The sequence below is a fragment of the Eulemur rufifrons genome, chromosome 2 (assembly GCF_041146395.1).
Source record: "Eulemur rufifrons isolate Redbay chromosome 2, OSU_ERuf_1, whole genome shotgun sequence".
In the NCBI taxonomy this organism is placed as follows: domain Eukaryota; kingdom Metazoa; phylum Chordata; class Mammalia; order Primates; family Lemuridae; genus Eulemur; species Eulemur rufifrons.
Window position 1 is genome coordinate 35,583,413 of NC_090984.1, and position 127,175 is coordinate 35,710,587.

A 127,175-nucleotide genomic window follows, 5' to 3' on the forward strand; every position below is an offset into this window, starting at 1 on the left:
GAAATAAAACAAGAGACATGTAGATTCAGCTGACTTTATTTATCTTTAAACTAATAAAAATCCCTTAAAAGTGATCCTGGGACCTTTAGAAGTTCTATGAATGCATAGATACCTGCCAATGACTGAAATTCTAAATCTTGACTGAATGTGTTTACAAAATTAATATAAGCAGATATCCTAACTATTCGTGCTTGGCAGAAGACTGAACAAAATTCTACATGTCTTTTTCAATTTCCCTAAAATTTTGTTAAATCTGCAAGTATGTACAATCCAGCTAATTGAAATTAGTATTTAGTGTTCATCAGAGCTGTTTCACAGCAGCAAAAATTGAATCAGGGAAATAAAAGTTCTAAATGATGTAGGAAAAAGATAAATACAATCAGAACAGCAGTCTAAATGTATGATATCAATATTTGACTCTATCTGCACTGTGTTGAAAGGAAGAGGATACACCAAGAAAATTTATATTGATCACTCTGGTGATGTGAATACCACCTGCATCTGATTGAATATGGGTTGTATTCTGTTCCCAGTATTAAGGATGGTATTTAACTCAGAACTCCATATTGTAAATATACAGCAGCCATTTTGTCCTAATTAAGGAATGTCTTAATACACAATATTATCATTTTCTAGAGGATCTTTATACATTAAACTAAAGTACATGATTGATTAAATTAAAGGTTAGTAATGGATAAAAAAAACTCATAATTCTCAAGGCTTGGAACTATGTAAAAAAAAAAAAAAAAAAAAACAAGACCACAAAATTCTACTTACTAAAGCAGCTAATCTTGCCTGCAAGTTTAGGGTCACAAGCCCATAATATGTGCAAAGAAATGCAATACAAGGAACCATGCAAAAATACAGTAAAATGATACAGGAAAAATGTCAAATCTAGGAAAAAAAGCTTTTATAAATACATCAAAATCAACTGTATACATAAACTGTAAGTCTAGCATTAGTTGTACCATATAGCAGAGCCAGCACTCTAAGTTCAATGCTTCCAAATCTGCGCAGGTAAGTCATGCCATCTTTGGTTGACTGCAGTACCAGGAAGGATGGGAATGAGAGGGAGGGCAAGAGTTCTGAAACATGGTGTCAACTTTCACTTGGCAGCTGGGCCTCAATGTCCACTCTGCATATGGGGCACTTCTTATTGGTAATCAACCATTGGTCAACACACACTTGGTGGAAAAGGTGCATACACGGAAGGCGTCTATTATTGGCAAGGAAACAAAAAGTAAAAATTAATTTTATGACAACTGCATGTGGCATTTATTTTTAAACATATTATACATGTAATAATTTGGTAGTGTTTTGAAGTTACTAGGAATCTTTCCCTTTTACAAAAAACAAAAACCAACCTCTCTAAGGAGAGTTACATGTATATTAAATTAGCACTCTGGGCAATATATAGATGTCCAAGATAATTAATTATCACAGCTATGGAACCAAATTATATAAAATCTAAAGAATTGTAAGTGCAAGAATTACATTGGCAAGTATTCCAGGTTTGTTTTTGTCCATGAGCTGTCAATATACTGGAGCCGGCAGTATGCTCGGTTACATAATACTGCAAACATCTTTTATTTTTTATTTTTTGGAGAGTCTCATTCTGTCACCCTGGCTAGACAGCAGTGGCGTCATCATAGTTCGATGCAACCTTGAACTCCTGGACTCAAGCGATCCTCCTGCCTCAGCCTCATGAGTAGCTGGAATTACAAGCGTGCACCACCACGCCCAGCTAATTTTTTCTATTTTTAGTAGAGAGGGGGTCTTACTCTTGCTCAGGCTGGTCTTGAACTCCTGAGGTCAAGCAATCCTCCCGCCTCAGCCTCCCAGAGGGCCAGGATTACAGGCATGAGCCACCACACCCACCCAAACATAACTTTTAAATATCAAATCCTCACCGTATTTATAATGCCCTTTTAAAAAATATATTGTCTCAGATATACATTATTCTCATTTAATTCTCTCTCAAGAACATTAGAACTCATGTGGCAAATATGTAGTAGCCATGTTGCCCTAATTAAAGAACGACTTAATATGCAATCTTATAATTTCCTATCCAGACCTTTATACATTAACCTTAAGTACATGATTAAAGGTCAATAATACTGTTTTCATGGGATAACTGTATACAGACTTAATACTGTGCTACTGTTTTATAGGTAGGTTAGGAGATCTTTACTTTAGTATGTTTATATCATACCAAGTTATCAATTAGAAATTGAGAAATAAAGCTTTTAGGCAAGACAGGGCAACATTAAATCTAAGTGTAACAGGGATAAAAGTTACTGAGTCAAGTGTCCATTTCTGTTTCTATCAACTGTTAAAAGACTTTTTATACACTTTTAGACTTCTTAATATTTTGCAAAAGTAGTAGCTAAAAAAAGGTGTTCCAATCTTCCTTTAATATATTGTCAATAGTATAAAAGCAGTTAACTTTCATACATATAAACATTCAGTGGAAATATAATATGCAAATAACCTTAAAATTTTTTTTCTCTGCCAATTGAAGAGGTATCACAAAGTTATCCTCATAAATTAGGGCAACAATAAATATTACCACACAGTTCTGTTATGTATGCTTTAGAAACTGTATCTTAATGGCATTGTGTTACATTTAAAAAAAGACAATAGGAACAAAAAAAATTACTTAAAAGATTATACAAAGAAAATGCCTAAAATTAATATAGGGTTAGCATACTAACGTTTTCTAAATCACAAAGGTGTAAGAAGGGAATAATCCTACAAATTAAATTTAAGGGCAAGTCAATTTATAAAAGATGCTGTAAAACAAACTGCATAGAGCTAATCTGGACCCCTTTTAAGCTTTGAAGAACACATTACTGTAACAGTCTAGGTTCCTCAAAGCCTCTCAAGTTCTTATTTCTGTAAGATTTACAGAAGACAATTTTGACCACAAAATTTCCCTGGCCAACCCTTGGTGTGGCCCTAAAATAGGCAGTATTATTTCCTGTTCCCACCCTTTGTTGGTAATACAGTGACTTTTAACCTTTTTATTCTTTCATTCATTACTCAAAGCCAGTTCTACATGTTAGAGATTGGTAAAAGTATATGCAAAGAGTAATTTTTATTTGGTTTCTAGTTTACTTTCAAATAAAATTCCTTATACAGTTTTGACAATATATTTAAGATAATTAATATCTAGTTACCTCACATCTTCACCTTCCTCTAAAATAGACAAACAGATAGTACATTTTTCCTCTGTGTCTTCCTCGGTCCCTTCTTCCCCATCTTGTTTGCAGTGCAGTTTCCTCTGTGAGAACCAATCAGTTGTTACCTTATTAGTAGAGATGACATTATTGAACAACTGAGTAAAGTCTGCATTTATTTGAAAAACAAAACAAAACCAAACCACATATCCACCCACACTTATTTCCCAGGTCAGACTGTCATGAATTAATGGATGAATTAAGTGACTATCATCGAGTACTCTTTTAAGACCCTTTAATAATCAGCATCAAAAGCAAAATCAAATTTAACAGAAATTCATTAGTTTGAAATCTGTTATTTTTAATCCACAATGAGGATGATATACAATATAAACTCTATTTTTATCTTATGAGGATAAACGTTTTATTAATGAATGTTTCAAATAACATTCATATAAATTAAAGTTAATTATAATATTTACCTTGGACAATTGAAAAGACTTAAATTAAGTGGTAATATCTCATTATTACTCTTAGAAGGCAGACGACAAATACAAAGCACAGTAATTTTCACAATTTATTATTTTCTGTATAGCATAGACATCATTTGTTATTGTTGTAAGAAATTATTTAACTCCATAACTTCCAGATATTGTATAATACTATACAGAAGAAATTGAGGGTTGAGTATAAGAAATATACATCAACAAAATGTCCATCAAAATAAGAGCCTAGTTAAAAAAATTATGGTACTGCCATATGATAGAATTCTGTACAAGCTATTAAAAACAATATGGGTGATCTGTGGGTGCTGATATAGAATGAAATGGCAGTGTGCAAACCATGTACATCTCATCCCCTTTAAGTTACTTTTAAAAGTAGAAGAAAAAAATATTATACATATGCACATTAGAAAATGCACAAAAATATCTCGAAGAATACTTAAGAATGTAGTTGCTAGATTCCACAAATCCAAAGGTCCATAATAATTTTAATAAAAATGTTATGCATTTCAATAATATTCTAGACGTTTGATAAACTAAATTCTTACCTTTTTGTATTTATGTGGATATGTACATCTTTCAATTGTCCCCTGGGAGGCTCCACGATTGACATTTCCTAATCTTTCTTCCAAATGAATCAGTTCCTGAAAGTGAATAACAACTAGTATTAAAAGAAAGGTTGGTTAATCTTTCAACAGTATTGTCAATATTGTAAAAGCAATAAGCTTCCATACATATAAACCTGCAATATAAATATACTGTTCAAAAAACCTTATATATGACAAAATAAATGGTTGCTTATATAATTTTTCTTATATATAGTAAGGCAAATGGTTGTCTATAATTTTTTTTCTTAACCAATTGAAGTGCTATGGCCAAGTTATCTTTATAAGTTATGGCAAGAATATTACCACGTGGAAGCATAAAGTAAGTATAAAAAACAAATCAAGTTCTAATAAGTCACACCAACTCCAACTTCCAAATTGACATGAAGAAACACAACAGAACTTTAAATTATATTTAAATATTTGTTCTTCCTGAAAATTCAAACAGGATTTTTAACTACAGAGTGAATTACATGTTTCTCTTTCTCCAGCAATATTTCTCTGAAAATTAAGCTTAGTCAAAAGCATTAAGGTTCTCCCCACATTTGATGGTATAGTATCTAATATTTATTTTGATATAATAAATTTTATATTCTCCTATATTATTTTCATTTACTCTTCTTTAAATATGTGGGTAACTTTTGACCCTAAGATTAATATTGGTTATAAATCTTTCTATAATTCCCCAAAGCAACATCAGAAAACCAAACATTTTACTGCCTTCTGATTCCCAGCCACTGAGGCAGTCCTACACAACTGTGAATGCTAATGACATACATATACGCTCTCTGCATTAGAAATACTGTGGCAAATATCTTCATTTACTTTATTACATACCTCAAAATTGCCCCTGAAAGGACCTCTGAATGATGTTCCATCCAATCCTGATGAAATGTAACGGATGTGAGGATAGCCTGCCATATCAGGAACCTATTTCAATAGAAGAAAACAGGCTAAATCAATTAAGAATAGACTTGTGGTTTACTATGACCATTGAATAACTGAAGACCCTCAATGCTTTCCATTCAACTACTCAGAAACTTCAACTTCAATCAGTACATATAACTTCAACTAAGCATTCTGCAACAGGGTTAGGTTCCTCTTAAATTATAATCACTTGGGGGGAACGAGGGGATGGCTGAAATCATACCTAACGGGTACCATGTACACTATCTGGGTGATAGGCACACTTATAACTTTGACTCAAGCAGCACAAAAGCAATCCATGTAACCAAAACCAATAACCAATAACCTCATATTTTCTGAAAAATAAAAATCACTTATAAAATAACTTTTTGTTTTCCTCTATTACTTTTTTGAGATGGAGTTTTCTTCTGTTGCCCAGGCTAGAGTGCCATGGCATCAGCCTAGCTCACAGCAACCTCAAACTCCTGGGCTCAAGCAATCCTCCTGCCTCAGCTTCCTGAGTAGCTGAGACTACAGGTGTGCCCCACCATGCCCAGCTATTTATTTTTTTTCTATTTTTAGTTGCCCAGCTAATTTCTTTCTCTTTTTAGTAGAGACAGGGTCTCGCTCTTGCTGAGGCTGGTCTCAAACTCCTGAGCTCAAGCGATCCTCCCGCCTCGGCCTACCAGAATACTAGGATTACAGGCGTGAGCCACCACACCCAGCCTAAAATAACTCTTAAAATACCCAAACTTAAAGCCTGATGCTCTTAGTAGCACAACTTGAAAAGATAAATATTTTCATAAGATCTTGTCAATATCAGAGAGCTTTACTTAAAATAGTATTAACAAATACAAATGTGCATAATTTTCCAACAAAAATTAACTTCAGGATAAAAGTTTTTACTTCCCTTCCTCTGGTTTCCTAACAACCAAAGTACCCTACACCTTTTATTGCTTGGTTCTGTTAGTGAAAATTTTAACATTTTCTAACTTTTTATTAGGATAGTCAATCCTCATTATTTATGGATTCTGTATTTGTGAATTGGCCTACAGGCTAAAATTTGTTTGTAACCCCAAAATCAACACTTTTAATTTTTACACAGTCATGTGGGGACATGAGCACAGTGGCCAAAAATCTGAGTTGCCCAACATGCAACTCAGTATTCCAAACTGTGGTAGAACAAGGCTCTGCCTTCTTATTTGATATTTGAGTTCATACTGTAAACAAATTATCTTTTTTGTGGTCTACTTAGTGCCAGGTTTTTCATATTTTTGTGTTTTGTGTTGGTGATTCTGTTGTTTAAAATGGCCCCCAACCATAATGCTCAAGTACTGTCTAGTGTTCCTAAGCCAAGAAGAAGGATGTGATATGCCTTATGGAAGGAATAGGTGTTAGATTAAGTTTCATTCAGGCATGAGTTATAGTGTAGCTAAGAGTTCAATGTTAATGAATCAACAATATATATTAAATAAGTTGTTTTTTAACAGAAACACACATAAGACCAGATAATATATTGATTAGTTGTTGTGACCAGAGGCTTGCAGTAATCTAACCCTGTATTTTCCCTAGGAGTTCCACATTTGATAACTCAATGTTTGCAGCAACTGTATAGAACTTAACTACCATGAACACTGAGAGTCGAGTGTATTAGAAAAGGGAGATTCTGGGATATAATACCATTTTTCTATCTTTATAAATAAATCTCTACTATTACTACTACTACTTCTTCTTTTTTTTTTTTTTTTTTTGACAGAGTCTCACTCTGTTGCCCCAGCTAGAGTACAGTGGCATCATGATAGCTCACTGCAACCTCAAACTTCTGGGCTCAAGCAATATTTCTACCTCAGCCTCCCAAGTAGCTGGGACTATAGGCCTGTGCCACCATGCCCAGCTAATTTTTCTATTTTTTTGTAGAGAAGGGGTCACACTCTTGCTCAGGCTGGTCTCAAACTCCTGACCTCAAGTGATCCTCCTGCCTTGGTCTCCCAGAGTGTTAGGATTACAGGCGTGAGCCACTGTGCCTGGCCTCTAACATTACTTTTTAATCAGCCTCGACTGAATCACAACATACTTCAAAAGCAGGAGTTACAGCTTTAATAGACAATTCATAAGTGGAAAATAATTTAAAATAAGTAAGCAATAACTTTTAATCTTCAAGTAGCCTATTATTTAAATTATCTGCAACTTTTCTTACAACCAAGATCAACACTACTCACCAGATAACCCAACCTCCTACACATCTCCAAGGAAATCAGAAAGGAACTCCTATCTCTGAAATTATCTAAACCAGTAGACTTAGCAGTTAAATTTTGGGGGAGTCAAAAGTCACACTAGAATTTCTGACTGTGTGGTGGGTCAGTTCACCTAACCCTTGCATTGTTCAAGGGTCAGTTGTCCTTTTGACATTACTCTAAGTTTATTTCTCAACTCAGAATACTTTGTTTGAAGTATAGTATTATCATTCAAATGCATTATTATTAATATAATTGTCTAAAGTTTTTTTTACCCTCTTGTCATTCTATACATTTTCCCTGAAAATCTAATCCTCTTCCATGGATTCTAACACTATAAATCGACAGATCACCAACATATCTTTTTACTCTAATCCAAACCATAAGCTTAACTTCCTACTGGACATTCAATCTTGATATGATGTTAGATACAGTATGTCCAAAACCTAACCCACCTAACCCCTTCCCCAAACCTTCATCTCACATTCTCCAATATACTGAATGTCACCACTATACACCTTTTAAGCCAAGCTAGAAATCTGAGAGTCATCTCAAATATCACTCGAATGTGTCCCATCACTTTTATGCCAACTGCTGTTGCCTTTGTTCAGGTATTCATCAATGTTTACCTCTTCTACTATAATGCATTAACTGACTTCCTTCTTCCCACTCTTAAATCTATTTTCTACATAACTGAGGAGGTGGTTCTTTTAATTACAATCTTATCAAATCACTCTAAAAGCATGAACATGATCAGGACATTCCCCCTTCATGGGTTCCTGAGTTCCAGTTTCTTGGCAGGGCAGCTTTTTTTCTTATTACTGCCTCTCACCCCTAGGAACTAGAACACCAATTTACTAGGAGGAGTTCTCAGTGCTTATGCTATATGATAGCTCTTTACATTACATGCTGCAATCTCTGCAAGAGCACCATTCCAAAATCCAAAGCCTGCCTGGAAGTCACATGTACAACAAGGCTTCTCTGAAGCCTTCCCTACAGTACCTCTACCCATAACAAGATTAAAAACTACTCCCAGTTCTGAACTACTTCTATAACTAGTAAGTATTACAAATAGCAAACTCAATAAATGTTTGCTGAACTTGTTATTTGGCACTTAATTTGGTATCAACAAAATCTGAACCTGTTCAATTCAGATGTAGAGAATTAGGATAGTCCTTCAGCAGATTAGAAGGTCAAGTATGAATGCATCAGAACACATCTATTATTACTTATGGCAAAATAACTAAAGCACATGTCCTGGTGACAGTGGATCAAGATTATCTTGGTATACAGAAAACATTTACTTTTTTTTTTTTTTTTTGACATTTTGTACATGAAGAGTACATTTTACAATGCAAATTACAAATACAGATTTTAATACATCGAATCCCCTTTTATGGCACAATTGCCATCTAACAAGAATAACTATTCTCAAATTCTAGGAAAACACTTATTACAACTAATATATTAAAATATTTTCAATAAAATATTTAATTTAGAAAAGGAAGACTACTTTTAGAAGAACATGTCACAATTTTGAAAATTTTCCATTTTACCATTAAAGGAAGAGCTCCTAATTGTAGGTGATGAAGTCGAGGGGGTGCATGGTAATGGGCCAAGTGAGGATGCAATGCACCAGGTGTGTAAGTAGCTGCAGTCACTCCAGCTTCAATTCCCAGTTCCCTGACAAAGGATGAGAATAGTTTGACTTTAGTCCTCCTTGCAGTCTCTTTATTATCAACAGAAATGGGAGCATGTTTACACTTTAAAAAGTAATCTAAGATTTCTTAACTTATAAAGCTGAGAAAAAGATAATTTAGCACAAGAGATTTAGCTAATAATTTCAAATTTATTTCAGAACTGAAAGGTGAAAAAACTCAATTTTGGGAACATGAGGAACAAGCATTTATACTTGCTTTCACAACTTACAAAGGAAGGAAATATAATGAATGGCTCCCAAGGTCCCTTCCAATCTAAAAGCCTGGTTCTACATGAGGAGCACAGAAAACAGAGTTTACTTTTTTGGTTTATCTGAAAGTTATAGATGCTCCTTGGGCTTTTGTTGTTTGGAAATCATCTCCTGGTTGTTGACATCAAGGATAATTAGAATAGCAAACTCTTCTACACCTTACAATAAAGGGTAAATAAAATTTCAGAAAAGGTAAAATTGGTACATGCTAAATCTTCATTTATTCGTTCTCATTTTATGTTCTGCCTCAAAAGTCACTGTGGATCAAGATCATCAATGACTGCCTACACACAATAGATTCAGAAAGAAAATTTAATGAAAACCTGCTTCTGTTTCTCTAGGAAAGACCACAAGCCTAGGAGAATGCAGGCTGGATTTCTCCTGTAAATGGCAGGAGTTGGAGGTGTTGGAGCAAATTTGAGTACAAAGGTGGGGGTCAGATAAAGAAGTTGTGAACAGTAGTATCAGTTTAGGGAGTTAACTCTGGTAGCAGACACCCCTGAAAAACAGAAAAACAAAAGGTGTACTCCTCTCACTTTCATGTGGAATCTAAAATACTCAAACACATAGAAGTAGAGAGCAGAATTTTGGTTACCAGAGGTGGGGGTGTAGGCAGTGAATGCACAAAGAGATGTTGGTCAATGGATACAAAATTTCAGTTATACAAGAGCAGTAAGTTCTGGTGTTCTATGCAATAATGTATTATATATTTCAAAATTGCTAAAAGAGGATTTTAAATGTTCTCACCACAAAGAAAATGATAAATATTTGAGGTGATAAATATGCTAATTAGCCCAACTTGATCATTCCACAACATATACATATATCAAAACATCACTGTACCCCCAAAATATATATGTCAATTAAAAATAAAATAAAACTTAAAGAAAAAAAGCTCTACTCCTTGACATGTTCCCTGTCCCAGAACTCAAACTCCTACTCTTTCCTCTCCAGGCTTCTACTTGGCTAGAGGTAGTGACTCACAGCTAAATGGGAGATTAGGTTTCTCCACATTATCCTTCTGTACGGCATTCCACTACAAAGCATTTTACAAAAAGCTGCTGAGCACAGCTTTGAAATTAAAGAAAATACTAACCAGGCAGATCTTTCTGGAGCCTGTCGAGGATGTGAAGACATAGTCTGAGGCACATGAATATGATGCCCATGACCATAGTTTGGGTGCATCCTATGTGGATGGGGTGGGGGGCGTTCATGTGCCCGCCTGGAAACACAGAACACAAAAAGACCACTGGAAATAATTGAATAATTGGTTATTTCTTATGTAGAAAAAAATCTAGAACATTATAAACATCTACAGATTAGTCATAAAATTACTTTTATGTCAAAAAATTATAAAATGTACACTTATTTAATAAAATATCAAGAAATTATAACCTCCTCCACAAATTCTAACTGCTCATTTATTCCAATGGCTTCAATTCAAATATAATCAAAGGAAAAAGGCAATTTTAACATTGTCTTGTATACCTTCTTTACAAAAGTTTAAACATGAGAATAATAGGAATTGAATACAAATAAAATTTTAAAAAATTAACTGCCCCCCCTTCCCCAAAGCAAATGTTTCCGGTACAAACAAGTTATCTTATACAAACAAATAAAGCAGGAAAATGGAAACTTTTATTTTTCTTCATTCCCTTTTTTTTTTTCTTTTGAGACATGGTCTTATTCTATTGCCAAGGCTGGAGTGCAGTGGCAAGATCATAGTTCACTGCAGCCTCCAACTCCTGGACTAAAGGGATACTCCTGCATCAGCTTCCTGGGCAGCTGGGACTTCAGGCAAGGGCTACCATGCTTGGCTAATATTTTTTATTTTTTGTAGACATGGGGTCTTGCTATGTTGCCCAGGCTGGTCGTGGCCTCAAGCGATGCTGCCACCTTGGCCTCCCAATGTGCTGGGATTACAGGCATGAGCCATTGTGACTAGCCCATTCACTCTTGTATCATAAAGACAGTCAACTATTTTAATGAATAAAAGTTTAAGAGAAAAAAATGTTTAACCTTGTGAATTTTTTTCAGAATACATGTAGTACATGTTAACACACCTAGGAAAATGATATTTAGCTCCAATCACACTCTTTATTCTGCTTCCCAGTATATTGTATTGACTCTTCCAAAATTCACTTAAATTTACAGACGCAAATGGTCACAAAATTCTAAACAAAGAGCACTAAAGAAAGCTTAGTCCCAGAGATTTTTATACTCTAATTCTTTTCTACTGTCTAATTTGCAGAGTTTGCATGTTTACCCTTAATGATTTAGAACAAATAATTTCCGAGCCACTAGACGATATGACCGTTAATCTGACAACTTTCTATATAAAGGGGTACTATATTAGAAAGGCAGCAATAGTCAGAGATCCTGAATATAATTTTAAAGTATTAGACTAAAGGAAGAAGTTACTCATGTTAGATTAGTTAGATCAAGGGTTTTGCAAACATTTTATGTAAAGGGTCAAACAAGAAATATTTTTGGCTCTACAAGTTATATGGTCTCAATTGCAACTACTCAACTCAGCCTTTATTGTGAAAACAGGCACAGATAATATGTTAACAAATGTAGCTGTTTTCCAATAAAACTTTATTTATAAAAATAGGCAGGCAGAATTAGACCGACAGAGTCTGCTGCCCTGAATTAGAAAATCAGATCCTAAATTATCAAAAGAAAAAAAGTCATAAATTTGGGGGGACACTTTAATATTTAAATTTGCAAATAAATTAAGAAGACTATTTGTCAATGCCAGTTTTGTTTTATTATATTTTTGAGACAGAGTCTCGCTGTGTTGCCCAGGCTGGTCTTGAACTCCTGGCCTCAAGTGATCCTCCATCCTCAACCTCCCAAGATGCTGGGATTATAGGTGCAAGCTACTGCACCTGGCTCCAATGTCACTTTTTGAAAATGCTATTAATACTTTTCTTTCCTCTGGTTAGTGACATATAATAAATATAATAAGTTAAATCAAATCTTTGGTATCTTTAGATCTTATTCCTCAGGATCAACTTTAATATTAACCTTTACTATGGGATACTGTAGAAACAAACAAAAAATTGGTTTGCATAAAGAAATGATCCTGGGACGTATGCTGAAAGTGGTTTGATTTCATTAAATCTGATATAAGCTTGTTTTGTCAACACCTATAATTCAGGAAAAGGCAGAGGAAGATTCTGGTTAGCGAAGAATCAATTTCCTAGAGAACTGAGGATTTAGTACAGTTATATCATTTCTAAATGATATAACTTTGTTTTATTTTTTGAGACAGGGTCTCACTGTGTTGTGCAGGCTGGACTTGAACTCCTGGGCACAAGCGATCCTCCTGCCTAAGCCTCCCAAGTAGCTGGGACTACAGGCATGCATCACCTCACCCAACTAGGCTTTATAGTTTTAAAAGACCAATGGAAATAGAAGAAAAAGCAAGTGTGATTTTCATTTAAAACTGTAAAACATACGTTGGATGTTGCATCATCCTCCTCCTTTGAACTTCCATCCTCTGCATCACTTCATGAGGATGCAGTCTCTGGGCTGGAGGTGCTGTGGTTGGAATATGGTGTGAAATTGGCTGGTGTGTGGGAGGAAGATGCTGAGGGATTGGTGCAGCCGTACTGGCTAAGTGAGTTGGAGGTGGAGGTGCCACAGGGTGAGATGTTGCATGAGAAGATATTTGAGAATGGAAAGCATGTACAGGATGAGGAATAACATAATCCACTTGAGGTGGTGGCTGAGTCTGAGGAGGCGGGTTTCCATGAGCGTGGGGGCAGGCAGAAGCTTGATGGTGAAGCGGCCTCGTCAAAGAAGCATCTGCAAGAAAAACATTTCAAGTATGTTACATAGCCACCAGGCAGTTAAGTATATATTGTTATCATATATTCCTATTGTACTGTTTAACATATTAGCACATATTTAATTTCTAAATAGTTTATCAGTGCTTGAATCTGCTCAAGCAACTTGCTTTTTTCTTTGAATAATGTTAGATATCCTCTCACGTCAATATATACACTTTTACTCCATTCGTGGCTTCATAACATTCTATTACAGGAAATGTACCAAATTTATTGAAGAAATCCCCATTAATAAAAATTGCAAGTAACCCAAATACTGTGATAAATGTCTATGTATATGATCCTTCTTGTGTTCACTCTTTTCATATATGTCTATGTATACATACACACATACTCACAGATCATTTTTGTAGCATAAACTCCTATAAGTTGTTGTGAGTCTGAAAGAATATTTTAAATTCAGGCCCGATGACAAAACACCCGTCCCAAAAGGTTGCCATAATTAATATTTCCAACAACAGCACATGATTAACCCCCAGAGCCACTAAATTTTTAAAATAAATGGGATTCTGAGAAAAAAATCTTTTATTTATTGACCACGTATTTGTTCTTCTCAGAATTATCTATTTATATTCTTAGCCTATTATGTTATTAGCCTTTTTCTTAAAGACTAAAAAGTCTTCTTTGTGTATATGGAAGCTTTAGCATAATAGGATATAAATATTTTTCCAAATTGTCTATTTCTCCCTGCCCCATGTCATTTTTCCCATGCTACATTAAGATGAAGGGGGTATATTTGCCAAGAAACTGACATGGAAGAAAGCCCTTAACAAGATGGTTCTTTGTCATTCCAAATCTTTATGTTTCAAAGTAACTACTGAAAAATCCCTCTGAGGAATACGCATCTCTCTTGCTCTGAGAGACCTCCAACTACTTCGTATGTAAAAAATGTTTGTCTCCTCTTTAAATTTCAGTCCAAATTTCATTTTATTGGAATATATTCTTGGTAGTCTGTTACGGAGCAATGGCCATTCTCTAGTTTCATCACAGAAAGGTTTTCTTCAATTTTTAATGCTTTTGAGTCATTCAGCAGGGGTGAAAATTAGGTAACCATAACTTACTCTCTGTATCTTCAAAGGATGCCTTGTTAGCATGTATTTAAAAGAAACTCAATATAAGTTGTGAGACAAATTTTTAAACCAGCTTTGTAAAAGTTATGTTTTAAGTTCAATGTTTTACTCTTTAAGAAGGCACAAAGCTCAGTACCTCTTGGTCACAAAAAAAGAATTCACCATGTTTGATCTTTATTATTTATCCTTCCTCAAATTCACAGCACGTTTTCTAGTTACACTTCAAAGTTTTCTATTTCTATGGTCATTATGCAAGACAATATTCACAAATATTTCAAAATCTTAGTTTTGCTTCAGAATGAATTAATTTATTTAACTCTTCAGGCATCATTTTAATTCAATGTTTGTCTAACAAAACAAGCTGCTAACCATTAACGAAGAGTGACACATTTTGCATTCCCCTACATCATTTCCCTTCCTTTTTTATTTATTTTGCTCTTGCCAGTTTAAAAAAAAAAAAATGTTCTTGATACTGCTTCCTAAAAGTTCAACATATCACTTGCAGATGCAATATTATGATCTGTTCCAACATTTACTCACCCGATTCTTACAGCTTTTTTTATTAAGTGTATACCAATCCATTACTGATTAATCATAAGCAGTCTTACTTACATATTCCCAAGCTTGAATACAATGGCTATTCACAGGCATGATCATAGCACACCGCAGCCTCAAACTCCTGGGCTTAAGCAATTCTTCTGCGCCAGCCTTCCAAGTAGCTGGAATTACAGGCTTGTGCCACTGTGCTTGGCCTTATTTATATATCTTACCAATACATCTTATTAACAAGATAGCAAAACTTTTAAATAATAGCATTTCTAGTACAATGGTTTTATCACTTCATCAAGACCATAAATCTTTCAAAAGCAAGGACACATGTTCTTATTGTCCTACTGGTATGCATGTTAATGTTCTTGGGTCAAAGTATGACAATTTATAGCCATTAAGAATTATTTACACTTTAGAAGTGTGAAGAAAGTGAGGACAAAGAGATTAAGTCACTGAGCTTATTACTCAGACCTGGGAGGTAAACTCAGATCTCTCTATTCTAAAGTCAGTGCTCTACTACACTGCACTGTCTTCCCTAGTTCAATTTGAACAAAAAAATTCACATGTGAATTAAAGCATATTGAAAGTTGGGCATGGCGGCACATGCCTGTGGTCCCAGCTACTTGGGAGGCTGAGGCAGGAGGATTGCTTGAGCCCAGGAGTTTGACACCAGCCTGGGCAACACAGCAAGACCTTGTCTCTAAAAATAAATTTAATAAATACATAAATAATATTGGAAATGTATCAAAAAAGAAGTATAGGAGAGTGGAGGAGAGAGTACATTGTGTGTGTATTATATACACATACCACATAGGAAAAGGAGTCCAGAAAAGGGTTATCAAAATGTCTCTAACACAAGAGAATACAATTTAAATTCCCTACCTTCATTCTTATTCACACAACCTCAATGCTTGGAAAAAAATTTAACACTATTTATTTGAAAGTTTATCCCTTTGACACGGCAATCTCACTGTTAGGAAGTTATCCTAAAGATAAACTCATATATGTACAACTACAAACAAATTTAAATGTCCATCAAATTAAACCAGAGGACTGATTTAATATATAATAAAATATCATAAGGGTATCAAAAACCAATGAACTTGATTTTTATGTGCTAATGAGCAAACAATTAAGATACATAGTTAAATTTTAAAACAAAAAGAAAAAAACCAAAAAGCAAGAGGACGAATAATATTTGGTATGATCCCATTTTTTTTTTTTTTTTTTTTTTTCGAGAAAGAGTCTCACTCTGTTGCCTGGGCTAGAGTGCCATGGAGTCAGCCTAGCTCACAGCAACCTCAAACTCCTGGGTTTAAGCAATCCTTCTGCCTCAGCCTCCTGAGTAGCTGGGACTACAAGCATGTGCCACCATGCCCGGCTAATTTTTTCTATATATTTTTAATTGTCCATCTAATTTCTTTCTATTTTTAGTAGAGATGGGGTCTTGTTCTTGCTCAAGCTGGTCTCAAACTACTGACCTCAAGTGATCCTCCTGCCTTGGTCTCCCAGAGTGCTAGGATTACAGGCATGAACCACTGTGCTCAGCCCCCATTTTTTTTAAGGAGAAACATTTATATATGTGTGTGTACAAAGAAAATTTCTGAAAGATTTTATAATAAACTGTGAACAGCTGCTGAGGTATTAATATTAGTGAGATGTAAGAAAAAAAGAGGTTTTACCTTCTCGTTTTATATCATTCTGAAGTTTGAACTTTTTAGAATGTACATGAGATACTTTTAGGATAAAATTAAAACAAGTTTCAGTTTAAAACATTTATTTATTAGGACACTAAAAAAACAATGGACTTATAAATGGCCTCGGTATATTATTTTTAAAAGGGAGGGGTAGAAAAACCACACACTGAATTCTTAATAAAAGATGATCAATTAAAGATGAATACCAACAAGTTATTACAAAACAGCCTGTACATCATACCCGGTGTTCATACCCAGAATTTGGCCATTGGTCAGTGGTTTGCAAAAACCAACCCTGTTTCTAAATCTGTTTTCCAACTTCACATTTTAAGTTTCATTATTGAAAACGTAAACAATGTATTCACTGCACAAATTCTGGTTTGACTGTAGCTGTCTGCAGGAAATAGAGTTCTATAATTATTGGAGTGGAAGAAGAAATCTAAGAAGATGTATAACTGAAAATTAACCCTTGTGATGTAATCAAAACAAATTTCCTTGCTAACTTCCTGTTTATACCTGGAATGAATTTTTAGTGTTTATTATCAAATTATTTAAGCAGCTTCCAATTGATTATCAGCTTATGACTTAACAAAGTAATAAATATGTTACATAGCCTAAGGGTATTTATCATTTCTTATGGTATCTATTATGTCTTAGAAAAGTCACACCTGGTTCTATTTTAATTGCCTGCACAAAATGAGTATAAAATCCTTTTTCCAACTGCCAAAGCTTGCTGTCAAATTCTTTCTTATGCCTCAGTTAACTGCTTGAGAATTCTTAGACAAAATTTACTGTGCCTAGAAATACTACTTAACTTTTATAGTTCTTCAGTTACTCCTAAAGAATAAGTCTAAGTTCCTTAAACTTCCATTCAATGCACCTCAATTTCATAGATATTAAAATGGGAAAAATACACCCTAATCCTAAGTTAAGTAAATACTAAAACTTTATGAATTAGGATTAATGAAAGGTTATGTCATGGAAGAATGTACAATGCTTCATTTATATGCCTCTAGGTTTTTTGTCTGTTAAATTTATACTTACAAGGAGGTGGCATATAATGTCGACATGATGACAGAGAGGGCTGTGGAGGGGGCTGGGGCTGGGGCTGGGCCACCATGCTTGATCCATAACTATCTATTGACAATGGCTGACTCGGGGCAGCAGCAGCAGCCTGATGGCCAAAGATTGCAGCTCGGGAAGAAGAAACAGGGCAGCAGGGGTCAAATGCAGATGCTCCATGAAAACCACCACTTCCATGACTTCTGATACCACTGTTGCTCAGGTCTACTGGCAATGCCTGCTGTATAAAAAAAAACTATATTTTATCTGTCTAAAGTTTGGTCACAACATTTCATGTTATATTATAGAAGTATTCCTAATGCACCCAAGAAAAATGTAATCTTTGAATTAATTTGAAAATAGTAAGATTTCAGCATGAAGACCTACTGAGCTGACCAACAAAATACTTGGATATCTTGTATATATCAAGTATATTTTGGACTGTGAAAACTGTAGTGTTTTAAACTTAAAATCTAAAATCAATTTTTAAAAATCAAGCATAAGATCATACCACAACATAAAAAATTGTTTGTTTTTGTTTTTTTTGAGACAGGGTCTCACTCTGTCTCCTGGGTAGAGTACAGCGGCATCATCATAGCTCACTGCAACCTCAAATTCCTGGGCTCAAGCAATCCTCCTGCCTCAGCCTCCCAAGTAGCTTGGACTACAGGCGCGCATCACCATGCCTGGCTAATTTTTCTATTTTTGGTAGAGATGGTGTCTCACTCTTGCTAAGGATGGTCTAGAACTCCTGGCCTCAAGTGATGCTCCCACCTTGGCCTTCCAGAGTGCTAAGATTATAGGCGTGAGCCCCGCACCCAGCTGAAAAGTTTATAATTATTATTTTAAAGTCTATTCTTACATAGTATGTACATCTTAGAAAGACAGAAAGAAACTTTAAAATCATACTTATATATTCTCCTTTACCCCAAATCCTGACTAGTAATTTAGGACTCCTTTAGAAAACATAAAGTCACACAACTGAAAACATTAATGTTCTAAGTAAAAACTTATCTATCCCAAACTCTATAGAACAAGCATTCAAGTGAAACTCTAATAGTGTAAACAAATCTACATTTTTCAAAACAAAGGGCACAGGATTATTTAGGCTAAATCATGAATTAGCTTTACCTCTGAACCCTCTTCACTTGTCCAAAAAAAAAGAAAGGAAAAATTAACCCACCGATTCCTTTTACTGGCATACCTTGTTTCATTGTACTATACAGATACTGAGTTTTTTTTACAAATTGAAGGTTTGTGGCAACCTTGTATCAAGCAAGTCTATCAGCACCATTTTTCCAATAGCATGTGCTCATACTTTGGTAATTCTCACAATATTTCAAACTTTTCCATTATTATTATATCTCTTGTGGTACTCTCCGATGAGTGATCTTTGATGTGACTATCATAATTGTTTTGGGGCACCCTGAACCCTGCCCATAAAAGACAGTAAACTTAAATGATAAATGTGTGTTCTGATTCTCCACTAACCGGCTGTTCTCCTCTCTTTCCTTCTCTCCTCTTGCCTCCTTATTCCCTGACACACAACAATACTGAAATTATGCCAGTTAATAACCCTACAATGGCCCTCTAAATGTTCAAGTGAAAGAAAGAATCACACATCTCTCACTTCAAATCAAAAGCTAGAAATGATTAAGCTTAGTGAGGAAGGCACATCAAAAGCTGAGACAGACCAAACCAAAAGCTAGGCCTCTTGCACCAAACAATTAGCCAAGTTGTGAGTGCAAAGAAAAAGTTCTTGAAGGAAATTAAAAGTGCTCCATGCATACACAAATGATACATGAAAAGGCCTTATTGCTGACACGGAGAAAATTTTAGCGGTCTGGATGGATGAAACCAGCCATAACATTCCCTTAAGCCAATGCCTAATAATCCAGAACGAGGCTCTTCAATTCTATGAAGGCAGAGAGAGGTGAAGTAGCTTCAGAAGAAAAGCTGAAAGCAAGAAGAGGCTGGTTTATGAGGTTTAAGGAAAGAAGCTGTTTCCATACCAGAGAAGTACAAGGTGAAGCGGCAAGTGCTGATGTAGAAGATGCAGCAAGTTATCCAGAAGATCTAGCTAATTTATGGAAGATGGCTACAATGAACAACAGATTTTTCTTGCAGATGGCACAGCCCTTTATTGGAAGAAGATGCCATCTAGGACTTTTGTAGCTAGAGAAGTGAATGCCTGGCTTCAAACTTCAAAGGACAGGCTGATTCTCTTGTTAAGGACTAATGTAGCTGGTGACTTAAAAGTTGAAGCTCATTTATCATGCTGAAAATCTAGGGCCCTTAAAAATTACACTAAATTTATACTGCCTTTTCTCTATAAAGAAAATAATAAAGCCCAATGACAGCACATCTGTTTACAGAATGGTTTGCTGAATATTTTGAGCCAACTGTTGAGACCTACTGCTAAGAAAAGAAACCTCTTTTAAAATTATTACTGCTCATTGACAAGGCACCTAGTCACTCAAGAGCTCTGATGGAGATATACAAGGAGATTAACATTGTTTTCATGCCTGTTAACACAACGTCCATTCTGCAGCCTGTGGATTAAGGGGTAATTTTAACTTTTCAACTCTTATTATTTAAGAAATACATTTCATAGGGCTGTCATAGTAATTTCTGTCATTAACGTGGACAAAGTAAATTGAAAACCTTCTGGAAAGGAGTCACCATTCTAGTTTCTTTTTTTTTTAGATAGTTTCTTTGTAGTCCTGAGTAGAGTGCACTGGTATGATCGTAGCTCACTGCAGCCTCAAACTCCTGGGCTCAAGCAATCTTCCTGCCTAAGCCCCCTGAGTAGCTGGCACTACAGGCACATGCCACAACACCCAGCTAATTTTTCTATATTTAGTAGAGATGGGGTCTCACTCTTGCTCAGGCTGATCTTGAACTCCTGAGCTCAAGCAATCCTCCCACCTCAGCCTCCCAGAGTGCTAGGATTACGGGTGCGAGCCACTGTGCCCAGCTAGGAGTCACCATTCTAGGTGCCATTGAGAACATTTGTGATTCATGGGAAGAGGTCAAAATATCAACATTAAACAGGAGTCTGGAAGAAGTTGATTCCCAGCTTTATGGATGACTTTAAGGGGATCAAGACTTCAGTGAAGGAAGGAACTGCAGATTTAATGGAAATAAGAAAAGGACAAGAATTAGAAGTGGAGCCTGAAGATGTGAATGAATTACTACCATCTCATGATAAATCTTGAATAGATGAGTAGTTACTTCTTAGGGAAGATCAAAGAAAGTGGTTTCTTGAGATGGAATCTAATTCTGATGATGCTGTGAAGATTGCTGACATGACAACAAAGGATTTATATAGAATAGACCATCAACTTAGTTGATAAAACAGCAACAGGGTTTGAGAGGATTGACTCCAATTTTGAAAATTCTATTGTGGGTAAGATGCTATCAAAAGCATCACATGCTTCAGAAAATCTTTCAAGAAAGAAAGAATCAATGCAGCTAACTTCATTGTTTTACTTTTAAGAAATTGCCACAGCCACCCCCCAACCTTTAGCAACCACCATCCTGATCAGTCAGCAGCCATCAACATTGAGACTGCAAAAACCCTCCACCAGCAAAAAGATTACAACTCACTGAAAGCTCAGATGAATTGCTGGCATTTTTTAGCAATAAAGTATTTTTAAATTAAGGTATATTTGGTTTTTTAGACAATGCTATTGCACATTTACTAGGCTACAGTATAGAATAAACATTAACTTTCATACACACTGGGAAATGAAAAAATTCATGTAACTCACTTTATCATGATATTCACTTTATTACAATGGTCTGAAACTGAGCCTGCAATATCTCCAAGGTATGCCAGTATTAGGAATATGATTTTAGGAAAGTCCCATTTACTAAGTTGGGAAATAAACCAGAGTTTAGATTTAATCTCTACTCATCAGTAATTTATTCCCCTGAAAGTATTTTAAAAGTCCAAAGTAAAACACCTTTACCTTCGACTCTAGAGCACATTACAGAGTAAGAATTGCTCTTTGTACTCTTAAGTAATTTAAATACAAGGTAACTGCTTAGGTTCAGCGTAGCTGCACTCTTCAAAATGGGATTAAAGAAAATAAAGATTTGATGTTATATATGGAATTACATACAAGAACTATTTCATAAAGGAAGCTGAGAGACTATAGATGAAGAAAGCCAGAACAGTGCATTTGTCAGAAGCCCAGGTCACTCAGCTGTCCTCAGAGGACCCACAATGGTCTTTCTACTTTCAACAAACTCTAGGTTCAGGGGATAATAGAAACAAAAGGAACTTTGGATGCTAAAAGGGAAGGGAGATGACTATACAGCAGAAGCTGACAAGGAAAAAAGGAAGAGCTCCTTTCTTCTTCTATACTATATGTCTACAATTAGTTAAGCAAATGGCCTCTTTCTGTTGAGTTGGAAAATAGAATGTATGTCCTCAATTCTGGTAATTAAGGTTTAAGAATAATACTGTGAGACTGTGAATTTATGTTTATGGTTCAAATCCTTTCCCAACTTTTCTATTTAGACTAAAATTGTCAAATGGACTAGAATATCAACATCTTATAAAGGTGACAAATTTCATCTTAGCTTCATCTCTAGTCAGTGATTAAGAATATTCTCAGAGAGTAAAGTAGTTCCTGGAAGGAACTGAGGGTAAAGTTAAAGAATGAAAAAAAAAAAAAAAAGGAAAAAACAACGAGAATCCTCTTCTTCACAATTCCAACAGTTCACTCAATTCTTAGTCTAGAAAGAAAAGTGAGTGTAAGCAAGTTAGGTACAGAGATGGGAAATGACAATATTTTACATAGATTATAAATGATGCATCATGCTAATTATTAATAAACTATCAAAAGAGAAAGCCACCTGGCATGACAGTGCATGCCTATAGTCCTAGCCACTCTGGGTAGGCTGGGGAGGGAGAATTGCTTGAGCATAGGATTTCAAGGCCAGCCTGGGGAACATAGCGAAACCCTGTCTCTTAAAAAAAAAAAAAAAAAAAAGTGCGTGTGCATACACACGCGTGTCACAGCACATAAAAGCAAGCAATAAGGGCTATTGTGTAGAGAGTCAGGTGACTATTGCAACTTCTTTCTTTGCAAGCCTAATTTTTCTTTGCCTATGTACAATCTGGCACTCAACCATAAGACATCTACACAATCACAAATCCTCAGATCAGTTGTCTGTTTCTTCCATTCCTCGATTTCCTGCTGTACCCCAACAGGTCTCAAATGACGAGACTATATGAAGTTATCTCCTAAGTATGTGGCTAATTTTAGAGCCCTACAAACGTCTACATGAGTCTCAAACTGCTATCTTCAAAATCTCACTCTCTTCACTTTCATGCCCATTATCACCACGGAATGCCTGGGGATGCTACTGATTCTTCTCAAATTTTGTCTGCAATCCAAATACCTCTATCTACAGAAGGGTAATGGGTTACGTATATTTTACACTGAATAGAACTGTAAAAGAAATTCTACCTATAATTAACTGATTCAGGTTGAAAGAAAACATTGTACACATAATTGATCTCTTAAACCAGCTGTATTATTTCATTAATGACAACAGAATATTCTGTGAATGAGAGGCCCGACTTTTGGCAGCTCTTTAATGAACGTATGAGAAGCTGGTAGATGCACTTCTTCACCATTTTCCTATTATACTTATAAAGCCTCCTTTCAACCCAAATTTCCAGTAACAGGAAGTTACATTTTTAAGCAGGTCCTTTTGTTCAGACTGCTGGAAAGATCATTCTTTCTTTTCTTGACAGGATGTTGCTCTGTTGCCTGGGCTAGAGCGGAGTTGTGTGATCATACCTAACACTCCTGGGCTCAAATGATCCTCCTGCTTCAGCCTCCCAAGCAGCTGAGACTACATGCACGCACTACCGCGCCTGGCTAATTTTTAATTTTGGGTTTGTGTGTGGAGACAGTGTCTCCCTATGTTGCGCAGGCTGGTCCTAAACTCCTGGCCTCAAGCGATCCTCCCACCTCAGCCTCTCAAAGTGCTAGGATTACAGGCATTAGCCACCATGGCCGGCCTGGAAAGATCTTCTTCATGCTCCCTCATTGCCAAGAAATAGAAGAGGTCCAGACAATTAATTAATATCCAGAACTGTTACCAGAATGAAAATAACATCTAAAATCTAATTTTATTCCCTATTAAACTCTTCCAAATTTCCTCTTGATAATAGCAGCTATCTTTATTAATAGAAAAATCCCTTCTTCTTAATTATTTTTAATTTGTCAGACCCAAAAGAAATAACCACTAAAATTTTAAAAGATGAAGCATGTACTTTAGGAAAGGTCAGGTGATATAGAAAAGCAGTTGCTCTGGATTTTCTCTTTGACTTTTTCTAGCTTTTCTGGTATCCGATTACATGTCAAAATTATATTTTTTCCCTGAAACTACAGAGAAAATTGGTTTTAAAGTATGTGACACCCAGATTGATATCACAACTATACACAACATGTAAAGAGGTGACATAACAAAAGTTAAAGTAGCATATAATACCTGGCTTCATTTACTCCATGTGATCACCAAAACTAATTTAATATATCTGACATTTCAAGGATTCACTAATAATATCAACTAATTTACTTAATTAAAATTTTTTGCTGATATTTTAATTCTCCATAAACTAAAAACCTCATCTGCTCCAGAGAAACCATGCTACAGGTGTGCATCTGAGAAAACTGTTTATTTCTAGATGAGTGGAGGTTATAATGAGCTCTAGAGCAGGAGGTAGAAAAAAACTGGGAGAATTTTCCAATTTCTCATGAATTAGACTGACACTGTAAAATCCCAAAGATCAGATTCAACTGTATGTAACTAAAAATATCAAAAAACCATTTCAGAATAAAAAAGTGATTTTTAGGCAGGGCGTGGTGGCTCACGCCTGTAATCCTAGCACTCTGAGAGGCTGAGACGGGTGGATCATTTTGAGCTCAGGAGTTGGAGACCAGCCTGAGCAAGAGTGAGACCCCATTTTTACTAAAAATAGAAAGAAATTAGCCAAACAACTAAAATATATACAAAAAATTAGCTGGGCATGGTGGCGCATGCCTGTAGTCCCAGCTACTCAGGAGGCAGAGGCAGTAGGATCACTTGAGCCCAGGAGTTTGAGGTTGCTGTCAGCTAGGCTGACGCCACAGCACTCTAGCCCAGGGAACAGAATGATACTCTGTCTCAAAAAAAAAAAAAGTGATTTTTAGATTAAGTATCACTTCTGATTTCCCACATCCCTGGTCCACTCAATTAGTTGCAATAACTTAGACCATCTGAAATTCTTAGGTATTAAAAAAAAACACAGACCACTCAATCAGGCCATTTTTGCATTTAAGAATATGACTTATTTAGTATATAAAATTTATCATTAGGGTTTTTTTCCTCCTCCTGAAGGCACCACAATAAAAAAAGGAAGGTGGATTGGCTTTAGCTCAAGTGGTTACTTCCTCACACTGGGCTTTGCAGCCATCTGAAAAAGAAAGAAAGGAAGAAGAAGGGAAAGAGGAGAGGAAGGAAGGGAGGAGAAGAAGAAAGAGAAAAAGAGAGAGAAGGGGAGAGAGAGGGAAGAAGGAAAGAAAGACTGACTCATCAAATTCCACATACCTGGTCATGGTAGCTGGTACCAGAACTACTATTTGCTCCACAAGGTGCTTGTACTTGTGGAGGTCTTTCCACAGGGCAAGTAGGATCACTAAAGGAAGGAGAAACTGGGACAGCTGGGTGGGGAGTATGGTGGTGGTGGTGGTGATGTTGAAAATGGTGACCATGCTGCTGAAAGCAACTTGTATGAGGATGTCCTAATGCATGGAGATTCTGTGATGACCCTCCACATGGTGAGTGCTGAGGACAGCAGGAAGGTAACCTTGGCATTGCAGGAGGGCCAGTTTCCGTTACAGCACTAGATGTAGTTCTCCTCGAGTCATCTTGAAACAGAAAAAAATGCGTAGAATAATCAAATCACCAAATATCACTGTGTAAAAAATACGTACTATGTATAAACAAGTAATGACAGTATTAAGAAATGTTTAGTAAATTCAAATCTCTTTAAATAAGAATGTGATAGTTCCACATTCTTAACATACACACCATATAATTTTAGGCAGTAATCTTCACTGGGATTTTTCTAAAACTCTAAAATCTTTAGGAGGCTCATATTTGCCATGACATGTAAATAATGGTGATAGATCATTTTTTTCTAGGTCATAACAAATGATTATCAATAAAATTGCATTTTAAAAATACTTCGCAAGTCCTTCCACTACATGCTACAAAGCAAAAGATCTTCTGAGCTCCATGAACACTTAATACCATAAATCATTCCTACATAATGCAGACTGCTATGTACTTCTTGAAATCTCACCTTTTTAAGACATACTCACCCAACTCAGAGTGTATCTGGCTGAGTCTCTCACTAACCACTACCATATTTTCCCCTTCCTCTAGCCTCTAAAACCAGAACCAATGAATAGAAATGATGAGACTCTAATATTCATAAAATATTATAAAATGTGTCTTATCATAATCTACCAAATATCATATAGTAGGGAAAAAAGGATGGAGTCAGATGGACCTGGGTTCTAATCCTGAGCCTGTCCCTTCACAATGTGACCCTAGGAAAGTTATTTAACCTCCTTCTCAAGTGGTAATAACTGTCTTGCATGGTTCTTGTTTGAAAAGATGGTAATTTTCTAGGTATAAGACATCTGAGTCCTGATTACACTCTCTGCCACATGCTCAGAGTTATTCTGAAGATATGTTCCTCCATGCCAAAAGAACTGCAAAAGTGTCCCCAGAAAGTCTGTCCCAGTGTTTCAAACTCATCTAAAAACCAGAAACTTATCCTCAAACTAAATATTATATGGAAACTAATGAAACAGATAAAATGGGAAACTTCTGGTTAAATCAGAAGGTGAAGAGCCCAAGCCAGAGCCATGGCCTCCCGCAACCCATAATCTTCCACTCTCTCCAGTGGCTTGAGGCATCTCCTCAGAGTCCTTAGGATTCTGGAGCATCACAGTCCTGGCCTTATTTTTAGAGTAACGAATACTAGGTTTCCAGCCCCTATTGTGGCTCACAGCACCTAGCTAATCTCTTCTGGACCAGCTTATCCATTAGGAATCTTCTCGTTACCTACAAATAATATAAAAACCCAACTAAAATAGCTTAAACCATGAAGGGAATTTATGGGCTCACATAAATGAATCTGGGGGTCTGATTGACAGGATTCCAGCAAATTTCCCTGTAATTCTCCTGGCTCTGCCCTCCCATACATGTCCTATCCTGCCTTTGCTGATTCTCTTCTGTGCAGGCCTGTGCTCAAAACTCTTGTTATGTATTATCTCCATTCCAAATTCCCGTATATTTGTTTTTTCCAAGATCCTAGTCTGGACTATTTGGGCTAATCTCTGGAAACCTTTTACTAAGGTTCTTAACTAGGGAACTAGAATTCATGGGTCTGTGAACTTGGATGGGGAAAAAATACAAATTTTCACTAACCTCTAATTGCCTTCTGGAATTAGTACTACTTTGTCATTATCAGGTGACAGATTAAATACTGCAAGAAATTTGTAACAAATACAAAGCCAACAAACTATTTACTTTTTAAACATAAATTATAGCAGATTCAAAGTCAGTTCTATAACTGTGTCACATTCATTCATTTACATTCCAAATATGCTGAATAACCTAGAGTGACAATTAGCATATTAGGAACTGACCATGATTAACAGTCTCTTAGCAATGGTGAACCCAAAATTAAGTAATGATCTCCTCCTATACAATATATGTAGCAATTACTCATTATTACAGTAGCTTTACTTTCTGCAACATTTTCAAGGTTTTATTCAGTCCCATATCAAAGTGTTACACAAGTGAATGTAATTTTTTGTTCGTTTTTGAGATAGGGTCTTTACTCTGTTACCCAGGTTGGAGTGCAGTGGTGTGGTCATAGCTTACTGCAGCCTTGAACTACTGGGCTCAAGCAATCCTCCTGCCTCAGCTTCCCCAAGTAACTGAGACTACAGGTGTGAGTCACCACGCCCAGCTAATTTTTATTATTATTATTCTTATTTGTAGAGATGGGGTCTTGCTATGTTGCCCAGGCTGGTTTCAAACTCCTGGCCTCAAATGATCCTCCTGCCTTAGCCACCCAAAGTGCTGGGATTACAGGTGTTAGCCACTGCACCTAGCCTAAGTGAATGTCGTTTATTTTGTGTTACTTCAGGAGAAAAGGTTGAAAACCTTCGGAACACTAAATCCACTAACTGGGAAGGACTAAATGACCTTCATGGTTCCTTCCAACTCTTTGACACTTTAATTTGACAAATCAGGTTATTTGAGGTTATGTGTGACTTTAAAATTTAAGGTATGAATTTATAACCAGAGCAAGAGATCTACGAACTGCTAAGGCCATGACTAAAGTGATAGTATGACACTTACCTATTCAGAAATAATTTGTCTTCTTTTGTCGTCAAATTTTTTATTTTTTAATTTTTAAAAATTTTTTGTAGAGACAGGGTTTTGCCATTGCCCAGGCAGGTCTTGAACTCCTGGCTTCAAGCAATCCTCCTGCCTCAGTCTCCCAAAGTGCTAGGACTATAGGTGTGAGTCACCATGCCTGTCTGTCTTCAAATATTTTGAACACAACAATCAGAGAGAAGAGGAAATACGATGACTGTAATACATTTAAGGCTGAACACATATTTAAGGGACCAAATTATCAGCAGTCTGACCTTATAGCTCTACTTCCTAGGAAACACATTTGGCTTCCAATTAAATAGTCTATTTTCCTACAGTCCAGAACCTCTCTGTTTCTCAAATAGGCTTGCAACCCAAAGCAAAGACAACCGATTCTCCTTTCATTCAACTAAAACTATCATAAATTAGAGGTGAAATACAAAGATATCTGATTAAGTAAATAAAACACGTCCTTTTTATTGACCTACAGAGGGTCCACTAAAACTGAGATAATCACAAACCTGCATCAGGGAAATTAACTCTACAGTCCAGTGACATTAAATTGGTTAAAGTTCCTTCATTGTAATTCTAGGAGGATTAATGCATGCATTTATTCATTCATTTAACAAGTCTTACGCATAATAATGACATGGTAAAAGATCTATAAAAGGCACTGGAAAATACAAAGGTGACAATCAAAGTCCTCGCTTTTAAAATAATTTCTGATACCATCTGCCTTTTTGTTTTCTTTCTAGCAACTAGAAACACGCCTGTACAATGTAGATGGCTCAATAAGCACTTGCTAAACTTAAGTTAAACTCACAAGAGAAAAGAGGTATGCAAGCATGCAGTAAGTGCCAAGAAGAAAAAGACTCGATCTTTGGTCCTTAAGGAGTTTATCATCAAGCATGGAGACAATTTAGAAAAATCAAGCAATTATAACAGCAGCACTGGGTTCTAGTATAGTACAGAGCAATGCTGTACCATATCTACAGCAATGCTGTTCTAAAGGAACGTCTGGCAATGCCTAGAGACATTGTTGGTTGCCACAACTGGATGAGAGGTGGTGCTACTGGCATTTAGTGGACAGAAGCCAAGGACACTGCTAAATATCCTATAATATGCAGGATAGCCCCTTACAGTACGAATTTCCAGCCCAAAGTCAACACTAATGCCAACACTGAGAAATCCTGGCATAAAGGAAAAGTACAGGCTCCAAGCCAGACAGCCTAGGTTTAAATTCTTGCTTCACTATCACATAAACTTGGGCAAGTTACATCACCTGTAAAATGAGCACAGTAATAACATCTGCCTCATTGGTCACTGCAAAAATCAGAGTTAACATAGATAAACCACCGACCAATGTTATAAGTTCAAAAAATGTTAGCTATTCTTATCCACCAGAACATAAGCTCTATTAGGATGAAATTTATCTGTTTTGTTCCCATTGCCTAGAATAGTGCCTGATATATAATATGCAATTGATATTTACTAAATAAATGAACATATATCATGTATGCATAAAGCAAGGAGCCCATGAAGAGGTCAGTCAGATGACAAGCTGTTTAGGGTACGTTGAGTTTGATGTGGCTGCACAATGATCCAGTTGGCACAAAACTGTCCAAGAGGCAGTTAGATAAGAAAATTTAAAACAAGGACAGTGGTCGGGGACAGTGGCTCATGCCTGTAATCTCAGCACTCTGGGAGGTCGAAGTAGATGACTGCTTGAGTTCAGGAGTTCAAGATCAGCTTGAGCAAGAGTGAGACCCCCCCCAACTCTACTAAAAATGGAAAAATCAGCTGGGCGTCATGATGCGCACCTGCAGTCCCAGCTACTCGGGGGACTGAGACAAGAAGATTGCTTGAACCCAGGAGTTTGACGTTGTAGTGAGCTACAATGACGCCACTGCATTCTACCTGGGGCGATAGACTGAGACTGTCTCCAAACAAACAAACAAAAAAAAGAGGACAGTGGCCTAGAAACACAGACTGGAGAGTCATCAGCATACTGGTGATAGGTGAAAACACCTGCAGTTATGAAACACGCCAGTGAAAAAAGGGATGAGAGCATAGCTCTGGGAAAAAAATGAGTATGAAAAGGAGGTTACTACCAGATTTTTAAAGATCAATATTTTTCACTTTGAAAGGAAAAGCACATTAGAGGAAAGAATTTAGGGCAAACAAAGTCCACTTAAGTACACACAGACATAATACATGTGTATGCGTGCACATACTAAGGGAATGGAACCAGAGAAGATGCTGAAGACATAGGGAAGATAATTATTAAAGCAAGGTCAAGGACACAAGAAGAGATAAGAGGCAGAACACAGATGAAAGAATTAGAAGGGAAAGGAAGGAGCCAGGAGACCAGGAATCAGTAGAGAAGGACAGGCAGAGATGTACAAAAGTTTTCATGGAGGCATTGGAAGTTGTGGGAGTTCATGTGTAAGAACATTCATTTAGTTTTTATTTCCACCTGGGGGATGTAGGCTTGAGGGGAAGGAGAGTGTTTTGGAATAGCCACGGAGGGGAAGGAAGGGGAGCTGATAGAGATACATAAGATTATGGCGATTTTAATACCAAAAGTCCAGGATTAGATACCACAAATTTAAGGAGACACCAATCTGCATGGTTATATGATCTTTAACAGCACCGTTAGGAATTTGGATAAGAGTAAAGCTACATGGCTTGAGTGATTTGACGCTGGAAATTTGCAAAAAGGTACAAGGTAAGGACTGGTTGTGGGAAAAATAATTGAACTGATGGTCCATAGGGTCCTGGAAGGAAATGAAGACAGCAGAATTCAGTGCCCCTGATGTAGTCTGACTACATAAACCTGCTGCTATCAGGTTTATGTAGAGAACAATCTGGCCCAGAGTAAGGTTGTCCTGGGTTAGAGAAATACAACATGAACATGTCTATCTCAAAGACAATCATCAGTATAGTTATGGTAATAACAAGAGAGGGGGCCGGGTGCAGTGGCTCAGGCCTGTAATCCTAGCACTCTGGGAGGCCGAAGCAGGAGGATCGAAGCAGGAGGATCGCTTGAGCTCAGGAGTTTGAGACCACCCTGAGCAAGAGTAAGACCTCATCTCTACTAAAGATAGAAAAAATTAGCCAGGCATGGTGACACATGCCTGCAGTCCCAGCTACTCGAGAGGCCGAGGCAGTAGGATCGCTTGAGCCCAAGAGTTTGAGGTTTCTGTGAGCTAATCTGATGCCATGGCACTCTAGCCCGGGCAACAGAAAGAGACTCTGTCTCAAAAAAAAAAAAAAAAAAAAAGTGTACTGAAGTCCTTTACCCATTTTTAAATTGGGTTGTCTTTTTGTTGTTGAGTTTTAAGAGTTCTTTATATATTCTGGATACTAGAACCCTTGTCAGATATATGATTTGCAAATATTTTTCTTCTATTCTGCAGGCTGTCTTTCACTATGTTGATAATGTCCTTTAAATACACAAAAATTTTAAATTTTGACAATGTCCAATTTATCTACTTTTCCTTTTGTTCCTCATGCTTTTGCTGTCAGCTATTTACTTCTTCCCAGGCTCTCTTAATTGAGCTATGATACTTTGGTCACATATAACACAAAAACTCAGACACTAAATCAGACTTCGCTAACATATGATGTTTATGATAATGTAAGAATACACTTTTGCTAATATAGCTACAATCTTAAACTTAAAAACAGTAATACTTTTCCTAAAGAAAGTAATGACAAAAAGTCTCCCCTTCCCCACTTTTTTACATACCTCCTATAGAAGTACCAGTTGTACTATTGCTTGTATGAGTCGCTGAAGTCTCTGACACTGTGGAAGGTTGGCTACTGGTGACAGCTGAAGCAGTATCAGAGGCCTGCTCAGAGGTAGATGGATTTGAATTGTTAATGGAAGCGCTAGTAGTTTGTGATTCCATTCTCGCAGAAGTGGTTGGTACTACAGTAGGTTCTACAAAATACAAAATGACTATTTAGCATTTCAAAACAAATTAGATAAAGGGTTATATTTTAATCCAAGCTAATACGTTTATGATAATTAAATTAAACAAGCAAACTTTAAACCTATAAGCTCTCTAGTAAGTATAATATATAGTAAAGAAAGCATTCATAAAGTTAAACTTCAACATCAAACTGACATGCTACCAAAATATGATTACTGCATTTAAAAATCCAACACATATATGCATATCCCAGCAATTTTCGTGATTTAATATTTTTTTCAGGTAGCTACTACATAAGTTTTCTGATTTATTACAAAGAAGAAGAGAGTAAAAGTTTCTTTGCTATGCCCATATACATGGTCACAGGTTGTCAGAACAGTGTTACAAATCACACTTTCTCTGGCATAGTATGGATTCTTGGGTCAGACTGCTTGGATAGCAATTCTGATTATGCAACTGCCAGCATGACTATGGATAATTTAACCACTCTTCAAAAAATTTTTTTGCAAATATTTATATTTATTATTCAGCTTTCCAATAAAAATTATAATTTTTGTGCCAGAAAGTAAAAGAAATTTCAGGCATACCTCCTCAACTTATGAATGAATTAAGTTTCAAACATCTGATTGTAAAATGGTTGCTTAAAATTAAGAATAGGAATAAATCTGTCATGCTTTCATAGTCATGACAATTAAATATGAAAAGAAGGGACTCTCTTAATGTGGTATGGAATAAGAGGACTGACTATTCTATAAAAGGCACCATAGTAGGCTGATTCCTTAGGCACAAATAGTACCGTTAGTCTATACAGAGCACTGTACTTTGGATGCTAGTACAACCAAATGTATTAATATATCCTAATTGCTCATACATTAAGAAGGGGGAGGAAGAATCTGTTTATTTGCAAATGGTTTAAGTCAGGGCAATATTGACATTTTGGGCTAGATAATTGTTTTGTGAAGAGGAGCTGTCCTATGCAATGTAGGATGTTTGGCAGTATCCCTGGTCCCTACCCATTAGATGTCAATAGCACCCTCCCCTAATTGTGAGAACCAAAAATGTCTATAGATGTTGTCAAATGTCTTCTAGGGGACAAAAACGCCACTAGTTGAGAGCCACTAATCTAATTGATGTAGTTAAGTTTTGGATTTACCTTTAATAAGATAGAAGCATTTCACTGAGAAAAACTAGTGGAGAAAAGGGAAATCTACTGATCACTGGAATACTTTTAACCTAGTAAAGTGTAAATTCTGGTTGAACTTACTCGAACACGGAAAAGGCTATTCGCTCAGCTTCTTATACTTACTGACTAGCAAGCGTCACATGGGAAAACATACAAAAAGTTTCCAAAATAGTCACCCTATATTTAACTAACTCTGAGTAATCAATTGGTTAATCCTTATTACATTAACCACTGTCTTACAGGTAACTTATGGTGCTTCAAAACAAAACCCGAGACATTGTTAAAAAAAAATGCAGACAGTGGGAATAAATTATCTCTTCATAAACACCTCATTACTGGTATTCTGAAAGTTATGATCACCCAAATTGCAAACAGCCCACAGAAGAGAATGCACAGGCTTCTAACTCTGTCTACCTATCAACTCTTTCCACGTACCTGATATATCCTTTTCCCAATTTATAGCTAATTCCCAAAGCTAACAAACTCATATATGGCTTACCATCTTCCTGTAGAAAAATTATGATTGACCATTTCTTTCTAAAATGTTAACTAACTCAAGATAAGTCTTGATATGTGGGAAAATTCACATACGTATTCACTTATATATTCATAAATTCTACCATTTTTCCTAACCTCTGTTTTCCAACTTTAGCTTTATTTCCTCACCTACTTGGGTACAGCTGTAAGCCAAAACAAAACACAAAATCTGGGAGGCACAAAAAGGTACCAGTAATAGTAAGGGATAACTCTTAAAAGTAAAATTAGAATTTTCAAATAACCACCATTAGTAATTTAAAATTCAATTATACTGCTTTTCTGTTGTGTGTATTTAAAAAGTGCTGCTTCTGTTTTTCATAGCAAAGTTAAAGTATGACAATAAGATAACAAATGGGCCGGGCGGGGTGGCTCACGCCTGTAATCCTAGCACTCTGGGAGGCCGAGGTGGGCGGATCGTTTGAGCTCAGGAGTTTGAGACCAGCCTGAGCAAGAGCGAGACCCCACCTCTACTAAAAATAGAAAGAAATTATATGGACAGCTAAAAAAATATATATAGAAAAAATTAGCCGGGCATGGTGGCGCATGCCTGTAGTCCCAGCTACTCGGGAGGCTGAGACAGGAGGATCGCTTGAGCTCAGGAGTTTGAGGTTGCTGTGAGCTAGGCTGACGCCACGGCACTCACTCTAGCCTGGGCAACAGAGTGAGACTCTGTCTCAAAAAAAAAAAAAAAAAAAAAAAATAAGATAACAAATGAAACTGTAAGTTCAAGGTTAGCTCAAACTACCATCCGTAAATACATTTTTTTTTTCTGAAAAAATAACTGCCAAGTAATGAAAAAATAACCACAAGGAATTTGTGATGCAATTTACAAACTAAGATCTCATATTAATTGAAAAATAAGACCAGGAAATCTATTACTAGTAATCAGTAGGAGGAGTTTCTAGCATATCAAAATACTTTATTTTATCAAATTCTCTTCATAATTCTACACTGGTACTACTCCAATTTACCATCTTCATCAACAGTAAGGTCCACAACTTCCGCTGCATTCTGCCTCAAGGGCTGTATAACAGTAGAAATCCTACTGCGGTTACGTGGTTCCTGTGATCGACTTGTATGAGAACTTGAACCTTGGCTCCAATGAGATCTGGAGTGTCCAAGGGTTGAACGTGACCTTAAATGACATCAATATTAAATTAGGAAATATAAATAAAGAATGAAATTATTAGTTACCCCAGAAATCCATAAGCCTTTCTTATAAAATAAGTTCTTCATGCAGACTTTTCCGAATAAATAATGTTATTAGAATTAAAAATTATGACTAGCACAATGCCTAATACTCAATAAATTCTGCAGGATGAATGACCAACCAACAGACCTAAAAGCAACAAGTGGAAAAGCAAAGTCTAAGTGTATTTGTAACATGCTTCAGAAATACAAATATGTATTTTTTAAAAATCAAAAACGGCACACATTAAAATGTAATAATGAACAAATGAATTTCTAAACTCATTCCAACACAAAAGATTCATCCACAGATTTATGAGTTTGGTATACCAAATGTAACAGAGCAACTCTTTACTGCTACTGTTGCCAATATTTATAATCATCTAAAGCACATGAAGAATATACTGTTAGGATTTGATATGGAGGGCCGTGATTGTGCAATAGGGCAATGTCATTTTCAGGTATTTATCAAAACAAAAGAGGATTTTTCATTCGGGTGTTAGTTCAGGGCCTAGATGAAATTACTGAGTAAAGGATAAAAAGTCAAAAAGGCTGGGCATGGTGGCTCATGTCTGTAATTCCAGCAATTTGGGAGGCCAAGGAGGGAGGATCACTTGAGGCCAGGAACTCAAGATCAGCATGAGCAATATAGCCAGACCCTGTCTCCACAAAAAATAGAAAAATTAGCTGGGCACGGTGGTATGTCCCTATAGTCTTAGTTACTCAGGAGGCTGAAGCAGGAGGACTACTTGAGCCCAGGAGTTTGAGGCTGTAGTAAGCTATGATGATGAGGCCACTGCTCTCTAGCCTGGGCAGTACAGCAAGACACTGTCTCAAAAAAAAAAAAAGTCAAAAAATATGTTTTAAAATAGGTTGCCCTAACATAATGACACAAATTTCACTTGTATCAATGAATAAGATCTCAAAACAAGTAGATTATAACAAAAGGGCTGTTTTGACATCAGTACCCTTTACTATTTCTCTTCATTTTTAATTTCAGTACCATCCACAATATTTATGTATGAGTCACATTTAAATTTCACAGGGTTCATGAATTCTCTGTATCATAAAGCAAACCCAATTGAGAAAAACATTAAGTAAAATTATTGTTTATCTAGAACAATGACTCTTAACTCTCACTGTACACTTGGGGTGCTTTAAACGAGACTAACCCCTAAGATTCTACAGATTTTAGTTCAACTGGCCTGGGATAAAGTCTAGGCAACCTCCTCAGGTGAGTCTAATGCTGCCTGCTTTGAAAACCACAAATCTGACATATGCATACTCTAATTATGTTTTAAAAAAAAAAAAAAGTAAGAAGAATGCAAATATCTGCAGCACGAATGTTTAAATATTTAAAATTTCAGATATACAACTAGGAATTAAAATCTCACCGATAGCTTTCTCCAACTGTTACAATCTCCACTTCACTGTCAGTTGAGGTAACATTAATTTCTTCATTGGCAGTGACCTGAGGAGTGGAGGAAGCTTCTATCACCACTACATCTTCATCAATACTTCCTGGAAACAAACAAAAAAAACCTTTATAGGGCAACTGCCTGTTAGCTAATTGCTAGGCAGAAATTTTTATTTTGACTTTGAAGACTATGAAATTCAATACAAAAATAAAAATCATCTGTCAAAAAGAAAGGTTGTTTTTAAAAACAAGGAGCTAACCAGTAAAAATGGTACTCACTGTTTTAAGCTACACTTCTTCCCATGTTTACTTCTTTTTATGAATTTGTGTTTGTTCTTTATGAATGTTTAGTGGTTTCCATATGAATTTGTAGGAGCTTATAAGATCTTGTATAAGATAGTCACATTAGATAATAACCCTTTATTATCCAAGATAAAGATATTACATTAGCTGCATATATTTTTTCCAAGGTTGTTTTCATTTAGGTGATATATTCTTTTAAGAAACACATGGGCTGGGTGCTGTGGCTCAGGACTATAATCCTAGCACTTTGGGAGGTTGAGGCAGGAGAATAGCTTGAGGCCAGGAGTTGAGATCAGCCTAGGCAACATGAAAAAAGAAAAAAAAAAAAGAAGCCAAAGAAAAAGGTACCTAGGTTTAACTGAGCATCAGCATTCTCCACCCAGAAACGCACATTTTATCAGAACCAGTGGAAAGGAGCCTGAGCTGCTGAAATCTATTCCCTATGAATTCATGGCGTAATAGGTGTCAAATAAAAAAGACATAACCCAAAGACTTATGAATTATAAAAAACCTAAAAAACCCTACAGAAGTTATGCTAAGTGAAATAAGCCAGTCACAAAAAGACAAATACTTGTATGAGGTATCTACACTAGTCAAATTCACTTATATGAGGTAGCTACACTAGTCAAATTCATAGAAACAGATAGTAAAATGGTGGTAAACGGGTGGTAGGAGGGGGAAAGAGGAGTTGCATAATGAGCATATAAAGTTTCAGATTTGCAAGATGAAAAGTTCTACATATCTGTTTAACAACAATGTGAATATACTTAACACTACTGAAATGTATGCTTAAAAACAGCTAAGACAGTTTAAAAAAAAGTTAATGCTCCATTTCTTCTCTTGCTGGTTTCACAGTGCTGTTGGCTTCTTTTTTAAAACATCCCTCTCTTTGTAACTATTACCTGCCAATACAAACGTCAACCAACAGTTTACAAGTCATGTCTGTGTTAAGAATTTTCCCATGAGAATACTGTTTAAAAAAAAAATTTACCCATTTTAAGTATACATTTCACTGATTTTTAGTAAATTTGTGTACTGTAACCATCACCACAATCCAGTTTTAGAACATTTCCAATAACCTCAAAAGACCCTGTGAGCACTGTTTCAGTCAATTTTCATTTCCCTACACCTAACCCTGTATTTCTGCAACAACTGATCTGCTATCATTATGGATTGTTTGTATTTTGTAGAATTTTATGTAAGTGGAGTCATGCATTACATATACTTTTGTGTCAGTCTTCTTTTGAGATTTATTCATTTTGTTGCATCAATAGTTCATTCTTTTTTATTGCTGAGTAATAAACCATCATATGGATATACTACAATTTGTTTATCCATTCATCTGTTGACAGACATCTGGATTTTTCTCAGTTTTTGGGGATTACAAATAAAGCTGATATGAACATTTGTGTAGAAGTATTTGTACAGACATGTGCTTTCTCTTGGGTAAATACTTAGGAATATAATATCTGGGTTTGACAGTCAGTTTACGTTTGACTTTTTAAGGAACAATCAGATTGTTTTCCTAAAGGACTCTACAATTTTACATTCCTACCAGGAAAATGAAGTCTCCAGCTTCTCCACATCCTCACCAATACTTATTATTGTCTTTTTTAAAATCATAGGTGTTCTAGTAGCTAGTGGTATCTCATTGTGGTTTTAATAATGATTTTTATAGTAACTAATGATACTCAGCATTTTTCATGTGATTATTAGCCACTCTGATGAAATGCCTATTATTTTGTCCATGTTTAAGTTGGATTTTTAGTCTTATTGTTGAATTATAAGAGTTCTTTATATACTCTGTATACAAATCCTTTTTCAGATAAATGTGCAAATATTTTCTCCCAGTCTGTAACATGCCTTCTCATTTTCTTGATGGTGTCTTTTGAAGCACGAAAGTCTTCAATTTTGATAAAGTCCAACTTAGCAATTTCTTTTATGGATCACGATTTTGCTGACATATTTAAGAAACCTTTGCCTAACTCAAAATCATCAACATTTTCTCCTATACTTTCTTCTAGAAGTTTTATAGTTTAGCTTTTACATTTAGGTCTATGATCCATTTTGTTAATTTTTGTACATGACAAGAGGTAAAAGGTCTAAATTTATCTTTTTTGCATATGAATAAAAAAGTGCCCCAACACTACTTGTTGAAAAGTCTAGAATGATACTATTTTGATACCAAGTATGTTTCAGGTTTCACTAACTATTCTTCAGAATTATAAAATCAAGCAGAAAGGAAAATCTCTAAGATTTGAACTGCCTAGAGGTCTAATGAAAACCTGACATCTCTATAATACATATTTACTCATCCAAGATTTCTTGCCATCTACCAATATCATCTTATATAAAATCTCAAAAAATTGTAGGGTTTGGTTTGATTATAAATGTATTTTTCTATAAAGCTATATAATTTTCTTCATAGATGCTAACTATACTCATATTAAGATTATTCTTTTTTTTTTTTTTTTTTTTGAGACAGAGTCTCACTCGGTTGCCCGGGCTAGAGTGAGTGCCGTGGCGTCAGTCTAGCTCACAGCAACCTCAAACTCCTGGGCTTAAGCGATCCTACTGCCTCAGCCTCCCGAGTAGCTGGGACTACAGGCATGCGCCACCATGCCCGGCTAATTTTTTGTATATATATATTTTAGTTGTCCATATAATTTCTTTCTATTTTTAGTAGAGACGGGGTCTCACTCTTGCTCAGGCTGGTCTCGAACTCCTGACCTCGAGCGATCCACCCGCCTCGGCCTCCCAGAGTGCTAGGATTACAGGCGTGAGCCACCGCGCCCGGCCTAAGATTATTCTTAAATACTTTATTCTCTTTGTTGCTCTTGTAAATAAGCGCCCTTTCTTCATATTTTCTGCTACTATGAAGGTATACCACTCATATTTATGTCCATTTATATCCAGCTCTTTCAACTCTTGCTCACCACCATGACAACAAATGGTTCAACTTTTTTGCCACTATAGAATTTATGCAGTCTACATTCTTTCACCCAAAGCACCATTCTTTGGTAACTTAGAATTTAATCTCTAATATATCTCTGTATTAATCAAACATTTCCCCTACTTCAAAAGCTGGCTAATATCTGGAGGAGGTGCAAGCCCATGACAAAGATCTACAACAGACTCTCTGATATTCCAAAGAGCAGAACAAAGCAGGCACTGGTAAGTAAGGAAGACAATGAGAGATGATCTGATGTGGAGAAACAGATTTTTTTTCATATTTAATAATACTGTATTTATAATTTGGAATATTTGCAAATTGTATCAATTAAATAGAAAACATAAGATTAGAAATAATGAGATGTGCAAAATTGAAGTGGTTCTAAGTCCTAAAGATTACACTTATAGACAGGTTGACATACAATGCATTTTTAACAGCATAAATATATTTCATAGGAAGAAAAAACAAAATAGCAGCACTCAAGTGCCTATTAAAATAATATTCTAGATTCAATTTCCAAATTACTTTCCAACTCTAGCTTCATAATCATGTGTATGATGCAGTTTAAGGTAAAAGTACAAAGGGACCCTTAAGATATTAATCTAGCTAATGATTCACTTTGCAGACATATTTTGTGGTAATTAATTCAAATTATTAAATACAGAATTAGGTAATGGTGGTAAAAATACAAGTAAAACTAAAAGCATTATATGTATAAACAAAAAACTTAAGTGTTTTAAAACCTCCACTTCAACCCACTAACTTTACCATTCTGTATGGAGAAGAGCTACACCTACATATTAACTTTATTAATGATTTTTCTCCATGTATGTGCATATGAAATTTCTTTAAAAACCTGTAAAAAGGCTGGGCGTGGTGGCTCATGCCTGTAATCCTAGCACTCTGGGAGGCCAAGGCGGGAGAATCACTCAAGGTCAGGAGTTCGAGACCAGCCTGAACAAGAGCAAGACCCCGTCTCTACTAAAAATAGAAAGAAATTATCTGGACAACTAAAAATATATACAGGAAAAAAAATTAGCTGGACATGGTGGCGCCTGCCTGTAGTCCCAGCTACTCAGGAGGCTGAGGCAGAAGGACTGCTTGAGCCCAGGAGTTTGAGGTTGCTGTGAGCTAGGCTGACGCCACGGCACTCTAGCCAGGGAAACAGAGCGAGACTCTGTCTCAAAAAAAAAAAAGAATATTATACTCGTCACAAAGTATGTGCTCACAAATTGTATGCTATTCTTATTATTAGCATCATCCTAGACTTGAGGAACAGAGGGACCAAGGTAATCAATGATTATGGTGGATAACATTACTTATAGCTGCTGCCAAGAGAGTCTGTGATCTCTTCTTATCAGGGAATAGAAATGGACTTTGAGGAGTTCATATAGAACTCTGTCAGAGAAACCATTGTTTTTGCTACCATTGTTACACTACCTACATTTTTTTTAAGGCTGGTAGCCAGAGAAATATCTCTTACATTTTTTTAATGATATTTTTAAAGGTATAAACAACATAACCAACCTTAAAAAAAAAAAAAGGTTCAAAGAAAATGACCTGCAGTCCCACCATTCTGCCTTAGTTGTACTCAAGTTTCTTATTTTGTCTTGATAACAAAAACAAAAGCAAAAAACCTCTTTGGATATTGCTAGAGTACCAAATCATTCTAAAAAGTGATAAATGAAGGAAAAGAATTAAGCGTTCATCTTGCCTTTCCTGTATGGACAGAAACCAATTAGCTGATGAAGGAAGAGTTCTTCCTTACAGAAGAACCTGAGCTAATAAATGTAACCAAAATGATAGAATTAGAAAATCAATATTTTGCAGCCCCTAATAATGGATCTAAGGCAAGATCATTAATAGCTGTTTAAAAAAACATTAAATGAAACGTTGATAGGGAACTTTATAATGGAAAGATCAAGGTGACACCATCTGAACAGTCTGATCAATTTTTATATGTGACGCAACAGAAAGTAAACATCACCAATGAAGTGTTGTTGCCTTAACTGAACTCAAATCTAATCATGTTTTTAGATCTAACTAGCAGTTCGTAGGAAATATGCCATATAAAAAACAAATTAAGACATACGTATTGAAATTTCTGTGAGTGAAATGATACGATGTCTAGTCATTGTTCTAAAATTCTCAAGAAAAAAATGAGGGGTGAGAGATGAAGTAAGAATGACAGATTGTTGATAACTGAAGCGAGACGGTGAATATGTGGGAGTTCAATCCATATAAAATCATAAAATCAAGCAATATAATTCTGTCAATGCTATTTTTGCAAAAAGAAGGAAAGGAATATTCACAAAGTTAGGTAAAATTCCTGGTATTAGGACTTTACAATTCCAAGGGTTATCTTTTAAAGCAAACTTTCAAAAACACTTAAAAAGTCAATACAGTATGGAGTGTACACTAATAAAACATAAACATACAGCTATTGGATAAATTTTTTAAAATTCTAACATAAGGTAAATGGTATCTGTAGTTTGAGATAGTTTCCAGTGAAACCATCCACTCATGGAATCAGCAAGTGCTGTATGTCACACAAAATAATATGTTCTCGAAAATTCTGTTTGATGACTTAAAAAATGGTTCTAGCAATTAAAAAGACGTTGATGTTTAAGATGTCTCAGTAAATAAAAATTTCTTTAAATTTTATTTATTTATTATTTTTGGGATAGGGTGTCGCTCTGTTGCCTGGGCTAGAGTGCAGTGGTTTCATCATTGTTCACTGCAACCTCAAGCTCCTGGGCTCAAGCAATCCTTCTGCCTCAGCCTCTGGTACTACAGGCACATGTTACCATCCCCAACTAATTTTTCTATTTTTTGCAGAGATGGGGTCTCACTGTTTGCTCTTGAACTCCTGGCCTCAAACAATCCTCTCAGCTTGGCCTCCCCAATGTTCTAGGATTAAAGGCATGAGCCACTGTGCCCGGCCTGAGTGAATAAAAATATTTTCAGGAAATGTGGGTAATAGTCAATATTTCTAAATTAACATTTATTTAATATTTCACATGTAAATAATAATTTATTTATAAGACATCGGACTTTTAATAACTATCTAAACATTTATATTTCAAGGCAAGGTAGCCAAAACTTCTTTTTCTCCTCAGTGGAAAAATGGAACTGACATAGCTTCACTTATTTGGGAACATATATGCTATTTACATTTCCTTGAAGCCTAGAGGAGATACAATCTATAAATACCTATTAATTTAAAAGTTAACAAATTATAAGGATGTCCTCATACCCATATCTAATTGGAAATCCCAAGGCTTTAGTGCTATAAAAAGTTAATCAGCAGTTCAGATAAAGTTCTCTGAATAAATCATAGAAATATATCACTAAAATTAACATCTACTCTAGCTTCTATTAGGTTATTTTAAAATATCTGAAGTTCTTCACAAATATTATAGGAACAAACCAAAATGAATTCATACATTCATTCAGCCTCATTGGCAAATGAGAATAACTCAATGTCCAACAATCTTCTTGCTAACAACCAAGTGACATATCATTTTAGTTTTTTATACATGAATAGAAAGCCGTAATAAATTTAAAAGCCAATTAGTAACAGTGCAGCAAGAGGCAAGTATTTCCCAGAAATCTGATTATAACAAATGAACTGAAGTTTTTTATACAATGTAAAATACTGACTTAAAAAAACTCACTTAGGTGATTTAGTAAAACCAGTTAATTATACACAACTGCTGTGCCTTGGAATGTTTTAAGGTATTACAATATACTTAAAATGTATAACATTATTCCATCAGTTCACTACAACAATAGCCAACACTGATGCACACTGTATGAAAAAATTGTCTACTTATCAGTTACTACTACTTAGGTATTAGTTACTACAAAGTAACTAATATGCATCCATACAAATCATATTAATATTTAGTAGATAAATCTAATTAAAAATTGAGACATTCCAGCTCTACCCTAACATACACTAAAACATATTGGACTTGGGAGTCAGAAAGCCTGGGTTCAAGTTCTAGCTCTACCACTTAAATTAGCTAAGACTTTTTGGAAGTCACTTTATATGGCAATAGGACTCAAAATATAATTAGAAAAAAACTCATCTAAGAATCTAAGGAAGTCAATTCTTTTTGAAAGAGCTGAGATTTCTTGACAATAGCGCTAAGTCTCATCAGTATTTCAGTTTAATTATTCTGAATATAAATCATTCTAAAATGATTTTCCAAATGTTTGATCTCTAATGTGAGAGTGATGACAACAGAAACTATCTCATAAGATTGTTCGGAGGATTAAATGAGAATACACATAAAATACTTAGAATATTACTGGCACAGAGAAAGTGCTCAACAAATATTTAGTATTTTTATTATCATCATCATGACATCATCATCATCCACTGTTGGATAGCAGAGGAATTTGACGCAAACTCCTTGGAGGGTATTCTGGTAACAATAGACAACAAAATTTTAAATGCATATACCTTCTGACCTATCTTAAGCAATTATTTCTTAAGATATGCTTGCATAGGTGCACAAAACTTGTCCAGTGCAGCAAATTTTCATCAACAAAAACTGGTTAAATTATGAAACATCCATACAAAGGAAATACAATGCAACTGTAAAAAGAATGAGATAACCTGCTAGATGCTGTTTACGGGTGGGAAGAGTTAAAAAAAAAAAAAAAGAATGAGATAACCATGTATACTGATATAAAGAGACCGACTTTATTTATTTATTTATTTATTTATGCTTGCATAGGCTTTCACATTTTCTGAAGATAAACTGCTAACAGTGACTACCTCTGGGTAATAAGACTGAAACATTAAAAGAGGATATAAAATTTAATTTCTTATTTTGTGCTTTCTTGATACTGTTAAAATTCCACATCATGTGAATTTTATCATTAAATCTTCTTTTAAAAAAAACCTAGCTTAAAACAAAACCCTTGTCTATAAGCCAGAAAACTTCCAGGGTACTTGGTTTAAACTTTTTGGATTTTTGTTTTCAGAGATAAATATTTGAGGGTAATGCCTGAAAATAATATAGATAAAATAATGTAATTCTGCCAAGAAAGACAATTTTAAAAAACCCACATGCTACAAAAGTATTAAACAAGATTTAAAAAATGAATTAAGTTTGTACTTATCTTGAATACTTCAGTATCAACTCCTTCCTTACAAGAAACGGACATGGATGATGATCTTCATGCACTATATTCTCATTCCCCCACAAACATCAGTTCTTTAGAACTTCTGCTCCACATCACCAACCATCCTGCCTCACTAATTTCAAGCAGAAATTGAGCTCTGCTGCTCCCTCTCCCAAACTAGTACCTTTGTATTATGACCACCTGAGAAAAATGTGACAAAGCAAGACAACTACTCTCACCTTCTTTTTTCTTTTTACACATCCAAGAAGCTCAATGGTCACCTTCTTCCTTCTTAAGAGACCTAAGAGAATGTATACTGTACATTCCTCCCAGATGTAAGTGACCTCAATGAACTATTCTTAAAACAAGTATTTGGGTAGGTTAAAAAGAACTGAACATGGCTAAGCATAAGATTAAGAACAAGGTTACTGGTATTACAGTTCTGGTAAGAACGGAAAAATAAAAAGGAAAAGGTAAGGGAGTCTTGAAAAAGGAAGGAACCCATATAGAAGAAGAGGAAGAAAGGAAGAGAAATGGCACATCTGAACAGTAGAATAGCAGACTCGGACCTTGACAGGCAGGACATCAGGCAAAAAATGGGAAAGCTTGTGTCAATATTGGAAACCATGATCCTAGTCCTTTGAAAAGTTCTCACATTTTCCTACATGGATGAATTGTAAAGAAAGAATAAAATTTTTTAAGTTATTAAAAAGAAAAGAAAAGCTCTCTCCCTTTGTCCTACTCCCTTATTCCCCAAGAAATTACCTTTTCCTTCAGTTCAGACTTAACTCTTCAATGCTCACTTCAACAACTTGCTTTAAATTACAACTAAAAAAACGATGCATGTATCTTAGGATGGTTTGTACACACGGAACATACTTGTCTGCACATAAACTATTATACTTAAATTTAATTGATGAACTATATTTTACTGAGCACTGTCAGGTCTAAAAGTTTATGAGTCCTAGCATTTAGAATAAAAGGTACCATTCAAATACTGGAAATTATTTTTAAGCTGTAAAAAACATGACCAGGTAAAAGCCAACAACAAGAATAGAGTACTTAAAGAAAAAATAATATTAAGCAGTCTTTTTCGTGACTAGAATTGTTCTTACTATGATTAAATGTGAAAAAAATCCATCTGAATTTTTTTCACAAGTTATATTTTCCATAGGTATCTGAAAAAGTATTCATAAAAGTTAAATATATTAAAGCATTATAAGAAAAAAACTGTGTACCATAAATCAACTCATATAATATGTATAAAATAACATAAATGGTTATTCTAAAAAAAACCCAACTCAGACTTTACTTTTGTCACTAGAAAATTTTTAAATTTTTCTCTTAGACTTGGAGTTATGGTTTAATACTACAATTGGCAATTTATTCATATGGCTTAAAAATAAGTTAATAGAGCCTGATACTCCTTCTAAATAAAATGAAATCACTAAGACACAGATACAAGAAAATAAGAACAAATACAATGCAACAGATTCCATGTTTTACTCAACTTAAGAAACATTTTTACCTGAGGGAACAGCTGGATTGTTTTGGTGGTTTTCACTGGCAGAAACAAACAAATCTTCTTCTCCTTCAGTTGACGAGCTGGAAGAGGATTCACTGCTGAGGTCATTCTCACTAGAACTACTAGAACTGGGCAGCAATGCATATTTTCTTCGAGCTAACACTTCTCGTTTTTTCCTCTGCATTAATATCCTCTCTTTTTGTTTCTGTGTCCTCTGTGAGGAATTATTTTTCAAAAATCTCTTTCTGCATGGAAGTCTCCTTAATGAATTGTTATGAAAACAGGGTCTTTTCATTAACAATCCCGATACGGATTCTGTCTCTGTCCGAGGCCACTTTTGGGACCGTGCACTATGACTTCTACTTTTAGCACTCAAAATGGTCTGGGAATGTCTTACAGAGACTTCTTTATCTTCATCAGAAGTTACAGTGTCAGAATCCCCAAAATGCAGACTAGATGAAGGAGAAGAAAGACAATCACTAAAGGAGGAATCATTATCTTCATCACTTGGTGTTTCTAGATGCTGCCTCAATCCTAATATTCCCTGGTTCTCTTTAACACAATTCTGCACATAGGAAGGACCAGCCTGCTGGCTTTTGCGTTTTTTCCTCACAACAACACTTTTTTCTTGTTCTTGTTGGTTACCATTCATGTCCTTCTCTTGTTTTTGAGAATCATCACACAGGTGAGAGAATTCATTCCCCACTTTACTATTTATCATCTCAACTCCTGCAGGAAAACTTTTGGCTGCCCCAAGGGGCTCCGGATGCAAAAGGATCCCTTTCAGACTCTCCTGTGTCTTTGGTGCATCAGAAGGAATCTCACTCTTCATATCCACTTTTAAGGTATAGAGCTCGTTATATTCAGGAGTCCATTGAGACATGGGAAACTTTAAGGCAGGCCTAGAAGACACAATTAGATATTAAAAAGATTTTTAATGTGTTTTATTACAGTATTTAATTGAAGAGTTCTAAAATTCCACTGAGAACATTCCTTGTAATAGGGCACAATTGCCTTTTCCTCATCAGGATACAACATGGCTGTAATGAACCATTTTACTGTTCTTATAAAACATTTTTCTCTGATAGCTCTACTCATGTACCCAATTTTGGGAAATACAGTAAGTATCACATAGTATAAACCTACTTGAAAACTTCCATTAACCAAAAACTGATCTTACTGTGTATCTTGCTACCTTCAGCAACATAACATATTTGGTCAAATCAAACAATTTCTTCAAAATCTATTATAGTAAAAATAGGTGAAAGGATTAGAATTAAAGACTCATTAGTCAACCTGTTTTTCTCCTGGTCTGATAGTTTAAAGTGGTAATTATTAAATTAAACATTTTCTGTACTATTTATTTAATGGTTACTACATTGGATGGATTACCATTAATAATGAACTAACATGAATACAGCTTCTCTTTCCTAACGTTCTTTCCTTCATACTACTGTATTTATTCTCTAATGAGAATCTGAATTCTCCTGATAGACAACAGGCACAACTACTGCATTATAGTTTCTTGTGTTTTTTTTTTTTTTTTTTTTTTTGACAGAGTCTCACTCTGCTGCCCTGGCTAGAGTAGAGTGCCGTGGCGTCAGCCTAGCTCACAGCAACCTCAAACTCCTGGGCTCAAGCAATCCTGCCTCAGCCTCCCAAATAGCTGGGACTACAGGCATGCGCCACCATGTCCGGCTAATTTTTTATATATATATTTTTAGTTGTCCAAATAATTTCTTTCTATTTTTAGTAGAGACGGGGTCTTGCTCTTATTCAGGCTGGTCTCGAACTCCTGACCTTGAGCGATCCTCCCGCCTCGGCCTCCCAGAGTGCTAGGATTATAGGCGTGAGCCACGGCACCTGGCCGCATTATAGTTTTTTCACACACAGAAAAGACTAGAGCCAAGACTGTAAGTTGCTGAAGATCACTCAATTAAATAAGCAGCACAGAACATAAAATCAAACTTCCTACAGCTAATCTCAGTGTATCTAAATCATCAGACCTCTTAAAGTATGAATTGCTGAACATGGGAAGTTGAATTTAAAGCATCTACATCAATGTAATGTATATACAACACTAGAGATACTGTAAAAGTGTTAAGTACCATGACTCCAGAGGGAACGTACTCATCAGAAAGGCAGTTAATGTAACAAAGAGCTTTACTAGTGTAAAATATGAATGTCTAAACAATGTTAACATATTTTTTAAGTTTTTATTAACTATAACACACACACACACATTCTAAGTTTATAGATTGAAAAACACTCAACAAAATGAACACATCTATGTAATGAGCACACAGATGGAGAAAAATAACATAACCAGCACCCCACAAATCTTCTTCCCATCACTACCACGCACCCACCAAGAGTTGTTAACCATTATCCTAACTTCTAAAACCACAGATTTGTTTTGCCCTCAACATACATTTTTAAACCACTTCCTAAAAAGAGAGGAAAACGGATATTTAGTAGGAAGTTCTTTCCCTCTCCACAAATGACAGTTATAGAAATATACAATCTCATAAGTTTCCCACTTTAATATATAACTTTACTATCAAAACAAATGACAGCAATTAAGAAATGGAGGGGAGGGAGGGCAAGGGCAATATACATAACCTAAACTTTTCTATCCCCATAATATGCTGAAATAAAAAAAAAAAAAAAAAAGAAAAGAAAAGGAATGACCTATTCCTATAGAAAGTTATCAAAACCCCTATCTTCTTTTATTCTCATTTACCAAAACAGGTAGTACTGTATCCGAGATAAGCCATCAAGCCCTGTCTGGAGTTTAGTAGGATCAGTGATAAAGTAGGAACACAAAGATGAGTAAACGTATGAACATGGCAATGAGCAAATTATGGGAGACAGCCAATCAAACAAGGATCATCATAATTAAAGGCACGAAAACACAAGTCACAATGACAAGGCACAGGTATGTGTGACAGAGTTAAGGGGGACCCAATAGAATGGCTATATAAAAAAAAAAATACAAATAACAAGTGCTACAGAGGACATAAAGAAATTGGACTTTTCATATTAATACATGGTTGATGGAAATGTAAAATAGTGCAGCCACTATGGGAAGTGGTAAACAGAGAATTAACATGTGACCCAGCATTTCCACTGCTAGATATACACCCAAGAGAAATGAAAAGATACAGCTACACAAAAACTTATACATAGTACCATTAGTCATAACTGCCAAAAAGTGAAAACAACATGGATGTCTATCAACTGATGAATGAATTCATATAATAGATTATTACTCAGTAATCTAAAGAAATGAAGTATAGTAGTCCCCCCTTATCTGTAGAGTTTTGCTTATTGTGATTTCTGTTACCTGTAGTATATAGTACAATAAGATATTTTGAAAGAGAGAGAATATAGTCACATAACCTTTATTATAGTATATTATTATAACTGTTCTATTTTATTATTGTTGTTAATCTCTTACTCTAATTTATAAATTAAACTTTATCACAAGTGTGTAAGCATAGGAACAAACATAGTATAATATAGCATTCAGTACTATCTGAGGTTTCAGGCATCCACTGGGGGTCTTGGATTGTTTTCCCCCTACTGTACTGATTCAAGCTACAACATGGATGAACAATATGATATGAATGTACAGTATGATGAATATTATGTAAAGTAAAAGAAAACAGTCACAAGAGATGACATAATTTGAGATTCCTTTTATTTGAAATATCCAGAATGGGCAAATCTATACAAAATAGATTACTGGTTGCCTAGGGCTGGGGAAGATAGGGAGACTAGGGTGTGATGGCCAAAAACTAAAGGTTTCTTTTCAATGAACTGAAAATGTTCTAAAATTGATTTTGCTGATGGCTGTTCAACTCTGGGAATATACTAAAAAACACTAAAATTATATTTCAATAAAATTACCACCAAAAAGTCAAGAGAGAAAGTATCAAGATTTCTGGGTATAACTATAGATCCCACCAGCAAGAGAAAAGTCATAATGTCTTTTGGAAAGATCGAGGGTTCTTTCAGAAGTCCACGTATCCCCAAGACTTGTGTTGAGCTGGATCTCTGAGGAGATCATCGTTATTTGTTGAAGAACAAAATCTGTTTCAGACCCCTGATCCTTAGTTACTGAATCTTGGTCTTGGTAATGCAGATAGAGAGAAGCAATGAAAATTTGCCCAAAAAACCAGAGAAATTCTGAGAAAATGGATCTGTATATTGATTTACAAAGAAGTGATTTATAGCATAATTAACTAAACCTAATTTCTTTTTCATCATTTTGGGAAGCCAAAACAATAAACACTTTATGGTTAAATCTGCTCTGGTTTTTGCTCAATTTAGTCTGCCCACTGAGGTGGAGGAGGGTGAGGGGAAAAGGACGGTTTGGTGTATGGTATGGTCTGTGTCCATACACCAGTAACTATTCTGAGTTACTTATGTTATGCAGTCATTAAATGCAAAATTAACATCCCAAATTAACTAAGAGGTTCCCATTCAGGGAGTACAAATTCATGTTCTATTTTGAGCTGAGAAAAAGGAGGAGTAAATTCATAAAAAGAAATAAATTTAAGTACTGCGTTTTTTAACTAAAAAGGGGGCAAAAATAAATCAAAAAACAAAGAATGTTTTAAACTATTTGCTATTGATAAAATCATGATCTAGTCTTTTATGTCTGTAAAAATTATTGGCTGATCTAAATTATAAAGGAACCAAATATGTACAAGATATATCTATCTTCTTGGTCACATTATAACTGGTTTGTTATTACACATTGTTTCAATACTGAAACCATACTAGTCTCTCTTTGTGCAGCTTTGATCCAATCATTTTATTATGTCGTAACAGCACACTAATTACTCCTAACATTAGTGTAGCATATACCACTCTTAGTAAACCTTGTTCTAAGAAAACATAAGAGCTAAAAAATACTAACTTTCAAAACTAAAAGTCATGGTGAAGATTTGACAATTTACATTATAAATGAGTTTGTATGAGCATAAGGAAAATCCCATTAAGATTACACATATAACTTCAAGGAACTCTACTTCTAAACCATGATACATTTATTGGTTATGATCCTTCACTACCAATTATCAATATAAATACTTGTTTCAAGTTTGAATAAAAATTTGGTGATTAATTTTATACTAAAAGAACAAGATTTTATTTATTTATTTATTTATTTTTTTTTTTAAATAGTCTGCCTCTCTTGCCCGGGCTAGAGTGCCATCGCATCAGCCTAGCTCACAGCAACCTCAAACTCCTGGGCTCAAGCAATCCTTCTGCCTCAGCCTCCCAAGTAGCTGGGACTACAGGCATGTGTCACCATGCCCAGCTAATTTTTTCTATATATTTTTAGTTGTCTGGCTAATTTCTTTCTATTTTTTTAGTAGAGACAGAGTCTTGCTCTTGCTCAGGCTGGTCTCGAGTTCATGACCTAGAGTGATCCTCCTGCTTCGGCCTCCCGGAGTACTATGATTACAGGCATGAGCCACCGTGCCCGGCCAAAGATTTTAAGAGAAAAAAGCCACAGATGATTTGGTATTTTTTCTATAAAAGCTTTAGAGATCATCAGAAAATAAATTAGAAATATGCCTACCATTTAACTATCTTTTTTCATATAATTAAATGAAATAAATATTTGTACCACAGGAATATTACTTAGGGTATGTATTAAACTTTTATTTATTTATTGTTGAGACTGTGTCTCATTCTGTTGCTCAGGCTGGTCTCAAACACCGGGGGCTTAAGTGATACCCCCACCTCAGCCTCCCAAGTACAGTACCCCCTGGGATTACAGGCATGTGCCACCACGCCTGGCTTAGTATTAAATTTTTAATTCTCTTCTATGGATATTTATTTTACTATGTGCCAGTTTAAGAGTATTAAATCAATTGTCTGACAGAATATTCTCTCCTACTATTTAAATGCCTTATAACCACCACTACTCATAGCTAGATAGTACAGATATTATGCTTTGTTATATTCTAAATAGTCAAAATTTCATTAGCAAGAAAGGTTATTTCCCTCACGAAAAGGCATCACTCTGAATTTTTAACTGCATTAGCAAAATGCTCATTTAACCTAAATTTCTTAAAAGAGATTTCTGCTAGGAGTACACAATCTAGTAACAAATTCCATTCTGAAAAGAAGAACTATGATAAACTTATTAGCAAACAATTAACTTGCAGCCTGATACTTGGTAGAAAGGAAGAAGTTATACTCAGAATAATTGTTGTGAAACTACAAGATAAAGTAAATTTCTTTATAGGAGGCTAGATCTAAAACAAAAACACAAAAACAAACCAGTGATCAAGGCAACTTATCCTGAATAGACAATAAGGTTCAGAAAATATACTGTTAGCTATTATGAAAAGATTTGGATCCTAGCTGATCATGAAAATCAAGATAAAATAAATAATTACAGACAATTCACTAATAGTTCTAAAAGAGGTAAGTATATATATCATGTTATGAGAGCACAGAAAAAAATAAGATAGTATAAAGAGACTTTCAGGATAAAGTCACAGAATACAAAAAAAATTGCCATTTGTTGAATCAACAGTTACAAAGGGTCTACTATAGTAGTATTAGGGACTGCTATGAGACATTAATCAGCAATATTAACATTCTAAAAGCAAAAACACATAAGTACCACCCCTCAAAAAATTAACAGATTGAGGAAACAGACAAATACAGATTTCAAGGAATGACTGTAAAGATATTTAACCCACATAGCAGATGCGCTGACTGGGAAGGCTTTAAAAAGAAATTCATAGCTTGAAAGATAAATAAGATCGGGCGTGGTGGCTCATGCCTGTAACTTTAGCACTCTGGGAGGCCGAGGCGGGAGGATCGCTCGAGGTCAGGAGTTCAAGACCAGAGCAAGAGTGAGAACCCGTCTCTACTAAAAATAGAAAGAAATTAGCTGGACAACTAAAAATATATAGAAAAAAATTAGCCGGGCATGGTGGCACATGCCTTATAGTCCCAGCTACTCGGGAGGCTGAGGCAGAAGGATTGCCTGAGCCCAGGAATTTGAAGTTGCTGTGAGCTAGGCTGACGCCACGGACTCTAGCCCGGGCAACAGAGCCAGACTATGTCTCAAAAACAAACAAACCAAAAAAAAAGGACTGAAGGAGCCAAAACTGGAGGCAGAAAAAAACAATTAAGAGGTTGTTACTGGCCTCTCTCTAGTGGGTAAGGCTAGGGGGCAGGGTGGAGTGCTGAAAAGAAAAATAAAAAAAGAAGTTGTTACTATGTAAGGTGAGAAAATGCAAGGACAGACAATAAGGGACTAGCAATTGGGACAGAGTAAGCATAAAATCCAGAAATAATGAAAGACAGAATCACCAGGATTCTGTTAACTTTTGGATAGGAAATATCCATTGCTACCATCCTAGTCCAAATTATTACCATCTTTTTCTATAATACTGCAACAGACTCCCAACTTGGTTTTCTTATTTCCACCAACAGTCCATTTCTATACTTGGGTATATCCTAAGACTATAAATCAGATCATATCGCACTCCTGTTTTAAAATCCTCCCATGGTTTCCAAACGTTTCAAAAATAAAATTCCAACTCTTTAGCACAGTTTACAAGACCCTTTATAATCTCATGTCCCTGTCTCCAGCTCTTACCACCTCACTTCTTTATTTACTATATTGCAGCCAAACTGGCTTTCTTTCTGTTCCTTGAGCATGTATGACAAGCTTTCTCTACCTTAGGGCCTTTGCACTTTGAGTTCTCCATGCCTATTAATGCTTTTCCTACAGATTTTTTAAAGGCTATTCTAGCTTCTGTTCATCATTCAGATCTTGGCGTAAATGTCATCTCTTTGGAGAGGTCTTCACTGACTGCTCTGTGGTAGCCAGGAGAATGCGCCTTGCAGACTTCCAGATAAGGAAAGCTTAACTGATCAAGAGCCCAGCTGCTATGCTCTGAAATCCATCATTGCATGTGCCCAAGGTCACACTTCCTGTTGACTGTCCTGGCCAATGACTGAATTAGGCCTGTCCCTTGGAGACACAGAACTCCTTTGATGGCTTACCGGCTCTAGGACTCCCTGATGACCTTGCTGAAACTTCCTTAGACTGCACCTAACCTTCTTTGCCTCTTTCCTTCACTTAGGATCAGACTTACATCATGGTCTGACAGCATTCTCAGTCTTCCCTGGCTCCCTGCTCATTTTCTCTCACAGGCATTTCCCTTAATAAATTCTTACACCTTATACATGAGAGAATGCTATCAACAGAGTGAAAAGGCAACCCATGAAATGGGAGAAAATATCTGCAAATTATATCTGATAAGGGATTGATATCCAGAATATATAAAGAACTCCTAGAATTCAACAAAAAACCAGACAACCCGATTAAAAAATGGGCAAAGGATATGAATAGTAATTTCTCCAAAGAAGATACACAAATGGGTACAATAAGCTCATGAAGACTGGAAGACTCAGAGCAATAAAAAAAAAAAAAAAAAGTAAGCTCATGAAGAGATGCTTAATGACATCACTGATCATTAGGGAAATACAAATCAAAAATACAAGATATCACTTCAGACCCATTCAGGTAACTATTACCAAAGACAAAATAACAAGTGTTGGCTGGATATGGAGAAACTAGAACCCTTGTACACTACTGGTGGGACTGTAAAATGGTATAGCTGCTGGGGAAAATAGTATGGTGATTCCTGAAAAAATTAAACATAGAATTACCACACAATCCAGCAATTCCACTTCTGGATATATAGCTAAATGAAAGCACAGACTCGAGCATATATTTGTATACCCATGATCACAGCAGCATTATTTGCAACATCCAAAAGGTGGAGGCAACCCCAGTGTCCATCGATGGATGAATGGATAAACAAAATGCGATATACATACAGGGGAGTATTATTTAGCCTTATAAATGAAATCCTGACATGCTACAAGATGGATGAACCTTGAAGACATTATGCTAAGTGAAACAAGCAGACACAAAAAAACAAACATATGATTCCACTTATATGAAGTACCCATAGTAGTCAAATTCATAGGAAAAAAATGGTGGTTACAAGGGGCTAGGGAAGAGAATGGGAGTTAGTGTTCAATGGGTACAGAGTTTCAGTTGGGGAATATGAAAAAGTTGTGGAGATGGATGATAGTGATGTTGCACAACAATGTGAATGTACTTAATGCCAAACTGTACACTTAAAAATGGTAAATGTTATGTATATTTTACCACCCCCCCCCCAAAAAAATCCTTGCACATTTAATCCAATCTTGGTATCTGCTTCTCAGAGGACCCAGACTAACACACACTCCATTTAAAGAACCATCCCGGCCGGGTGCGGTGGCTTACGCCTGTAATCCTAGCACTTGGGAGGCCGAGGCGGGCGGATCCTTTGAGCTCAGGAGTTCCAGACCAGCCTGAGCAAGAGCGAGACATCGTCTCTACTAAAAATAGAAAGAAATTATATGGACAACTAAAAATATATAGAAAAAATTAGCTAGGCATGGTGGCGCATGTCTGTAGTCCCAGCTACTCGGGAGGCTGAGGCAGAAGGATTGCTTGAGCCCAGAAGTATGAGGTTGCTGTGAGCTAGGAGGACACCAAGGCACTCACTCTAGCCCGGGCAACAGAGCAAGACTCTGTTTCAAAAAAAAAAAAAAAGAACCAACCTCTCTTTCCCATCACTCAAATTCACATCCTGTTTTTTGTAAAGTACTTGCCACTAACTGAAATGATTCTGTTAGCCTATTTATTATACAAGTCTTCTCACTAGAATGCAAGTTACAAGAAATCAGAAATCTTATCTGCCTGATCTCTGATAACTAAAACAGTTGACTGGCACATAGTAGGCACTCAATGAATGTTTTATTGCATTAAACAATAAAAGAATGGGTAGATAGAGGAAATAAGTTCTAATGTTCGATAGCAGAGTAGGGTGACTACAGTTAACAATGTATTGTTACTTCAAATGTATATTTGCATTGTATATTTCAAAATAGCTAGAAGAGAGGACTTGACATGTTCCCAACACATAGAAATGATAAATACTCAAGGTGATGGACACCCCAAATACCATGACTTGATCATTACACAGTCTGTGCATTTAATAAAATATCACATGTACCTATAAATATGTATATTATGTATTGAGAGAAAGTTTTTATAAAAATGAATAAAAGGTAAGTATAAAAATGGCTGCTGTACTTCTAGCTTGGGCAACTAAGAATATGTTGATGCCAATCACTAAGATATGAGAATAGTAATAATAAAATTAGGAAAATGATATCTAATATTACTTAAACATTTTTTATCACCCAACTTCCAGTTTCAAGGGCTCTGGAATCACAACAGACATTTAAAGTATAGCTAGGGGTCTATCAGGCACTTAAAATAGAGAAACTGAGCACAAAAGAGAACAGTAGGGAACCAAGAGATTTGTTCCTACATAAAACTGGTAAATTGCTACCCACATGGCCTCACGGCCCCTGGGTGTGCCAGGGGGATGCAGGTGGCAGCAGCCTTTTTATTTAAATTAATCAATTAATTAATTTAAAAGGCTGGTAAATTGATCTATACACTACTTCTTGAGTCATAGTAAATATTAAATAGGAAAGTGTTTATATCTTCCAGGAATTCTATAAAGATCACTTTTTATGTCCCTTAGGGTCTCAGGCTCAAAAGCAAATATTCAAACTAGAAAACTGGCTTGATTCAGCTCACAGACATGCTTTGTTTGTCCTACACAATTCATGGGGAAATATGGTTATGGTGAAACACTAGAGGCATTCTCATTAAAATCACAAAGAAAAAAAGGTATTCACTGCTATAAAACGTTGTTCTGGAAAGGCTAGATAAGTCATTCAAACAAGAATGGGCATAAATATTAAAAAGGTAATTTTTTCATTATTTGCAGGTGACACGGACAAACGAAATCAACATTGGAAAACCAATGGAAATAGTAAGGCCAGTTATGTATATGTTTATCACAATACTCAAAAATCAATGACTATTCTTTATACAAACAGTAGCTAGCTAGAAAATACTACAGAATAACAAAAAATATACCACTCATAATAGGGGTGAAAGATTTAACACCTCATATCAAATTTAACAAGAGACCCACAGGACCTTTATGAAAACAATTATAACAATGTCAATTATACAAACATGAATTAAAAATCCAATGTGATCCCAAAATACTAGCAAATTTTTCCAATTATACGTGGTTTTTTTTTTTTTTTCTTTTTTTCCAGAGTCTTGCTCTGTTGCCGGGTCTAGAGTGCTGTGGCATCAGCAGAGCTCACAGCACCCTCAAACTCCTGGGCTCAAGCAATCCTCCTGCCTCACCTCCCAAATAGCTGGGACTATATGTGCTCACCACCACCTATAGCCTGGCTAATTATTCATTTCTTTTTTTTTTTAGTTGCTCAGCTACTTTTTTCTATTTTTAGTAGAGACAGGATCTCGCAGTTGCTCAGGCTGGTCTCGAGCTCCTGAGCTCAAATGATCTGCCCGCCTTGTCCTCCCAGAGTGCTAGGATTACAGGTGTGAGCCACTGCACCTAGTCCAAATTTCTTCCATTATAAAACAAGGTAAACTAGCATGCTACTTCTCCTCACCTTCAAAGGTTCTGTCCTCCATAGTCCACCAGAACACTGTGGATCTGTTCATAGTTATGTGTGAAAAAGCTCAGAATTTCTCTTTATTTTTCTCAGGTCCAAAGTAGAATCCAGATACCCTCTGGGTAGAGAGGAGAAAGGAAAGGGAATCTCCTTTTTGGATGGCTCTATGCTGATATAATAAGGAGTTTCCTATTATTTGCCAGAGTCACCATGGTCAGTCTTTTGGTTACATTTAAAAGTCACTGGATTAAGAATAGTTTGTCTTGGCTGGGAGCAGTGGCAGCACTCTGGGAGGCTGAGACGGGAGGATCACTTTAGGTCAGCAGTTCGAGATCAGCCTGAGGAAGAGCAAGACCCTATCTCTACTAAAAATAGAAAAAAATTAGCCAGGCATGGTGGTGCATACCTGTAGTCCCAGCTACTCAGGAGGCTGAGGCAGGAGGATTGCCTGAGCCCAGGAGTTTGAGGTTGCTGTGAGCTAGGCTGACGCCACGGCACTCACTCTAGCCTAGGCCACAGAAAGAGACTCTGTCTCAAAAAATAAATAAATAAATAAAAACTCTGCATGTTTTCAAATGGTATGAATACATAAACCTAAGGATTAATTCAAATCAATATTGTTTGCATTTAGTTTCTCATCTTGTTCACTGAAACTTTAAAATAATTAAAACAATTTAATAAAATAAATAGCTGTACAGAGTTATATGCACAACTGAGGACTAAGGAGGGCAGAAGCAAAAGGGAAAATTTAAACTGAATTTTTTTCTTTTCTATTAAAAAAAATGTTTTCCATAAAATAAACTGCTAAGCAACCTTTAAAAATGAGGTAGGATCTGTACAAACTCATGGAAAGTAAAGATCATTTTCTTTAAGCAGACTACAAATAAGTCTGTTATTATATGATTCTATTTTGTAAAACAACTTATGCTAACATATGCATGGGAAAAACACAGGAAAATATGCACTTAATAGTTTGGGATTGAACTGTAAAGTCTAGGCTTCCATTACATGGGCTATATAATAAAAAAATAAAGAAACTGTTAGGTGGAAATTTACAACACTGGGTTGTGGGCTTTCACCCTTTATGTTACAAATTTCTACATATTTTATATTTTCTAAAAAGCAACACTTACCAATTTTGAAATCAAATAACATGGATTTTTTTTAAAGAAATAAAAAGCTATGAGAACAGAATATATATATTTTTTCCACTAGATTAGGACACAATTTTGCTAATAGCAGGTTGCTATACAAATCAGATATATGCTAGCATGATTTTTATGGGAATCTTGACTAGACATAAAATTCCTCCTTAGTGACCAAAAATGACTACTAATCCTGGACAGCTTAATGATACAATAGGGCAGGTACTGAGAGATGGCATATGATCATTGGCAAAGTCTAACAGAGTTATTAAATTTGAGAACTGATTTTTAGTTATTAATATTAGTCTACAGTTCTGAGTACATTGTTTTTGAAATTATTTATATAAAGAAGTTTTCATGTGTGGGAAGTAATAATTTATCATCGAAGCATTTCACAAAATCTTTCATCATTAAAAGTATAACAGTTATTATTGTTTGGTTAACTGAAAAGAATAAGAGTTCAAAAGATAACGTGCAAGGAAAACAAACCTCCACAATTTTTTGTTCTTGATATTGCACGTAATCAATCTGCCAACTTTCAAAGCTTCAAACTTATAACCTACTCTTAGAGATTTCTATTATTCAAACTTCCAGTTTCCAAAACTGAACCTTAAGCGGCCTCCAGGTTTCCTTGGAGATTGGAACTCAGTGAACTGAAGAATTCTCTCTTTTTTAAAGTGATAGAAGCCAACTCAAAGATGATTAATATTTTTATAATATTTGGAAAGATACCTGCCTTTAAATGTTTTAAAATGTAACAATCTGTAAGAGATAGTATAAAATGAAACCATCTGGTTAGGTAAATTGCTAAATAAGGCCTTAAATCTTTACAGCAGCACATTTAACATTTTTAACTAATCTTTTGTAATATAAAATTACTTGGTCTTTTTCTTGTGAACAAGCATTGTTACATATGTTGAATGATGCTAAAGAAGGAAGAGATCAAAATAAAAAACACAAAAATAAAAATTATTGTGGATTACACAGGACTCTTTGAAGAGAACAATCTCACTGAAGCAATGAGCACATCCTTGTGAGAAGTAGGAAATATTGTTTCAAATAGGCAGGGTGGAACAAAATTAGGGTGGGTTAAAAAGTCAAGATTAAAAATTTTGCCTGATATAGTATATGCTCAATTATTCAAATAATTACAGAATAACTACTTCATATGTTGGATCTGTGGGCAGAGAGATAAGTAAGATAGGGTCCTATCCTTCAAGATGTTCACAATTTATTAATAGTATGACAGAAGTTAAAAATATAATTAACCAAAATACTAAAGGTTATAAACATGCTATAAATAAAAGCACTCTGTAGGAACACATAAAGGAAGAAATTAGGGCCTCTGATAATGGCTTCATAGGATGCACAGGGTGAGGGTAGGCAAGAGAAGAACATTCACTTCAAACAATGCTGAGATATCACAAGAAATGGCAACATCTAAATACGGTACTGTTTGAGGTATAGGGTTCTTTGTTTTTAATGGGGAGAATAAAGTGGGATCAAAATATCAAGAAGTGAGGTAATACATGTTTCTGCTTAACACAATTTTGGGGACATTTACCACAGGAGCTGAAGGGAGTAGGCCAAAGGGAAAAGTCAGAGAAATCAGGGAGAAAGCTCTTGCAGTGATCGGGGCCAAGAGCAGTTTCACCAGATTAACATGCCAATTGTGACTACCAATATAATCTCAATTTTTATCAAAAATGTACCAAAAAACTTCAATTATACAATGAAATTGTATATAAATTTATAAGAATGGTAAAAGAATAAACAAAATTCAGAAATATACAAATTCTTACAAAACATGACAGACAACATCTCTAATATGCTAACATACAAAGAGATCCTTCCAACTGGTAAGGAAAACATTAGGTGACTTCTATATTATCGTAATATTTTATTTATTCTTATTCCTTATTTCCCTTTTATTTTGAGAAAATTATAAATCAAAATAACCAAATAGAGAAAGAAAAGATTGAAGTTTGGTCCATAGTGGATACCAACACTAAAACTTAAAGCTAAACAGCCATCGCTGAACTACAGAATTTTAAAATAAGAAACTGGAAAGTTTAGAAAACCTTCTGAATAACACTGGCTCTTCCTTCAACTGTTGTGACACAGACAAACTCTGCTGTTCTGATCAAAACTTTTAGAAATGCAGCTGCTATTTCAAATTAGGTTTTGCAAAAGAGAATTCAGCAATAAATTCTTTCCTAGATCCAGGCCACTCATTTTTCTAAAATGTTTAATAAAGTTTCAAAGCAGAAACACAATTTAAAGTTCCAATTTCCACTAACTGGAACCAAACTCCAGCTAAAGCAACTAGAAAGAGGCTCCAAGCCCCCTCACCCTATACCTGTCCTGACAGTCTATACATCTTTTATCAGCAACTTCCATGACAAAAAAGCAAGCATTATTGGAGATATAAGGCTGGGAATAACAGCATTATTATTATGGAAAATAATACTAATATTAGTATTTTTTATGATGATAATTATGATAGTGATAATGATGATGATGATGATGAGAGAGGAGAGGATCACACTCTAGAAAGTCTGCAACAGAAGTTCTCAAATACACCTCTATCCATGGCAGTTTTCCTCTCGACATCACTTCTTTTTGCATCCAAATAGAGATCACTTTTTCTTAGGCTCAGAATAAAATAGAATAATCTAACAACTTGTCTCTACTTGCTTGCCCCTGAAACAAGTATACATTCTTTCTAACTTTTTTTAAACACTTAAAAATGCTTTTAAAAAGCTGCTTCCCACAGCAGAAAAGTCAAAACATAGATAATACCAAGTATTATAACACAGATGTGTGATGCTAAAATCTCTTCACTGTTCATCCAAACATCCAAATTCAAACTTTCCAGGCATTCCACATGGGAAATGAGGAGTCAAGCAAAAAGGGCAGTAGGCCCAGCACTTTGAGAGGCCAGGGTGGGAGGATCAATGGAGGCCAAAAGTTTGGGAATATCTTGGGGAATATAGTGAGACTCTGTTTCTACAAAAAAATTTTAAAAATTAACAAAGGCATGGTGGCAGACACTTGTAGTCCTAGCTACTTGGGAGGCAGAGAGGCAGGAGGATGGCTTAAGCCCAGTAATTTGAGGTTACAGTGCGTGATGATCAGGTCACTGTGTTTCAGCCTCGGTGACACAGCGAGATCCTATCTCTTTTTAAAAAAAAGGGGGTGGGGAGGAATAGGACCAAGTACCCAGATTCTGATTTTTAATACCATTCTCTAATAAAAGGAACCAAGGCTCCTTGGAGAAATTGCTGATTCTAGGACTGGGGTAGGGAAAATACAAGATGAGCCTGGAGCATCTTGTGGTACCAGAAAGTGTAATAAAGAAACATGAAAAAGGATAGGGCACATCAAAGGGACACTGGCGCCAACCTGAAAGAGCTCCCAATGGCCAAAGCTCAAACAATTTTAGCAACAAAACAAATAATGTAGTATTAGATTCTGGCCCAAAATAAAAAGTAAGTATCTTTGAATCCATACTGACATAAATAAATCTTAATATCACACACACACAAAAAAAACAGATAAAACACATACACATAAAAAGGAAAGAAAACTTATTTTTAAATAAGAACAGCTAAGCGGTACTTCAAAGCACTAAAGGCTAGTAGGTCTTAATCATTAAATATTAATACTACACTTACCTAAATAGTAATTAAGGCAAAACAGTAAAATTAAGGCACTTGTTCTTATGTAAGCTAGGAATATTTGTTTTCCACTCTGATAACCTTAATTTTGGTATAGGACCATAAGAAGTCATCTTCAGCTGGAACATATACCAAACCAAAGGTATCTGTGTGTTATGGACTGATTTGTGTCCCTCAAAATTCATACGCTGAAGTCCTAATCCCAAGTACCTCAAAATGTGACAGTAGAGATAAGACCTTTAAAATTGTAATTAATGTTAAATGAAGTCATATGGGTGAGTCCTAATCCAATCTGACTGGTGTCCTGATAAGAAGAGAAAATTCAGGCATGCAGAGACACCAGGGATGCACACAAAAAGAAAAAAGACCACGTGAGGACACAGCAAAGGCATCCATCTGCAAATCAAAGAGAAAGGCCTCAGGAGAAACCAAACCTGCCGGCACCTTGACCTTGGACTTTACAGCTCTAGAACCAAGAGAAAACAAAGTTTTATTGTTTAAGCCACTCAGTCTGTGGTATTTTGTTATGGGAGCCCAAGCAAACCAGTACACTGTGCAATAAACACCTCCTGAGTACCTTAAATGTGCTAGAATATTTCACGGATTGTAAATACAAAGATGAGTAAGACACAAGCCACTCCTTAAGGCGGGAGGATTGCTTGAGATCAGGAGTTTGAGACAAGAACAAGACCTCATCTCTACAAAAAATAGAAAAATTAGCCTGGTGTGGTGGAATGCGCCTGTAGTCCCAGCTATTCAGGAGGCGGAGGCAAGAGGATCAGTTGAGGCCAGGAGTTAGAGGTTGCAGTAAGCTGTGATGATGTCACTGCACTCTGGCCTAGATGACACAGCAAAACCCTGTCTCAAAAGAATAAAAAGAAAAAAAAGGGAGATGTATCACTAGGTAATTACAATGCAGTATACTAAGTGTCATGATAGAGGTATGCACTAAAACATGTAAGAGTAGAACCTAATCTGATTCTGAAGTTGGGGGGTACGCCAGGAAAACTTTTCCAAGAAGAATAAAAAGAAAGAGTGTGAAATGAGAAGGGAGACCTGATTACTCCCCATGCATGACAGAGGTTCCCAGAATGAATCACATAATTAATGGTGAAGTATACCTAAATATGTGTACAACACATCTGAAAAACAAAATATCGTCTTCTGATAGATAAGTTATACTTCAAGATGTCATTCAAATTCAAACTATTTTTCTAGAATGATTATTGTTAGGAAGAAAAGGGTAAATTAGATGACTTCTTGGAAACTTTTGAGCATATGAAAAACTAGACAAAGGTCCACAGAATTACAAAATTTCCATCAGAATTCATTCCAATAGAGGGAGGAATCTACTATACTAGACCTAAAGCCCTACATTATCCTTTAATCTTCAACATTAACACTAGGCTCCCTACTTCTCTCATCAGGCAGCACAGTCTGAACTTCCTCATTCCCCTCGAGCAGGCAGAGAAAACTGTAAGCTCTAATACACTTAAAACAGATGTGGAATCCAGCTGTAATTTCTCAAGGCAGACATTAGGGAAATTTGCAAAAACTTAAAATAATGCAGCTCTTCTCAATACAACATGTATAACAAGCAGTTATTTTCATAAAATTTTATATTTACAAGTAATGGGTTTATTATAATTTCAAAATTAACATTTCTGTTAAAAAATTAAACTTAGGATCAATCCCAAAACCTGTCTAGAAATGTACAGATTATCAGCAACATAAAATGAGGCTTACAATTAAATTGTCTGTAATTAAATTAGCCTTCAGTGTATATTCCAAAACTTGTATGTATGTACGTACATATGTATGTATTTATTTCATTATTTTTAGAGATAGGGTCTCACTCTGTCACCCAAGTTGAAGTGCAGTTGCTCAATCACAGCTCACTACAGCCTCAAACTCCTGGGCTCAAGTGATCTGCCTGCCTCAGCTTCCTGAGAAGCTGAGATTACAGCCATGCATCACCACACCCAGCTAATTTTTTTTTTTTTTTTTTTTTGAGACAGAGTCTCACTTTGTTGCCCAGGCTAGAGTGAGTGCCATGGCGTCAGCCTAGCTCACAGCAACCTCAAACTCCTGAGCTCAAGGGATCCTCCTGTCTCAGCCTCCCGAGTAGTTGGGACTACAGGCATGCACCACCATGCCCGGCTAATTTTTTCTATATATATTTTTAGCAGTCCATATAATTTCTTTCTATTTTTAGTAGAGATGGGGTCTCGCTCTTGCTCAGGCTGGTCTCGAACTCCTGAGCTCAAATGATCCTCCCACCTCGGCCTCCCAGAGTGCTAGGATTACAGGCGTGAGCCACCGCGCCCGGCCCACACCCAGCTAATTTTTCCTAGAGATGGAGTCTCGCTATGTTGACCAGGCTTATCTCAAACTCCTGGGCTCAAGTGATCCTCCTGCCTCAGCCTCCCAAAGTGCTGGGATTACAGGCATGAGCCAGCGCGTCCAGCCCACAATCTGTTTTTAGTCATGATTTCATGTGAGGGCATACATAAATGGAATGTTCACCATATTCTCAAATGACACAAAGCTGGTAAAGAATTGCCTTTGAGCTGAGGAGTTCGAGACCAGCCTGAGCAAGAGTGAGACCCCATCTCTACTGAAAGAAAAAAAAAAAAAATAGAAAGAAATTAGCTGGACAACTAAACATATATAGAAAAAATTAGCTGGGCATGGTGGTGCCTGCCTGTAGTCCCAGCTACTTGGGAGGCTGAGGCAGTAGGATTACTTGAGCCCAGGAGTTTAAGGTTGCTATGAGCGAGGCTGATGCCACAGCACTCTAACCCGGGCAACAACAGAGTGAGACTCTGTCTCAAAAAACAAAAAAAAAAAAAGTAAAGTATATAACAATAATAACACAAAAAACCGGAGGAGAGCAAATGGAAATATATTGTTTTAAGTTTCTTATATTATACATGAAATAATCTATTATTCCTTGAAGGCAGACTGTGATAAGGCTAAAGATGCACAGTGTAAACCCTACATAAAAGATAAAAAATAAAACAAGTATGTATAACTAATAAGCCAGTAGTGGTGATAAAATATAATATGATAAAAACAAATAAAAAACCTCAATCCAAAAGGAAGCAGGAGAAGGAAAAAAAGGAACAGAGAACAGATGGGATAAATAGAAAACAAATTCACAAGTTGATAGATTAACTGTATCAAGACTCAGTGCTACTGGTATAAGGATGGACAAAAGAGTCAAAAAATAGATTCATATATATCATGAAATGATCTTCAACAAAAGTACCCAGATAATGGGGAAGGAACAGTCTTTTCAACAGTGATGGAACAACTGGACGGCCATAGGGAAAAAAATTAATCTCAACCCCTACCTCACACCAGACACAAAAATTAACTTGAAATGGATCTCATTTCAAAATAACTAAAAGAATGGAACTGGAATGTTCCTAACACAAAGAAATAAATGTTTGAGGTGGTGGATACTCCAATTATCCTGATTTGACTAATTCACATTGCCATGTACCTCATAAATTATGTACTATTATGCATCTATAATTAAAAATAAAAAAATTTTAAAGTAAAACAAAAAATGGTCACAGATCTAAACCTAAAAGCTAAAACTATAAAACTTGTAGAAGAAACATAACAGAAAATTTATTTGTATCATTAACAAAGACCTCATGGGACACAAAAAACACTAATCAGTTTTTTAAGGAATTGATAAACTGGACTTATCAAAAACTTCCACTCTTCAGAGACTAATCCTAGCACTCTGGGAGGCCGAGGCGGGAGGATTGCTTGAGCTCAGCAGTTCGAGACCAGCCTGAGCAAGAGGGAGATCCCGTCTCTACTAAAACAGAAAGAAATTAGTGAAACAACTAAAAATATAAAAAAAATTAGCCGGGCATGGTGGTGCATGCCTGTAGTCCCAGCTACTCAGGAGGCTGAGGCAGGAGGATCGCTGGAGCCCAGGAGTTTGAGGTTGCTGTGAGCTAGGCTGATGCCACGGCACTCTGGCCCAGGCAAGAGAGTGAGACTCTGTCTCAAAAAAATAAAAAAATAAATAGGCTTGACTGATAGATGGTTGAAGGAACAGATGGCTGGAAATGTGATAATGGAAAAAATAGCAAATTGCTAATTGTAGAATCTAGGTGGCAAGGGAGATGGGTGTTCATTGTACAATTCTTTCAACTTTTCTATAATGTTTACAACTTTTAATAATAAAATGCTAAAGGGAAAACATTTGATGAGCAAAAGATCACATACAAAAAAGTAATACAATATAATTCTATTTATATGAGCAAAGAAACTAATCTATAGTACCAAAAATCAGATGAGTGGTTGCCTGGGGCAGGAGATGAGAGTGACTGATGGCAAAGGAGTGCAAAGTAACTTTCATAGGGTGATGAAATGTTTTATGTATTGATTGGGGTGCTGGTTACATTGATACATACATTTGCCAAAACTCATCAAACTGTACATAAAATGTGTGCCTCGCATTGTGTATAAATTATACATCAATTTAATTTTTAAAAATAAGTTCAGTATAGAAAATCTGGAATACACAGGAAAAGCACAGAGAAATTAAGCCCTTCAATCCCACTACCCAAATAAAATCACCAAAATTACTAATTCTTCCCTCTTTTTTGACAATGACTATGCCCACTGGAAATAAAAATATACCTTGTTTTCCTTAGAAGGCAATACAGAATAGTGAATTCCTGAATTTTGGAAGTCCTGCCTCAGGCGACTCAAAACCTAATAACTGAAATCCCTGTAACTCCATCACTGCTGTTACTCTTTAGCAAAGTAACTGATTATTCTATGCCAAATTCCCTTATCTGCAAAATGGAAATATTTACCTCAAAGGTTTGTTGTAAATATTAAACAAGATAACATATGCATATCATAGTTCTTATTGTTGTTGTTTTTAAAGTTGAAGAGTCAATTAGCTTTTAGAAATCATCCAGGTAAAAAAGCCAACAAGCTTCCTCCCCTTGAATTTTTCTCCCTCCCTCTTATTGCAGGCCTTCAGTCTTACAGGGTATACCCACCTCTAGGTGGGTAGTTTATCTAGTTTATCTAATTCAAGTGAACCTCAAATTCCTCTTGAAGATTAGACCAAAACCCTAAATCCTTAAAGCCCAAAGTAAAAGTCGGAGTAACAAATAAAAAGAAAACCAGAAAACTAAATTAGAAAAGACAGCATCTGTCCTGAGAATATAGCATCTAACAATGGGAACAAAACTGCCCAAGGAAACAATTTCTCCTTGAATGAATGAAGTCCAACAAGCTTATTGAGACAAAATTTGTTTTTACTCTACATATATAGTTTAGGTCAGTCAAAATATTTAATCTGGAGAATATCAATTAAAGAGTATGTTCTAAAGAAAAAGAACATGAGTTACAAGAGAAAAAATAGGAAAATTACTGACATTTTAATGACTAAAGGTAAAGGCATACTGAAAATTTGATTTGGGAGAACACCTATAGATAAGACATCATATCCCTAAAGTAAATTCAATTACATGAAGACAAGAAAAAAAATGATTCAAATCATGTAAGAGATTATGTTTGCCATTCTGCTCACTGATTATAGGCCCAGAATGAACACAAAATGAAAGATAAAATTTTGCTACTCTCTAGTTGGTCTTACTTCCCATGTTCCTCTTGTGATATGAGCACCTTGCTGTGCTGCCAGAATCTAATGTTTGGAGCCATTTATTTTTCCCACATAATGTACCATACACACAAGCCTACTACTTCATCTGGAGTTTAACAATGAAAACATGATTGTTCCAATACTGAAGGAAAAATAGGAAGTGTTAGACTCTATATGCCTACACTTTATATTTTATACGCAACTTTAGGGATTTCCAAGGCTATCTTTGACTAAATGCCATTTTTACCTTCCTTGGATCAGTGTATTCAGACAATAAAAGTGAAAATTCTGTGGCAAAAAAAAAAAAAAAAAAATAGCAAGATATTAAACAATTCTAGGGTACTGGTTTGTAGAAACCAAAGACTTATTATCCTGTATGCTGATGTCAGCTACCTTATTTAGTGAACTTTTTTTGGTATCTTTTTGTTACCAGATACTGCTCAAGGTGCTAAGAAGATAGCTAAGATGCTATCCTTTCCTAAAGAATTTCATATTCTATATAAAAATAGTAATCCCAATCCTAATGTAGATTCCTGTACACATAAGTCTAGTCTATACACACTTACTTATACACCTTTTTTTTTTTGCAGTCTTCAGAATTTTGGTTTCGGTATGTATTTCATATACTCATAAATTGTGAGTTCATCCTGTTGGTATAAGCAGAAAAAGAGGCAACTGTGGATCGGTAAAGATGACAGGAGAAGAGAAAAGGAGGAGCATTTTAAACTGTTAAAGATAAAGGAAAATGACTAAAAAGTAAGTCCAGACTTTAAAACTGCTAATCCAGAATTGAAAATATGCATTCACACTGGAAGAAAATGGGTAAAGCCAAGAGGCTGGGAAGATTTCAGAAAGATCAATTCAGCTTTAGCAAGGAGAAAAAATACAAGACAGGTTATCCAAAATTTTTCCATCCCAAGTATCTGGGATCAGAACCTAGAAATGTCACCCAGGTAACAGAAATTAATTTTAGAGTAGCTTATTAATATTTTAGAAGATACAATATCACTCATAATACAGTAGCTACCATTTATTCTTCTCATTCAATAAATACTTACTGAAAGCCTATAATGAGCTAGGCACTGTTCTAGGCAGTGGGATCAGCCATGGATAGGACATAGAAAGTCTTTGCTCTCATGGAAATTATATGTAAATGAGAGGCAAACAATCAGGATAACTTTAGAGAGAAGTATGTGCTATGAAGAAAATAAAACAGGCTGGGAACAGTGGCTCATGCCTGTAATCACAACACTTTGAGAGGCCAGAGCAGGAGGACTGCTTGAGGCCAGGAGTCCAAGATCAGCTGGGCAACATAGCAAGACCTCATTTCTACAAAAAATTAATAAAATTAGCCAGGTATGGTGGTGCATGCCTGTAGGCCCAGTTACTTGGGAGGCTAAACTGGGAGGATCACTTGAGCACAGGAGTTTGAGGTTATAGTGAGCTATGATCGTGCCACTGCACTCCAGGACAGAGTGAGACGCTGTCTCTAGAGAAAAATAAGATAACATAAAATAAATAAAAAACAGGTCAGAGGATCACTTGAGGCCAGGAGTTTGAGGCTGTAGGGAGCTATGATGGCACCTGTGAACAGCTACTGCACTCCAGCCTGGGCAACAGAACAAGACCCCATCTCAAAATAAATTAATTAATTAAACAAATGGTAAAGGTTCACCATCAACAGGCTCCTCCTTAAGACACTAAAGACCTGAATCATGAAAAGAAACTAGCCACCAGCCAGTCAAACAACACAGTTCTGGAGGAAGAGTATTCCTGGCAGAAGAAGTAGTAAAGACAGACCATGTGAGTGACAGGAACAAGCCTGACAGGAGCAAAGACCAGATGAAGGGAACTGGAAGGAAAGGGAAATGGCACACAATGGTTTCAGAGGTAGTCCAGGGCCAGATCAGGTAAGGCCTGTAGGGAACTATGTGCCTAAGGCCTGACACCAAACCCTGGATCTTAATACCTACATAAGTTGCTAGGATTGGTCACTCCTTCTTTTTTAAAAATTGAACTCATAGTTTCACTCACAACTTCAGTTCCCATGACTTTATTTTTATATAAGATTATTACATATGTTACTCAACCATGGAGATTTTCAGTAACTTAGCCCCCACAGAAGAATATTCTAATAAAATTAATATTAATAACTGCTACAAGATAAGAAAGTGCCAAATACGATGGGAAGACAGAAGGGACACCTATGGATTCTGAAGGAGAAACCTCACAGCAGTTTAAGAAGTGGTCTTTAAAAGTAAAATTTCCCCAAGTAGACAATTAGGATAAGGGCACATCAGATGAATGGCAGGAATACGGTCATGAAGATAAAATGGTGAGCTTTGACCAATACTATACATAAGTCCTCCTTTATTCTTGGTTTCGCTTTCCAAGGTTTCAGTGACCTAAGGTCAACCACAGTTCAAAAATATTAAATGGAAAATTCGAGAAGTAAACAATACATAAGTTTTAAATGCTACATCGCAATGTCCACGTTATTCACCTCACTTCATCTCATCATGTAGGTATTTTATTATCTCACATCATGATAACAGGTAAGTACAGTACAATAAGTCCTATGAGAGAGAGAGATCCCATATTCACTTAACTTTTATTATAGCATATGGTTATAATTGTTCTATTTTTTCATCAGTTATTGTTAATTTCTTACTGGGCCTAATTTATAAATTAAACTTTATCACAGGCCGGGCGCGGTAGCTCACGCCTGTAATCCTTGCATTCTGGGAGGCCGAGGCAGGAGGATCACTTGAGCTGAGGAGTTCCAGACCAGCCTGAGCAAGAGTGAGACCTCGCCTCTACTAAAAATAGTAAAAATTAGCCCAGCATGGTGGTGTGTGCCTATAGTCCCAGCTACTTGGGAGGCTGAGGCAGGAGGCTCGCTTGAGCCCAGGAGTTTGAGGTTGCTGTGAGCTAGGCTGACGCCACTGCACCACAGCCTGGGTGACGTAGTGAGACTGTCTCAAAATATTAAAAAATAAAAATAAAAAATAAACTTTATAGTAAGTATGTATGTATAGAAAAAAACATAGCATATATGCTGCAGTTTCAGGAATCACTGGGGGTCTTGGAATGTATTACCCATGGATAAAGGGGGACTACTGCATTTACTTCTTCTTTCAAGATTTCAAAATATTAAGGGGGTACAAATGTTTTTGTTACATGGACACCTTGTGTAAGTTGGGGCTTTCAGTGCGCCCATCACTAGAACAGTGTTCATGGTACCCAATAAGTAAGTTTTTAGTGTATTTGCTGCTTTACGGAAACATGATTGCACAGAAAATACAATCAAATCTCATGATAATAAATCATGTTTTATAGGTGTTGTGCAATAAAAATCTGATATCACATGATTCTCTTCACTTAACAAAAGTATTAAGTAATTTGTATTAAAGAACATAGCCATTAGACTTAGGCTTATGTAAAGTGAACCTATTCACCAAATCTGTGAAAACTGTATTTGTTCACATATTTAAATATGATTTTACCACTAAGAATAAAGATTTTTATCATTTAGCTAAGATTTTCCCACTGGAAGAGAGGCCATTTCCCTACCAGTAATATAACTTGTTTCTGGCAAAATTGTCATGCTTATCAAAAGTTCACATTTCATTTAAATATGTTAAGGTATACACATATCTTTATCTCAAATTTCTCTCCAATCCCCACCAAATTGATAGTAAAAGAAATTTTAAAAATCCACAACAAAAAAATAAGAGCTAACAGCAGGTAGAGACAGCAAATAAAATTCGATTCTGACAGAACTCCAGAAAAGAGTACAGAGGAAAAAAATGGCTAAGAAGTTATCAAAGATAATATAACAATATGGAGCAGGCCAAGTATGCCATTGTTATTCAAGCTGCCTGGAGCTCTTCCCCCAGATATCCACCAGGCTCACTCACTCACTTCCTTTAGTTCTGGGCTCAACTGTTTCCTTATCCTTGAGAATTTCCTTGATGACTTTATATTTAAAAAGCTAATACTAACATTAAAACTTTTGTGAAAAGGCAGAAAAATAAAAATAAAAAGTTAACACCACTCCCTATCTCCTTTTTCTCCAGCTCAATTATTTCCACAATCACCATCTATAAAATTTACATTGATTGGTTTCCCACTAGAGCAGACTTTGTTTTGATTACTATGTGCCCACAGCTCAGAATACACAGTTGGCATTCATTAAACATTTGCTAAACTGTTATTTAAAATAATCAAAAGTCGTAACCTAACTCTAGAGAGAAAGGATGAAGGGAGAAATGAGGACTCATACACCATAAGTAGTCAAAAGTAACATTTAAAATTGGTGAATTCTCTGGAGCAGCAGTTCTCTAATTTTTCGACTTTTGAAGCCCTTTACACTCTTGAAAATTGAGGACCCCAAATGCTTTTATTATGTGGCTTGTATGTATTGATACCATATTAGAAAGTAAAACTGATAAATCCTTTAAAATATGTTACTTTAAAACAGCAATAAACCCACTATATGCTAATGCAAGTAACATTTATTAATATACTTTCAAAAACTTAACAAGAAGAGTTGTGCTGCTATACATTTTTGCAAATCTCTTTAATGTCTGACTTAATAGAAGAAAGCTGGATTCTCGGCCGGGCGCGGTGGCTCACGCCTGTAATCCTAGCACTCTGGGAGGCCGAGGCGGGTGGATTGCTCGAGGTCAGGAGTTCGAGACCAGCCTGAGCAAGAGTGAGACCCCGTCTCTACTAAAAATAGAAAGAAATTATATGGACAACTAAAATATATATATATACAAAAAATTAGCCGGGCATGGTGGCGCATGCCTGTAGTCCCAGCTACTCGGGAGGCTGAGGCAGTAGGATCGCTTAAGCCCAGGAGTTTGAGGTTGCTGTGAGCTAGACTGACGCCACGGCACTCACTCTAGCCCGGGCAACAGAGTGAGACTCTGTCTCAAAAAAAAAAAAAAAAAAAAGAAAGCTGGATTCTCACATCTGCCTTTGTATTCATTCTCCAATGATACATTGTTTTGGTTAAATTATAAGAAAATCCAGCTTCACACAAACATGTAGTTGAAAAAGGTAGTGTATTTTTTATAACCTTTTCACGTAAGTGTGGATATTCCTCTTTGATACTACCCCAAAACTTGACAAAAGTAGTTTTATAGAGGTTAATTGCAATGTGAATCTAAAACCTTATCAATGAACCTTCATATCATTCAATGAAAATGTATTACTCTGTCTTTCACTTTACATAGATCTTTCACCCATGCATGATTTTGTAATGTCATGCACTGGTCATTGGAAAAATAATGGTTCACCAAGTAATACACATCTTCCAAACACTGACACATTATACAAAAGTAAAAAAAATCATATTTGTTAATAACACCACCAATCTCATCAAAAAAGTCCTGAGAAGCTGCCAAGCTCATAGTGGCAGATCCATGTTTTCCAAAATTCTAATTTTTGCCTGAAAGACTGGATTTTATCTTGGCAGTAAATTCCATCAGTTGTTTTCCTTGAAGTGATAGGCTCATTTCATTTATTTTTGAGAAAATATGTGCAAATACTCAAGTTCACATAACTACAGTTTGCCATTCTTTCAAGTAAAAATAGTGTTCCAAGAAAAAAGTGACTAGTTTGCTAGTTCAGCTCACAGCTAAATCAACTAAGTTCTTTTCTCAAGACAAATACCATACTTTGGTATGCAGCAGAAATGTCTTATAACATCCTTCCCATTTTGTCACATGGAATATTAAAAAGATGTGCTCAAGGGTCAAGATTAATAAAATTAACAATTTTTACTGCTTCATAAAGAGCATTCTTAAGTAAAACTGGCTTATTTTTTACTGTAAATGTATAGTGATGAAGAATATGATGTAGTTTACTATAGTTTTACTGTAGTTTTATAATTAAAATCAGTGGTTTCTGACTTATAATGAAAACAGTGGCTTATTGTAGTTTTACTGTAGTTTTGCCACTATCTTGATTCATGCTGCAGGCCAAGCAGTTTTACCCACAACTGTTTTTGCACCATCAGTGCAACTGATGTTGACATTAGGTACGCAGCAAATAACTTACTAATTATTATGAAAGAGTTTCAACCTGGCAGACCTCCTGAAACACTTGAAGACCCCCTCAAGAGTCCCAGGCCACACTTTGAGAACCACTCCTCCCGAAATACATATAAAATAGTAAAAGGTGATATATTTTCAAGGAAAAGAACTGGGTAGGAGGAAAACAAGACTGGCAAGGGGCCTTATTTTCCCCTATGCATCTTTTGCACCTTATAAATTTGGCATACTTTGTATTTATTACTTTACCTTAAAAAAAAAAAAAAATTTTTTTTTTTTTTTTTGAGACAGAGTCTCGCTTTGTTGCCCGGGCTAGAGTGAGTGCCGTGGCATCAGCCTAGCTCACAGCAACCTCAAACTCCTGGGCTTAAGCGATCCTACTGCCTCAGCCTTCCGAGTAGCTGGGACTACAGGCATGTGCCACCAGGCCCAGCTAATTTTTTCTATATATATTTTTAGCTGGCCAGATAATTTCTATTTTTAGTAGAGACGTGGTCTCGCTCTTGCTCAGGCTGGTCTCGAACTCCTGACCTCGAGTGATCCACCTGCCTCGGCCTCCCAGAGTGCTAGAATTGCAGGCGTGAGCCACCGCGCCTGGCCTGCTTTTCCTTAAAAAATTTTTTTAAAAATAAGATGTAAACTGACATAAAAAATAAGTAGAAATACAAGCACATAAGTAGAAATATAAGTATACTAGGTAGAAATATAAAAGTATACACTAGAAAAATAATTTTTAAGAAATAAAATGTTTCTGTTTAGGCAGTGAACTAGGGCATTAGGAGAGTGGCATAGTAAACCACTGATTTTGATTATAAGCCTTTTGAAACCATGTACACATATTAACTGGTTCAAAAATAAAAATCATTCAAGATATTGCTTGGAAAAACACATAATAAATTAGGTTTAAAAAAATAAATAAGTACCCATGCACAAGTGAGAGAATGGCTGTGAAATATCCCAAGATGTAACAGTAACTGACTAGGAAAGTGTGCTGGTGAGTTTCCACCACATATGAAAATTCTGTATTATAATTTTTAAAATGCATTTAGAAAGCAATAATTTCCTTCAGACCAGAAAGTCTAATGACTTAGTTAAAAAACAGTTAAGGCCGGGCGCGGTGGCTCACGCCTGTAATCCTAGCACTCTGGGAGGCCGAGGTGGGCGGATCGTTTGAGCTCAGGAGTTCGAGACCAGCCTGAGCAAGAGCGAGGCCCAACCTCTACTAAAAATAGAAAGAAATTATATGGACAGCTAAAAATATATATAGAAAAAATTAGCTGGGCATGGTGGCGCATGCCTGTAGTCCCAGCTACTCGGGAGGCTGAGACAGGAGGATCCCTTGAGCTCAGGAGTTTGAGGTTGCTGTGAGCTAGGCTGACGCCACGGCACTCACTCTAGCCTGGGCAACAGAGTGAGACTCTGTCTCAAAAAAAAAAAAAAAAAAAAAATTAGCCGGGCATGGTGGTGCATGCCTGTAGTCCCAGCTACTCGGGAGGCTGAGACAGGAGGATCACTTGAGCTCAGGAGTTTGAGGTTGCTGTGAGCTAGGCTGACGCCACGGCACTCACTCTAGCCTGGGCAACAGAGTGAGACTCTGTCTCAAAAAAAAAAAAAAAAAGAAAGAAAAAAAACAGTTAAAAGTATAAACCTTAGTTTTTCTTTTAACAGTTAAATGGTTAAACCCTATACACACACAAAGTAAAATAATCTTTTTTCTTCATTTCGTATGACCACAATGAAGACCATATCAGAAAATAACTCAGACCAGGCGCGTGGCTCACGCCTGTAATCTTAGCACTCTGGGAGACAGAGGCGGAAGGATTGCTTGAGTTCAGGAGTTCAAGACCAGCCTGAGCAGGAACAACACCCTGTCTCTACTAAAAACAGAAAAATTAGCTGGGTGTCGTGGTGTGCCTGGAGTCCCAGCTACTGGGGAAGCTGAGGCAGGAGGGTCACTTGAGCCCAAGAGTTTGAGGTTGCTGTGAGCTAGGCTGACACCACGGCACTCTGGCCTAGACAACAAAGTGAGACTCTGACTCAAATAAATAAATATATATATATATGTATATATATAATTCATTATTCATTTGAAAAGGAAGAAGAACTTTATGATAAATATAAAAAGTTGCTGAATCTTATATGATTATTTCATAAATAAAACTTTCAGAGAAATATAATAGACCTACTATCAAAAATCTAATTTAAATTTAGTTTCTTAGGGGATTTTCTGATCCAAGAAAAAAGAGATTATTTCTATATATAAATAGATAACTCAAAAGCAAATTAGATTCCCCACTAAAAGGAACCAAGGTTCCCTGGCTGATTCTACCACTGAGACAGAAAAGATACAAGATGAGCTTGGAACATCTTGCTGTGCCAAAAAGAAAGGAAATACACAAAAAAATAATAAAGTTATGTCAAAAAGAAACAAGCGCCAGCATGGAGAGGCTCCCAATGGACAAATCTGGGACAACTTGAGCATCAAAATAAACAAAGGGAGTAATGGGTTATGCCACACTGAATAAAACAGAGAGTATATGATAATAGATAAAAGGATGTCTCTTCCTTGTAATAGAATGACTACTGGTGAAAGGGATGAAGAAGTTAGAAAACAACCATTTTGTAACCACCAGGGTAAAGATCAGAATAGGCAACAACCATCAATGGATGCTACATGGGGCTTGGGGTAGTGGTGATGAGGAACAAAAAGATCTGATAAAGAGAAGAGTACCTGTATTATCTCAAAGTTATCCCCACAGATTGCTTATCAGATGCAAGAGGAAAAATAATAACTGTACAGTGGAGAAACCAGACAACATCATAAACAGGTAATGAAAATTCACATCACTAATGAGGGGCAGACCAACAATATACACCTCCATATCACATCCTGAGAAGCATACAAAACCCCTGCCTAGGGATGTGTAACCTTAATCCATTTATCAGGAAACATTAGACAAATCCAAATTGAGGAATATCCTATAAAATATATGGTTTGAATTCTTGAAAAACATTAACGCAAGAAAAGATAAAGATTAAGGTACTGTTTCAGATTAAAGGAGACTAAACAGACATGACAACTAAATGCAATTTGTGATCCTGGACTGGATCCTATGAGGAAAATGCTACAAAGGCAAAAATATTATTGGGACAAATTGACAAAACTGGAAAATGAACTGTAGATTAAAGTATACAGATCGTATTATCAATGTTAAATTTCCTGAATTTGGTAACTGTGCTGTGATAATGCAAGACAAAGCAATATACAGGAATATTTAGAGACAAATGGGCATAATGTATGTATGCAATTTACTCTCAAATGATTCAGAAAGAGAAAACGAAAAAGCAAATGTGACAAAATGTTAAAAACTGGTGAATCTTCCAGGCATGGTGGCTCATGTCTATAATCCCAGCAACTCAGAAGGCTGAGACAGGAGCATCGCTTGAGGCCAGAGGTTCAAGATCGGCCTGGAAAACAGAGTGAGACCCTGTCCTCCCCCAAAAAAACTTGAAAAATATTAGCTGGCATGATGGCATGCACTTGTAGTCCTAGTTACTCAGGAGGTTGAGGCAGGAGCATCACTTGAGCCCAGAAGTTCGAGTCTGCAATGAGCTCTGACGGCACCACTGTGCTCCAGCATGGGCAACAGAGAGAGATGACCTCTCTTAAAAAAAAAAAAAAAAATTGGCCGGGCGCGGTGGCTCACGCCTGTAATCCTAGCACTTTGGGAGGCCGAGGTGGGCGGATCATTTGAGCTCAGGAGTTCGAGACCAGCCTGAGCAAGAGCGAGACCCCATCTCTACTAAAAATAGAAAGAAATTATATGGACAGCTAAAAATATATATATAGAAAAAAATTAGCCGGGTATGGTGGTGCCTGCCTGTAGTCCCAACTACTCGGGAGGCTGAGACAGGAGGATCCCTTGAGCCCAGGAGTTTGAGGTTGCTGTGAGCTAGGCTGACGCCACGGCACTCACTCTAGCCTGGGCAACAAAGTGAGACTCTGTCTCAAAAAAAAAAAAAATTGGTGAATCTGAGTAACAGGTATTCAGAAGTTCTTAGTATTATTTTTTAAAACTTTCTGTAAGTATGAAATTATTTCAAAACAAAAAATTTAAAAGCAAATTGGGGTGTCAAAGCATAGTAAAATGAATGATTTATTCTGCTGCCCTATGCATTCCCATATAAGGGAAATGACTACAACAGTGATTATTCAGACTGACACACAGCCCTATATAGAATTCCTTAAATTTTCAATTCTCTAGAAAAGGAAAAATATTTTTTATGTATCCAATCACGTAAACACTAAACTAAGATGCTGATCCTGTATACCCTCAGAACAACATAGAAATCTATGATTTTCACGTTAACCTAGTACACACTGAGCAACTCTCCTTTCCTCTCGTAAACCATGAGGCCCTCCTGGCCAAGTCTTAAAATCTGTCCTTTATTGTAACACAAGCACAGACACAGTGCCTGAAATACAGCACTCATATTTGTTGAATAAATGCTGAATGTTTAGAAATGGAAAGAAAATACTGCATTTTATCAAATTTGAGAGGAAGAGGGGGAAAGGGAAGAGACACCTAAATATGGTACTTCTACAAATTATTTTAAAACATTTTAAAATATGAACATTTTCAAATCTCACAAAAGCACAATATTATTAATATCCACGTACCTATCACTCCAACCAATTATCAAGATTGCCATACCTGCTTCATCACTGTCATCTTCCCTATCACTTTTTTTTGTGCTCAAGTATTTTAAAAAAATACTACTATTTTTCTCCTTCATTCCTGAGTCTCCAACTTTAAAAAAAAATGGGCATTTTCTTACATAAACATAATGTCATTATCATCTCTTAACAAAATTACAATAATTCCTTGATATCGTCTAATACCCATCCACGTTTGGATTTCCCCCAGTGTTTCAAAAATGACTTTTCTACAATTGGTTTCAGTCAGGGTTTAAACAAGGCTGACATATTACATTTGGTTACTACACATAAAATAATTTTAATCTGTTTACATCATCTAATCGCAATTATGAAAAGCCTAACAGACAAACCAAATAATTAATTTACACTTGCAGATCCTTCAGAATCAAACCCAATCTAATCCATTTGCTGTTGCTGATGTCTGTAGCACTCTTTCTCCAGATTGTCACTATGGCTGGTTTTTTCCTAGCCATTGAAATAACAAATTATCATCTCTAAAAAGAGGCCTTCCCTAACCACTCAACCCACAGAAGAAGCCCATTTCCATTCATTCTCTACTACATGGTCCTATTTTCTTCATATCACCACTACCTGAAATTATTCTGTTTATCATGTTCCCCCCCAAACAGAGTATCTGCTCCATGAAGGCACAGTTACCTTCTTCATTGAAGACCACTAACAGTGCCCAGAATATGAGACATTCAATAATACTTATAAAGTGACTAAATAATAATACAGTCCCTCTAAAATGTAATCTCAGCTAAGTGTTTGTTTCTAAACAATTGTAATTCATTACTCATGTAATGGTATAAATTGAATACCTGTAGAAACCTGGGCCAGCTGTTACCAAGAATCTGTGGGATGTAGGAAAAGAAAGAACAGAGGTATAAGACATTCCAATGTAACTGTGGACTTTTACAGAACAATAATTACAGGTTTCTGAAATAAAAACAAATTATTCAGGATGATTAAAAAACGTTACCAGAAGAAATAGTTTCATTTTTAGTACCATCTGAGAGCTTGTAAACCTTTAGTAACATCTACAATGCCATAGTAGTATTACTTGGAACAACAAACATGGCTTCATCATAGGTTTTATGCATACATAGGTGTATATATGTGTATCATGAAGGCATGTATACTCTCAGAATAGCACTTCTTCCTGAGGATTCAACTATAACGAATATAGTAACGAATACCAAAAACCTAACTGAAAATATGATCCAAATTTAAATTTAGGACCTAGAGAAAACCAGAGTTATCTATCCCACACTTCTTATTTAAATAGAGAGATCTGAATGGGGGGGTATTAAAAATAAACTCACAGATCTAGATGTATAGCAAGCAAAGCTAGATCTAAAATCCAGATCTCCTTTCTCTAGCTCCACGCTCTTTCGTAAGATAATGTCACCCACAGAATGTTAATGTCAAGTTGTAACATATTTTAATTATCATCATTTTTAGGACTGTCACTTTTTTTCCCTACTGAAATCTTAGCCGGCAGGGGGAGAAAAAGTCTAAAGAAGGGCACATATAATCATACCTTACGTAAAGCATGATACAGAAACCCCTCTGTAACCAAAAAAGAGAAGAAAAAAAAAAAAACCATCTAAAAATCTAAACGGTTAGATTCAATGAATTTTGTATTCCACATTTTAAATTCTAAAGTAAAATAACTACTTAGGAGTATTTGCTAAATGACTATTCCTTAGCTTTACACAAGTTGCTGTTCTCTTATTTTAAAAATGAGTACAGTCTCAATTATTTGTGGAAATGGAGTACCAAAGTGAAATTCATCAAGGTGTAAACCTCTGCTGTAATGGATTTTTCACAAAAATAAAATTATTTTGGTTATACCTTTCTTCAAAAACCAAATCTATTTATAGTGAAATAACTAAAAAACAAGTGACCTAGAGACATCAAACAAAAGGAAGAAAGTGACAGAAGGACCCACACACATGATATAGCACCCATGATAAACAAGAAGAGACTTTACTCTTCCCATTTTTTCCTACAATATTGTTCAGACCAATTTATGATCACCTTCACCAATTCTTAGAATACTACTGTGAATCTTAGGTAGCAAACAAATGAGAGGAGAGAGATGATAAAGTAAATTTGCCCAAGGTTACACAGCAAGAGAGTGACAAAAGTAAAATAATTCAAGGCTTTAAAAAAATAAAATCAAAGATTCTTTTCAGAGCAAAAGGGCTTCCTTCTTATCCCATCAGTTTTACCTCACAAATGTAACTAAAGGCTACTGTTTAGTATGAAAAATACATTGTATAATGACATGAAAATTTTTACAAAAAACATTTAGTAACAAATTATCAAAATGTGGCACTTCACCCTAAGGAAGGTCAGTAAAACCAGCATTACAGAACTTCTAAGTACAGTAATTTCAAAATCACATTCTAGCATTTGTAAGGAATGTCACACTCACACACAAACAAAAATGGGAAAGGAGACAGAACCTTGGCTTATCTTTTTTCCCTGTCTATTCTTTTTGGTTGAAGAGGTCCCCAAAATAAGAAAATTACAGATAAAATGCCAAATGAAATAAGTCAGGTTTTGAAGCTGAATTAAGTCAGATCCAAAAGCTATAAGAACTCCTATAAAACGAAGTCTGTCAGCTGGCATCTTACCATTCAAGAGAGTTCTAAAATCATACCACATAAATCAAAAAACAGGAAAGCTTACGACAAAACAATGAAGTCAATCCATACTACAAACATGAACAAATTAAATGAATACTCTATACTTCCTGGTATTTTTTGAATGTTAAAACTTACACTTGCGTTAGGAAATATCTGTAAATATCTACTGTCACTTATTTGAGAACTACTGTAACAGATCTCTATTTCGACAGTACAGAACAGATATTTCCACTACATCACTGACTGGCAAATTATCAAAGGACAACACTAAAATATCAAGCTTCTTTTTTAATGGCCAAAAAGCCAACTCCATACAAAATCTGACGCGCATTTCTGCTGTTCCGCGGACTACGTTTCCTTGATCACAGAAGGCGACTCCCTGGCCGTCAGGGCTGACTTAGCGCCCTCCAACTCCCCGTGTCCGGGTTACCTTCATCACTCCATTGTCAAATCGCACTCCCACGCCTCAGTCCTCAGACCCCATCCTAAGACTCCAGGGAGATAAGAAAAAGGGAAAGAAATCCTCTCGCCCACACTCCCTTACTGTAGGCTGTGGGTGTGTCGGTAAACGAATGCTCTGCCCAAATACAATCAAATCTTCTGTGGAGACACAGACCCTAAGTCACTACGGAGCCAGCAATAACCGGCCGGTGACCGACCCCAGCCTTCCGCGGCCGCAGCCCTTCCTCTTTCTCCCCTCAGGCCGGCCCCTCCCCCGTTGCGCGCACGCGCAGCCTCCAATGGATCCCCTCCCCCCTGTTCCCCTCACCTTAATCATTAGCCACCCTCTTCCCAGGGTCCGGGAATCACTGACCCAGGAAGGAAGACAGGAAATGTAAGGGGTGAAAAGTATACGTCGAGAGCCAGCGAACTGCGCCTCAGATCTCGGCCTAATAGGCCCCTAGAGTCAAGAGCAGCGTCTGTCACCGCCACCAAAACTGTACGTGCGGCAGCGTCTGGACTCGGCCCAGCTAACACGGCTTGGGTTCAGAATGCCTGATTTGGCCCCACAGGAACTCGTTCTCTAAGGCTCCAGGCGTTTCTGTGGTGCGCACACCAAACACTTCACCACCGTCGCCGCGACTGCCGCTGCTCTCCTGCCGCCGCCGCCTAACCAATCCCTCCCCACTGCGTGAGCACGACACTTAGGGGCCTTTACGACAGTTCGGAAAGTGAGAGCGCAGTAGCCTTCACGCCTCTATTACCATCTGTTTGTTTCTGCGCTTGCGCAGACTCCCGTCTCATTGTCCCGCCCCCTCGTCCCCGGCCCTCCCCCTTTGTACTGTTTTATCCGTCTGTTGGCGAAACCGCACAGTGTCACAAAGCTCCTTATTTCATTTTCTTTGGTGATTATACGTTCAATATTTAAGCAAAATCTTGACTACATCTTGGTTAATTTTTTCGTAACTAAAAATCACAGCTAGCCACAGAATTATTGACTATACTTACGGCACACTTGAACAAAAACATCATGGTTTAGTGTCTTTCACAACAAATGATACCGAAATCATGCGCGCTAATGACATAAAGATCACACCTCATCGTTAAGGTGAATTTGCTTCCGGAATCAGATCAAAAGTGGTAATAGATATCCTGGGAACTCTGGCTGTATAATCGCATAAGCCTTCTTAGTCAATGATTTTATAAAAATCAGTAGATAGCAAATGCTTCATTGCATGCATTAAGAGGGTGTAGAGGAGAGAGAATGGGCTTGGAGTCCCTTTCAAAACCCCGGTGATGCCACTTTACAGCTGTCTGATTTATTAGACCCTTATAAATTTCAGTTGCCTCCTTTATAAATTGGGATGATATTCTTTGCCTCAAAAGGTACTTGTGAGATTGAGACAGTTTATATAATGTCCTGAACATTACTTAGCAAATAACTGTTCAATAAACATTAATCCTTCCCTTTGCCATTAACTCATCTTTCTCAATATAATTTTTGTTCACTCTTGTTCTCCATATTGTTCAGTGAAGAAAATATCTTAAAATTACATAATAAACAATTAAGGATAGCAGATTGTGTGGGAACTGAAAGAGCATTGGACTAGGATTTTCTTCGTATTTTGTCACTCTAAGTATAGAATTTTGTCTAGAGTATCTTATCTACTACCATGGTTTTAATTATTACCTTATGACTTCACAAACCTATATTTCCAGTTCCAACCTTTTTTCTAAAGCTCTTGGCCTGTGCTCTTCAATGAGGTAAACACTAACTACATGTAGCTGTTGAGCACTTGAAATGTGGCTAGTAAAAATTGAGAAGTGTTATAAGTGAAAAATACACATCCAAAGTTACAATACAGAAAAGGAAAGATTGTAAAAAAAAAATCTCAATACCTTTTAATATTGATTATATGTTGAAATAATATTTTGGGCTTATTGGGTTAAATCAGTGGTTTTCAAGCAGGATGATTTAGCAACATCCGGAGACATTGCTGGTTGTCACAACTCAGGGAGGAGGAGGGGCCTGGCTACTGGCATCTAGTGCATAGAGGCCAGGGATGCTGCTAAACATCCTATATGTACAGGATAGCCCTCCACAACAAAAAGTTCTCTGGCCCAAAATGTTAATAGTACAGTTGAGAAAGCCTTGAGTTAAATAAAGTATATTATTAAAATTAATTTCCTCTGTTTCTTTTTACCTTAATATGGCTACTAAAAATTAAAATTATATTTGTAGCCCGCATTATATTTCCATTGGACATAGACATCTCTAACATATCATGTCCAAAATAAATAAATAAATCATATTTATACCCCATCCATCTTGATCTTTCCTGTCTCAGTCAATAGCACCAGCCATCCAAATTAATAGAAGGGACTTGTCTTTTCCCGACCAGTTTGAGCTGTCTAACATTTATCCAAAATGGATATTCCAGTAAGCTGTTGTGTTTAGCTGTTTGATATATGGGTCTGGAGCTCAGGAAAGCAATCTTAAAGATAGAGATTTGGACCTCAAAAACTTTTTTATGATAGCTGAAGCAATAATTTTGGTGAGGGCCGGGCGCGGTGGCTCACGCCTGTAATCCTAGCACTCTGGGAGGCCGAGGTGGGCGGATCGTTTGAGCTCAGAAGTTCGAGACCAGCCTGAGCAAGAGCGAGACCCCATCTCTACTAAAAATAGAAAGAAATTATATGGACAGCTAAAAATATATATAGAAAAAAAATTAGCCGGGCATGGTGGTGCATGCCTGTAGTCCCAGCTACTCGGGAGGCTGAGACAGGAGGATCGCTTGAGCTCAGGAGTTTGAGGTTGCTGTGAGCTAGGCTAACGCCACGGCACTCACTCTAGCCTGGGCAACAGAGTGAGACTCTGTCTCAAAAAAAAAAAAAATAAAATAAAAATAATAATAATAATTTTGGTGAGGTAACCCAGAGTATAAGTGAAAGGAGACAGATTACCTGGAGAAGTTTAAAATTTTAAGAGTTGAAGAATAAAAAGAAGTTCCAGAAGGAAAAAAGAAATAAAACAAGAAATACAGGTAGCAAGCTAAAGAAAAAGAGTTTCAACAGTGAAGTGGGTGATCAAAGATGTGAAATGTCCATTAGTTTGGCAATAAGGAGATCTGTAAACATGAACGTTTTCTTTTTTTTCTTTTTTTTTTTTTTTTGAGACAGAGTCTCTCTCTGTTGCCCAGGCTAGAGTGAGTGCCGTGGCGTCAGCCTAGCTCACAGCAATCTCAAACTCCTGAGCTCAAGCGATCCTCCTGTCTCAGCCTCCCGAGTAGCTGGGACTACAGGCATGCGCCACTATGCCCGGCTAATTTTTTCTATATATATTTTTAGCTGTCCATATAATTTCTTTCTATTTTTAGTAGAGATGGGGTCTCGCTCTTGCTCAGGCTGGTCTCGAACTCCTGAGCTCAAATGATCCGCCCACCTCGGCCTCCCAGAGTGCTAGGATTACAGGCGTGAGCCACCGCGCCCGGCCAATATGAACGTTTTCAATAACTGCCTTACATCATTTAGAACAAAAGTTCTCAACTATGGGTTATTTTGACCCCACAGGGGTTGACAAAATCTGGAGATATTTTTGGTTTTCACAACTGGTGAAATGCTACTGATATCTAGTGGGTAAAGACTATAGATGCTGCTGAACATCCTGCAATACACAGAATACCCCCCACATACACAACAAAGAATCATCTAGCCCTAAATGTCAACAATACCCCAATTGAGAAGTCCTGGTATACAAAGGATCAGTACCATTTCATGAAATTGGAAGTAAATGGAAAGAGAGACATATATCTAGCAGGATATGGAGCCAAGAAAGGGTGAGACTTGAATCCTCTTGGTATACTGAAGGGAAAGAGCTGGTAGAAAAAGAGAAGGGAAAGATAATGGAAATAAAGGGATGCTCAGTGGAGAAAAATTCCTGTGGAGGCAGTGGAAATGAGATTCAAAGCTGAGATGAAAAAATTAGCCTTGGATAGGAGAAGGATGCCCTTTCCACTGAAACAGGTGAGAGGGAAGAAGTGATTGTACATGTGGAATGAGGTTTGTTAGCTTCAGGGGGAAAATTGAGGTCAGGCTCACTGAATGACCTTGACTTCTCCAAGAAACATGCTGTAGGGCCATCTACTAAGATATGAGGTTTGCAAATGGCTGGAGAGAGATTGAAAAATCAGAATAGCCAGGCGAGGTGGCTCACGCCTATAATCCTAGCACTTTGGGAGGATGAGGCGGGCAGATTGTTTGAGCTCAGGAGTTGGAGACCAGCCTGAGCAAGAGCAAGACCCCGTCTCTACTAAAAAAAAATGAAAGAAATTAGCTGGACAACTAAAAATATATAAAAAAATTAGCTGTGGCGCATGCCTGTAGTCCCAGTTACTCGGGAGGCTGAGGCAGTAGGATTGCTTGAGCCCAGGAGTTTAAGGTTGCTGTGAGCTGGGCTGATGCCTCGGCACTCTAGCCGGGGCAACAGAGTAAGACTCTGTCTCAAATAAATAAATAAATAAATAAAAATAAAAAAATCAGAATAGTCGCTAACATCATGGCAGAGAGAACAACAAATTGAAGCTCAGAGCAGAAAATGGGTGAGATTGAGAGGACAGGTGCTGTGAGGTTGTATTTAGAGGAATAATGGTAGATTATAGGGTGGGAAACAGCTCTCACCTGCATTACATGTAACAGTTTCCTTGTACCTATGCTTGTGCTCCCACCACCATCACCACATCATCCCCAGCTCAACCTTGAACCACAATCAGAATATAGCAGAAACTGACTGAGACAATAAATTGCTTAAAATCCTTGAATGACCTTCCATCACCTTCAGGTTACAGTCCTAAGTCCTTAGCATGGCAAATAAAGCCCTTCTAGATTCTACAGTGCCACTTCACACCACCCTGGTCACCATCTGCCCCCTGCCCCTGCTTAGACTTCAGCGGGCTTCTCAAACTTCTTGAAGTTTTCCAGAAAAAAAAATGCATTCTTCTAATACAACCCTCAATTAGCTGCCTGGAAGCTAAGAAACCTAATCCCATTTGTAAAATCACTTCTTCCCTCTTACCTGTCTCAGTGGTAGGGGTATCCATTCTCCCATCCAAGGCTAATTTTTACATCTGAGCCTTGACTCTCATTTCCTCTGCCTCCACAGGAATTTTTCCTCTGCTGAGAATCCCTTTATTGCCATTATCTTTCCCCTCTTTTTCACTGGCTCTTTCTATTTAACATACCAACAGAATTCAAGTCTCCCCCTTTCTTGGCTCCATATTCTGCTAGATATGTGTCTCTCTTTTTCCCTCTCCCTGCCTTTGCACCTACTGTTCCTTCTGTCTCAAAATACCCCCTCCTCCACACTTCCCACCCATGCTTTATCTGCTTAGCAAACTCTTATCCATTCCTTCAAGCTCTCCTCCATGAAGCATTTCCTTATCTCTTTCCCTGCTCCATGAAAGAGAGTTTAATAATCACTTTCATTTTTGTACTCTCTGAAATCTTTGTATGTACTTCTAGGTATTATAATTATTTATATAGATACCTGTTTCTAAAATCAAAGAAAAAGTCTTTCTCTCTTTGATAGAAAAATAGCATTCAATAAATATTTATTGAACTGTCCTGAATAGTTTGAGGTTCTGGTCTCAATTTTGCCACAAAAAACCAGAAATCTTTAATCCAATCACTTGAAATCTCTGAAAATTAATTTTGCTCACTTGCAGAAAGATCAGAGTTATCAAAATATACTCCAAACAAAATTCTGCCTTCCTGAAACTGCAGCAAAATAACGTGTACCAAATTAGTCTGCATACATGGGCCAGCCATGTCTCACTATCTGCCAGGCAGGAATTTGAGTTTAGTCTAAATGTGGAAATAGCTAGATTAATGAGTCCCTGCAATAAACGGGAAAAAGAAAAGTTTCTACAAATTACCAAAGTCAGAAAGACTAGTATGCCCACCATCCACTGAATACTTCACAATTGTGTAAAGTTTGCAAGTGAAAGTAACTAATTATGTGGTCATATTTGTAAGCTCTTTAGAGGAAAATGAAGCAAAGTTGGGAGATTTAATGCAACAAGATAGAGAAATCTTGGGAACTTGTTGAAAGCATTCACTGAACTATTTCCTCAGATGAAAGCTTTGCAAAGAATTAAAAGGATCTCAGAGATGCACTAATCAGAACACTTAATGATTCACAACATTTTACTTATTGATGTACCAAGATATCATTGGAACTTAAAACTGAAAGGAAAATGCTGGCTGGGAGAAGTGGCTCATGCCTGTAATCCCAATGCTTCCCAATGCTTCCCAATCCCAGGAGGCTGAGGCAGGAGGATCACTTGAGCATGGGAATTTGAGGTTGCATTGAGCTATGATGACACCACTGCATACTAGCCTGGGCAACAGAGTGAGATCTTGTCTCAAAAAAAAAAAAAAAAAAAGGAAAATACTATAGACTCCATAACTGTTGATTTAGTTCAGGTAGTGCAGCTCCTCATTAAAGTTTTGTATATAAAATGTTATTTCAGGTTACATGATTGCAAATGGAGACTGTATTTAGTTTAAAGATTATACACAGCCATAAAAAGGGATGAAATAATGTCATCTGCAGCAACTCAAATGGAACTGGAGACCATAATCCTAAGTGAAGTATCTCAGGAATGAAAAAGCAAACACTGTATGTTCTCACTAATAAGTGGGAGCTCAACGATGGGTACACATGAGCACAAACAGATATAAAGGACGTTGGAAATCAGGAAGTGGGGAGGTTGGGAGGAGAGTTGAGGGATTAAAAACTTACCTATTGTATGTCCTGGTTACTGTGAACAAAGAAATGAGGATAAAATTAAAAAAAAAACAAACTTACCTATTGGGTACAATGAACACTATTTTCGTGACAGGCACACCAAAAGCCCTGACTTAAGCCTTATACAAGGTATACATGTAACAAAAACATTTGTACTCCCTTAATATTTTTAAATGAAAAAATAAAATTTTACAATAAAGATTATACAGTACTACTATAGTACTGTATAATCTTTATTATACATACATACATACAGAGACAGAGACAGAGAAAAGATAGTCATTAAACACAGCTCTTATTTCCTACTACAGTTTTGATGAGTATTTATCAATCAGTAAATTTCTGATTGTCTTTGGAATATAACCTTCAAGATAAGTTTGAATTATTAATAACTAATACTGTCTGTGGCTCAGTTTCTGAAATACTGAAGTAACACAAATTATGAACTAACAAGGGGACACAGAATGCCTGGAATTTTGCAGGTAAGTATTTGAAACTTGAAGTATTTGAACCTGAAATATTTCTGGTTATCAGGCCAAATTCTGGGCATGTTCAAAGCCATCTTGTTCTGTAAAAATATATTTTTAAAATAAAACTGTAGAAAAATAAAAGAGAAAGCCACCATTCACTATTGGTGATGTAAGCCTAGAATCACAACTGAGGAGTCTCAACTGATTGACAATCATTCTCAGAAATAGTTTAGTCTGTTAATTACCAGTATTTTCATACACTTGGTCAAAGTTAGTCATAGATTTATGACTGAGCATTTTCATTAAATTGCTTTCACTCTTTTGGAATGCTTTTGCAATGCTGTTTTTTAAATCTATAATTTCTAAAGTGTTTGCCTTTGATAGCAATAAAAAAATTCACAAGTTTTTGATCATTAAAAAGTTAGGCTGGATAACCTCCAAAGTCTCTTAGAGTTCTAACATTTTATGTTTTGCTTCAGGCCTAATTAGATTAATGTGAACCCTGTCAATATTATAATTTCAAGTGTGATCTACATACTGGTTAATTATTTGCAAATTCAGAATAGGAAGTAAAGATGCTTCTATGAATTTGCTTGTTACAGATCATGCAAAGTGTTCCAAAAACATTAAAAGTTTCTCTAAACTACATTAGTATTAGTTTAATAGCATAAAGTATATCTTGACTATGATAAAGTGTATCATAATTTTGGGTTACAGGATTGCAGAGACTGTGCTTTTTTTAATTTAAAGATTATACAGTACATTTTACTCAGGAGGCTGAGGCAATAGGATCACTTTAGTCCAGGAGCTCGAGGCTGTATTGCGCTATGGTGGTGCCTGTGAACAGCCGCTGCACTTCAACTTGGGCAACATAGCGAGACCTAGTCTTTAAAAAAAAAAAAAAAATTATACAGTACATTTAAAAGACTGATTTGGGGACTATTCAGAAATGAGGATATAGAAGAAGGAAGAAGAGAATAAAATGAAAGTGGCCATATACTAAAAATGGATTTTAAAAATATTTGACAACTTAAATCCAAACACCTTTAGTACTTAGAGTTTCTGGTAAGATTTTAATTATTTTTAACTTTTGATAGAGCATAAGTCACTATTATGCTACTATTTTAGAAATTTGGAAAGATTATTTAGAGATTTTAGTTTAATATCTTGCTGGGTGCAGGTGGGTGCAGTGGCTCACACCTGTAATCCTAGCACTTTGGGAGGCTGAGGCAGGAATATTGCTTGAGCCCAGAAGTTGGAGGTTGCAGTGAGCTATGATGACGCCACTGCACTCTAGTCCAGGCAACAGAGCAAGATCCTGTCAAAAAAAAAAAAAAAAAAAAATCTTAATTTTGAAATTTGCTTAAATATTTTTAAATTCTGAAAATATCTATTGATTAAAGTTAATAATCACTAACTCTGAAATCTTATTTGAATTAGACAGATAAGTAAAATCTTTCTAGTCTGAACCCTTCAAACACTAATTTAGGCTTCAGCTAAACTAGGAAAGAGTGCCACCTACTGAATCAAAATTACTTAAACATCTCAACATTAAGGTCATCTTGCAAAACTTGTAAAGCTCTAGCATTTTTCTCAAAGATGTACATTTAGGAGGATCTTCATATAGCAAATATTATTTTATTTAACTAAATTTTCCCTTCTGGTAGAAGATAGACTGGCCACGTGTGTTTGTCATACCCAACAAATGATAAAGGAATTAAAAGGGTACAAACCCCAATGAAGAAAATGGGAGCAGATCATCATCAAACAAGTTATTCCACCAAATATCTGGAAGATAAAAATCAGAGAACTAGTGATTGTTATAGCAGAGTGAAAAAAGCTACACTATAAACTACTATCAAAGGCTGTACCAGTGAGCGAGCTGCTATGCCTTGCAGAATACAAGAGAGGCTAGGGGCTCATGCCAAAGGCAAGGGAGGCCAAGAGTAAAACTTAGAAATGAAACAGGAAGAGATTAATTGTTAGTCTTTATGTGGCATAGTCAAGCCTCTCCATCCCTCTCTTCACCCATAAAGAATATATGGCATCTAGGCCTCTAAGTCCTAGGCTAAAAACAGGGGCAGGGAATTCTGTAATGAAACAGATTGAAGTAGTTGAGGGGAACTTGAGCAGCTGCTGTGAGAAGTAGCAATAAATACTTCACGTTCTAAGATGCATAGGCCCCCACCTGCCCACACCTGCTTGGCGGTAGATAGCACCCTTCTACACAAACCTCATAGTTCCTGAAAGGAAGAACAAAGAAAATGGAGAGAAGAAATTATTTGAAAGAAATAACAAAATTTTCCAGAACTGAAAAAGAGAATTCTAACATTCTAAAGTTCTGTATTCATTCACCTGCTGTTGGATACTCGGTTGTTTCCACCTTTTGACTATTGTGAATAATGTCACTATGAGCATTCGTGTACAGGTATCTGTTTGAGTCCCTGTTTTCATTTCTTTTGGGTAGATACCTAGGAACAGAATCCCTGGTCAAATGGTAATTCTATGACTAACTTTAGTGGCTGTGCCATTTTACACTCCCATCAGCAATGTATGAGGGTTCCAATTTCTCCATATCCTCACCAACACTTGTTATTGTCTGTCTTAGACATCCTAGTGGGTATGAAAGTGGCATCTCATTGTGGTTATACTCTGTTATATTCTTTTCGTGATTACCTTAGAAATGACCACATCATCCTTACTTATCAAAATTTAGAATTATAACCTTTAATATCTTCCCAGGCAAGAATCTATAAGTGGCTTAACAGTATTTACCAAATACATCCCCCCACATACATACGACTCATGATATTTTTGTCATGTATTGTAATTCTGTTACATTTAAGCCCTACAAGACATTATTTTTGTTTTTCACCGTCTATTTTCACAGTCAACGTGATTTAGATTTATCCTCATGATTATAACTTTCTTTGGTCTTCATAGATTTCGGCATCTCTGGTCTTTCATGCAAGATTATTTTCTTTCCTCTTGAAGAACAACCTATAGAATATCTTTAGTGATTATCTGCTATTGGCAATATCTTTCTTTTATTTTTCTTGAAAAGGTATAAATTTGCCTTCATTAATGAATTGTTTCTCGAGTAGTAGTTATTTCCTCACTGCACCTTGCAGATATTTCACTGTCTTCTGAAGCCCTTGTTGTTGTTGAGAAGGCAGTGGAGAGTTTAACTGTAGCTTATAAATTAACCCGGCTTTTTTCTGGCTACTTTAAGACTTTTCTTTTTGTCTTGATTACCAAAGTTTCCTTTTGATGTATGTAGTTGAGCATTTATTTTTATTTATTCTGCCTGAGCTTTTTTTTTTTTTTTTTTTTTTTCTTAAAGCAGAGTCTTGCTCTGTCACCCAGGCTAGAGTGCTGTGGCGTGAGCCTAGCTCACAGCAACCTCAAACTCCTGGGCTCAAGTGATCCTCCTGCCTCAGCCTCCTGAGTAGCTAGGACTAGAGGCATGCGCCACCATGCCTGGATGATTTTTTCTATTTTTAGTAGAGACAGGGTCTCACTCTTGCTCAGGCTGGTCTCGAACTCCTGAGCTCCATCATTCCTCCTGGCTCAGCCTCCCAGAGTGCTAGGATTACAGGCATGAGCCACCGCACCGGCCTCTGCTTGGGCTTTGTAGGGCTTTCTGAATCAGTGGATTATCAGCTATCATCTCTTCAAAATTTTGCCTCAGATGCATTCTTTTTCTCTTTTTCTTCTGGAACTTGAAATATACTTGTTAGATCTTCTCATTGTATTTAGTATATTAATATTTCTTATCCTTTATACTGTATTACCTATTTTTTAATTCTTCCTTGCTTCATTCTGGATAGTGTCTTGTAATTTTTTTCTATCACCTAATTCTCTCTTTATTTGTGAGTAATCTACTAACCGAATTTTTAAAAATTTGGTGTCATATTCTTTTGCTTCTGGAATTTTTTCCCCAAATCTGCTATGTCACTTATTTATAGTTTGCAGTCCCTGCTGAAATTTTCAAGCTTGATTTTGTCCCCTAAACATAGTAATCAGAGTTGTTTTTATAAAGTCTTTGTCTGTAATTTCAATTTCTAGAGTCCCTGTGAATCTTTTTCTGTTATTTGCTTTTCCTGCTGGTTCTGACTCATGGCTTTTTGTGTCTTTGTGTGCCTCTTTATCTTTAGTTGTAGTCGGGACATTGTGCTTGAAATACTGTTTAAAGAAATCATTTGAGATTCGTTATGATGCTCACTTTCTCCACTAGGGAACTTTGTAACTGTCAGGTGCTGAAGGCAGTCAGCAGTGCAGGACCAAGGTGTGTGGTTTGCTGTACTACCACATGGATGTGAAGAAAAACCACAATCCATATTCTTTCTCCTAGAAGACAGATGATCTTCATGGCCCTGCCCAAGGCTGGGGATGGGTCACCATCCTTGGTGGGCACTACATACCTTCCTTCATTCCTTCAGCCCAGCAAGGCTTCTAAAAGTACAGCTTAGTTTTTCGTTTGCCTCCTCAGGGGTGGCATACATGCCCAGGACAAACGTGCTCCTAAATAGTTCACTTCTCTGAGCCCCAAGAGTCCTCTCTGATATCTTGCTTGTAATTCCTCATTAAATTTTTTGCTGTTTCATAATCTTTAGAAGACACATTATAGATAATCTAGATGTCTTAGTTATCTTCAATGGAAAGGTAGGTACAAATTATCCACTCCACCATAATTTAATTCCAGATGTCCTGGAATTAAGTAGTCTTAGACTCCCCTTTATTTCTTTGCCCAGATCTTCCTTCTGAGCAGCAGATATATATGTTCAACTGCCTATTCTCCATTTCCAATTGAATGTCTCATAAGAACCCCAAACCCAAGATGTATAGAATTGGATTTACATCTATGTGTCACTGATTTTACATGTATTATTTCATTTAATTCCTACATCTTTAAGGTAGATATTATTTCCAAAGTTTCAGTTTATATTTCCCTGATCCCTAGTGAGACTGAATATTTTTCATTTGCTGTCATGACAGATTTAGGGAAAGAGAGTCAGACAGTGTAAGTAATTTTCTCCAAGTCAAAATCATTATTTAAAAACCCAGCTCTCAATTTCTGCTTCCTGCTGTGATGGAATAACAGGGCTTTATTGTCTTGCCTTAAACAATTAGAAAATTAAACAAAATATTTGAAACAACAGTTTTTAGAAACCAGACAGTATGCAGCACAATGATCCTAAGAGAAGTAATACAAACAAGAGGGGCCCTTGAAGTGCCTCAGCTCACTGCCTTGAGAGAATCCTAGGCTGCAACATAGGGAAGGTGAACCCAAACAGAACCCAGCGGGTTTAATGAATTGAGAAGACAGAGATTTAGAGATACCCAGGAAGCTAGAATTTGTAGGTCATACAATCAGAGAAGAGGAAGCTCCACACACATTGCAGAAGAGCTCCATAAGCATTTGTCAGGGTACTTATCTACACAATCATATGAGTAAACTACTGAGGATGGGGAAAGAACCATCAGAAAAAGGTAGGCAGAGCATCTCCAGAGCTCACACAATGTGATAAATACTTCTTTTCCCATCGGTCAGAGTGGAAAGACCTCCAAATATGTGGGGGTATAGAGTCGAGTCTTGAAAAAGGTATTGTCTCAGTAGCGGGATGAAATTAGACTGAAAATAAAGGCTATATGGACACACCCTTACGAAGCTTAAAAGTAATACTTTTTTTTTTTTTCCTATAATATTTTATTTATTTATTTATTTATTTTTTATTTTTTTTAATTTTTAAATATTTATTTCTTTTTTTTTCTTTTTTTTTCAATTTAATTTTACAGAATCAAAGAGTCTAACAGTATATCTTGTTAGATACAATATGTCCTCATAATGTATACATTATTTCTTGTACAATGATATGAAATAATATGGGAAATATTCATGATAAATTATTAAGTGAACAGTGCAAGTTAAAAACAATAGTTTCATATTTTTCCCCACCCCCCCTTTCCCGAGTCAGCAATTAAAAGTAATACTTGAAAAGATCAAACTTCTTCCAAGTACTTTAATGAGGTCTCAGAATAAAGCCCAAGGGGTTAAAAAATACAAATAATCCAACCCCCAAGAATGTCAAATTCACAATGCCAGGGGTCCAAACAAGATTACAAGGCATGCAAAGAAGCAGGAAAAGAGGACCCATAATCAGGGGGAAAGTTAATCAACAGAAACAGACTCAGAAATAATACAGATGTTAGAATTAGTTGATAATGACATTAAACCAGTTATAAATGTACTCCATTTGACCAAAAAGGTAGAGAAAACCATGAACATCAGAAATAATGAAATGTAAGGTTAAAAAAAGACCCAGTCTCAATTTCTGTAGATGAAAAGTATAATATCTGAAATATAAAATACACCAGATAGGATTATCAGCAAATTAGACACTACCAAATAAAAGATTAGTAAACTTGAAAACAAAACAATAGAAACTATCCAAAATCAAGCATAGAGAGAAAAAAGAATTTTAAAAAATCACGATAAGAACAGTGTATCAATGAGCAGTGAGAAAATATCAAGCAGCCTAACAAAAATATAACTGGAGTCCCAGAAGGTGACATGGGGATGAGGAAGTTGAAGATGTAATGGCCTGGAAATTTTTCAAATGTGGTGAAATATATAATCTCATAGGGCCAAAAAGCTCAATGAACCCTCAGCAAATGATATATGAGGAGAACCACAGAAAAGCAAGTTCTGTAATTTTAGTAATTTCAAATTACTGAAAACCAATGATTAAATCTTTAAAGCAGGAAGAGAAAAAGACAGATGACATACAGAAGAAAAATAGAAGAAAGACAGCCCACAACTCATTAGACACAATGCAAGCCAAGTAATAAGTGGGGTGACATCTTTAAAGCACTGAAGAAACAAAAACCCTGTCAACCAAGAATTCTATACCCAGCAAAAATATCTCTCCAAAAGTGAAGGAAAAATAAAGACTTTTGAAGATATATGAAAGATGAGATAAGTCAATACCTGTAATATGTCTCTAAAGGAAATATGCAAGTAATTCTTCAGATAGAAGGAAAATGATACCAGATGAAAATCTGGATAGATAATTGTATAAAGAAATGAAACCACTATATGTGGTAAATAGGATGATAAATATAAAAAAATTATTTTATTTTTTCTCTTTAAAAGATAATTTACTGTCTAAAGTAATAGTAACTACAAATTGTGTAGTTTATTATATATTCAAGTTAAATGTATGACAAAGGATGGGACAGAAAAAGTGGAAGTATGCTGCTTATATTGTTCTTACGCAATATATGCAGTGTTTCAATATTATTTGACTGTAGACTAAGTTAAATATTTGTATTGTAAACCCTACATCAAACAGTAAAAATACAAAAACAAGAGGAATAGTTATAAAACCAGTAAACAAGAGAAAATGAAATCATTTAAAAATTCTCAACCTAAATAGGTTAGGAAAACAGGGAAAAAAGAACAAAGGACAGGCCGGGCACGGTGGCTCACGCCTGTAATCCTAGCACTCTGGGAGGCTGAGGCGGAAGGATCACTCGAGGTCAGGAGTTTGAGACCAGCCTGAGCAAGAGTGCGACCCCGTCTCCACTAAAAATAGAAAGAAATAATCTGGAAAGCTAAAATTACATATATAGAAAAAATTAGCTGGGCATGGTGGTGCATGCCTGTAGTCCCAGCTACTTGGGAGGCTGAGGCAGGAGGATTGCTTAAGCCCAGGAGTTTGAGGTTGCTGTGAGCTTGACGCCACGGCACTCTAGCTTGGGCAAGAGAGCGAGACTCTGTCTCAAAAAAAAGTAAATAAATAAAAAGAAGAAGAAGAACAAAGGACAGATAAGACAACTAGAAATGAAGATGATGGATTCAAACCCAATCATATAGTACATTCAATTTATATGTATACAGTCTAAATATTCTAATTAAAAGCAGAATCTTTCTACCCTAGATGGAAAGGTTGGCAATAAATAAATAGGCAGAGATCATCAGAATGGATAAAAAGCAAGATCCAACCATATACTTCCTACAAAGAAAACCTACTATAAATTTAAAGACAGAGCTAGGATGAAAGTAAAGGGATGAAAGAAGACATACTATGCTAATACTAATGAAAAGAGAGTTGAAATGGCTATATGTGATAAAGTACATTTCAGAGAAATAAACATTACTGTAGAAAAATAAGTCCATTTTATAATGATAAAGGGGTCAAATTCCTTAACAGACAATAACAGTTGTAAATGTGTATGTACCCAATAATAGAGAGATGAAGTGTATTACTAAAAAAAAAAAAAAAAAAAAAAAAACTGATAGAACTTAAATGAGAAGTGCACAAATAATTAGTGTCAGAGATCTTAGCACTCTGCTGTTGACAGTTGATAGAAGAAACAGATTTTAAAAATCAGTGAAGATATGGGAAACCTCAAAAACAGTATCAACTAAACCTGACCTATATCCAAGAATAGCATAATACATATTCTTTTCAAATGTACATTATACATTAACCAAATTATGCTATATTCTGAGCCATAAAACAAGACTTAATAAATTTAGAAGGATTGAATTCACACACAGTATGTTCTTACCATAAAGGAATTAAATTAAAATTCAGGTCAGGCGTGATGGCTCACGCCTGTAATCCTAGCACTCTGGGAGGCCGAGGCGGGTGGATTGTTTGAGCTCAGGAGTTCAAGACCAGCCTGAGCAAGAGCGAGACCTTGTCTCTACTAAAAATAGAAGGAAATTAGCTGGACAACTAAAAATATATAGAAAAAATTAGTCGGCCATGGTGGCGCATGTCTGTAGTCCCAGCTACTTGGGAGGCTGAGGCAGTAGGATTGCTTGAGCCCAGGAGTTTGAGGTTGCTGTGAGCTAGGCTGAAGCCACGACATTCTAGCCCAGGCAACAGAGTGAGACTCTGTCTCAAAAAATAAAAATAAAAATAATTAAAATTCAATAATAGAAAAAATTTGGAAAATCTTCCCAAATAATTGGAAATTAAACATGACATTAAATAATGTGCTAAGGAAGATCAAAAAAGAATTTTTAAAATATTTTTAAATGAATGAAAATAAAGCCACAACTATAAAAATTTGTGGGATGCCATTAAAGTAGTGTATTCAGGGAAACTTATGGTATCAAATATTTATATTAGAAAACAAGACAGCTTTAAAATCAATGACCTAATTTTCCACTTTAAGAAATTAGAAGAGTAAATTAAACTCAAAGCAAGCAGAAGGAAGACATAATAAAAATAAGGTATGTGGGCACCAGCTGGAAGTTTGGGAGGGGTCCCCACTGGACCCTGGTACTGCTCAGCTGCTAAGCCGATGCCTGCACAGCTCATCTGTCTCCTGTGGCAACAAAAACTTGCTCAAGAAATGTGTCTCAAAAGCCAAAATTTCATCCAGGATACTACATTATATTTTGTTGTCTTGTCTGTCTCTTTAGGTTCCTCTTGATGATGGCAGTTTCTCAAACTTTCCTTGTTTTTGATGTCCTTGACAGTTTCGAGGAGTACTGGTCAGAAAAAGGTTTTGGTATGAAGGTCTCTCCTTAGGATTTCACTTTACTTACAAACCATCCAACTTGGAAATCCTAATGAAGAATATCTCAAAGAAAATCAAGAAGGAGGACCATGTGTGCTTAAGGACCCTGGCTAGCCTTCTCTTTAAAGCATGGACAGATTGCTGTGCATCTTTGAAATAAGCAAAGAGCTCTACGGCCTGAATGTGGAGCTTTCAGACTTCTCAGCCTTCTCTATGCACTAGAAAACAATTCTTTTTGCTGAACAGAATGAACACGCAGAAGCCATAAGGAACGTGCTGCCGATACTGTTTGTTTGAGACAAACAAAATGCAGCTCTAGTTGAGACTGATCAGTTACTGGCAATTGCTGATTGTGGACCTCCAGGTGAAAAAGATTATACAAAATGATTGCAGGGAAATTGTGACTCTGAACAGTACATTGTGATCGGATGCCATGGAAGCTGCTGTGCATTCAGGTCCATGTGGGATCAACCATGAGGCACTCAACAGGCAAATCATGGGATACAACGGGAAGAGAAAGGATCTCGAAATTTGAGCCCAGTGTGGCCAAAAGAGCAGAAACAGTTGGCTGAGTTGACAAAGCAAACGAAAAAGGGAAAGAAAAAAGCAAAGTCCCTCGTGGATGATGACATCTCTCTCAAGAATTACCCAGGCGTGGTGGCTCACGCCTGTAATCCTAGCACTCTGGGAGGCCGAGGTGGGCGGATCGTTTGAGCTCAGGAGTTCGAGGCCAGCCTGAGCAAGAGCGAGACCCCATCTCTACTAAAAATAGAAAGAAATGATATGGACAGCTAAAAATATATATAGAAAAAATTAGCCGGGCATGGTGGTGCATGCCTGTAGTCCCAGCTACTCGGGAGGCTGAGACAGGAGGATCCCTTGAGCTCAGGAGTTTGAGGTTGCTGTGAGCTAGGCTGACGCCACGGCACTCACTCTAGCCTGGGCAACAGAGTGAGACTCTGTCTCAAAAAAAAAAAAAAAAAGAATTACCTGTTGGAGAGAATGAGTGAAGACGATCTGGATGATGAGTACATTTTCTTTTTTATTTTTACTTTTTATTTATTTATTTTTTTTTGAGACAGAGTCTCACTTTGTTGCCCAGGCTAGAGTGAGTGCCGTGGCGTCAGCCTAGCTCACAGTAACCTCAAACTCCTGAGCTCAAGGGATCCTCCTGTCTCAGCCTCCCGAGTAGCTGGGACTACAGGCATGCACCACCATGCCCGGCTAATTTTTTCTATATATATTTTTAGCTGTCCATATCATTTCTTTCTATTTTTAGTAGAGATGGGGTCTCGCTCTTGCTCAGGCTGGTCTCGAACTCCTGAGCTCAAACGATCCGCCCACCTCGGCCTCCCAGAGTGCTAGGATTACAGGCGTGAGCCACCGCGCCCGGCCATGAGTACATTTTCTGAGAAGCACACATTGGAATATAAATATGAACTACCAGAGAAGAGGAATTGGAGACAGAGAGAGGAGGTGACAAAAAAGAATAAAGCTAACTTGTTTAAGAAGTTACAGAGAAAGTAAATTTGTGAGGCATCAATGCAGCTGACAGACTTTTTTTGAGGGATTAAACAGAGGCAGACTTGTAGCTGCTATAGAAGTCTGTACTATGTTTATGTTTATGTACTATGTATTGTGTTTATATGCAATATGAACTCTGCTTTGGAAAACAAAAATAAACTTTTCATATTTCAGATGGAAAATAAAAGGGTAGAAAGTGATGAAATAGAAAACGAAACCAATACAGAAACAGTGAAGCCTGAAGCTGATTCTATGAGAAGATCAATAGTACGTACAAACCACTAGCTGTACTGTTTAAGGATTTTAAAAAAGAAAAGAAACAAACTGCCAACATCAGCAATGAAAGACAGGCCATCAATTCAAATTCACACATTGAATTCATTGTTTTAAAACTTCTCCAAAGAAATCTTGAGGCCCAGATGGCTTTACTGCTGAATTCTATAAAGTGAGAAAGAAATGGTGAAAATTTTATACAAACTCTTTTAGGAAGTAGAAGAGTGAAAGTATCTCAACTCCTATGGCCAGTATTACCCTAAAACCAAAACCTGACAAAGACATCTAAAAGAAAAAAATTTGGGGGGCAGCATGCCTCATGAACATAGATGCAAAACTCTTTAACAAAACTTTAGCAAATCAAGTCCAGCAATATACAAAAACGGATAATACATTATGACCGAATGTGTTTCATCAGAGGACTATATGGTCAATTTAATAATCAAAAATCAGTCTGTGTAATTTACCATATTATCACACTGAAAAAGAAAAGCTATATTATTTCAATAGATTGAGAAAAAATCATTTGACAAAATTCAGTACCCATTCAGGATAACTCACAGCAAACAGAAAAAAACTTCCTCAACCTAAAAACAGATACCTACAAAAAATCTAAAGCTAACATGTTACTTAATAATGAAAGACCAAAGACATTTCCACTAAAATCAAGGACAAAGAAAGTCAAAGTTATAGCTTTGGAATCTTCCTCTGGCTTCTGCTATTAGAGCCATGTTTTCCTTCTCTGTTTCAATTTTTTAAAAATTATGTTTATAACCTCTATTGGAGCACTGATCACATTTTATATAATTAATTAACTTACCCTTCTGTTTCTCACTCTACTGTGACCTTTAAAGGATAAGTCCTTTGTTTACTTATCTTTGTATAAATATTTATTGAGTAACTCAATTATGAATTATAAAGTGCCTTAAGGATCATCTAGTTCAGTCACCCTATTTTCCACTACAGAAAAGCACACTCCAGAGAGATCTAGTATTTGCCCAATATTCCACAGCAAGTTAGTTAGCAATAGTAATCAACTGTGTCTTTTCATCAAAGAAGTACTGTCTCCTTGAACTGATCAAGTTAAGTAGGCTTTATTCCCATTATAAATGAGAAAATTATATCTGAGAAAGTTTAAATTCCTTGTCCAAGGTCAATATTAAGTGTTAAAATGAGGAGTACACAAAGACAGGAAGTTTCACATTAAAAATATTTTCATCTTTGGAGCAACAATATTTTCCACTGATTCATTTTCTTTTGTGCAACAAAAACCTAGGTTTTAACCTTGAGAAAATGAACTTAGGGATGCAATCTAAAGATCTGAGACTATGCCTGTATTTTTAAATGCGAAATACTCACTAATTCCTTGCCATAAGTGCCACTTTAAATGAATCATCTTTTATTATATTTAGTTATTTATGTAAACATTCCCAGCCCTATTCTCTAAAAGTATTTGTGTTAGCCTACATGAACAAAAATAAACACTAAGGTAGAAATATAAATGGATTAAGACTTTAGGGAAGAAAAAAAGAGGATGGCAAAATTCAGTGTGACACAGACATACATACCACAGACAATTTTTAGACATGAGCCACAAATTTAGCTTTAGATTCTTTTCAGCCACAGCCGACAGAGAAATGCAATTAGATAAAAGATTTACAATGTCAATAAGGTAATATGTCTCAGAAGGACAATTTTTCCTTACATTGAGACCTGAAAGCAATATTAATATCGTCATTAAAGGAACACTGTGTGACAGTAAACAACATTCTTTTTTTTCCTCTCCTGCCAGTAAACAACATTCTTAACAACATCCCTACAATAATTATGATGCTGAATTTCATGAAAGGAAGGAAGCTTAGGAGACCTATTTTACACTGAGATCCTTTTATAACTCCTTAAGGAAGGAGGTGAGTCCAGCTAAAAGTAAATGCCTAAGAGGGAGGCTGATATAGAAGACAAAGTATGAGTCTGGTCATAAACCCTCTCATAATCTCTTCCTACAAAAACCTTCTAGAAGGTCAGGGTCATCTACTTTCTCACCAAGTCAAGGCAGTAGTTTTGCAAGAAGGGTCTTTCTGTAGGTATAATCTACTGCACACCATCCCCTCTCTCCTGCTGGTATAGCTTGTCCCAAATCCAAAGGCTAGGTAAGACAAAGACTATGGATTTTAGAGCACACTATTCCTCCTCATAAAGAGACCAGTTGTTGCATAACATAAGCAAGCACTGCTATTCCAACGGTACCATCTACATGGGGAAACTTGTAACATGTGGGAAGGGTTTCATTAGGTTTATCTTGAGTAGCCTAGGATAAGTTTCTTTAGAGAATTAGCCTTAAGAGATGAGAGACATTTTAAGCTGAGTCATGAGTTCATGAGGGTTGATCTTATATTCTCTTTCTACTTTTCAATATGCTTGAGATTTTCCATAATAAAAAACTAAAAGGCAAGGAAATATAATCAGGTTGAAGATCCTCAGAGATAAATGAAGTAACATTTATCAAAAATAACTGTAATCCTAGCACTCTGGGAGGCCAAGGTGGGAGGATCGTTTGAGCTCAGGAGTTTGAGACCAGCCTGAGCAAGTGCAAGACCCCATCTCTACTAAAAAAAAAAATAGAAAGAAATTAGCTGGACAACTAAAAAAATATATATGAAAAACTAGCTGGGCATGGTGGCACATGCCTGTAGTCCCAGCTACTTGGGAGGCTGAGGCAGGAGGATTGCTTGAGCCCAGGAGTTTGAGGTTGCTGTGAGCTAGGCTGATGCCACAGCACTCTAGCCCGGGCAACAGAGTGAGACTCTGTCTCAAAAAAATAACAAAAAATTATAAAAGACAGACAAAAATACAACAAGAATAAACATAAAATACACCAGTCAGAAATTTCAGAAATAGCAATAGAAATTTAAAGGAAACCCAAAAATGACCTAATTAAAAATGAACAAAAGATTTTAATAGATATTTTACCAAAAAATATAGATGAATGACTGGACTAAGCACATGGAAAAATGCTCAGCATCACTAGTCATTAGGGAAATGCAACTTAAAACCAAAATAAGATACCATTTTACATCCACTAGTATCACTATAATAAAAAAGACAGAAAATAATAAATGTTGGAAAGGATGTGGAGAAACAGAACCCTCACACTTTGCTGGTGGGTATGCAAAATGTTGTACCTACTTTGGAAACCTCTGGCAGTTTCTTTAAAAATAAACGTAAATTAGCGGGGTGTAATGGCTCATGCCTGTAATCCCAGCTACTCGGGAGACTGAGGCGGGAAGACTGCTTGAGCCCAGGAGTTCTAAACCAGCCTGCTCAACATGAGACTTGACTTGAAAACAAACAAACAAACAAACAAACAAGCATAAATTTACAATAACACCAAGAAATTCCACTCCTAGATATCTACCCAAGACAATGAAAACATATGTTCACACAAAGAACTTGAACGTGAATGTTTTTTTTGTTTTCTTTTTTTTTTGAGACAGAGTCTCACTCTGTTGCCCTGGCTAGAGTGCTGTGGCGTCAGCCTAGCTCACAACAACCTCAAACTCCTGGGCTCAAGCAATCCTTCTGCCTCAGCCTCCTGAGTAGCTGGGACTACAGGCATGCGCCACCATGCCCGGCTAATTTTTTCTATATATTTTTAGTTGTCCAGCTAATTTCTTTCTATTTTTAGTAGAGACAGGGTCTCACTCTTGCTCAGGCTGGTCTCGAGCTCCTGAGCTCAAATGATCCACCCGCCTGGGCCTCCCAGTGTGCTATGGTTACAGGTGTGAGCCACTGCATCCAGCCTGTATGTGAATGTTAATAGTAGTATTATTCACAACAGCTAAAAAGTGGAAGTAATCCAAATGCCCATCAGCTAGTGAAGGAATAAACACATGTGATGTACCTATATGATGGAATACTTACAGCAATATAAAGGAACAAAAACTGATACAGGCTACAAAATGAATGAACCGCAAAAGAATCCAGATGCATAACATATACTGTATAATTCCATTTATATAAAATGTCTAGAAAAGGCAATAGAAACAAATTATATTAGTGGTGCCTGGGGCTAGAGGTGGAAAAAAGGTAGACTGCAAATGGGCAGGAAGTATCAACTTGGTTAGACAGAAGTGTTCTAAGACTGGCTTATGATGATGGTTGCACAGCTTTGCAAATTTATTAAAAATAACTGAATCATACATTTAAAATGGTACGTAAATTATGCCTCGGTGAAACTATTTAAAAAAATAAATAAGTAAAAAAATACGGTAAACTGAGGATTGGACAAATCTGCGATAATTAATGAATTGGAAAATAATACTGAGGAATTAATTCAAAACACATCACAAAAAAAGATAAAAAGATGAGACAGGGCAGAAAGAGTGACATACAGTTAATGTGAATCCCAGAAGAAGAGAATAAAGGAATCGTAGAACAACATTCCAAGTGAGAATAGCTGAGTAGTTTCAAGAACTGAAGAAACATGTGAATCTTCAGATTTAAAGTGCACTTCTGCAGGATAAAGAAAAATCCACACCCTTATATTTAAACGTGAGTAACATAACACTGAAGAACATCAAAGATAGAGAGAAATTGTTTAAAGCCTCTCTAAGAAATGATTTAAAAGAAAGGTCATTAGACTTACAGAGATAATCGCTTCGAATTGATGAAAGTAAATACAGTTTTCCCTTGATAGATGCGGGGGATTGGTTCCAGGGCCATGCCTATATCAAAGTCCTCCACACTCAAGTCCCGCAGTCTGCACTGTAAAATCTGCCTACATGAAAGTTGGCCCCCTGCATAAGTGGTTTTGCATTCTGCTAATACATTATTTTCCTTGCCTTTGGCTGAAAAAAAAATTCCCACAGGAGTGGACTGCACAGTTCAAACTCGTGTTGTTCAAGAGTCAACTATAATTGTCAACTTGAAAATCTACGTGCAGCTAAACTGTCATTCAAGAATGAGGGCCAAACAAAAAGAAAGAATAGAAGAGAGCATGCTCTTCTGAACCTCACTGAAAGAACTACCAAAGAGTATAAGTTAGTGAGAAAAATGACCATTAAACAGGGTGGGATGCAAGACACCAGCGAACATAGTAGAACTCAATAAAATATGTTGTTAAATTTAATTAAATGTTAGCTATAATAATAGAAGAAACTAAAACTAAAAGAACTAAAACTCTGTTCAAAAATAACAAGATAGGTAAGGAAGGATAGGGAGTTTATCCCTTTGTAATTATCAGTGGATAATTACTGCATGCGAAGATTCAGGAGAATGGACAGAGATACTGAAGAGTTTTAGAGTTTTGGAAAAATTTATGATTAAGTAGTGTGGTAGCCAGCCTTCATTGATGGCTCCTGATAGCCTCACCTCCTGGTATTCATATCATTGAATCGTGGCTTACCAGTGTGCCTGACAAAATATGGAAGTCACAGGGTTTGAGTTCTGAGGCTATGTCATTAAAGATGTGGCAATTTCCACCTTGGTCTCTGCCTTGAATCACTGACTCTATGGCAGTGGTTTTCAACTGGGGATGACTTTGTCCCCCATCCCCACCCCAGGGACCATTTGGCAATGTCTGGAGACACATTTTTGGTTGTCACAACTGGGAGTGCTACTGCCATCTAGTGGTAGAGGTCAAGGATGTTGGAGTCATCTAAAGACTTGACTGGGCTAGATGTCCAAGATAGCTTCTGACCCACATGTGCAGTAACAGCTGAATAGTTAAAATACATGTAGGTGTGGATGAATCTCAAAAAAATTATGCCGAGGAGTGAGGGTTGTTTGAGTTCAGTAGTTTGAGACCAGCCTGAGCAAGAGCTAGACCCTGTCTCAAAAAAAAAATTAAAAAATTAGCCCAGTGTGGTAGCACACACCTGTAGTCCCAGCTACTTAGGAGGCTGAGGCAGGAGGATTGCTGGAGCCCAGGAGTTTGAAGTTGCAGTAAGCTAAGATGAAGCCATTACACTCTAGCAGGGGCAACAGAGTGACACTCTGTCTAACAAAAAAAAATTATGCTAAGTGAAAGCCAAATACAAAAGATCACATATTCTATGATTCCATTTTTATGAAACATCCAGAGTAGGTAAATTCATAGAGACAGAAAGCAGACTAATAGTTGTCAGAGGCTGGAGATGGGAAGAAAGGGGGATTGAGAAGTTCCTGCCTAATGGGTATGCACTTTCTTTTTGGGGCAATGAAAATGTCTTCAAACTAGACAAAGATGATGGATGCACAACATTGAGAATGTACTAAATGCCACTAAACTGCGATTTAAAGTGATCAGTGGCTAATATTATGTGAACTTTACTCAATTTTTAAAAAGTAGATGGGGGCTAACCAAGAAATTTTGTCTTTCCATTTGCCAAATTTTAGCTTTCTCTTAACATGGCAATCTCAGGGTAGTCAGACTTCTTACATGGTGTCTGCCTTCCCCTAGAGCAAGTGTTCTAAGGAAAGAAAAGTGGAAGCTGCAAGTCCTCTGAAAGGCTAGGCTTGAATGAGCTTATTTTCACAACTGCCATATTCTATTCATCAAAGCAGTTGCAGCCAGCTCAGATTCAAGGAGGTGGAGGAATAGATGCCACTTGTTCATGGGTGAATGTCATGCATATATAAGGAGAAAAGAAATTGATATGGTAGCCTCTTTTGAAACAAACTGGCACACTCTTCCTCTAATTTGCAACCTTTCTATTAATTCATTTTAAATGTGCTCTTATAAACAGATTATAGATAAGTTTTAACTTTGTGATCCAATTTCAGAGTCTTTTTATTAAATATATTTAGCCTTTTTATGTGTATTGATAAAACTATGTTTTGCCTTCATTTTGTCATCATTTAAAAATTGTTTTATTTTTTTACTTTTCATTTTATTTTATTTTATTTTTTGAGACAGGATCTCGCTCTGTTGCCTAGGCTAGAGTGCAGTGGTGTCAGCCTAGCTCACTGCAACCTCAAACTCCTGAGCTCAAGCAATCCTCCTGTCTTAGCCTCCTGAGTAGCTGGGACTACAGGCGTGTGCCCCTGCACCTGGATAATTTTTAAAATGTTTTTGTAGGGACAAGGTTTGGCTAAGCTGCTCAGGCTGGTCGTGAACTCCTGGCCTCAAATATTCCTCCTGCCTCAGCCTCCCAAAGTGCCAGGATTACAAGTATGAGCCAGTGTGCCCAGCCTAAATTATTTTTATTGTTACCTTTTTAAAAAGCTTTTACTCTGTGGACAACCTGGGATAAAATATTTGCAACTCATAACAGAAAGAATTTCCCAATACCTACAGAATTTCTATAAATCTGTAAGAAAAAGCTCAACAACCTATTAAAAAGTTATCAGAGAATATGAAAGGCAGTCCACAAAAGGAAAAATACACATGGGACTTAAAATATGTGAAGAGATTTACTCAACCTCACTCATAAAAACACAAATATAATAGGAAACTGGGCGTGGCAGTGTGCCTCTGTAGTCCCAGCTGCTTGGGAGCCTGAAGCAGGAGGATCGCTTGAGCACAGGAGTTCAGGGCTATGGTGCACTATGATGGCATCTGTGAGTAGTCACTGCACTCCAGCCTGGGCAACATAGTGCAAGACCCTGTCTCAAAAAAAAAAAAAATTACATTGTAATTGGAATACAAAAATATAAAGGAACTTTCCTAATCTGAGAAAAAACATTAACAAAATCTCTTTCACTAATATCATAGTTAATGATGAAACATTAAATACTTTCCCCATGATGTTGGGAATAAGATACTAATCTTCGTTATCATTAATTTTATTCATTATGCTGAAGGTATTTAGATAGTAAAATAAAAGCAAGAAAAAGAAATAAAAGGTATAAATATTGAAAGAGGAGAAGCAAAACTGTCTTTATTCATAGAAGACATGATTGTGTATGTAGAAAATCCAAAATTAATGTATAATTAAGAATTAATAACTTACTTTAGCAAGGTTGATGGATAAGAGGTTAATACATGAAAACCAACTGTATTTCTACAAACTAGCAACAAACAATTTGACATTGAAACAAAAATAATACCATTTACGATAGCATTTGAAAATGATACACCTAGGAATAAATCTAACAAAAGATATTTAAGACATCTACACTAAAAACTATTTTAAAATGCTGAAAGAAATTAAAGACTACTTAAATGGAGAGATATACCATTTTTAAAGATCAGGAAATTCAATATTTTTAAGATGACATTTCTTTCCAAATTGATCTATAGATTCAATGAAAGCCAATCAAAATCCTACAAGTTGTGTGGGTATGTTAGAAATAGGCTGAAGGATTAGAAATGCAAAGAATGTAAATTAGCTAGAAGGCATACTCTAGCAGATAACAAGACTTGTAAAACTATAGTACAGTTATGCATCAACTTAACAGTGGGGATACATTTTGAGAAATGTACCTTAGGTGAGTTTGTCATCATTGTATGAACATCACAGAGTGTACTGACACAAACCTGATGACGTTGTCTACTACATATCTAGGCTATGTAGTATAGCCTATTGCTCCGAGGCTACAAACCTATACAGCATGTTACCATACTGAATACTGTAAGTAATTATAACACAATAGTAAGTATTTGTGTATCTAACATATCTAAACATAGAAAAGGTACAGTAAAAATGTGGTATAAAAAATAAGAATGGTACACATGTATACGGCACTTACCACAAATGGAACTTGCAGGACTGGAATTTGCTCTGGGTGAGTCAGCAAGTGAGTGGTGAGTAAATGTCAAGGCCTAGAACATTACTGTACGCTACTATAAACTTCATAATCATTGTACAATTAGATTACACTGAATTTATTTAAAAAGTTTTTCTTTCTCCAACAGTAAATTAACCTTAACTTACTTAACTTTTTTACTTTAAAACCTTTTTAATATTTTTCAACTTTTGGACTCTTTTATAATAACACTTACCTTAAAACACAAACATATAGTGTAGCTGTACAAAAATATTTTCTTTATATCCTTATTCTGAAAGCTTTTTTCTATTTTTAAAGTTGGGTTTTTTTTTAACTTTTTAAACTTTTTGGTTAAAAGCTAAGAAACAAACACACACATTAGCCTAGGCCTACACAGGGTCAGGCTCACAATATCAGGGTCTTCCACCTCCATATCTTGTCCCACTGGAAGGTCTTCAGGGGCATTAACATACATGTAGCTGTCATCTCCTATGATAACAATGCCTTCTTCAGGAATACATCCTGAAGGACCTGCCTGAGGCTGTTTTATAATTAACTTTTTTTTTTTTTTACAAGTAGAAGGAGTATACCTAAAATAACAATAAAAAGTATGATATAGTAAATACATAAAACAGTACAGTCATTTATTATCATTATGAAGTATTATGTACTGTACATAATTGTATGTGCTATACTTTTATATGACTGGCAGCACAGTAGGTTTCTTTATACCACAAACAATGTTATGAGTAACAATGTTATGTTGGCTACAATATCACCAGGTAATAGGAATTTTTCAGTTCCATTATAATCTTACGGGAGCACTGTCATATAGGCAGTTTGGCAGTGACAAAAACATTGCGCAGCATATAACTGTAATTAGGACAATGTGGTATGAGCAGAAAGACTGACAAAATGACCAATAGAATAGAATAGGGAGTCCAGAAATAGACCCACATTGCTATGGTTTCAATGTTTGTGTCCTCACCAAAATTCACTTTGAAACTTGATCCCTAAAGCAACAGTATCTTAACCCCAGGATATGGGATTAGTGCCTTATAAAAGGGACTGGAAGAAACTAACTAGGCCCCCCTTTTTTCTATCTGTCCCTTCCACCAAGAGGACACAGTGTCTGTCCCCTCTGGAGGATGCAGCAACAAGGTACCATCTTGGAAGTGGAGACTGAGTCCTCGGCAGGTACCAAACCTTCTGATGCTTCATCTTGGACTTCCAGCCTCCAGAACTGTGAGAAATAAATGTCTATTCTTTATAAATTACCCAGTCTCGGGTATTTTGCTATAGCAGCACAAACAGATTAAGACACACATATACACAATTATTTGATTTACAATAGAGATGCCACTACAATTCAATGGAGAAAGAATAATCTTTTCAATAAACAGGACTGGATCAGTTCGTATATTCAACTGGATAAAAGATGAACCATGATTTCCCACTTCACACCATATGAAAAATTAATTCCACATAGATTATAGGTCACAATTGGATAATACCTAATTGTAAAATCTTAAACAACAAAACTTGTAGAAGACAACAAAGGAGGCAGGCCAGGCATGGTGCCTCACCTTGGGAGACCAAGGTGGCAGGATCGCTTAAGGCCAGGAGTTTGAGGCTGCAGTGAGGTATGATTGCACCACTGCACTCCAGCCTGGGCCACAGAATGAGACTTTGTCTCTAACAAAGAAAAAAACAAAAGTAAAACAAAGGAGGATATCTTAACACTCTTACAATACAGAAATGTCTTAAGTAGGACACAGAAAGTACTAATTACAAAAGAAAAAAATGATAAGTTATATTTCATTAAAATTAAGAACTTCTGTTCATCAAACAATATCGTTAAGAGAGTAAACAGGAAAGCCACAAATTGAGAGGAGGACATATCTCCAATAAACGGCTTGTATCCAGAAGATGTAAGGAATTCCTATAAATCAGTAAGAAAAAGAAAACAAATTAATACTAGCACAAAACTTGAGCAGGTACTTCACAAAGAGAATATCCAAATTGCCAATAAACATATGAAAAGGTGCTTAACATCATTAGTTATCAAAGAAATGCAAATTAAAATCACAATGATATATTACTATATGAGTATTAGAATTGCTAAATACCAAGTATTGGAAAGGATGTGGAGCAGCACAGTTTGCATGTGTGGCAGACGGCAGTGTACACTGTTTCAGCCATTTTGGAAAATTGTTCAGTAGAGTTTATTAGAGGTAAACATATGCCTACCCTACGCCCAGTAATTCGACTTCTAGATATATTTTTAAAAACTGAGTGTATGTGTCTACTAAGAGACAAAAGACATGTACAAGAATTTCCATAGCTTTATGCCTTAGCTTTATTCATAACAGTCCCAAAGTGCAAGAAGTCCCCTGAGAATATAGGGAGGAAAAAAAAAAAAACAAACTAAAGTGTTTTTCCTATTCTCTCACTCAGCAATCAACACAGGATACTTCTGTGACTAGATGTGTGTGTGTGTGTGAGAGGGGTTCCCCACATACCAAGCCAACAATCAATTCTGCAGGAGACAGCAGCTGAGTGTCCTCTAATTCAATTCAGTTATGACACTATCTACCTGGAGATAATATCAGATACCTTGGGTAGAGGGTATAGTCCCATAAGACTGCCCTCCCACTCTCCCCCGCCTTCCAATGCCAATAGCAAGCACCAGGTTAGTTTACCTGTGCTTCTCACTGGCTATAAATTGGGGTTCCCACAACCCCTTCCTTAGGTTTGATTAATTTGCTAGAATAGCTCACAGAACCCAGGGAAATACTACTTATATTTACTAGTTTATTATAAATGATATAAGGCATAAGGGAAGGGGCACGGAGCTTCCATGCTCTCTCTAGGAATCTCGATGTATTCAGCTATCTGGAAACTCCCTGACCCACTCTTTTTGGGTTTTGAATGAAAGCTTCATTACCTAGATATGATTAATCAATACCTAGATATGATTGGTCAAGTCACTGGCCATTAGTGATCAACTCAACCTTCAGGCCCTCTCCTCTCTCCTCCCCTGATGTTGGGGGTTGGGGCTGAAAGTCCCAACCTTCTAGTCATAGCTAGGTCTTTCTAGTGACCAGCCCCATCCTGAAGCTACCTGGGGTTAGCCAACCATCAGTCACCTCACTAGCACACAAAAAGACATTTATCACTTTGGAGATTCTACAGGGAGGAAGATCAAATTCTGTATGTATTTCACAATGTCACAAACCCAAATGTGCATTAAGATTCAAATGAGGAAACAAATGTGGTAAATTCACACAATGTTATATTATACAGCAATTTAAAAAGAATAAACTGTTTATACATGCAACGACATGGATGAATCTCACGAACGTTATATGAAAGACCAAAAAAAGAGCAAATATTGTATGAACCCATTTATATGAAAGTTCAAGAACAAGCAAAATTAATGGATCATTGTATAACTCAGAATACTGGTTATCTCTAGGAGGGTGGGTATTGATTGGAAAGAAGTATAAGGGGGTCTTCTTGGGTGCTAAAAATGTTCTGTATCTTGATCTGGGTATAAATATATACACGTATATATATTTGGAATACAGAAGGGCGTATCATGAAAGTTTTCCATCCTGCAACTGTCCTGCAAATATCCAGTTCTTCCTACAAGCAACTAATCTTACTGGTTTCTAGTATTATGTGAGCTGTTGTATTATTCACAGTAATCAACGCTATCTGCCACAACTGACAAACCCCCAAATGATTGTGACTTAATATCACAAAAGTTTATTTCTCCACCCTGTGACAGTTCTTGTGGTTCAGATGACTTCCACCATCTTGTAGCTATACCATCTGGATCAGCAGGCTATAAGGTAATGGTGGTAAAGATAAGATTGGAAGAGTGCCCAAGGAGTTTTTAAGGGCCAGGTCAGAAAATGGCTTACATCAGTTCCACCCACATCCCATTAGCCAAACTGCTAGACAGGTTGCAACCTAACTGCCTGGGAACCCAGGAGAGGAAAGGGAACATAGAGCATTATCTCTGCCATGGGTATCCACTTAAAAGTTATTGATGGAGAATTCATGACAACTGAGGAACTTATCCTTACGGATATGGCAGCTATACAAAGTAATTACATAAAATACAACAGATGGAGAGATCCTCCCAAACTCCAACACAGAACAAATTCATATTATTTATATATCTATAAAGAGTAGAAATGGGCTGGGCGTGGTGGCTCATGCCTGTAATCTTAGCACTCTGAGAGGCAGAGGTGGGAGGATCACCTGAGGCCAGGAGTTCAAGACTAGCCCAGGCAACATAGCAAGACCCCTGTCTCCACAAAAAATGGAAAAATTAGCTGGGCATGGTGGTGCACACCTGTAGTCCCATCTACTCGGGAGGCTGGGGCAAGAGGATTGCTTGCGCCTAGAAGTTTGAGATTGCAGTGAGCTTTGATAACACCACTGCACTCTAGTCCAGGCGACAAAGTGGGACCTTGTCTCAAAAAAAAAAAAAAAAAAAAAAATTAAAAGAATTTTTAAAATTAAAAAAAAAAGAGTAGAAATGTTCTTGATTTGCCTCCTCCTACTTAAGCACTATGGTGAGCTATATTCACTCTTCCCTTTGTAAAATAGGCTGATATCCATGGCATACAGAACACTTACAGCTAGCAGGCTACTCTCTAACATAATCATGCACTGCTGCTGCCCGAAGTTGGGCTGTATGGTTGCTATGAATCATATGGATTTGTTCCAAAACCTGTTTTTCCAGTTGTGCATGTTACGTGTTACTCTAATTTGTAATTTAATTAAATATTACTCAAGCCCAAGAAATAAGAGTTCTGAAATTCAAACGAAAGGCTTCATTCCTTTGAAAAGCCATGGCCAGTCCTGATGCTATGAAACTTCAAGTAGGTTTGTTGAAACCATATGAACTGGCCCACAGAGCATTAAAGTGTGGCTTTAATTACAGTAGGGATTTCCTCATACTTTAATAGGGTGGATTCTAGAGCAGAGCTGTGGTTGCCTCACTTGCCTCCACTTCAGTGATATAAAAAGCAGCTAGTCCATTGCTCTGGCACCCCGACGTGGCACAATTTTCTTTTCCATGTGCATCTCAGACTGTTGACCTTGGGGTATACCACCATGAAGATAAAGGTAGGCTTTGGGGAACCATATTTATTTGTATCATTGATCTTGCATATATTTGGTTACTGCTATTTTATGGGTTTAATAATGAATAGTGAATCACTGTGTGATCACTCTCACCAATCTTTGAACCTAGACAAGCCTTGAGTTTATGCTAGTTCAACTACACATCAAAAGACTGGTGAACATTTTTATGCTTTAAATCAAAATACTCAAGAAGAGGTTGGTCTGAGTGCAGTGGTGTTTATAACTAATTGATCACAACCAGTTACAGATTCCTTTGTTCCTTCTCCATTCCCACTGCTTCACTTGACCAGACTTTAAAAATAAAAAAAATTAAAAAATATATAAATAAAATATGTAAGAAGAATGTATCATTACTAAAATAGCAATAAAGTTGTAGCAGAACTAAACCAAAAAAAAAAAAAAGCTGATAAAAATTTCAGCTGAAATGTGTTGACTTAAGGTTGCCTACTCTGCAATAATAAGAAGGACAATCTACCCTTCTTGGAATCAGCTAAAAACATGCCAGAGGAGCATGTAGTCCTCAGGGCCTGTGTCCCAATCTGAATTTGGGGCAGTAAGTAACCATTCTACAACCATATATTCTTCAACCCAGAAATTTCTGCTCCCCTGAGATGAGAAATCTCTACCTCCATTGTTGTGTGATTTTACAACATGGGAAAGCTTAAATTGGGAGATAATTAAGTAAAAATCAGATCTAGACTATTAACTTAGTGTTTTCTCTAAAAATAGCCTCTGTATATTTATTATTTAAAATGTTATGCTTACTAAAATACACCAGTTTTGATATTTTAAGCTGGAAGGCATAAGAAAATTTGCATACATTCAATATCATTGGTGTGGACATCTAAGTGGAACTTTCCAGAAGGGAGCTGGATATATGAGCCCATAACTCAGGAGAAAGGTCTAGACGGAGATGAGGATTTTGTAAGTCAATTATATGTGGGTGACAATTATAGTCAAAGTGGTAGATAAGATCTCCCTATAGAGTAATGGAAAATGAGAAGAATAAATGTCCAAGAACACAAACTCTTATCCATTAAGATTTTAACTTGACTAAGAATAGTTTAAGTACATATGGTTTAGTTATTGTATGCAATAAGAAGGCTGGAGATAAGCTTCCACTGTTTATATGGCTTAAAGATGCCACAGATAACCATAGTCTTCTTCCTACACCATCTTTGTCGAATAGGTTTCAACCTTATGATCAAAAGATCATAGCTGGCCAGGTGCAGTAATCCCAGCACTTTGGATGAGGCGGTGGGGGCGGCGGTGGGGTGGGGGGGGGGCTATTGCTTGAGGCCAGGAGTTCGAGACCAGCCTGGGCAACATAGTGAGACTCCATCTCTACAAAAATTGAAATAAATCAGCCAGGTGTTGTGGTGTGTGCCTGTAGTCCTAGCTACTTGGGAGGCTGAGACTGGAAGATTGCTTGAGCACAGGAGTTTGAGGCTGCAGTGAACTATGATGATGCCACTGCACTCTAGCTGAGATAACAGAGTGAGACTCTGTCTCCAAACAAACAAACAAAAAAAGATCATAGCTGTGCTTCCAACTTTACGTACATGTTCTAAGTAAAAAAAAGTGGAAGGATGAGAACAAAGGACAAAACCCTTTCCTCTGTCAGGTTGTCTTTTTAATGGGAAAGGGAAACTCTCTCCTAGGACTTCTACCCATATCTCATGGTCCAAACTGTGGCCTTCTCTAACTTCAAGGAAAGATTAAAAAAAAAAAATTGAGAATTCCATCTTTCCAGCCTTCATAGTAGAAGAAAGCTAGGAAAGGGGGATTGAAATGGATGTTTATTGAGCCAACCTCTGTATCTACCATACAACCCTAGAAATTGGAACATTTGGATGAGAATCTACAGACAATACAGTATATTCACAGAGCTGGGGGAAAAATGGAAAGATATGGATATCTTACAAATTGAGGGAAAGGAGTTTCAATTAGGGAGTGTCATCAATATCAAATGCTGAGGCGGTAGTTGGCAGGGACATAGGCTATAATATGACTTAAAAGCATATACTTAAGTGAGCAGTTAACAGGCCACTGGTGAATTTAAGACCAAATTCAGTGCAGTAGTAGGGATAGAAGCCATGCCAAAGTGGGTTAAGGAGGAGGAACCTGTGAGATGAGGAAGAAGAAACAGCAAAGATAGACACCTCTTTTGGAAAGTTTAATTGCGAAAGGAAAGAGAGAAATAGGAAAAGAAGTTCACAATTTCCCTCCATGCCAGTTCTTTCCTCCTTAGCATATTCTTTTTTGTTTGGTTGGTTTTATAGATGGAGTCTCACTATGTTGTCCAGGCTGGTCTCAAACTCCTGGGCTCAAGGGATATTTCCCATGTAGCTGGGATTAGAGTTGCATAACAATGCACCCAGCTCTTTCCTTATCATATTCTTGATCCTTAAGGTTCCTAACGTTTTTTTTTTCCAGAGTATTACAGGGGTACAAATGCTTTGGTTACATAAATTGTCCTTGCAATGCCCAACAAGCATGCCCATCCCCTAGACAGTATGCACCATATCCATTAGGTGTGGATTTAGCCATCCCCTCCTCCCACCTCCCACCTGCCCAACATCCTATGAATGTTACTTCCCATATGTGCACATTAGTGTTGATCAATTAGTACCCATTTAATGGTGAGTACAGGTGGTGTTTGTTTTTCCATTCTTGTGATGCTTCACTTAGTAGCATGGGTTCCAGCTCTACCCAGGATAATACAAGAGGTGTTAGTTCACCATTGCTTTTTGTGGCCGAGTAGTACTCCATGGTATACATATACCACATTTTATTAATCCACTCATGTATTGGTGGGCACTTGGGTTGCTTCCATGTCTTTGCAATTGTGAATTATGCTGCTATAAACATTTGAGTGCAGATGTCTTTTTTATAGAATGTCTCTTTTTCCTTTGGGTAGATACCCAGTAGTGGGATTGCTGGATCAAGTGATAGTTCTACTTTTAGTTCTTTGAGGTATCTCCATATTGCTTTCCATAGAGGTTGTACTAGTTTGCAGTCCCACTAGCAGTGTATGAGTGTTCCTATCTCTGCATGCATGTCAACATTTGTTGTTTTGGGACTTTTTGATAAAAGCTGTTCTCACTGGAGTTAGGTGATAAGGTTCCTAACTTTAAAGTCAGCTCTAATCCTTTCCTCACCATGAATCTGTTCCTCCATCTGTATTCTGCGTATCAGTGAATGTCATGATCTTATATCCATCTGATGACTAAGACCTATGGACTCTACTTCTGCAATTCATCCCTTCCCACCCCACCTCACTCTTAACACACCAGTACCTCCCTAACTGATCTCTGGGCCTCCTTTCTTACTACAACATACATGGGAAACTCCAGGCTACCTCTCCAGTTTTGTCCCTCAGCACTCCTCTCCTCTTGCAGCATACTTGCAATTTCTTGACTGCAACATACTCATGTCTCCTTGTTGTCCCATATGCTGACTCTTCCGCTTCTTCCTTCATTACCACTTCTTCCTTTCCTCTCACCTTTCAAAACTCAGCTGAAATGTCACCTTCATTGGGAAGTATCCCAAATTAATTTTAGGGCTGATAGCTCTTTTTTAAAAATGTATCTCTGTCATTTTACAGTAATTCAGTATTCATATTGTATTGCAAATGTTAGTTTGCTTGTTTATCCACTAGACTGTGTGTCCTTTAGGGCCTCCTATGTTTTTACCTTGGTATCCTTATTGTTGGTCCATGCATGGCGTAGAGTTGGGATTCCAGTGATATATCTTGAGAGCAGAAGCTGTGTTCTTGATAAAGCCTTGTTGGAGAATCCTGCATAGAGTCTTCTCAATACATAGCCCTTTCTTAGCTCAGTACAGCTCTGAGAACTCTTTCCCTTTTTTGCCTCAGTATTTCAGCCTACTTTTTGCTCTCTAGTTTATCCCTTGGAAATCCTCTCCTCCAAAGCCATGTTTTAGACTAAGTCAAAGATTCCTCAATTCCCTACTTTCTTGCTCCTTTGTATTTGTTATATATTGTTGTGTAACAAATCACTTAGGAACATAACACAAAAATTAACATTTATTATCTTACACAATTTTGTGAGTCAGGAAGTTGGGAGTAGCTTAAGTGGGTGGTTCTGGCTCAGGGTCTCATAAGGTTGCAGTCCAGGTATCAGCTGGGGATGCAGTCATTTCAGGCTTGACTGGGATTGAAGGATCACATTCCAAGATAGCTGACTCAAATAGATGGTGAATTGGTGCAGGTGTTGTCAGAAGGCCTCAGTTCCTTGCCATGTGGACTTCTCCTTAGGGCTGCTTAAGCGTCCTTAGCTGAATTCCTCAAGAGCAAATGATCCAAGAGAGGGGAAGATGGAGGCCACAATCTCTTTTATGGTCTAGCCTTGGAATTCAACTCTGTCATTCTCTCAGTATTCTACTGGTTGCACAGGTCAGCCGCATTCAACATGGGGGGGGGGGCGGCTGTGAAGGTGTGAATATCAGGAGGAAGGCTTATGGGGAACCATCTTGAAGGCTACCACACCCTCTTTGAAGATTAGAATACAAAGATTTATCCTTTGATGGGTTTAATGGGCACCAGAAGGAAATGAGAAATAACAATAGTTGAGCATCATTACATGTTAGACACTTTTATGTAAGTTATTTAACGTATGTTTTTAAGATTAAAGTATATCACTATCTGTTAACCTCAGAGTAGAATTTGAATACATGCTTTATGGCCCCAAAGCCCATGCTTTCAATTTTTAACCTTTTTTTATTATGAACATGATATACATAGAGAAATTTTAGAAAACATAAATATACAGATAGAGAAGTCGTTATGAGGTGAACATCCACATAACCACCATATAAATCAAGAAATAAAATATTTTCAGTATTCCAGAAGCTCAGCATATGACTCTTCCCAAACCCTACCCTATATCCTCCAACTAAAATGAAGCACTTTCCTGACTTTTATGGCAATCATGTCCTTGCTTTCCTTTATAGATTTAGTACTTCAGTATATATCTCTAAATATTACAATTTAGTTTTTCTCATATTTCAGTCCTAGAAATGAAATGGTATGCAATATGTATTCTTTTACAGTTAGTTTGTTTATCCACATTGTTGCATGAAATTATGATTGCTTCCTATTAATTATTGCAGAGTATTACATTTTATGAGTATGCCACAATTGATTTATCCATTCTACTGTTAATTGACATTTGGTTTGTTTCTAGGTTGTGGCTATTACAAATAATGCTACTATGTATATTTGTTTTTCCACAGAGCATATACTTAGAAGTCAATTTCAGGGTCAAATAATTTGTGGTTCTACAATTTTATTAGATAATTCTAAACTGTTTATTAAAGTGGTCATACCCATTTTTCTCTCCCACTATTAAAGACTTTCAATTGCTCCATATCCTTGCCAAAACTTCGTACTGTTCATCTCTCTGATTTAGGCATTCTGTTAGGGTATAAAAATATATCCTTGCAGTTTTAATATGCAACATCCTGATTACTAATGAGTTTGATATCTTTTTCACATATATATCTGAATTTTATACACACACATATTCGTACCATTTGAATTGAATTTTCTCTTTGGTGAAGAGTTTTTTCAAGTCTTTTCTTTAAGTTAAAAAAAATATTTATTTACTTACTTATTTACTTTTAGAGGTGAGGTCTGGCTATGTTGCCCAGGCTGAAGTGCAGTAGCTATTCACAGGTGTGATCAAAGTGCAGTATGGCCTCAAACTCCTAGGCTCAAGTGATTCTCCTGCCTCAGCCTCTCAAGAAGCTGGGACTATAATAAGGCTCATGCTACTGTGCTCAGCATTTTCTTTCTTTTCGTTATTCTTTAAAATTAGAGATAGTATCTCACTACGTTGGCCAGGCTGATCTCAAACTCCTGGGCTCAAGCAATCCTCCTGACTTGCCTCCTAAAGTGCTGAGATTACAGGCATGAGCCACTGCACCTGGCCCCTTTTCAAGTCCTGATCATTTTTTTCTTTTGATTTCTAGGAGTTCTTTGTACATACTGCTTATGAACCTGTTGTTGGTTATTTATGTTATTATATAAATATCTCCCACTCTGTAGCTTGCCTTCTACTCTCTTACTGGTATCTTTTAATGAACAAAACTTCTTAATTTTAATGTAGTCATTTATATCAATCTATTCCTTTAGGCCAGGCATGGTGGCTCACGTCTGTAATCCTAGCACTCTGGGAGGCCGAGGCGGATGTATCGTTTGAGCTCAGGAGTTCAAGACCAGCCTGAGCAAGAGCGAGACTCTGTCACTACTAAAAAAAATAGAAAGAAATTAGCTGGACAACTAAAAATATATAGAGAAAAAATTAGCTGGGCATGGTGGCACATGCCTGTAGTCCCAGCTACTTGGGAGGCTGAGGCAGGAGCTTTGCTTGAGCCCAGAAGTTTGAGGTTGCTGTGAGCTAGGCTGACACCACAGCACTCTAGCCTGGGCAACACAGTGAGACTGTGTCTCAAAAAAAAAAAAAAAAAAAATTTTTATGACTGTCCATGGATGCTTTTAAAAATGTATACTCTACATTTGTTGGGACCAATCCTGTATGTTTGTCTATTAAGTCAAATTTGTAATCAGTGTTATTCAAATCTTCTACACACTTACTGATATTCTGTCTTCTTTTTATATTAGTTACCATGACAAGTGCATTAAAACTCTCCCATAAAGATTGTTGATTTGTTGATTTCCCTTGTAGAATTGTCAAATGTTAAGTTATATTTTAAGGCTTTGTTATTAGGTGCATACAAACATATAACTGTTACACCTTCCTGTATAATTACTCGTCAATATTAAATGAGCCTTTTATCTTTAGTGTTTTTTCCCCTTAAATGGTATACAAGTTGAATATCCCTAATCCAAAGATCCAAAATCTGAAATCCTCCAAAATTCAAAACTTTTTGAGCACCAACATGATGCTCAAAGGAAATGCTCATTGGAGCATTTTGGATTTCAGATTTTTGGATTAGGGATGCTCAACTGGTAAATATAATGCAAATACAGTTGACTCTTGAACAACACAGGCTTGAACTGTGCAGGTCCACTTATGTGCAGATTTTCTTTTGCCTGTGCCACTGATGAAACAGCAAAACCAACGCCTCTTTTTCCTCCTCCTCCTCAGCTTACTCAGCATGAAGATGATGAGGATAAAGATGTTTTTGATTATCCATTTCCAGTAAATGAATAGTAAATATATTTTCTCCTCATTATTTTCTTAACAACATTTTCTTTTCTCTAGCTTACTTTATTGTAAGAATACAGTATACATATAACATATAAGAATACATATAACATACAAAATATGTGTTAATCAACTGTTTGTGTTATTGGTAAGGCTTCCTGTCAACAGTAGGCTATTAATAGTTAAGTTTGGGGTGAGCAAAAAATTATATATGTATTTTCAACTGCGCAGTGGTTTGGTGCTCCTAACCCCTGCATTGTTCAATGGCCAACTCTATTCCAAAATCTGAAGAAAAAAAAATTCAAAATCTGAAACACTACTGGTCCCAAGTATTTCTGATAAGGGATATCCAACTTGTACCAGCTTTCTATTGGAAGATTTTTACAAAGTATGTCTTTTCCAAACTTTTGCTTTCAACATTTTTGTATATTTCTTAAATGTGTTCTTCTTACTAGCATATAGTTTTTGAAAAACTCTAGACTGACAATCATCTTTTACCTGGAATAGTTAACCCACTAACCTTTAATATAACTACTTGTGTGTTTGTATTTAAATGTTTATCTTGTAACATGCTTTCTACTCCTGACTTGTTTTTTTTAGGATTGATTTTTTTTTTCCATGTTAGTTTGGAAGTTATACATTTTTTAAAATATTTGATTAGTGGTTACTCTAGAAATTAGGACATTCATCTCTGACCTTCTTTCTTTCTGTCTAAAGATACTATCTAGTATTTCTTGCAATGTAGATCTACTCATGGTTAATTCTCTCAGTTGTTTGATATTAGCAATTATTTTCTTCAAGTACAGGTAAGAAAGATATCAATCCACTATCTTTTTTCCATTTTTGCTGTTCAAAAGTTAGCATTCAGTCTTATGTTTGCTCCTTGGAAAGCAATCTAATTTTTTTCTCTGCTTTCTTTTAATATTTTCTCTTTGATTTTCTATAGGTTCACTATGATGTATCTTGGGTATATGACTTTAAAATGTATCCTACTTGGGTTTTGTTGAACTTGAACTTATGGATCAATATCTTTCATAAATTTTGGAAAATTCTCGCCTACTTCAGAGATTGGTTCTGCCCCATTCTCTCTTTTCTTTCTGAAAATCTAAAATTATGTTTAACTTTCTCTCTGTATCCTGTCTCTTACTCTCTGTGCTGGTTATCTCTAGTTTCCCTCTTTTGCAATCCTCTATTCTGTGTCCCAAGAGGCAGATATTTATGGACCAAATCAACTGGTTTCCATACTCTCACCCCAGGCTTCCAGCTGGGTTTGGCCAGTGGGAGCACTGGTAGGAAATTAAAGTGCGGAAGAAGATTGAGCTTTGTGTATTTATTTTACCACCTATCCCCCCCACCCCCATGGCGTCCTTGCTGTGACGTTACCATGGCTGAATCCTTCTGTTGGAGCCATAGGCCTGTCATGCAGCCCTCCCGATGCAGCTACTTTTTCTGTGCTCTAGAAATCATTCCTTGTTTGCCTATTTAGGCTTAGAGGTAGTAACAGCTTCTATTGATTTTAACCCAAATGTACTGTCTTTTGTGATTCCACTAAATCCTGCCCACACCTTTGCAAATAATCCCATTATTAAACTTTTCTTAGATTATTCAATTTGAGTTTGCAAGCTCTTTCCTGCCAAGACCCTGACTAATATCCTTTCTTCTATACTTTGCACCTTTCTGCCTTTCCATGGTTCATTCATGGTTCATAGTTTTTTCTGACCCATCCTCCAGCTCACTGATTTTCTCCTCAGCTCTGTCTAACCTACTGAAATACCCATTCACTAATTTCTTAGTTTTATTTATATCATTTTTTAGTTCCAGAATTTCTACTTGATTCTTTCTCAAATCTGCAATGGTACTTTAATTTAAAGTTCTTTACTTTTTTTCTTTTTTCCCCCCAGTTTTAGTTATTTGCTTGTTCATAATCTGTGTCTCGTAATTCTATTATTCAGAAAACCGAGGGCCTGTTTCTGTTGTCTGTTGTTTGTGCTAGTTTCCATGCACAGAATCTTGCCTTCTTGTAAGCTTGATTGAACGCTAGACCCCTAATTTAAAAAATATATGTAGGAACAATTTGTGGACATAGGTACTATGTTTTGTATCTCCTTCAGGAGTAATTTACATTCGCTTCTGCCAGGGTAACAGTGGCCCTAACGTGACATGCATTGAGACTTGACTTCATGTCGTTAGCATGGTGTCAAGCAGGGCGGCAGTCCACGTGAGGGTTTCCTTACTTTAAGTTCATCTTTTCTTCTAGAGGGCAGTCTTTTAGTGTCCCAAAGTTAAACCCTCTTCCTTTAGAAGACCATGGACTTCAACTTTTATACTTTTTGTCCCTCAAATCACTTGAAAGTGGTGCCTAATATCTCAGCAGCCTTTCAGCACTAGCAAGTACCTCCTCTTACCTCAAATGGTGGGCTCATCTCTCTAGATTTCAGTCTTCTATCAAATTTTGGCCTAGGAATTTGTCACTATCTTGTTAGTTCTTTGATGATTTTGATGTTTTAAAAAGATTTTAAAAATACTTGGTCAAGCATTTTTGTTATCTTTGGAGGGGTATCTATCTGATTTACCTCCTCTGTCATTACCAGAAGCTATGCACTTTTCATTAGGAGAAGGACACAATAATGCAACTGTTGCCAACAGGAAATAGCTGGATCAAGTAAAGATGTTTCAAGATAAGAAATGTTTAAAAGCCTATTTGAAGGTAGGGGTAAGGAACAATGATGTTGGACAGGAAGATGGTAAGCAGTTTAAGTTCTTCCCCTAAAAATGGAGTGAACAGTGTAAACTGGGGCTTAGCATTAGAAGAAAAATCTCTTTGGGGATCCAAATAAACTTTGATAGAAAACAAGAGGTTATAATTTAAAAATACAACAGATTTGGAATCATTCTGGATCTTTCACAAACTTTCAATATACCCTTGGACTAGTTATTGACTTCTTTTTTTTTTTTTTTTTGATAATCAGGGTCTTGTTCTGTTGCCCAGTCTGGAATGCAGTGGCACAATCATAGTTCACTGCAACATTGAACTCCTGAGCTCAAGTGATTCTGCCACCTTAGCCTCCTGAGTAGCTGGGACTACAGGTGCACTCCACCACGCTGGCTACTTTTTTTTTGGAGACAGAATCTTGCTCTGTTGCCCCAGCTAGAGTGCAGTGGCATCACCATAGCTCACTGCAACCTCAAACTGCTGGGCTTAAGCCATCCTCCTGTCTCAGCCTCATAATAAAAAGTTTAAACAGTATACAGTGCACAATATTATACCCTTCACGTAGATTTTCTAATTAATATTTTGCCACATTTGTTTTTCTAATTATTAAAATTTTGCTATATTTACTTTAGTGATTTATAACATATGCCACATTGGCTTTCTCTTTCTCTTAAACATTTACAGGTAAATTGCAGACAAAATGATACTACCTCTCTAAGAACCCCAGCATGTGTCTCCTAAAAACTGAGACATTCTACACAACCATATCACACTCCAGGTATTTGTACACATTGGTGCAATCACACAATCTAATATAAATCAAATTTCTCAATTGTCCCAAATTTCCCACTTGTTCTTTTAGTAGCTTTTTTGCTCGTTCCCCCCCCCCCGCCCACCTTTTTTTAAATTTTTTTGCCAGCCTAAGCAAGAAAAGGTCTAACTTTTTTGCTCTTTGATCCAGGATCCAAACAACAATCAGAGACACAATTTAGCTGTCATGTCTCTTTAGTCGTCTTTATCCTAGAACAGCTCTATTACTTTTATTTTCACAATATTGCTCTTTTCAACAGTCCTGAACAGTTACTTTGTCCTACAACTGGAGTTGCCTGATAGTTTTCCCACAATCAGATTCAGGTTAAACATTCCTGACATTTTGCAAGTGATGTTGTGTCCTTTTCAAGTGTATCACATCAGAGAGCACAGATTTCCATTTTAAGATAACTCCATTATTAGATTTTTGTTTGTTTTAAAGAAGGCACCCAATATAAATTCATTCCCACTAAGTACACGGTTAGTTTTTGGTTAGTGTAATTCTTTTTTAAAAGTGTCCACAGAAGGTAAGAAGAGGATGGCTGAGTGGGAAAGACACTGGACTGAGATCTGAAGTTTATTATTTTTCTCTTTTACTTTTCTTCCTTTTCCTAAGAGATGAGATCTCAATATGTTGCCCAGGCTGGCATCTTAACTCCTAAGTCAAGTGATTCTCCCACCTCAGCTTCCTGAGTGGCTGAGATTATAAGTGCATGCCTCCATGTCCTGCAAGATCTGAGGTTTAGTACAAATGCAGGCAATAATCAGTTGTGGGCCCCTAGGTAAATCTCTTAAAATCTCCATCTATAAAAACAAAAGAGGATTGGGCCAGAACATTTCTAAGGAGCCTTTGAATTCTAAAATTCTACAATTGTGAAATCAACGTTGCAGTAGAAACAGAGCTGGATTTGGAATCAGGAGGCCAGGATTTGAGCACAGCTCTGCCACATACCAGCTTTGTGAACATGGACAAGTCATTTAATCTCTCTAAGCCTAACAGAGATTTACCTCATAGAGTTGGGAAGGATTAAGGGAGTTATTGTATGTCAAAGTGCCCTGTAAACTGTAAAGAACTACCCAAATGTCAGGCATTATTTTATAATGTCCAGTCTTCCTCCTTTTGAGCTACTCAAACAGAAAAAGTAACCTAAAGTGAGTCAGACCTCATGAATTTAAGTTTTAAAAACCAGAAAAGGCCAGTATAGTTAATTGTGCATCATAATCAGTTTACGTAATTTATAGAATAGTTTCAGTTCATAAGTGCTTATGCTTTGACGATTAATAATACAGGCTAAAATTACAAATAGGTACTCACTTATACAGTGTGGTCCTCCATAAGATGATGATCACTGTTCTTGGAATCCCAAATTTGGGGGGCAAAACAGTGAACACGGTCTATGATAATGGCAACAAGTACTTATAAACTAGTTTCCTCATTCAGTGACCAATTTCATGTTGAGCCATCAGCTTCACCAAGGAGGATGGCAAATCCAGGTCAATATGAAGGGGAAGTTTTCTTGTTTTTCAAAGGGGAGGGGCAGCCCTAGAATAAACTAAGCTTCCATGGGCCAAAGGCATGACATTTTCTCCTGAGACAGCCAGTGGGGCATGTCACAAAGGCCAGCGCTTTATATTCTCTGGACTCACAGCCGCAGGATCTCTTTGAGGCCTTTTGACTGGAACTCAGGGAACCTAGTTCAATAGTGCACACTAGCCGCATTTTTTTTGATTATTCAGCTGAACTGATCAA

The 127,175-nt window shown here is 36.6% G+C and overlaps 1 protein-coding gene across 6 annotated transcripts; it reads right to left on the reverse strand.

Moving 5' to 3' along the window:
- Window positions 1-704: 704 nt before the first annotated feature.
- RNF111 (ring finger protein 111) lies at window positions 705-82,886 on the reverse strand. 6 transcript variants are annotated; one of them, XM_069459368.1, is made up of 14 exons: window positions 82,575-82,886; window positions 46,282-47,180; window positions 36,336-36,462; window positions 34,725-34,888; window positions 31,847-32,041; window positions 25,243-25,562; window positions 17,611-17,866; window positions 12,861-13,209; window positions 10,493-10,618; window positions 8,984-9,110; window positions 5,125-5,217; window positions 4,231-4,326; window positions 3,180-3,283; window positions 705-1,216 (listed from the first exon to the last, which is right to left on the reverse strand). In XM_069459368.1, the coding sequence occupies exons 2-14, from the start codon at window positions 47,159-47,161 to the stop codon at window positions 1,099-1,101; spliced, it is 2,955 nt and encodes a 984-aa protein (XP_069315469.1). In that variant the 5' UTR covers window positions 47,162-47,180; window positions 82,575-82,886; the 3' UTR covers window positions 705-1,098. The 6 variants fall into 6 exon arrangements, with proteins under 6 accessions (XP_069315469.1, XP_069315454.1, XP_069315462.1 ...); XM_069459353.1 differs by having other exon boundaries at window positions 3,180-3,307; XM_069459361.1 differs by having other exon boundaries at window positions 17,611-17,869.
- Between the last annotated feature and the right edge of the window lie 44,289 nt (window positions 82,887-127,175).

Coding starts and splice junctions, on each gene's coding strand:
- RNF111 (XM_069459332.1), bottom strand. CDS start 47,161: ATGTCTCAATGGACTCCTGAATATAACGAGCTCTATACCTTAAAAGTG. Junction 32,042..34,724: donor CCTTACTGTTGATGAAGATG/GTAAATTGGAGT, acceptor TGTATTTTGTAG/AACCTACTGTAGTACCAACC. Junction 4,327..5,124: donor CTTTCAGGGGCAATTTTGAG/GTATGTAATAAA, acceptor ATTCACTTTCAG/GAACTGATTCATTTGGAAGA.